Genomic DNA, 144179 nt, shown 5'->3' on the forward strand with positions numbered 1-144179 from the left:
CCTGTGAGATGAAGGCTTGTGCCAGCTCTGCTCAGAGGCAATGAGGAAAAGGCATGTCGAGGTACAAGGAAGATGGCTTATCTCTCCATTCCGGTGATTTACAGATAATGCAGGTGGTTAAATTTCAAAGCCAACTGCAGGGTCTCCTCTGAGACTCGCAGGTGGCCAAGTTACATGCCAACCACAGAGAGGCCTCACTCGCCATATAGTCAGAAGTCTGTTTTCGGTTTTAGATTATGACTAGACTGGTTAAAAGCATTTTTGTCCCACTTTAAAAGAATTGACTTGTTTTCCCCTCAAGTGGTCAATAGGATGACGCGAGTGAAGCATTTTTAATGATAAGAAGCATGAACTCTGGGGTCAGAACTGGGTGAGGACCACTACTAACATTTCATGGCTGTAGGACCTTGGGCAGATAACCTCTCCGAGCTTCAGTTTCCTGTGTTCTTCTCTGTGAAATAACCTTTCTCATATGTTGCAAGTGCTCAGTAGCAGTAGCTGTTTTTCACTATGAAGAGGGTAAGAATGGGAGGTGGGAGAATTTTTAAGCAAGCAAGCATCTTAGAACAGCATCTCCAAGACTATTTCCCCCAGAGCACTGATCTTGTGAAATAGAATTCCAACAGTAGAAAGAGTTTTGTGGGCACTACATTTTGGAAAAGGTGTATCCCCACGTCGCGATTGACAAAGTCTGTTAGCATCTTTAACATTCTGGGACGTCTTGCAGCAAAGAAATCTGTTTAACTTAGCTAAACCCAGCATTTCCCAAACTTATTCTATTAGGATATATTTATTACAAGAAGTAACTATTAGCTCTGTGGGTTATGCTTTGGGAAATGATGGCAAGAATTGTTCTACCTTCTAGTCAGAACTCCTTGATGGTTCAGTTTGAATGGGCTGACCGCTCACCACGCTGTCATGCAGCCTGAGGGGAGACAAGTGGGACAAACTACCAGACTATGTCCCGTGTCACCTCGATCCATAATGAAAAACCCATTCCTGAAGGAGCTGAAGCAGCCTCAGAAAATAAAAGTGGTGACATGAAGTATGAGAGTCTTTTAAAGCACTGGCTTGGGCATTTTTCTGTTCTGGTTGGTGGTGGGGCAGGAGGGAGGATGGTACATTTAGATTTTGTTTTCCGTTTATTTATTTATTATTTAAAAACAATAATGTCCCATGAATGCTCACAACTCTCTGCAAATGATTAATAATTTTCTGCCATAACAATATTTCAAAAGGCAATGCCAGACGGGGTTTAAATACACACACACTCACACACACTCTCTCCCCTCTGCACAGCAATGCATGAGCAGATTAAAAGGATATGTTTAATTTATAAGCCCTACTCTGATTAGAAATGATAGATGTGGAAAGATTGCTAAAGGATAATGTTCATACTCAATTTGCAATAATTGCACATTTCTTTCATCAAGACACATATTTAATATAATCTCCCAAATCTCAAAGTACACATAAAAATAAAGTTCAGTAAATGACATCAGACAGGATAGGATAAAAACTCTACTCTCAAGGAGATTCAGAACACACTGGGGTCTAAATCAAAATGCATAGAAGCAAACCTAGATACTGTGAATATTTTTGTGAGAGCATTATTTGCCCCCAATTTTTATTATAAACATTTCAAACATAAAATATTGGAATGATAAACAACCATCAAGAATTATTAACATTTTTCCATTTTTATTTCATGTATATGCATATATAAACTTTTTCATAATAAATTGCAGACATCATAACACTTTACAGTAAATATTTCATCATTTATCTCCCACAAAAAAGACATTCTCCCACATGATCACATAGCATTATTTTGTCTACGAAAGTTAACAATCATTCTCCAGTTGCATATGATACTAACTCTAGAGTCAGGTTTCTCCAGAAACTGATCAAGGTTCATACATTATATCTCTTTAAATCTAGAACTTTCCTCTCACCCCAAGGTTTCCCCCTAGGATACTGATTTTTTGGTGAGACCAGTTGTCTCACAGGATGCCTCACCTAGTGGTTTCCTCCATCTATCTGATTGTTCCCTCCTACTGTCATTCAGCTCATTCGTTTAGGTCCTGCGCTTCCTGGAAACTAAAAGTTAGGTCAAAAGCCTTGATTAGATGAATATTAACCATTTTTGGCCAGAACATCTCATCAGTAGGGGTGGCTATTTATTCAGCTGTCCCAGTATAATGGTAAATAGTGCCTTTCATCATCAAGAATATCCTGGTTGGGACACCCCATCTGTAAATGAAGAATTACAGTAAGAGACACAGAAAGTCAGTTTGTCCCGCCATTAGGGACACTATGTCTAATCACTTGGTTAGATGTCCATGAGAGCTTTTAAAAAGTAATGAGCCCCATAATGATATTATTAATTGATTGCTTTTGTTACATAAATCATCTCTACTTTTAATAACTCATCAAAATTTTCTGCAGGTGGATACAGTCATGAGTCAATGATTCTACCTTAAGTCTGATTTAAATCAAAGTCATTTCTTTTTGTATTTAAATGGTATAAAATACATTTTTAACAATAAAGTAAAAAATATATTTTTAATGTTAACAAATTCATTTTATTATTTGAATTCAACCAAAGAACAAATGGTGGAACATTGGAGATTTAATTTTCTCCAATATATTGCATAAATTCATCTGCACTTTAAAATGTTAGATATAGTTTACTTTAAAAAGATAGTGTGTTTTCTAATATTAAAATCAATACTAGCTCATGGGAAATTTAGAAAATATATAGCAGTATGAAAAAATAAAAAACTCTAATCACATTCTTAGAACCATTGTTAACATTTTAATGTATTTACTTGGAGTCTTTTTCTCCTATACAATTTTACTTACTGAATTCTAAATCACAGGACAAAAAAAATTGTTATACCTTTCCCCGCTTAGTTTGTATCATAAGTATTTTTGCATATTATTTCAAATTCTTTGTAAGTCTTTAAAAAAAGACCATATAATCTTTCATTGTAGAATTCCTACTGCTGAACATTAAAGTTGTTTTCCAATTTTCTTCTATTATGAATAATGTTATGGAGAACACATTTATCTGTATAAATATTTCTCCATTTAAACTTATTTCCTTGGGAGTTTTCCCAACTGCTTCAGGTTTGGCACTGCCTAACTTTATCCATTTTTGCTCAAATAAACTCTTAAAAATTTTTTTTAAATTTTATTTTAATTTATTTTATCAAATACATTTCTCTCTGCCATTCCCCCACCACTTTCCCTTCTCCCCTAAACTCTTAAAATTGTTAATATGTCTCTCTCTATCTTTTAACAGTTCTGGTGTCAGTCAAGGGAGCTGAGCGGGGCCTCCAACAAGCTCCAGAGGCAGGTAGCAACCAGGGGCAGGTGCCTGCGGGGCCCCTTGGGCTCAGTGTTGTCTCCCTGCCTCTGGCAGTTGTGGGTAAGCTCTTCTCAGATTCTGGATCGACTCCACAGCTTTTGCGTAATGAGCTTTTAGTATTTCTTTTTGGAAACTGCCAGAGTTTGACTGGATCCAACTTAGAAACCGAACTGGGTCCAAGGTTAGACTGGTTCCAGCTTAAACTGGACCAGGTCCAGGGTGCGGCCCCAGGGCTTGGTGGGCAGTGTGAGACATGCTCGGACCCCCTACCCTCTGCCCAGCTTACAGACAGGATCCTGGGAAGACTGGCGGGGGCCAGCAAAGGTTAAGAATTCTTACCAAAGGCAGCTCACCCAGCTCTCAGTGTGTGGTGCCTGGTGAAAAAGGAAAGTGAAATTCTACATCCCTTCCCTTCCACATTCAGATCAGCAGGGAAAAACATTGGATATTGACCCTGTCTCTTCCCAGGGACAGCCTTCGCATTCTTAGCAGTCTCATTCTGTGTCCTGAGCACTTTGCTTGGCACTTGTCAGGTTGGGGGCCCCCAAAATGGGGCTGGGCAGACGGGTTGCACTCCATCTGCGGGTAGGGGCCTGCCGACTGTTGCCAGCTCTTGGGAACTGTCTACGCCTTGTTTTCCTTGGGCTGTCTTTGGAAGCGGCTCTGGACCTTGGTAGGTCCAGAGTCGGTGTGGTAGCGTCTCTCACACCCTCTTTGGGGACACCTTTTGTTTCTAGGGCGTTGTTCAGCACCACCAGGAATATTCACTGTTTCTCACGGTGAAACTTGACAAGATAGTGGAAAGGATTTTTTTTTTAAAGTAGCTCTGATGGTCAGAAATTGGCCTAATTGGAAGCTGATATTCAGAGCTTGATAGGAACTTCTTTTTAAAGCCTTCTTCTCTAAACTACTATAAAACTCTGTGCCTAGAGGGAAAGAAAAACATTCTGAATCCATTATGGAGGGATTTACTAAAACATTCCAAAGAAGCACAGCTCTAAATCGGAAACAAAGGGGTCTTCTTTTCAGTTAAATCTATTGGGGTGACAATGGTTAGTAACATAGGCTAAGTTTCAAGTATACAGTCTATAATATGTCATCTGTGTGTTGTATTGTGTGCTCCCTACCTGCAGCCTAGTCTCCTTCCATCACTATGTACTTGACCCCTTTTGATTTCCGTCTTGGTTGAAGGTCTCCCTGATATAAAGAAGCAAATTGAGTAGAGTAGAGTTGGATGGCTGGGTCAGCCTCTTGACATCATTCAGGCTGCAATCCAATTCCCTGGAGAATTAAAAACAGTTCTACTTGTCTTACAAATCAAGTCTTTCTAAAAACAGAAATTTAGCGTTCGAGACAATCCAGAGCTCATCTATTTTTTTTACCAGTCCCCAAATCTCCTCTGTTCATCTCAAAAGGCTCGCCAGTATTGTAGACCTCGATTTAGGGATGGGAGGAGCCCTTCTTAGAGAACCTTACACCCTTTCTCTGTGTCTTTGAGATGTAGCCGTTCTACCTGTTCTTCTCCAGGGACGCAGAGCCATTTCTTGAAACACAAACTTCAGGGATATAATTCTGATCAGGAAAAAACAAGAAGCTATTTGGAAATTAGGTGAATGAAAAATCTTAAAAGTCTTTCCCACAAATGTTACTAAAAGCTTTGGCTGTCTTATTCTGTCCACCAGAAACACAATTTGGATTAAACGGTTCTTTTATAAACTAGTGAGTTTTGTATTATCATACCTGTCTCTTGGCTAAAATTTAAAAACAAAAGCTATAAGACCTCTGCCCCTGTCTGTATGTTTATTTATGTCTATGTATGTATGCTATAGATGTGTGATATTTTTTACCTCCTGGTGATATTGCCAAAATTAATTTGTAAAGAGCTCTGTTTAATTGGCTTAAAGACAAAAAAGCAATTTACATAAATCAAATATGCTCTTAGAAATATAGAAGCTAACCCAAATGTTTTTCAAGTTCATGTGATCTAGGATAAATCTTTGGTAAATAAAAGGTAGTTTAAGCTTGTTAGTTTAATTAAAACAGGCGTGCGTTTAGAGTTAATAGCATCAAATATAATACTTTTATTCTACTTAGCTTTATTAAAAGTCAAATAAGCTTATGTTAGCTCTGTTACAGAATTTGTCAGCAAGAAAGATAAATTAAAATGCTGGGTAGCTGTTTAATATCTCATGGAATTTTCATGAGTAACCTAAACATAATTGTTAAGAACAAGGAAATCAAATAGATGCAAGTAGAAGTTTATAAATGGACTTTTCAACAATAATGCTTTATTGTATGTCTAGTTAAAATAGTTTCTAAAATCTTTTTGGTAACTTGAAATCTTAAAGTTATACTGAGGTAAGTTAAATAATGGATATTGATTGAATAGATCATTTCCAAATAAGATAAAATACTGAAATATTAATTATTATACATAGATTTATCTACTTTCGGCTTCCTTTTACAGAGTAACCAAAGATATCGAGGTCTATTAGTAAACATGTTTTATGCCACATTAAAAATTTTACTATGAGGAAGAATATACTTCCAGAAATCATGAGATTGCATTTATAAGTTTGCCAATTCCCAGGACGCTGGTGCAACAGGCATTCCCCAGTGCTTCCTTCTTAGCTTTCACTAGGAATAAAGGATTCTAGGGATAAGAATTGTAATTAATACATGTAATTAAAACTACTTAGGAACAGCTATGTATGAAAAGAATGTAAGCCAAGTAGAAAGACTGGTTGTTCCAGAATGACAAAGAAAAAGGAAAGACAACCTGGATGGATATTTAAAAAGCTGTGGAAGGTTTGTGAGACATGAATATAGAAAAAGGAATTTTATGTATGGTCAAGGTGACTAAAATGGAAATGGATTTATTTAAGTCTTTAAAGAGTGAGTTTTCATATCAAAAATACACTGGTACAAAATTAGAATTTGACTTTCTGTTAAAAGGACAAAGCTTTCTTGGAATATTGCTCTGATCTTGATAAGAGATTGTGACAGTTTTCTTTTTTTTTTTTTTTAACCTTCTGGGTAATCTACTCGGAAAGCAAATATTTCTGTGTCTCACTAAAGTAATTCCCTGTATTTCACTTTATCTTTATTAGGTCTTTGATAACTTAAGAAAACCCTGTCTTCTCACTATTAAAAGAGTTAAGTTTTATTAGCAACTGTGTAACCTTCTGTATTTGCCTTAAACCTTTTATTGTCACTATGTTCAAACCTTTGACATTTTGACAACGTCCCCAAATCCAATTCTAAATGTAACCTTTTTGATCTCGAAGGAAATTTGAGATTTATAAGGGAGCCCATGGAAAATCTCAAGGGATTTGCTTCTCACCTTGTAAAAGGGAGATGTTAAAATAATTAGATTTATTTGGTATGTTAAATTATGTGGGAAACATTATCAAGTAGTAAGTGATGATAAGCCACCTTAGGTTACAGATATATGGATATGTTACTAATACAGATAACCCCAAAATTTTTTTACATTTTTAGAAATTTGTCAATGCTCTCATTGTTCAATTATCATCCTAAATTAATTTATACCACAGAAATAACTGCATTTCCTTATCAAATGACTTGTCATCAAATCTTTAACCATGACCATTTTTTTATGGGAAAAAAAGGTGGGTCTTTTTGTCGTTTATAGGCCATTATTGTTTTATTCTGATGCTGTTGTAAAGGTGTTTCATCTTCAGAGATTCATAAGGGGACTCTGACAAGTTCTCTAGAATATAGGTTTCTGATAACTTCAAGGTCATAAAATGGAATTGGGTGAGAATTTTCTGAACGACTGGAGAAACTGGATTCAAGCAGAATAAGAATAACATGGGATTGAATGAACTGATGTGATAATTGTAAGTTTTTACAACTTTTTTTTGAAACATTGGTGGTTCCTTAATTTTTCTCCCCAGTTAAGCCACCTATGATTTATAGTAATTTTTAAAAGTATACCTTTTAAACAGAATTGAAACCTTTACATTTTCTCCCTACCTGATCCCTCCAGAATTCAGAAATGTATTGAATACTTTTATTTTCATGGCAATATAGTGAATTGCATAAGTCAATAAGACTTTCTCTCCTTATAACAGAACATAATTGGAAACATAGGTTATATTACCAAAGCTTTGACGGGAACGTCATATTTGAGAATATGCATAAAATCAGAGATCACAGGCCAGGACAGTTTTAAGGAACTAAGGTTGACTTAATGGAGTCAATAAAAGGTCCTTCGAGAAACTGGCTGATGCCTTGCCTATAGGGGTCCTGGTAGCCTTCTCAGATCAGTAGAGAAGGTCGTTTCCTGGCAGGCCCAGGAACCTCAAGATACCTTCAAGAAGAGAGGAATTCACCCAAATCTGTATTCCTGGTGAAGTCTTATGGTGAGCTCTTGGCTAGGTTTCCTAGTCTGGAGAGGCTTTTAAAAGTCCAACCTAAGGTTTCTTAATGAAAAGTTCCAGCAAAACAAATTTAAAAGGCCCCCTATATGGCCAATCACTATTCTTGTGGCACGTATGTAAATAGTCAGCCAAGCTTAATGAGACTAGACTTATTTTTGCAAACAAATTAGCCTTCCTGGATTATCCTGGATAGAAATGAGGGTGATTGTGAGGAAAAGATTACGTTTCATAGACAGTTATAACACAACCTTGTAGATATCAGATTCTAGTCCTGTTCGCTGTCTTCGAGGTTTTGTTATAGGCCTGTAAGTCGAACTGGACCCTGAATTTTCATTTCCTCAAATATGTGTCTACAACTCTCAATACTAATGTTTCTGATTTTCTCCTACCCTTCTGATTTGGATTCACCAAGAACAAAGACTGCGTTGAACCTTCTTGGAAAGGGACGGTACCAGGTCCTCCTTCTACCCAGATGACGGCCAGACTTCAGGGATTTGAGCCTTGTTTCTACATTCCCCAGTTAAAAGGGGCTCCTCCAGACTCTTGGAACTGCATACCAGCAGGAGATCTAACGTTAAGATTGACTAGAGAGTATCCTCCCAGAAGGTGGCGTCTTGAGGTGCGCAGCTCTCCGAAGATCATGGAGTAAGACCTTCGTCTCCAATATCAAAACTTCATTACTCTTCCTTTTTTGCTGCTTGCTTTTCCTCTCTGTTAATGTGTGAGAGGACAATGTTCCTTCACTCCGGCAACTGTCACTGACTCTATTAGGCCCCAGGCATACAACAGAGGTTCCTAGACTTTCCTGCTATGGCAGTTTTCGTCAGCAGAGTTGCTTTAAACTGCTTATTGGGTCAGCAAGGAGAAGCCTGTGCCATTGCAAATTCCTCCTTCTGTGCTTGGGTCAGTGCCTCTGGTATTGTAACACATACAGAAATTAACAAACAAGCCACTTGGCTAAAACAGGTTGATGCCCTGTCAGGTTTGTCCTTTGATTGTTTTGATACCACCCGGTCTGGTTCCTGGTGGGCCCCGGCTGAGGAGTATCCGTAAGTCTCTCAGCATTATCCTCCCAATAGTTACCACTGCTGCGTATGTTGTGTTCTCTCAGAGGTCTTAAATGCAATTTTTGCAGCCACCAGTAGTACATCAGAGGGTCTCACTGCACTTGGGGAAATAGAAACAAGTTAAAAGTAAAACAATGAGTTGTACAGGAAAAACAAATTTTCCGCAGATCTGACATCACACCTTATGAGTTTCCAATGAGACAAGGGCACCTCAACTCTGATGGTGATGGAGAATGGCACGAATACCAAAATTTTGGTCCCTCTCTCATGTATGAGAGGATGATCAAAAGGTGGGGGGATTATTAAACTTATTAAACAAGGAGGCCATTAAATTGATGTGGCTCTTTTAGGCCATGGCGATCTACCAAAATCTAAAAGTTTTGATTTTGGCAAACCCAAATTTAGGCCTGTAGGTGCCTCATGGTTACAAAATCAAAATACGAAGGACAACCAATCACAAACAGCTTACTCAGCCTTAAACTGTAGCCCATTAGTCATTTCCTGACTTCATTTCCCCATTTTCTCTGTAAAAGTCTCTCCCCACGCCTCTGCTGGTGGGCACTGCACCGTAACCACTTCTGGTTTGGCGTTGTCCTATTTGAATTGATTTTTTCCTCAAATAAACTCTTAAAATTGGAAAAAAAAAATCTCCTTCAGAGAAATTATTAGGTTGAAAGGAATGGATTTTTCATTTATTTCTCCCTGATTATCAAAGTAAGATAAGCTTATGATAGATAATTAAAACATAATAAAACTGGGAAAGGAAAAAATAATTCAGAACCTTTCACCTGTTGGCAATCAATGTTAATGTTTTGACATTTTTTTCTGATTTATGCAGTTATTTTCTTTCTTGGTAAGGTTCAAGAATATGAACATTTTAAAGGCTTTTCATAGTACTATCAAAATTGCTTTCAATTTATCAAATTTATTCTCCTTTTGGAAATGTATAAGTTATGATTTCTGAAAATACTAACATGTAAAAATTATCAAAGAAGCATGGTTCTTTCAAAGCTTCCCATGATTTTGATAAATTTTTCTCAGAATCTGTTGTGAATATGGGACAAGCCCTAAAAAAGTACAGAGCAAATGTTACTGGGAAAACTCATTTCCAGCTTTTGATTTCTTCACCTAATTAAATGATTCTTTTTTCATAGTCAGGATCCCATTTAATTCCATTGTGTCGATATTCCTAACTCAATTTTAACTTAACCATTTTCCAAGTGGCAGAGCATGATTGTGCACACACGTCAATGCATGGGCTCTGGTTGAAGTCCACTCTTCTAAAAGGCTTCTGTTATTAATGGTGTCCATTTCTTGGGTGATTTAAAATGCCTATTTCACAAGTAGATGTGGGAGTCAGCTCCCTGATCCTCCCAGATGAAGATAAGCTGTTGGTCACTTATTCATACCTGTTTTTTGGAATGAATAGAAGAAAATATGCTCCTCTTTAGAGCTTCCCAATCCTTTTCATGGTACCGCATATATCAAAAATAAGGATACTCGCCCTGTGCACTGGAACAAATGAATGAGGCCGATGTGGTCAGAGGTGACTGCTGGGAAGCCTGGGGCCCCCATTGGCTGCCGTACGGGCTGAGGGATCCATGTTCTGCCCCCTGTAAACCACTCACGGTACATTGGGGCCAGCGCTGCATCTTAGGGAACCTAGAAGAATGTATCTTCTGAAGTTATGAAGAGCGTATCTTTCTTTTTAAAAAGATTCCGTCCCTGTGTGTGTGTGTAAGGTATTTCTTACATTGATTACACGGGGGGCTTAGCGCTGTGAAACCCCTCCTTAGTAGAAATGTAGTTCGTTTTCTTGACAATTTTGTGATTCTACCTCTTCGCTATTGTCCGCAAGATAGACTTACCTCCTCTTCCAAAAGGTTTATTTGTTTGATTTCTCTCACATGGGAGTCATTCATTCAATGATTCTTACCTGAGTTCTGTTAGGTACCAGGCATTTTGATAAACACTGGGGAGAGAGAGCTGGTCAAGACAGCTTCTGACTCTGAGGTGCTCACAGTTTCTTGGTGAGGATCGCAGGAGCGGTAGGGAAAAGAGCAAGCACTTACTGGTGGGAAGTACAAAGTTCCACGGCTTCCTCCTGGGGACAGGCAGGAAACAGTGGCATCTGAGGTGTGACTTCGAGGAGGAGGGGGAGTCTGACATTTCAATTAGGAAACAGAGTTCTGGAGAAGAGACAGAAACTGGTGGTTTTGAGAAACAGGTGAGCTCGACAGTGCTCCTGGAATTCCAATTCCATGCAGCACCTGCAAGAGCGAAGAGGCTGAGGTTGGAAGGGAAGGCGGGGTAAGGTTTTGAGGAACCTGCCCCCTGAAAGGAAGGGTTCGGACTTTGTGTGCAGGAGACTGCCGTTCACAGGCTCGTATTCTGGGAGCACCGCTCTGGCCTCGAGGTGGAGAGTGGACTTGTGGGTAGGTGGGAAAGTCTCTGGGAGCCTGCTGCCGCTGAAAACGGAGGTAAGCGACGAGGGCTTGACCTTGGACCAGAGTGCGGGGTGGATGAGAGAAGGTGGTGGCGATAGGATTCCTAGGAAGGGCTCCGGGAGTATGAGACAAGTCAGTTGGAGTAATGACGTAAATGACAACGTCATTAGCAAAGACAGGGTGAGAAGCTTAACCCCTGCCATCCAGCTCGTCCAATCCAGCCCATCCTTTGAGAGCCAACTCAATGGCCCTTGCCTTTACAAGCTGCCTTCTTCCATCCTTGTCCCCTAAGGGACTGCTTTCTTCCCAGAAGAGCTACTCTGGGAGTCAGAGGCAGACACTCTGCTCCCTGAGCTAGTGCGTATGTGTTAGGTCCGTTTCCCGTCATTCTCAAGCCCCACGTGTCGTGCTTCTCTGATACTCATCCCGGGGGCTGTTCTCACAGTGTTGGGCATTTTCTAGGTGCTGTCTGTAATAGGCAGCGGGGTGTAGCGCTGTGCTTGCAAATGAATCTTTTTTTTGGTCTTTAAAAAGAAAAATCTTTATTGAAGTATAATTGACATGCAATAAACTGCCTGTATATAGTAAAGCGGAACTGCTCTGGTTAACACAGGAGCAGAAGGCCCAGAATCTAGAACCTGCAGCTCCTTCTTTTGTAGGATTCCATGAGGCACAGTTTGAAAACTTGGTGGACTAATCATGGGTTTTGGAATCAGATAGAACTGAGTTCGAATCCCTGCTCTGTTACTTACTCAGCTACAATACAGTAGATAAATGGGGAAACTCCTCTGAGCCACACTTTCTGCTCTGTAAATCAGGGTCAATAATACTTTCAATATAGGGTTATTGTGAGGACAAAGTAGGACAATACATGCAAAAATCTCTGGCACTTATTAAATGCTTATTAGGTCATAGCTGTTGGTAAGAATAACAAAACATTTGCTAACTGAGTGATCCTCATTCAAACTAGTACTTGTTCAGTCTAAGTAACCCTATTCGGGTTAAGAAAATCCAGGGTTGGGGTGAAGTTCTGGGTGAGTTTGGGGGTGAGAAGGGACCCAATCTTGTCTCATGCTCAGTCCGCTCCATAAACCCACAATTGCCTGCCTTCGCATGCGGGTCTATCAATATTTAATGTGTGGGTGTCGGTTGCAGTAAACTGAGCGTGTCCCAGCAGCAACTTGAATTAATTATATGCAGGAGGAGGGAAAAGAAAGTGCCCTTTTCTCAGAGCTCCAGGCTTTACTGGCTACACTGGAGCCTGGAAAGCCCAGAGGGAAATTTCTGCTGATGGAGGACCCTGAGAAGAAGCTGAACCAGAAGAGCGACGGCAAACCCCGCAAAGTACGATTTAAGATCTCCTCCTCCTACAGTGGCCGAGTGTTGAAGCAGGTGTTTGAGGATGGGCAGGAATTAGAATCGCCAAAGGAGGAATACCCTCACAGTTTTCTCCAAGAGGCCCTTGAACCAATGGATGGTGTTTACGGGTCTGGGGAAGCCCCCAAACCCCGACCATACTCCCCCAAGCTGACTGCTCAAAGGATCAGCGTGTTTAGAGAGGGTAATGCCTATACGCTGGCAGGTAGCCAGCCTTTCTTCAACGATTTCAAGGCCAATGACCATAAGGTTGGTATTGTGCGCGGTGTATAAGCTTTAAAGACGGAAGCGTATCTAGGGAAACACCTGAACTTTTCAAATTTGCATCACGCTCATGCTCCGGTAACCATGAGAGCTATAGGCACACCACATGGAAGTCGCTCTTAGAATAATATTCGTGGACAAAAATAACATGCTGGTTGAATACTTATTGGAAAGTGCAGTAAGCATGGGTAGTATTCAAATTCCTTCCAGGGTGAAAAATTCTCACTGGGTTTTTGGCGGGGTTACCTCAGTGAGTAAATTAAATGGAGGCGCAGTGGTTTTCAGGTCACCTGGATGCCGTTTTAGCAGATGATTCAGCAGCGGGTTGTCCTGTTCCTAAAAGAGCTAAGTGTTTGAAAGGGCTCATTTTACCCCAGGCAATTATTCACCTTGTGGTTAATTCACATCTTTTTTTCTTTCCCCTATCTCCCTCTTGCTGCCTGCTTTTACAAAATGTCTGTCTGTCTGTTAGTTTATTTATTTTGCCTTTCCATTGCTCCTGAGCATGAACACTGGGTAGGAGGAGTCCTGGGAAAAAATGGTGAAAAGCAAATCACCCAGAGGAAATGTTACAGGGGAAGAAGTTGGAGCTATGAGTTCATTTGAAGCATGTATTTTATTTGTGAGTTTCAATGATCTTCTCCCATACTATGAATAATCAAAAGCCCTTCCCTGATTCTTTTTTTTCTTTTAAGTTAGAAGAGCCTAGAAAAGTAGTCACCGATTTCCAAAATCTAATAGGAGATATGTATATATTCTCTGCCAGTGGGATTATGGATGTGTGTTTTTTTAAAGATTAAATACAATTATGTAATAGACCAAGTTATTCATGAAGAGCACACCAGGATTTGTACTCATCTTTAAAGAGTGAAATTCTGATCATTACTATGTAATAATTTTTATTGGTAGTTTCCTAAGGCAACAAATAATATATTTATAGCAGACAAATGTATTGGCCCTGTTAACGTTGATAAAAGTATAATTATGGGCATGTATCAAAGATAATAACAGTTTTTTGGGTATTAAAGGGGGCTGTAATGAACAGCTCCTCATGTTCCTGGAGTGGCTTTTGCTTTGCAAAGCACTATCACATGCTATCTCTTTGGGTCTTCACCACTGTCTTGAGGAGAAGGCTAAGTACGAGCATTCCCACTTTGCAGATGAGGAACGCTGAGTGCCAAGTTGTTAAGGGACTCACCCAATATTACAGGGTCATTAGGCACAAAGTCACAATAAGAAACTGTGTCTTTGCATTCTCCATGCTTTTTGCCATATGGAATATTCCTCTTGACAGAACAAGATCACTACTAATGTTGTTGATGATAATAATAATAGTTACCACTTACTGAGTGCTTATTATGTCCTAGGTACTTAGCTGTCTTGTGCTTATAGTATCTCTTTTTACCTAAATCTTATTTGTAGATTTAGAATTTACAAAGCTGTGGTTTTTACAATACCTCGTACAGGGCCACAGTAGGTAATAGTGGACCGCTTGACCTTCATAAGTGAATACATCAAACTTGACATTTATGTAAAGGTATGATTAGGCATGGGTTTATAAAACCAGAACACTGAGGCTTCATGGCAGGGCAGCACAGTTGATTTAAATACCAGACTCTAGAGACCATGTTCAGGGTTAGATTCCTGCCTGGTCCAGTTATCCTTGTTTACTTTGTTGCCTGATCAAATGCCACATCCCCATCTAGCCAGCCTCTAGGTATGAGAGTGGTCAGGATGGATTCCTGCAGCCACACCCACTGAAACAGGTTGTCAATGTGGTATTCATGAAAAATAAGGAAATGAAAGCTTGGAAGACATGATTTTTCAATAGTGAATACAATTCTAAAATAACCTCTAGCAAATATTGGCTATGAGGCAACAGTCGGTAGTAGTTAAGCACAGCAATTAAAAGCAAGGGCTCTGAATTTGAACAGGTATCTGTATACCCAGGTTTATAGCAGCTTTATTCACAATTGCCCAAAGGTGAAAACTACCCAAATGTCCGTCAATAGATGAATGGAGAAATGAAATGCATATACATACAATGGATTATTGTTCAGTCTTAAAAAGGAAGGAAATTCTGACACATGCTGCACCATGAATGAAATCTGAAGACATTATGCTAAGTGAAATAAGTCACAAAATGACAACAGTGTGTAACTCCACTTGAGTGGTCAAGTTTATAGAGACAGAAAGTAGAATGGTGGCTGCCAGGGGCTGGGGGAGGGGAGGAGGCGGAGTCACTGTTTAATGGTGCAGAGTTTCAGTTTGGGAATAAGGAAAAGTTCTGGAGATGGACAATAGTGATAGATATACAACAATGTAGAAGTACTTAATGCTACTGAACTATACACGTAGAAATGGTTAAAATGGTAAATTTTAACTTATGTATATTTACATTAGAAATAATATATATTTTTATTTTTTAACTTTATTGTTGACACTAGTATAGATGTCCCCATTCCCCCCCCTTGCCCACCTCCACCCGCCCGCCCCCTCAGCTGGCCATCACCGCACCGTTGTCTGTGTCCACGGGCCGTGTGTGTGCGTGCTTTGGCTGATCCCTTCGCTTTCTTTCGTCCAGTCCCCCAACCTCCTCCCCTCCGACAGCTGTGAAGTCTGTTCCGTGTATCCGGGCCTCAGTTTCTATGTTGTTCATTAGATTCCACATGTAAGTGAGATCATACGGTATTTGTCTTTCTCTTACTAGTTTATTTCACCAAAAATAACATATGTGTATTTTAAAAGCCCAGATGTCAGTTACACCCGGGCTTCGTGTCCGTTTTACCTACCTATCCGTGTGAGCCTAGGCAAGCCACTTAACCTCGCTGAACTTCAATGTCGTAATCTGCGAGAGGAGGGTAACAGAAGTTCCTGCTAACAAAGGTGGTTGTGGCGATGACAGGCAGGTGCTACACAGGAAGCACTTAGCATGGCGCCTCGCCCATTGCATATGCTCAGTGTCACCTACCATTGTCATAATGGCCAAGTTCTTAGGAAAGAAATATTGAGTCTTTTTAAAATTTTATGTGATGGCTGGAGAGAGTGGTTCTAAACAATCAAAAATTTTGAGGGATTAGAACGGCCCGGAGTTTATAAGATTCATAAAAAAATGGCAGGGAAAGGAAGAGAGGAAACATTTGCTGAACATCCACTTTATACAGAATATGTAAATTTATCTTTACAGTACTTCTATGAGGAAGAATTTTACAGATCGGAGGAACGGAAATTCATAGGGGTTCAATAACTTGCAAATCTCACAGAACTATCACGTGACATTTGAATAAATTTGAGCTCAGGTCTGCCTGCCTCCAAAGCCCACTGAGTTTCTAGGACCCACCCAGGAAGGCGTTTCTGCATTTAAACTCACTGCAGTGGAAGGGTGTCATGGTGCCCAAAGAGCAAGCTCGGCACGTTGCCACTGACATCAGAGTATTTATGAAGCTCGATCACATACGCTACCATTCTGGCCACTATAGAAGGAAATGGAAAATTCCTGGCTCCATCCCGGCCCTCTATAATGTAAGAGCGGGTGTTCCTCACAGGCAATAGTCTGTAACCAGAGAAGGTGAAGGTTAGTTACACCCAAAGAGTTTCTGTAGACACAAGGAAGAACTTGGCTGTCAGGATGACTGAAACTTAAACACACCTTAAGGGTGACTTGGGACCATCCATCTTTGGAATACATTAAAAATAAATTTACTGTACTCTCCTGGGCATCTCAGATCTGAGAGGCAGGAGGTTGAACCAGATGACTGCAGACTTTTAAAAGTTTATTGAGAGTTTTGACTGGAAAAAAGGAAACCAGCTGTAGATGCAAAAACATCTCCCTAGTAACTGGACCTCTTCAGCTGTTACTGGGATTGGAAATGGAACCTTCCAAAAGTGCCACCATTTTTATCTTCCGATGCTCAGAAACTGATAGTCCAGAGTGTGAAACAGGAGCCCAGAGTGCATGGAACTAAAGGAAATGGAAGCTGCCACACGATCCCTAGAAGAGAGGGAGGGACTAAGGGCCAGGTAGGAAGCTTGTGGCATCATAAATAATTACGGAAACTGCAAGGATGTTTCAAGGAAAGGGACCTGAATATTGAAGGTCCGCTCCAGCCAGGTTGTGACTGCTTACATGTGGCACCTAATTAGATTTGGCTGATTCAGGTCTATAAAACCAGGGCAGAGTATTTGAAGCTGAAGCATTTAGTTGTATAGCCTGCTGGTGCATGCATGAACTACTAAAAGACCAGTTCTCAATAATAATAGCAGTAACAATGCCTACCCTTTGCATGGTATCTTCAGCTTTTGTAAATCTGTTTTATATATTCCTCATAGTACCTCCATGCCTGGAAGATGATGTAATGAGCTACAGAGATGAGAGTCAAAATATTTCATTGCTTTATCGCCCCAGAAGCCAGCCGTGTTGGGGTTGGGTCCTAACACCTGAGGCCCTAAGTCTTAACTTCTACATCCTTGGTTTTGGGGATGTTGGAGGCTCCCTAAAGAGAGGTTGGTGGGGCAAGAGAGCACCCAGGAGTCTCAGGACAGCACCTGTTTACCACCCAGCATAGAGGTATTTCTGTCTTTTAATAATTAGTTTGTGGTCATTGGTGAGTACCAGCTAGATGGCAGCCCATTTACCGATGAGCAAACTGAGGTTCTGAGAGGCCAAATCATTCTCCAATATCTCACAGTTGTTGAGCAGTAGAATTGGGATCCAGTGTTGTTTTCCTGTGAGCTATCCTAGCTCTGGGAAGAGATATATATTCTTAGTTGAGTAATCCCTAAACATCGACTCCCATGCTTCCCTACCATACTGTAGTGTTGTCCAAATTATTCCTCAGCAAATGATTAAGGAATGTGTGAGAAACCCATGCAAGGGAACATAAGCTATTAATAACGATGCTACAGAAGGAAATCTATTGACATGAGATTTGCATAGAAGAATTACGAAAACAAGTTACAACAGAATATGTATAATATATAATAACAAATATATGCTATATGTTAATGTCTAACTAAATATAATGACCTTATATTTGGGGGAAGTCCTTGTGAATAGTTTAGTATAGGTGCTAAGAATATGGACTTCAGAGTGAGACAGAGTTGGGTCTGAATTCTAGCCACAGACTCTTGACTAACTGTAACTTTGAGAGGCACTTAACCCCCCTGAGATTTGGTCTCTTTGTAGAATGTGGAAATCATAGCACCTACCTCAATAGAGATGTTCAGGGGAGAAGTGAGGTATGCTTGTGAAATGCTTAGCACAATGCCTTAAACAACAACAACGACAACAACAACACAATAGAATGTATCCACCATTATTTTATTTATACATAGAAAAAAGCCTGGACTGATCTTTTTTGTATTTTTTTATTTTAAAGAAAGAGCATGCCTTTGTATTCATGAAGCACTCGTTGTGCCTGGCCCTGCCTCGGCTGCCCTGGGGTGTGGTTGAAATGTACACGCTGGACTCCGCCCTGCAGAGTCTTACACTCTAGTTACATGACTAGTTCAGCTTTGCTCGGTTACCGTCAGCAGGAGGAGGGTGAAGGTTGTCCTGGTTTTGAGAGAAAGCACACAAACCAGGGAGTGGCCCGCAGCGCGGTGGCCTCACGGGATGGCGAGGGCCGGACCGCGGGAGCTCCTCCTCCCCCGCTGCCTGGCACGGAGAGCAGCTCTGCGGCGCCGTGTGTACTTGCTGATGGTTGGTGGAGGGTCCATGCTCATTCTCCATTTCTCTAGTCCCCACCTATTATAGATTTTGGAAAGATAATCATCTACACGAATAACCTGAAAATCATTCGAACCCCAATGGACAAGAGAGACTTCATGAGGAAAATTCTCCAGAAGGAAGGAGAGGTTGAGGAAGAGTCTCTGATGAGCAAAGAAGAGATCTATGGAGACAGCGACCAGAACAATGGGCCTTTGGCAGAGACAGAAAGCACGTTCCCCCACAACCAGTACCCACAGGTGCGTCCGAGTGGTGCGCTGTCCCACTTGGAACGGCCCCGCTGCTGTGGTCTCCAAGTTGTCTTGGTTGTGCACTGCTTACGTAAAAACTTTCGACTATGACTACTTACGATGTCTAAATATTAAAGATGTTATGATTTTATTATATTTCAATGGTATGTTATTAGCAATCATAGTTATAAGTCCATATTTTAAACACTCCTAATTTTAATTTGTCAATGCCCTCTTTTGAGATCCGATTAGGTATCTATCATTTTCCCTTTACAGTGTGGCTTAGAACATCTCGCTCTTGAGATGGAAAAAACAGCTCTGTCCTTTTCTTGTGGGTTTGCTTGTGCTTCTCTTATTGGTGTTATCCTCCATCTACGGGTTCCTTGAAGAAATCTAATAAAGTTGTGGGTCTTTAGATTTTGTAGAGATGAGTTTAGTTAAAATTGAACAGTATCATTTGTAAATTCACAGACCAGGCACAAGTAAGTCACAGAATGTTGTAACATGCTGAGAGTGAAGGAATGAGTCAGGATACCATTGTTACTTTACATGAAGTGGGGTCACTTTACATCATGCTTTTTTAAAAAAAAGATTTTTTATTTATTTCTTTTCAGAGAGAGGGGAAGGGAGGGAGAAAGAGAGGGAAGGAAGCATCAATGTGTGGTTGCCTCTTGTGCACCCCCTACTGGGGACCTGGCCCATAACGCAGGCATGTGCCCTGACTGGGAATTGAACCAGCGACCTTTAGGTTTGGAAGCTGGCGCTCAATCCACCGAACCACACCAACCAGGGCACATCGTGCTTATTCCAGGGTCCCATGGGTGCATTTTTCTAGTGACTGTTGGTCTCGGTGAAGGTGCCAGTGTCAACTAGTTTATTAAAAACTAGTATAACAATTTCTTCTGAAAATATTATTAAAGCTTAATTCCTTGCCTTCTTTGCATAAAAATATAAGTAGTTCAAATGTTTATCTCCGTACACACTCCCCACCTTAGAAACCATTGCTCAGACATGAGGAGGAAGACTGATAATATTCATTAGTTCACAGTGTGGGGTTGGGAGTGGGAAAAGCAATTTTGATGAAATTAAGCTAAGAGAGTAAAAGCTTGGATAGCAGCAGAAGTGAAATTTTTTTTTTCCTCATTAGATTCTATCTTTCGGGACTTGAAGCTTTCTGTGGGGCTCACTCTCACTTCCCATTTGCTGGTGTGACAACCCGGGCCAAGGGCTTCCTTGCTCTGGAGAGATGGCCCCGCCCCGGGAGGGTTCAGGGGACCATGGCCAGACTCCCAGAGAAGGCTCCTGTTAAAAGTTCTGCTCCCAACCACTCGCGTCTCTTTCCAACCTGATCTCACCCTCCGTAAGATATTTTTGAAATGCAAATATGATCATGTCATCCCTTCATCGCCCTCCCCCTCCCCCACCCAAAACTTTCAATGACCTCTCTTCACTTGGGCTAAAACCAAAACGCCTCACTTATTCTTGAAAACACTGCAGCCTGGCCCCTCTCGGCCTCTTCAGCCTCATGTCCTGCACATCTCTCCTCCGTCTCTCGGCCCCAGACACACTGCCTGTTTCGCTGCCTCTCCTGTGCTCTTGGTTTTTTCTCCCCCGCGGCAACTCCCCTGTGCTGGGAATGTTCTGCAGACTCTGTAGGGCCTGCCCCTCAGCCCCCGAGGTCTCAGTGGAGGCGTCGCTTCCTCAGAGGGGCCTCCCCTGACTTCCACAAGGAGGGACACGCAGGGCATCCCGCACCCCTCCTCGCAGTCGCCGTCTTGGACTTATTTGTGCAAGTATTTGGTTCATGCTCATTCTCACGCTGTAAGATTTAGTTTCTGTGGGGGCAGGGGCCATGTTTTTGTTGGGTGTAAGACAGTAGTTCCATTGCCTCCCAGACTAGAGCCTGGCATATAATAGGTGCTCAGTAAATATTAAATGTTTGTGGAAAGAACGTTGGAGTTTGGGACCCAGGAACCCGCCTGTCAGGAGAGCTCTGACCCTGCCTTCTCTAGACAGCACTATTCACAATGCGGCGCAGCAGCTGGCACACAACTAAACACCGTTACACAGGTGTTCCCTCCCCACGTTAACATTCATCCACTTGATCCCTTTTCATACCATCTTATAACTGGCAGGAGCATTGATTTTCAGAGGAGAGCCAGAAATGCTAAAATACAGGTCGCATGGCAGCCCTGAATGAAAAAGCAACAACAAGCCTGATAAATTCAATTTGGAGAGAGCTGTGTTTTGTTTTGTTAAGATTTTTTAATTTATTTTTATTTTTAGAAAGGGGGAAGGGAGGGAGAAACGGAGAGAAATATCAATGTGTGGTTGCCTCTCGTGCATCCCCCACTGGGGACCCGTGTCCTGACTGGGAATCGAACCAGCGACCCTTTGGTTCACAAGCTGGTAGTCAATCCACTGAGCTACACCAGCTGGGGCAGGGGTGTGCAGCAGAAAATTGCTGTGAAAGGTGATACTTCATTTGCCTGTCCTTTAAGTTATGTTTTAAAATTACCATTTGATTGCCCACTCCCTGATGCAGTCAATACCTAGACAAGCTCATACTAGAAATGAGGGTTAGAGAACACCAAGGACCCCCTCTGACCAGGAGACTCTTTGTTGTTGCGTGTGGGACAGGGGAGCGGCGGGGACTCTGATGAAAGGGCAGGGTGAGGCTGAAGGGCAGAGTGAGGCTTAAAGCCGGCCACGCTGAGCCTCTGTCATAACTAGGGAAGAAAAGGAGAGGGAGAACTGAATTGAGCCACCGTGAAACATGGAGGGCTCAAGATCTGGCTCTGTGTTCAGTGGATTTGCACCATATATCATCTGGGCTCCTTTATGCCTTATGTGCTTTTGCCTTTGAAATGATAGTCATAAAAAAGAAACAACAGCAGTGATAACTACCATCTTCTGAGGACCCACAATAGCCAGGCACCGTGCCCAATGCTTTCCATGCCGTAATCCATGTCACGCTCGCAAAGACTGTGTGAGGCAGACACTACTAGTAATCCCCTTCTGTGGCTGGGGAAACTAAGGTTCAGGGAGGTTAAGTAACTTGCCAGAGGTCATTGGAGCCAGTAGTCAAACTCAGGTCTGCCTGACTATCAACGTTATGATGGCGACCACTTTACTAAGCAGCCTCCCCATGGGTGCAGGTTACCGTCTGCAGGGCTACTCAAGCCTTTGAGTCTGGAGCTAGTACGAGGTGGTTTGTGGAGGTTTGCTGGCTCTAGAACCTACTCTATGCTGTGCAACTATGTTCTAAGTTCTTCTAACTAAGTAGTTGCTGAGAATAATTTTAAAAACAATGAGAAGGGAAGACCAATGCTGATATCCTCCATGCCTTATACAGAGTAGAGGCTTAGTGAATACTTGATTTAATGAATCATCAAATAATTAAACGAGCATGTTGAGGGTGAGTGGTCGGAGAAGGGTGGTAACCCAGGGTAAGAATAGAAACTCCAGCTCCAATAATGCATCAGATAAAATTTGATTAATGATTTAGTTTTGTTCTCTCGGGCAGGCTTACCAGGTCGTTTTATTAATCTTTCAATATCTGACCTGACATTCTATACAAACTAATTTTCAGATCACATGTTGTAGCATTATGTTGGGATTTTACTGTACTTTCTTTGACAGCACCAACTTGTACCATTAAAATCTCCCTGGGATCAGGTATAAAACGTGGATTTGGCAGAAAAATGGACTGCAGCAATTTGCTTTAAGAACATTTTGGCAAATATATTTATTTTGAATACTTTAAGAGAAGAAAACAAATTCTTCCATGCTCATATATGAAAGCATAGCAATAATCAATAAAATATTAACAGAAGGGTGCACAGACATGATTTGGGTTTTGGTTGGTTGGATAATCTCTTCCATTCCTTAAACCTAGAACAAATAAAATTTAACACCTGTTAAAGCACTGCGCACCACAATGGAGCTATTTTCAGAACTAATGCCTCCCTCTTCAGAGATTATTTTTATTATTAGGTTATAAAAGAAAGCAGAGTTAGCTGAGTTGAGCCACCCAGTGGATTCTAGCCGTGCTGGTATTTCCTAGAATTTAAGAATAGAAGGTATTCTCTAGATGTCATTGTTTTGTTTGTTTATTCATTTGGCAAATATGTAACAGCAGATATTTTCTGGGCACTGCACTAGGTGTCTGGGAAGTGATATGAGAGGAGCTTTCAAGAGAGTCTGAGACCTGCCCCGCTGGGGGCGGTACAGGCGCGTGGGGCTCCTGGTCCAGACCTGGAGGTGGGCAAGGCTCCCTGACCCGGAAACAGTGGGAGCTGGCTGGGCGGGGAGGAGGGAAAGGTCTCTGGAGTTGGAGGGAGACCTAAGAGACTGAGGGAAGATGTGACTAAACATTTAAAGCTGCTGGAGAGGCTGGGTTTTGATCTGAAGTTTGTCTGGAAGGCACATGTTCACTAACAGGTTTCTTGAGTGCTCCATGGCAATCAGAGCTGCAGGCCACTTAATGAGATGGGCGTCAGTGGGGAGAACAGCCCGCAGGACCGAGTGAGGCAGGCGTCCACACTGAGTTCCTGCCGGAGCTGGCAGGTGTCCGGGCTAGCACTGTGGCTGTGGGGTGGGAAAAATGGGCGGATCTGAAGACGAAATGGACAGGACCTGGTATTGGGTCCCCCCATACAGACCTGGCATCGCTCCTTATTTCTTGGAAGGTTACAGGTCCATACATGGTCTCTGCACAGGAGGGCAAAGATGGCCAGTTTTCTAGAAATGATTTGGGGGAGAGCAGGACAGTAGACAGGGGGCATTTTCCGAGGGTGGGAGTTGAGGAGTGGAGACTATTAACAATGCTTTGAAGTGAACTAACTCTTATGGAAAACCCATCATATGCCAGATAATGTATTATGATATTTTCATAGATTGTCTTATCTTTTATTCCAGCACCTCAGAGAGGTAGGCCTCATCCCTCTCATTTCCCAGGTAAAGAAGTGGAGATTACAGAGGTGAGGGGAACTGCCCAAGGTGCGTAGGTGATGTCAGAGGCTGGCTTCCGTCCCAGGCTGCCGACTCCAGAGCGACGCTCTGGATCCTGGGTCCTCATCGCAGTTCTCAAAGGGAACAAAGATGAAGTAGCGCAAGATTTCAGAGCTAAGCTTCCAAGGACTGTAACATCGACTCATTCATCCATTCGGTCTCTCAGTCACACAAAACAATCTTTCTTGAGCACCTACTTTGGGCAACTACAATGAGGGGCTCTATATGGAGGCAACAGGCATGTAAACTCTGGTGCCTGACTGCCTTGGATCAAAACATGCCTCCCTTTCTGTCAAGCTATGTGACAACTGGTGAATAACAGAGCTTCTTAGGGCCTTACTTTCCCATTTGTAACATAGGGATGATAATTCTTACACTATCTCATGGGATGTTATGGGGAGTAGATGGGTTGATATATGAAAAAAAGCCCTAGAACAGCACCTGGCACATACTAAGCATGCCACAAATGTTCACTCTGGGTGTTTGGCAATGAGGAAAGCTAAGTCTTTGCCCTCATCAAACATACAGATGGCAATAAGGGCGATGAAGAGCGTAAAGTCGCAAAGGCAAGGCATGGTAGGGGATGCTGTCTTAGAGATGTCCACCAGGGAAGCTCTTTTTGATAAAATTGCTGTGATTATTCTGTGTCTCTGGCCAGTTTCCTCCTTGGCATCTGTGGGAAGCATTTCCCTCTTATTTCGCCCTAGCCTTTGCAGCATCCCAGTGCTATTTTGACCAGCGCGTGATCAATGAACTTGGAAGTACTGCTGTAACTAAACCCTGACCCATCTCTTGCAGGAAGGAGAGCTTCCAGATGACAACTGTTTTCACTGCCGAGGGTCGGGCAGTGCTACCTGCTCCCTGTGCCATGGCAGCAAGTTCTCGATGCTGGCCAACAGATTTAAGGAGTCCTACCGGGCCCTGCGGTGCCCTGCCTGCAATGAGAATGGCCTGCAGCCTTGCCAGATTTGCAATCAATAGCCCGTGGCTTTGTATGTCTGCTTTTATCCCATCCTCTCTAAAGTTATTTCTAATAAACTGCCCCCCACCCTCCCTCTCCCAGCAAGGAAGCCACAGCAGCTGTGATCACTTGCATGACTGTCAAAAAGAAAAAAAAAAAAACTCGATTACTCGACGACATCTCATGAGGCTGGTAACATCTCCATGTGGGTCTAAATGGCAGAGGCATTTTCAAATTAGAGTCGGCTTTGAAACTGGTTCTAAAATTACCCTTCCAGAAACGTGTGCTTCTCTCCCCCTTGACTTAGCTCCGTGTTCTCCTTGTGCAAGCGAGCAGATAAATGTAGACTTCAGGCAGCAGGCTGAAGTCATTTTTCTGGTTGGGAGTTATTTTGCAAACTTAGGCAGTGAGAAAGGAATGAAAAAGGCAGATTTCTGATTAACCAAATTCTTGTTGCTTATAATGTATTTCAAATCGTCATTGGTCAAATTGAATTTTTAGTTAAAGAGAAGAAGAAAGGAATGCTCAATGCCCGAACGCACTAGCAGGCTGCGAAAACAAAACAGCAGCTACGTGCTGCTTCTGCTTCGTGCTGAAGACAGGCCTGCTGAGGAGGCCTTTCCATCAAAGTCTCCAGCCCCTCCTGTGTGATGTGCTTGGGTAACATTCATGCAGATGACAGCAAGGCTCCTTCCTAGGATGAGATGAGATAAGACATTTCAGTGTGCCTCTCAACTACTGAGGATATAAGCCAAGTCAAAGCTTTTTATGATAAATTTGGTGCTTAAGTACTTATGTGTGATATGACTTCTTCCGGTCCTGAATTATTACCAAATAAATAAATCTATTTTGAGTGTAAGGTACAGCCACAATCTCTTCATAGAAGGCTGGATATTTTCTAGGTATCTCTTGGAAACCTCTAAATGAAAAACCGACCAAGGCTGATTTTTAGCAATTATCTTTCTACTGTCTGTGACTACACACACCAAGGATAATTCTCTCCTCTGAAAGTTGGTTATAAAATTAGAACAATGGTTTTGTTAATGAACTCTGTAGCTCTAACACCCACTCCCCTTGAGAATAACACTGTAAAATCTGTTATCTATTGAGAGGCATTGCTTTTCTGTGATTACTTGGATTTTCATAACTTCATTTTCTCAAGATTTGTTTGTTATCCTCTAATATTCAGCTATTAAAATAACTCACCAGTGGAATGCTTTTCAGGCAATATAAATACTTCTAATAAAAAGATTAAAATGTCCTCCGAAGCCCTGATAATGCTGCTTGTCCTCGCTTGGCCAGACAAGAGAACTGCTACCGACTCACTTTGTTTCTGTACTGTTTGCTGACTCTGTTTATATTTTCTCACAGCCGTTGACTCAAATATCTTTCCAGAATATCAGAGGCAGGAATGATGTCTAGAGACCCTGAAGTGTATTTTCCTGCTTTTTGATGGGAACATTCGACAACAAATACTGTTTGAGCCCTGCATGCAAGGCACGCAGGACGACCCTGCCAGGCGCTTGGTGCGTGGTATCATCTAGACGGGCACCACCCCTGCTCTCCTCCGCCGAAACCGGGACTTCCAGTTTCGGTGGAGGAGATAGAAGTGCAGGTATACAATTGCAATATAGTGGGACAAGTTCTGGGACAGGGGAATTACAGAGAGTGCCAGAGCACATGGAAGGGACACCTAATGTAGCCTGAGCGGCGTTAGAAGAGGAAGAGATGTAGGACTGTTTCTCTTCCTTCTTCCGTGCTCCTAAGAGCCTTTAATACTTTTCATCCCATAATAAATACATTTACAAATGATTAAATGCATTTATTCAGTTATCGAGCACTGGGGCTATATGAGTAGCAAAAAACTCCCCCATGATGAGCTTACAGTTGATTGGGGGGGGATATTGAATAGACAAAGTCTGTCCCGAAGGTATCCAGCCATATACTGTGAAAAGAGAGACATTTATTGAAGAAGAGACAAGATACAAGAAACGTACATAATGAGAAAGGGACAACTAAAAATACGTAATATAGATAAAAACACATTTACACATGATAAAACCATATAGGAAATGTAGAATGTGTTAGAGAAGGATAAATGCTGTGATGAAACATAAAGCAATAAAGGGGGCTGGGAGTTGGGGGGGGTTGTGATTTTTAAATTCCTTTTCAAGGAGAAGTCATTGAGGAGGTGTCCTTTCCCTACAGGCAGGCCTAAAGGAGATGAGGGGACAAGTTGTGAAAGCACCTGGGGTAAGACTGCCCCGGGCAGTTCCTTGGAGGGAGGGCCTGGCACATTTGAAGAGAGGAAAGACACCAGCATGGCTGGAGCGCAGTAAGATTACAGGTGGCTGGGAATGAGGTCAGAAGGAAGGTGCATATATGTGTGCGGGGAGGTGCCTTCCTTGGAGGTCACTGTAAGAACTTGGGTTCTGCCTTGCTTGGTGTGGCTCACTGGATTGAGTGCCAGCCTGCAAACCAAGGGGTCATGGGTTCAATTCCCAGTCAGGGCACATGCCTGGGTTGTGGGCCAGGTCCCCAGTGGGGGGGGGGGGGTGGGCACAGGAGAGGCAACCACACACTGATGTTATTCTCCCTCTCTTTCTCTCTCTCTTTCCTTCTCTCTACAAATAAATGAATGAAATGTTAAAAAAAAAAAAAACAAACAACAGCTTGGGTTCTTCTGTGAGTGAGGTGCTGCTCTGGATGGGCTCTGTCTTCTGTCGACCCTGCACTCTCTCCTTCTATACCCTCCTCCTGCTGGGGCAGGAGACTTGTAAACTACACTTCCCAGACTCCCTTGCTTTCTGTCTTCCTCTTAGGTTCTGTCGCTGGGAGGTACTGGCAGGACTGGAAGATGGGTGGAAGGGTCTTTCTATTTTTATTGTTTTTGAAGGATGAGGAGTCTGGCAACCTTTTCCACGTGGCAGCTGGGAATGCTGGCTCAGGCAGCTTGGTTCCAACAGTAGTCACTTCAGTGGCTCCGACTATAGGTTTTTCTTTTTCCCTTTGGTTTCTCCAGCCTAAGGCTGGTAGTGGCTTCCTGCTGTCACTAATCTTTGCAATCAACTGCCTATAATACACATTTCCTCTCTTTGAAATATCTACAGTGATTTCTGGTTTCCCTACTGGAGGCCAGTTGAAACAAATGCTTTGAGCAGAGGAGGGGCACAATCTGATTTATGTTTTAACAAGCCCTTCTGGCTCCTGCGGTGGCAGAAGACACTATGGGACAGAAGTGGAAGCCGGGGCTCTGTTCAGAGCCCGTTGCAAGAATCCTTGTGACAGCTTATGCTTATGGTGGCCTGTGCCAGTGTGGTACCAGCAGAAGTGGGAAAAGTGGTCGGATTGTGGATATATTTTGAGGGTAAAGCCATGAATGAGGTCTGCCTACTGCCCTTTGTACCCAGAAATAATGCAAAACATGTCTGAGTTCTTCGCCTCCTAGTGGAGATACGTTTGCACTAAAATATTCACCTCCTGATTCTGATCTTGAAAATGTTGTCAGTGGTTTGGACCAGTATGAGGGCTAAGTTTGGGGCCAGCAAGGTTGGGTAACTGGTACTCCTAAGACTATGAGAATTCCTATGAGCTAGAAACAAATATGAAGGTTAAAAGATAAAGTGATGCTGTGATTAAAATAATGCTGTATCTGTTGAAAGCTCAAAAAATTTTAAATGAATACATGTTTTCAAAAGACATCTGTCTACTTGTTTATTCATTGAGTGAATTTTCACTGGACATCTATTATGTTCTAGACACTTGTACAAGGTCCTCAGGATACAAAGATGGAAACATACCTAGTATTTATTATTAATGAAATTATAATCTTGGGCCTCTACTCAGCATAATACATGAATTCCTGCTGTGCATCTCAGTTCCTCTGCTTGACCAGGTGAGCTGGGCCAGCCGCCGGGGCTGTGTTACAGAATTTATTTATTTATTTACACTAACAAGTACGTATCAGCTGCACTGTGGGCAGAACGCTGTTCTAAGCACTTCACACTTGCTAACTCCTTGAATCGTCTTCACAATGGAATGAATTCAGTTTATTGATCATCTCTGAGTCCCACATGTGCTGTTCCTTTCCACGTCACATCCACCCAGACTATAAACATGCAGGCCCTCTCTGTGATCCTCGCAAATGTTTTGCCTTACTAAGCCTTTGTGAAAGTAACAGACTGTACCGGACCTGGAGGAGATGTCTCCGGGCTGATAGTATATTACAGTAATGAGACGATGTAGCAAGACTTGTTTTGCTGACTCTGCCAACCACTGACAACCTCCCTGCTGGTTCCTCCTCTCTTTCCTCCCTTTGCAGCTCAGTCTGCCCTCTATTCTTCTTGCTCTGGCGGGCAGCATAATTTATCTTTATGGCCCCTATTCCCACACAGGACTTAGCCCCAAGGCCTATCTACTCCTATACAAGCAGATTTTCAGGGCCAAGTTTCCTTTCACAGCCCCGCCCTTCTTGGAAGACATTTGTGGCTTGAATGGCTCTGGTCCCTGTCTGTCTAGGGGATTCTGTGGGGTGAGGAGGGCAGTGTTCATATGCCTTTGCTCCTAGAACAAGTTTGCTCTTTTTTGTTTTTATTTTGGCTTCCAGGTAAGATCCCTTTTGAGGAGGAAGTTGCACATTGAATTTTTGAAATCCACATGAAGCATTAACTTTGTTACCCGTAATTGCTCTTTCCAAATTAAAATGGCTGAAGGTATCAATGAAGCTTAAATTTATAGGAAAGATGATGTTCTTATTCTAAGTCTTTCACAGATATGAATCGCTGATAATATCTTCATTTAGATCGGTACCCGTGGCATTTATAAAATATTTCTGTGGTTTGCTAGCACTTACTCTGAGTGAATTTTATGATAAAAGTAAATCTGAAAGAAATGTTCACTGTTGTTTTTATCATGTATCGTCATTGGCCACATCTCCTCATTTTCTAAGTAAACACAGCAATTGTAGAGAGTTCACGTTCACGCAATTATGTGCGAGAGAAATGGAGTTACGCTAGTGACAGAATCACAGCGTATAATTACTGCCTGTGTTAAAGAACATGTAAAATCCAGAGGAAAAAAAAGACCTGGAACCATAATGCAGGAGAATTTCTTCATTGCTTGGGGGCAGGGCCATGGGGAAGGAGGTGGGAATGGGGTAGTTAAATCAGCCTTGACAAAACTAGAGTCAATGTTGATCTCTTCTAACACCATGAGCTTCCTTTTTATATAGCCCACATAGTTCACTTTTATCTAGCTCCCAAGTACTTCTTCCCCTATTACTGATTGCTTCTCAGAAGACTGGGGCCAAAATTCATCCTAAGATGTGACTAGCTACTAGATTATTGACCATGTCTGCTTTTTAAGTTCAAAATGTTATATTTTTGAAGGCCTCCTAGGAGTCAGGCCATGTGCAAGATGTAAGGAGCCAGAAGATGACACAGACAGAGTACCTTCTCTCAGGGACATTATAGTCTCACAGGGAACCAGAGATTTAAATGAGTATTTGCAAAATGAAATGATAGGTACCACAGGAGGGGGAGTTCGTAGAGAGTGGCTAAACCTCCTTCTATTGTTGGCCTCTGTCATTCAGCTCTGAGCTCCCCCAGGGCAGAGAGTGTGCCTCAGTTACCACTAGATCCCCAGCACCCACCACAGTGCCTGACGCACAGGTGTTCCGTCAGTACCTGGTGATTTTGTGTCTGCAGAGATGTGGCATTCGGTTGCCCATGCAGAGCCCTCGGTGCATTGCTGTCTCACGGGCTAAGGTCTTGGGAAAGTTCACAGACAGGCAGCTTCTCGAATGGCTCCCAGCGACCCCCACCCCCTGGTGTCCTGCCCTAGTGCCATCCCCTTGTACATGAACTGGACTTAGTCACTCGCTTCTAACAGCACAGGCTCTGGCAAACATGACGGGACGTCACCTCTGCGATTAGGTTATAAAAGACTATGAGGTTTTCTCTGGCCTTTCTTGCTTGCTCGCGTGGTGACACCAGCTGCCAAGCTGTGAGCTGCGTTATGGGGAGGACCCCAGGGTGTGGAACAGAGGGTGGCTTATGGCCAGCAGCCCGGGAGGTGCCTAGGCCGACTGGCCAGCCACCTGCTAGCACCGGAATCCTGCCACCCACCCCACGAGCGAGCTTGCAAGGTGTGCTCCTCTCCTGGGTGAGCTGGAGACTCAGCCACGGCTGACATCTCATTGCAGCCTCGTGAGGGACTTGGAGCCGGAACCACTCACCTGAGCCCCGCCTGGATCAGCCACTCCTGGGGTAATAAACTGCAAGATAGTAGATGTTGTTTCAAGCAGGAATTTGGGGGACCATTTATTACATAGGGCTAGATAACTAACACAAAATAAGACTACCCTACCTTCTGTCTAGGCCCTTATTGACAGATCCTTTTACGTCCATAGGGTTTTTCCATGGAGAGGAATACTCACAATCATTCGTTCTTTGTTTAATGCTCACTTTATTAAGCTCATGAATCAAATACCCCAAGCTAAAAACCAATCTTTCTTGGGACCTGTAAACTTTGATTACAAATTTATTAAGCATATCATTTAAACAACTTAAACTAAGTGCCATATGCATTTAGGATGGCTGATCCTTTTAAATACTTTAAAACCTTAATTCATAAACATATAAAGATTACAGAATTTATTGCTATGGTTTTACTTAAATCTACTCTGAAGCATCAGAATCATGAATTTAATGCCTGTCTTATTTCTATTCCTGATTTTCTATGCTTTGTTTGTATTGAACCCCTCAGGGTTTCAATATTATTATTATTATTATTATTATTATTATTTATTGATATTAGACGGTGGGGGGGGGGAGATTTGTTGTTCCACTAATTTAGGCATTCACTGGTTGCTTCCTGTATGTACCCTGACTGGGGATCTAATATACAACCTTGGTGTACCAAGATGATGCTCTAACCAGCTGAGCTACCCAGCCAGGTCAGTATTATTATTTTTTGATTCCTCTCCTTGGGTCACAAAATTCTGAGCAAATACCAAAGAAAAGATTACATTATCAGAGCAACCTAGATTTCAGGACTTGTTTATTGATTGATTAATCCTTAGTCAGACTTGTTTGTGTCTCCCAAGGTGATTCTAAATCAGACCAGCTTTTTATAGTGATCTTTTCTATAGTTAAATGATATCTGTTATGTCAGTGAGACTATTTCAGACCTTATCTTAGTCCTGGGGTTTAATTTTGCAACGTAGTATCTATCTTTGAAATTGTTTTTTTTTAAATTATCCATTTGGCTATTGTTTTATAACTGATTATCCTGTTATAATGAAATATTGATCTGGTTTCTTAGCATTAAAATTTTACATCTCCCTTGTTAACACTGAGGGTTAATCTCCTAGGAGTCGAAAGACTGAGTCTGTGTAGTTAACTTTTCTTTTCAGGTCGTCTAGTTAGTAGTACATTGTATTGGCAAACACCAGAGGTCCCTCTCTCTGGTTGGCTATTGTGGGTGCCCACTCAGCCTGAATAATGCTTCCGGTTCTTAGCATTTACTTTTGCTGGGACTATTGGGCTTCCAGTATCCAATATTTATTCCCCTTAAACAGACAGAAATAGGCACATGATGGTGCTTTTATACCATACAACATTAAGAGACGAAATATCAAACCCTTCTAGGTATTAAAATCAATAAAATATACGCACAGTGTGTTATATTCAGTGTTTTCTATTACAAGACCTTTTGGGAGGACTACATATTAACTTTTATATTTTAAGTCATTTTTGAATTCATGGCCTTTCACAAGACTCATTTTGTCCAATAAATCATGATGGGCACAGTGGTGGTAATGAAGACAGTGATAGTGATTTTGATGCTCAAATTGCAGCTTCATCTTAAGGGATGTATTATCTTTTTCTAATGGAGAAGACAATAGTGTCTAGGGATGCACATTGCAATGATAAGGCCCTCCCCCCAAAATACAAGGAAGTCATTATTATAAGGGATGTGCAGAAAGGGAAGAGAGTGTGAAGGGATGGCGCTTCTTGGGGACAGTAACTACAGCTGCTTTGTTTACTGATGTTTCCTTGGCACCTAGAAAACTGCCCAGCATGTGGGGGGCTCCCCAAAAATATGTATTGATTTTTAGATAAAGATATGGAGCACACTTTTTTTTTTTTTTTTTGGCTGAAAGATACATGGTCTGATATGTCTATGTGAACAAGTAGATACATTTTACAGTAAGACAGTACAAGGTCACAGACTGGACTAACAACATGGATTATCAAATACTTTTACAATAACCTTCAGACTGCAGAAAAATGAAAAAAACAAGTTTCCGAGAATCTATAAATCAACAGAGCCTATTAAAGGGGTAAGTGAAAAACTAAGCAAATATGTATTTTTCACCCCCTCATTCTGTCTAGAAGGTGAAGCATACATAACAATCCTGTTATGAACTGGCTTAGGTACGTCCTACTGGTGGAAGCATGGAGACTTTTTTTATTTTTATTAGTTGTTAGTTATTTAACTACTGAGAATTGTCCTCTTGAACAGGCAAACTTCCTTCTGCATATCTGAGCAGACATGTTGTGCCTCAGCTGCTTCACCTGTAAACGGTGGGTAATAACAGTGCCTGGCCATTGTAGGAGGATGACACAAGTCAATACAATGCAAATTACTCAATGTAATTACACAAGGAACAGTGCCTGGCACATCTTGAGTGCCCAAGAAATGGGACCTATTATTATGAAGAGCTTGCATTAGTGCCTTATTTCCTTTATTATTTTATTTGAATAGCAATTTCCTCCACCAGAGAACTCATTTATACACTATCTCATCTGAATGCATGAGGGATTCGGCATTTAGTGTTTGTAGGGTGCCAGAGATACAAAGAAGTATTGGACCCAGTCCCATCTTTGGAGACATTTGCAATCTAGTTTCAGCAGAGTATTTCATCCTATGGCTTGATCTTAGAGACAACATCGCAGGGGAGCTAAATTTAGACTATTAGGTTTTTACCAACTAGCTTCTCTAGGTTGAAAGGAACAGAATCCAACTCAAACTGCTCAAACTGGTTTAAACTACAAAGTGGGCTTGTTAGCTCATGCGTGGGGCAATGGCGATAGCGTGGTATTTAGGGGTGATTGGTCAGGGGCCTCGCTGAAGGCCCGGATTTTCCCATCTGTTAGTCCCCGTCGTCACAGGGATGGCGTCAAACCAAGCCCGTCTACCCATGGGTGCCTGCTAGCGCGATACAGGGGCGCTACCTAGTTGATATCCGGGGGGGGGGGGGGGAGCGCTGATTGACAGAAGGCCCCAGTAAACGTCTCTTCATAACCAAACTGGGCCATAGGCCCATTCTGTTGCCAATCACTGGCAATGGAGAGCACTCCTAGACCAACAAGGCCCACCTCTGAACCTGGGAGCAGGGTGAAAACGGGAAGGGAAAGAGGATTCTATTCGGAAGACAGAAGGGTAGGAGGGATGCAGAGTGAATGGCCACAATGCTCAGCCTGTCCTTTGAAAGAGGAACTGTGTTTTTTTCTTTACATTCTAACGCATTCTGTGCCAGGTACGGAGAAGACGCTTCATACGTACTGATAGAAAGAATGGATAGCAAATAGACCTAACAAAGAATTATTTATCCAACTTATTGAAGCCTCTAGAGTCCTAGAAATGCTTGTCCCATGAACTAGCACAACCAGTTTTTCCTTGTTAATTGTCTTCTCTCTTGGTAAAATGACCATGGACTCCATCCAGTCCCAGGAGTGCTGGGGGCAGGGGCGGGGGGCCTGCCCCTCTCTGCTGGAGTCCCCTCGCTGAGTAATTGTAAGCACTGATATTCGTCATTCATTCCCAGGTCATGGGGCACCTTTTGGCTGGTTGGCATCATATGTCGTGGCAGATGAGTCAATCTTTTAAGATTTGTGCCCAGAGAAATTGGCATTTAAGCTTCCTCTTCATTCCAACTCTGAGGGTAGGGAAGCAGCTGTTGTTGGACTAATGAGCATCTTAGGAGGACTAAGGATGATCTCCCCATCTTTCAACCGTTGTTTAATTGGTCATCCCAGGGAGAGTCTGAGAACATCACTGGAATGTTATTTTACGCAGAAACTACAGGCTGGCCCAGCCTCCTGGTCACCATGTGTAACACAGTGGTAGTAATAACTACAGCACAAAAAGCGAATCTGTTATGCCTGGTCACATGTAAGCATAGTGTTAGGAGTGCATGTGACATAGGTATATTTGCTACATCCCTGGAATTAACCCTTTGACTTGCATGCTTAGCCCATTTTATCTCATCTCTAAACTTAGAGAAGGTCCATGTCTGAGGGATAGACTTGGAGTAACCAAGTACACAAAACCACTGCAATAATATTATCTACAATAGTCATTTAAGGAATTGGGAAACTAAAACAAAATTAGGAACCACTTTATACTTTGAGATTCTACTACCACACCAAGTAGAAATGCTCTTATTCATAAGATCAGCTTGCTTGGTGAGCAGACAAAAATGGGAATCATCAGTTGCTTGATGACTTAGGATAATTTTGATGTGACCATTTTAGGAAAACAACATTTTTTTTTCCAATGAGGAAAGAATTATTCAAAGTCCCAAATTACTTATGGGGTAATCTCTCCGGTACCTATGTTTACGTCTTGAATTTTATTTTCTCTTGGTTTGATAAATCACCAGTACCTCTTTTGATTGGCTTTTGCTTTCTCTAGAAATATCAGTGCTTTTAATCTGGGCACTCTTGTGTGTTCTGACTTCAAATGATTTATTTTCTTTCAGTGACTTTGCACCTGTTAGTTAATACCTTTGCAGATAAAAATTTGGAGAGACTGGACTCTACTCTCTTTGGGAGCTTCAACTCACTCGCCTGTAAACTGTGGGTAATAATGGTAATGGAGGTGGTAGTGCTCCACCCAGATTCCTGCTTCAGGGCCTGTGCTACCCCCTCGCCGCCCACCCCCAAAAGCTACTGGGAACTGTCTCGCATTGCAAGGGCATTGCCTCATTCAATCCCCTCACCTCAGTGGAGTCACCCAGTACCAGAGCTTCCTATAGGATAGGCTGAGGTCCCGACTGGGGCCACATTTTGGGACAGACAGATCATCTTTTTGCCCAATCATGCAGTCTTCATTTCCCTATGGCTGTGTCTCCCAAAATCACCCCCAGGCCTTCTGTATGTAACTTCATGTCTCAAAGTCTGTTTCCAGGGAACCCTGTCTAAAACAAATGCTACTTCTTCAGATTGTTGCTAAGACTGAATATCTAAAGCCATTCCCAGCTCCAGAGGCAGAAAGCCCTTTGGAGTTGGGAATGGACTTAATATCTGATAGCTGTCATTATTCAGTCAATGGCTGAAACGTTCTCATTTCTGTCTGATCTCATGAATGGGGGAGTCTTTTGAGAAAAATAATGTAATAAATAATTCAAGGCCAAATTAAGTTCTGTTATGTTTGTTATCTGTCCCTCATCTTACCCTTCTTTTGCCCTGGTGCCCTTATTAGTGCCTCCGTCCCACCTTCTCTCCTCCCTGCTTCCCCTGGACCCCTCCATTATCTTTTTGCTCCCACTTCCTTCCCCTAGAAAAATCCTGTAGGAAGGGAAAAGGCTTGGCAAACGTACTCACATTGAGGCTGATTATGTTGCCCCCTAGCTTTCTAAGTCACACTTCATTTGAAATTCTCTCTGTGTGCCTTTGATTTTATTATTAGTCTCTGTATTTTGGCCACAGCTACCCCTCAGTCATTTCAGGTCTTCAGTCTAGTGTGAGATCAGCCTTTTAAAGCTGGTCTTCCCAGATAGGAAATATCTTAAATAGATTCTTTTAAAATGCATGCCATTAATTGCTACTGCTATTATAAAGAAAATTTCCCCTCTTGTACTAATATTGTGAGCTGAATTGGCCTTAAAGAATGCAGTTTTACTAAGCAAACAAAATGACTAAAATTCTTATTGGATTTCTAAGCAATCAATGTGAAAAGAGAAAAAAACCAAGAGTGGAAAATATAAATGTGAAAGGCAGCTCAACTTTCAAAGGTCTCAGAAGCAGGGCTGATTGGAGATGGAAAAAGACCTGGTAATAAATGGTTCTTTTTTCTTTTTCTTTTTCCTCTGGCACATGAACTCATAATGGCTAAATTTTTCTTCCACATCATATTAGGTAGGAGTCCCAGTAGAGAGTGATAGAAAACTCAACTCAAGTTAAGTTCAGCACAAAGGGGGAGTTAATGGAAGGACCCTGGAGGAGCTCAGAAAATTCAAGAAAGTGCTGCAGGGAACTCATGGGATTTGGAGATGGTAGGTCTGGGGCCAAACTCTTACTCTTCCGTCCCTGCTTGTCTGTGTCTGGTGTGACCCCCAAAAGGTGTTGAAGTCCTAATGCCCAGTACCTGTGAACGTGGCCTCATTTGGAAAGAGAATTTTAGCAGCTGATCAACATAATGTAATATGTAATAATATGTTAGTTTGCCAGGGCTGCCATAACAAAGGGATACAGATTGGGTGGCTTAAACAACAGAAATTTACTTTATCATGGTTCTGGTGGCTACACATGGTAAAATGGTCTTATCTTTTTATCCAGCAACCACCTGTTCAGGACACTGTTCTAAAACAGCAATAATATTACTCAAGGCAATCTATAGATTCAATGTAATTCCTATCAAGATACTAATGGTGTATTTCACAGAACTAGAACAAATATTCCAAAAACTTATATGGAATCACAAAAGACCCTAAAATAGCCACAACAATCTTGAGAAAGAGGAACAAAGCTAGAAGAATCATGCTACCTGATATCAAACTATACTACAAGGCTACAGTAATCAGAAGAGCCTGGTACTGGCATAAAAACAGACATATAGATCAATGGAATAGAATAGAGAGTCCAGAAATAATCTCATGCCTTTATGGTCAATTAATATTTGACAAAGCAGGCAGGAACATACAATAGGGTAAAGACAGTCTATTCAATAAATGGTGTTGGGAAAATTGGACAGATATGAGCCAAAAAAATGAAACTAGACTCCCTTCTTACATGACACACATGAATAAACTCAAAATGGGTCAAAGACTTGAAACCATAAAAACCCTATAAGAGAACATAGGTAGTAAAATCTCAGATAATTCTTGTGGCAATATTTTTTCTGATATATCCCTCAAGCAAGGGAAACAAAAGGAAAGATAAACAAGTGTGACTACATCAAAATAAAAAGGTTTTTGCACAGTAAAGGAAACACGTCAACAAAATGAAAAGACAACCCACTGAATGGAATATATTTTTCAATGATATATCTGATAAGGGGTTAATATTCAGAATTTATAAAGAATTTATACAACTCAACACCCCTACCCCCCCAAAATGATCCAATTAAAAAATGGGCGAAGGTCTTCAATAGACCCTTCTCCAAGAGAACATACAGATGACCAATAGACATATCAAAAGAGGCTAATGTCACCAATTATCAGAGAAATGCAAATTAAAACCACTATGAGATATAACCTCACACTTGGGAGAATGGCTATCATCAATAAATCAACAAACAGCAAGCGCAGGTGAGAATGTGGAGAAAAGGACCCCTCGTGCACTGTTTGTGGGAATGCAGACTGGTGTAGCCACTGGGGAAAGCAGTGTGGAGATCCCTCAAAAAATTCAAAATGGCACTGCCTATGATCCAGGGATTCCACTTCCGGGAATATATCCAAAGAAACTTGAAACACTAATTCGAAAGAATACATGCACCCCTACGTTCATAGCAGCATTATTTACAATAGTCAAGATCTGGAACCAGCCCAAGCGCCCCTCGGTAGCTGACTGGGTAAACAGCTGTGGTACATTTACACAGTGGACTACTATTCAGTCATAAAAAAAGGAAATCTTACCTTTTGTGACATCATGGATGGACCTGGAGAGTATTACGCTAAGTGAAATAAGCCAGTCAGAGAAAGACAAACACCATATGATTTCACTTATACGTGGAATCTAATGAACAAAATAAACAAATAAAATAGAAACAGACTCATAGACACAGAAAACAGACTGACAGCTGTCAGAGGGGAGGGGATGAGGGGCCTGGGAGAAAAGAGGTGAAGGGATTAAGCAAAACAAACAAACAAACAAACAAACAAACAATCCCAAAACTCATAGACACACATAGCATAGTGATAACCAGAGGGAAGGGGGGATGGGTGCAGGTAAAAGAAGGTAAAGGGGGATAAATGATGATGAAAGGAGACTTGATTTTGGATGGCAAATACACAATACAATATACAGATCATGTAATATAGAATTGTACACTTGGAACCTATATAATTTTATTAAACATTATCACCCTAATAAATTCAATAAATAAATAAATAACTAAATAGCAATAAAACATGCTGACGAAAATTTACCCACAAGGATTTCCATGACAGCGAGAGTTATAAAATTTAAAAGATACAAAAATAATGTAAAATTATGGTTCATTTATGTAATGGTATATAATTAATATTAAAATAATATTTTTGAGGATAATGCTCTTGATTTGTTACAGAACATAACAAAAGGATATAAACTCATATATACTACATCTCCTAACGCTAAAAAAAAAGGAAAAACAGGTGCTGTTTCTTCTGAGGCCTCTCACGCCAGCTTGCAGGTGGGCGTCTTCTCTGTCTTCACATGCTCTTCCCTCTGTTCAAGTGTGTCTTAATCCCCTCTTTTTCCAAGGACACTAGTCCTTTTGGATGAGAGCTCACCCATATGACCTCATTTTACCTTAATTATCTCTTTAAAGGCCTGACCTCCCAATATAGCCCCATTCTGAAGTACTGGGGTTAGAACTTGAATATGTGAATTTTGAGGGAGCAAAATTCTGCCTGTAAACAGATGAGATCGGTAGGGCAGGCCTCAATCCCATATGGTGGGTGTCCTTATAAAAAGGGGAAATTTGGATGCAGAGACCAGCCTGGACACGTCTCAACCTTGAGCGCCCCAGTGTCTTTGAAATGAGTAGTGGCATTTGTTCTTACACTGGTCACTCAGCCAACCAGGCCAAATAGAGCCAACAGGTGCTAGGTCCTTTAATCCTTCAGGACACAACCTTGGTGTTTTCTGGCCAGTTAATTGGGAGCTGGCAAGCAGCTGCCCAAGGATGCATTCTGGGTGAAATCGGTGGTCACGGTGGAGCAGGGCACAGGAACCAGCTTGGCAGGGGACTTGTGTTTCACACTCAGTCTTCAGCTGCTCTGGTAGTAGAGTCAGGTACAGGCACCTTAAGCTCCAGCAAGTAAATTATCTCTCCTGTATGAGCCAGTGTGGTCCCCAGGGAGGATTTTTTTTTTTCCTGTCAGGAGGGGTTGATGATACAGTACAGTTACGTTATTCATACATTCAACATACAATGGCTTTGGCACCTAAAGCTCTACCCCAGTCCTTAAACAAATATTGCCCACAGGTTTAGTAAGGTGGGGATTAAAGGGCATACAGCCATATGCCCATTAACAGTGTTTCTGTCAATGATGGATTGTGTTTACAATGGTGGTCCCATAGACTATAATGGAATTGAAAAATTCCTATTGCCTAGTGACGTCTCAGCCATCATAATGTTCCAGCGCAACACATTACTCATGTGCTTTGGGGGATGCTGGTGTAAACATAATATTTGAAAAATGATAATAATCAGCTATGTTACTGGTTCCTGTATTGACTATCCTTTTTATCCTTATTTTAGAGCATACTCTTTCTAATTATATAAAATAAGTGTCCTGGAAAACAGTATTGCCGTGCAATGCTGGGGGCAGCCTCACACATCTCGTGTTTACCACGTCTTTTGATGGCGCTGTTTTTTCTTGTGCTTGATTTTAATCTCATGCTATTTTGCAGAGTAACACGCTGTGCCAGTTGTGGCCTACGAGCAATAGGCCACGTGTGTGGTCGGTTATCCCGCTGAGGTTTGTCTACGTGAACTCTACTGTGTTTGCACAACAAAATTGCTTAAGGACACATTTCTGAGAACATCTCCCCAAGTGGCGTATGACTGTATTGGATTTAGCAATTTAGCAATTGTTGACCTTGACATTCATAGTTTCAGTGGAGTGGCAGGGGCCCAAATTTCATAGGTTCAAGAGATTATAGGCAACTTTTCTGAGGTGCAAAATGGAGCAGAGAAGTGGAAGAGAGCTGGAGGAAGATAGGGGGTTAAGAGTAGATGTTTTTAAGGCAGGAGAAATCACAGTGTACTTGTGCGCTGTTTAGACTGATCCAGTAGAGGCAAAACTGAGGATGTAAGAAAGAGGGGGAGATAGTACTAGAGAGATGTCCTTGAATAAGAAAGAGGACAAGGAAATTTTAGTGATGCCATATTGCTGTGTAGGGGAGAAAAAAGTTTTCTTTGACCCTCTGAAGGTCCCTGGCTGGGTCTGAAAATTAAACCAACGACATGTAAGTAGGAGAAAAGCATGAATTATTTGCTTACCATAAGTTTTATCTGATAAGGAACCTTTGTAAAGAAATACAGTCCTGTAGAAATGGTGAAACCGAAGTGTTTTTATTCTGAGTTTGATGAAAAGTGGACAGTCATGTAGGAATATGATAGGACAAATAGTATGAGGGAAGTGTAATAAACTGGGGGAAATGTAGCAAGTCCTGTTTGTTGCGATTCTTTTTGTGAACCCTCTGCCCTGGAGTGAAGTGTGCTCCTTTCTCCCTAGCACAGGGCAGGCACTTCTCGCAGGCAGGTTTTATGACAGGCTTCAGGACAGAAGGGAAGCGAAGGTCAGAGAGAAACTTCTATTTCTTCTGTTTTCTCAAACTCCCTCTGCTTAAAATGTTCCATATGCCAAGATGCCGTATTTTCGGGTACTGTGTTCTAAACCCTGTCAGCTGGTTGTTAAGTATAGCTATTATTAAATTTTATAAATTTACGGTTAGGTTAACTATATTTTAAAGGGTAATAGGTATTCAAAACTCACCCTTCCTAATGATGTTACTACCTTTATCATGATCTATGTTCTTGTGGTTATGTCTGCTATAGGTGGAAGGCGGAAATGCCACACAACAGTGCATGCCTGCACTTGTATTCCCAATGCTGCGTTTAGTGGCATCAGGTCGGTGGTTTGAAATTGGCCATAGTGGGGTAGTTACACCACAGAAACCGCAAGCATTAGAAATTGGGGCCCGAGAGCTGTTCGCTAGCCATTTGCCAGACCTCTGCTGGATTTAATGGCCAAGTGGAGAGGCAGGCCCTCAGTTAAGGGCCGACAATTCATCCAGAAGAACAGGAGAGAAGGCGGGGCATTAGGACAGGTGGGTAGATAAGATGTGGTAGAGAGAGGTTTCCTATTTACTAAGTGAAAAAGAAAGCAAGATACGCACTCGAGAATGAGGCAGGGAAGAGAGGTGGCGGTGGTTTGGGGTGGGAGGACCGTGGCACAGAAAATGGACTAGACGAATGTGGCATTTTTGTCCAGCACTATTAAAAAGCCCGTTGAGGTTAGTGGCTACGAATTCAAAAGAAGCCTGACAACAGTGGGCGCGTATTTTCCCGCAGTCTAATTCAGAGGCTCGGGTGAAGCAGTGAGTGACTGGACAGCTGGGTTTATCCAAGGCTAGGCTCTTGCCAGACAAATGTGACCCATGTGTGACAGGGGCAAGTGAGATTATAAAAATATAAATGTAAGTCAGCACCTCACAGACCTTCCTTATTCATCCTAGCTAACATCATGCCCTACCTTCCCCCTGTGACTTCAAACCATTATTCTGTTTATTTTCCTATTCTGTTCATTGGATGTGCAGTCGCTGGGCTTACCCATCATACTGACTGTTTTATATACCGCTGAATCCAGCGCCGTTCCACAGTGCTTGGTGCACAGTAGGTGTGTGTAAGTAATACGAATGAATGGATTGACTTGCTCCTTTTCCTAAAATCTGCACTGTCCGAGTGAAGAATACTCAAAATTCTTTTTGTACCCCTTTTTCCTTGCTCCGTGGTGTTGAATCTTTAAAAACATAGGAAGTTTTGCAGCCAGCTACGCTAAGGCCCAGTTCTTTACTTCCTGGACACTTTTAGGTGACACAGGCAATTTTTACTGCGCTTGAGACCCAGCTGCCAGGGTCCTGTGAGTAACGCAGTTGTTGGCTTTTGTCACACTGTGCTTAACACGGAGGAGGGTTATGTTACTCCTAAGCTTGGGGGGTGAGTAGTTACCGTATTTGTTACTTTTTGAGGGTCGCCAACAGCAGCTTAAGGCTTACAGTGTGGCCCCAGACCAGGTGATGACACTAAAGCACAAGTTCCAAAGTCCAAGGCTCCGCTCAGGGCGTGGCAGCTCCCGGGCCGAGAAACTTCGGTCTGCAGGCCGGCCAGGTAGCTCCTGGCGCCTCCAGGCGCCACCAGGCGGAGGGGAGCAGGACCCCGCCTGCTCTCGGTGCGCCTCCCGCGCCCTGCAGCCCATCCCGGACCGTGGCGGAAGAGGGCGGGGGCATGACCGCTTGTCTGTTTCTCCGAGGGGACAATAAAGTTTCGAAAGTTTGAAAAAGAAGGGAAAACCCCACGCCCCCTTGGCAGCCCGCGTGTGGACGCCTGCGGTCAGGGCGGAGCTCGGGTGTCTTGCGCTGGCGGAGGCGTGGCGGGCGCGCGGGGATGGGGGTCACTGTGGACGTGCACCAGGTGTACAAGTACCCCTTCGAGCAGGTGGTCGCCAGCTTCCTCCGAAAGGTACCCGCTCCGCTCGGGTCCGGCCGGGGCTCGCGTTCTCCCGCGCTGTCTCCGCCCGGCCAGCTGTCTGCGCTCAGGGCGCCGGCTCCCCGCTGCTGCCCCCTCTCCCTTCTCCCCAACTCCCTTGCCCTTCTCGTCCCTTCCAGTCTTCTCTTCTCCCCTCTTGTCCCCCTTCTTCGCCACTCTTGTCTCCTCCTGGTCCCCCCCCCCCCGCCCCTGTTTTCACCTCTTGTTCCCTTTCCGCTCTTCTCCACCCGCGAAGGTCCGCGCCCACGACCCCCTCCCCCAGCTGCCCTGTGCCTCCTGGAGGTGCTGGGCGAGGGTGGAGGTGCGGGTTCCTCGAAGGCTCCCAGCTCTGGCTGAAGGAAAGGCTCCGTGTGTGGCCTCACGCACTGCTCCAGGGAGGAGAAGGGGGAGAGAGGTTTATGAGGAGAGTTACAGGAAACCCAGCTCTGGAGCCCTGTTGATGTTGTACAGGGCTTGTCGGTATTTCTAGTACATCAGTGACCCGTTAAAAGCTCGTAGGGGCCATTGTAGCCGACCTCTTAGTTTACTGTGCATTCTTTCCTTCGCCTCCCTGCTCTCTCTTTTATTGATCAGCCCTGGGACTTTGGGCAGATTGCTATGCTGCTCCTGCCTTAGTTTTGTAATCTGTGGAATGGGGAACATCATTAGTATCAACTCAAAGGGTTGGCTGTGAGAAATTGACTGAGATAATTCATGCAAAATGCTTATCACAGTGACTGATGCTTAATAAGTCCTCCCCATGTTGTTGTGTGGGTACTATGACCGAGTGAGGACCCTAGCCTCGGTCCTCGGTGGCCCTCTTTGTCCCAAAGGCGCTTGCGAGGCCTGCGGCTCCTGGGGACAGGAGAATGGGAAATTTCTTTGAACAATCAAAAGCACCCAGGCCAGGGAGGTGGGGCCCCTGGACTCTAGTCTGGCTTTGCCTTTAATTAGTTCACTTGATGACCTTGGTCAAAGGTCATTTTCTCTGTGGGCCCCAGTATCTGCTTCTAAGCTGATTATTTGTACAAGAGGTCTTTTAGTTTTCCCTTCAGCTTTCACATTCTTAAGCAAGATGTCAAGAATTCGCATTAAGCAGCCATCAGGCAGTGTGCTCCGTATGCTACTCAGAAGCAAAACTAGGGGAGAGGCTGGGGGAGGAAGGTGGGTTTTTTTCCAGTGGTAAGACTTGACTTTTATTAGCAACGATGACCAAGTTAGGGGCCCAGGTCCCAAAGGAGTGAATTGGATGCTGATGAACAGGATACCACTGCGGAGGCCTGCCCCGGGCGATGCTGCCTTGTATTGTTCATTGACCTCCAGGATCTAGAAGAGTGCCTAGCATCCACTAGGTGCTCAATAAAAAAGTCTGGTGAATGATGGATGAATAAATGAATAAAGCATGCATTATGGATCTGGTGTAGTCCTTGCCTAAGGCCAGGCTTCTGGGCCCCAAAGATAAGCAGCCAACACCCATTTCCTGTGAGGAGGGGCCCTTTGGGGGTGGATTCTCTAATGCCACTGCTCCTTGGAAAGCCTTTGTGGCTTGTCCTTGTCAAGAGGTGATCTCTGCTGTGTCAGAACTGGAGGGGCACTTTGTCTAGGCCTTACGGACCCCCTTCCACACTGTTGGAGAGTTACTTCTGCGTGTGTTTTTTGCCCTCACTAGACTCTAAGCTGCTTCAGGGCAGGACTCACTTCTGCAGAAGCACGGAGCACAATGCCAAGCTCTCATTTAAAGTGCTTGGCTTGTGTCAAGGTTCTGGGCTAAGTGGTTTTTTTTTTTTCTTTTTTCATTCGACAAGAGTTTAGAAATACTTTCCTCTGTGTGCTGGGCTTTCTTCTCTTGGAGTTGTTGGTCTCTCATGGATAAGAGTGACATTAATAAATGACCAACAAATGAACATAATTTCAATTCATGATGTGTATTTAAATAGGAAAAGTTCATGGTGCTGTGATTGAATATAGCAGGGAGGCCTCCTGAAGTCCTGGTATCCCTGGGGATTGGTTTCAAGACCACCCCCTGCTCCCATACCCAAATCTGCAGGTGCTCAAGTCCCTTATAAAAAATGGCATAGTATTTGCATATAAACTATACTTGCATATAGGCTACCGTAGGGTGTGCCTATACATGACTTCATTTGCATAGGTTCAGCATAGTGCTCAGTGTGTGGCAAATTCAAGTTTTGCTTATTGGAACTGTCTGGGATTTTTTTTTTTTGTACTATTTTTAATCCGTAATAGGTTGGATACAGACAACCAATTGTATTGACGGAGTAAAATGTTTCAGAATCAACTCTGCTATTCCCTTCATCCAATCTCTGTATTATTTTGTCCACAGATTTCTCTCAGTGTTTATTCATCTGTGTGGACTTTTTGTGACTGATATAAGGGTAGAGCTTTGCTGTATAATAGGGTGAGAAAATACAGTGTTTCAGTTATCTGCTGCAGTGTAACAAGTCACCCTTGTTAATGTAGTAGCTTAAACCAATGATAGAATTTTAATTCTTATGATTCTGTGGTTGACAGGGCTCAGTTGGGAGGTTTTTGTGCGCTTTGTGTGTTGAGCGGAGGTCACCTGTATAGATGCATTCAGTTAGGGTCTGGAAGAATTCTACAGAACACTTAGCAGAGTGCCTGCCTCATGGTACGTAAAGACTGGGGGGAACATTTTGGAAGGTGGGGTTGGGGAAAGGGAAGGAGAACATTTGCAGAAAAGGCCTAGTGATGGCACAGTGTTAGCACTGTGGACAATACTACACTTCCATTTTTTCCACTCAAAAACATTCTTCACAGATCCCTGGGAGGATCCAATGGCTGTGAGGATTTTCGCCTTACGTTATCGAAAGCCACGCACCAGACGTCAGTAGACCTGGATTCCAGTCATTGTGCTGTCCCCATTAAAAGCAGTTTTGGGGTGGCCTTGGGAAACAGTTTTCACCAGCCTATGCAGTGCCCTTGTGTGGATTAGAAAGAGGCATCATCCGGGCGTTCTGTCCCACGAGCTCACAGTAAACAGGGCTAGAGGAGAGTAAACGGGCCCGTTTCTGCCAATGAGAAAAAACACTCCTTCCTCCAGGTGGCCACAGTGCCAGGCCAAGGGAGCCCTTGTGCAGTGAGCAATGCACACAACTGTGGAAGGCAGCGCTGCTGTCTTAATTTCTCATCTGTGGATGCCAGGGGCCCCGCCCATCTCCCAGGGGTGCTGGGAAGATCAAATGTGGAACAGTGTGGCAGGCATAAGCTTTTTCTAAGCCTGAAGTAGTAAGAATGATCTTTTCGGCAAAATACACTTTTTTAAGTATTTATGTAGGATTTTCAAAGGAAAGCACTTGGCAGAAGGGTGACTCGTATAAGGATCTCTGGGAAGCATTTAACCTGATTTTGCACAATGGTATGTTTGAAACCTCTTCTGCGCTGAGGAGGTTCTATTTTAAATAGAGTCTACTGATCTATGGTTTTTGGTATGTTAGGACTTGCCTTCCAAGTTATAATATACTACTATTTTTAAAACCTGAGAAATATTTGTTCTTCTTACACCTGCCTGGTGGGTACCACAGGCAAAATATTAGCTACATGTTTTCAAAGCAAAGCGGTACCTTGAAAACAAACAACACTCGTTGCTCATGAACTCTTCCCAATGGACTCTGTTCACAGTGGATACTATGGAACCCAACATGGTTTCTTCCTCAAATGCTACACTGTGCTTTCCATGAACTATAGTGTCAATGCACTCAACAGTATATATTGTTTTCTTTCTTTCTATGGCAAGGTGAGCACAAAGTTGAAGTGATGGATATAACAGTCTAGAAGCTCACTCATCTCTGGAAGCCCACATGGGTCTGTTTAATAGGCTAGCCTTTCACGACCTGGATACCTGAAATTTAAAGTCATTAGAACGGACCCAGAGCCATTGTGTTGACTGGATATTCTTGTTTATTCTCAAATGAGGCCAGAGATTTTCCTACTGTAGGTTGATTTATTTATGTGTTTATTTATTTTGTATGCTAGAGACAAAAGAGTCATTGTGAATAGAGTGTAAGCTTCATGGGCAGAGATTTTGTCCTTTGTTCGTGATGTATCCCAAGTACCGAAAGAGACGCTGGAACATAGTACATACTCAGTAGATCCTTATTGAATGAATGAATGAATGAATGAGTGAGTGAGTGAGTGAATGAATGAAATGCACTCTCCTGGAATTTAGCTTTATATAATGTCAGACCAAGTCAGCGTGGCATTCAGTAACATGTCCTTACTTTGGGGACTGTAATAAAATGGACAGATTAAAATAATTTCTTTGCTTCAACACAGTGGCCTCGGGTTTTATTTATTCTAGCCAGAAGTCTGATGTGCTGAACAAAATGGTGTGAATGTTTACCCCTAAAATCATCAAGGGGATTTATGCATGGCTATTTCCATTTAGAGTGGAAAGTTGATTGGGTAATTAATAACGTTTCCACTTCTGATCCTATCTCTCCCCCCTTGGAAATCTGACACTGGACTGCCTCTGCCTGCAGAGCTCCTGAAATATTTGGGCTGATCCCACATTTCCAAAATAAATGATTGGACAAATGATAAGCCTGTTTAACCTAATGGCTGTTTATCTTTTGGCTCACACTGTAATAGTGTTTCTCCCCTTTTACCTTCCAATCCTCAATTCTTCTAGAAGATTAGGCACGATGGGGGAGGATGGCACACAGCTGGGAGCTTGGGCTCTGACACGGACGGGGTGCGGAGGGCGTCCAGCTCTGAGTTTAGGCATGTCGGTTTGTTTTTCTGTGTCTCCGTTTGCAAAATAAGCAGAATAACTCTCTTCTGCAGTTGGGGGAAATAAACTGGATAATGCATGTAGCTGCGTATATGTAGCTTAATGTCGGCACACAGTAGGTACTTGTTAAAAATTGTGATAATACTACTCGTACTACTACTACTAATGTGCTCTATCTATTCCACGAACCTAAAAATAAAACACCGGGAACAGTCTGCAGAAATGTTTACTAACTTGGAGTAATAAAGGAGGGAGTGAGCATGAATAAAGTTGCATATTTGAATTGTGGTTTATTTTTAAAATGTCATTTAAATAACGTGAAAGTATAGTTGGTAACTTATGGAGATTGTAGCTTAATCAGTGTGTAAAAGGCAAGAGATTTTTAGCTATCTAAGTACTAACAGTTAAACATTCATTCTGTGTCTACTAATAGGCGTCCCTAAGCATGTGCCCTAGATGAGAGAAGATAAATAAACCACAGCCCTGGCCTTGAGAAGCTTGCAGTCAGTCGAGGGTGGCAGAGGGAAATACGTTAATTCTTTGTGATAAGTGCTTTCTCAGGGACGTAACACTGATGTACAGTGTGAGGCAAGGTTTGCATTTTACTTACAAATCTATGAGAACTTTTAGAATACTAACAGTTTGTTGTCTTTTTTAAAGAAGTAAGTCTCTAGTTCTCCAATGCGATGCTTTTCTCCAGCGCTGGCAGGGAGGACTGAGCCAGGGAGGCCTTGTGGTTTCTTATACAAAATCTGAATTGCTAAAGCATGGGCGTGTGAGGCTTTGCTAGCTTAGGAGAGTAAAGGATATCTCCCAATAATTTTTAAGTCATCATTTAAATATATTTGGATTGCAGACGGATACCAGTAGTATGTTTAATGCCTCATCACAGCCAATTGCAAGATAAAGACTGGAGCTTTGAAACCAGGTTTTCAAAAACTTGGTTCATTCTTTGGTAGCAAAACCAGCTACTGTCTATCGAGGACCTGCACGGTACCAGGTGTTGTACTTTACTTAAAACTGTTTCCTTCAATTCCTGTATCAACTCTTTGAGGTAGGTATTTTTGCCTAGTTTTACAGATGAAGAAACTAAGGCAGACTGAGATTAAATTAATTTGCCCAAGACCCCCACAGCTGGCCTTCAAACTGAGGTCTCTTGGATTCTAAAACTCATTCTGTTTCACCACTTAGTGCCTTTATTTTCATTTTGCTTTTTATTTCCTAACTTTTAATTTAAAAGTAATTTGACTTCTAAAATGTAAAAACAGCAAAGAATTCCGGTATACTCTTTACCCAACTTCCTCAAACCACTGTATAATTTTTAAAACCATGGAAATAACATTGATACAGTGTTAGCCAATCTAAGGACCTCATTCAAAAATTGGCACTTGTCCACCAATATCGTATTTCCAGAATAGGACCCAATCCAGGATCCCACATTGCACATACTGAATAGTTTGTTCTTTCTTAGTCTCCTCCAACATGGGAGAGTTCATTAGTCTTTCTGGACCATGGCACTTTCGAAGACTACTGGTCAGTTATTTGGGAGACTTTGATTGTATCTTTAATGCATTAGGTTTATGTATGCATTTAATACTGAGATAAGAGGATTTTCCTTTGTACCACAATTGTAAACTATTCCTTTCAAAGAACTTCATGATGTCATTTCCAATTATTAGGACATTGTTGAATGAACGAGGGTGTTGTGGTGGTGGTCGGCCTTTGCTCAGCATGCGAGCCCAGCCAGCGGGCCTTTGAGGCTCATCTGCTGGTCCACCACGCTGGCTTCATAGGTGGCAGCGTTGTGGTTTTGCATGTCTTGGCTCCTTGCCCTGTGTCTTTTCTACTTCATCATCCTACTGGCCCGAAAGGACAGCCATTCAAAACATCTGTTGACTTAAACACAGTCCTTTATCATTGAAATTTTGATGAGTCAATGACCCTTTTGATACCGGCTTAAAATTAGCTTTGCTTTTCCTCTGAGATAGACTAATGTAACTCCTAAAGGGAATTTGGCATGGCCCGTGCTGATTTCTTTGTGTAGCTGAGAACTCTTTTCAGCAGCTCTACCCTTTTGCGTTACAGGTTTGGAAGCAGGCTGGGTAGCAAAGACTCCCTTAGTGCTTATGAAACAGATGTGTTAATATACCAGCCATATTTTAGTCATCTTTTCAGGACTAATCATACAGATGTCTACCTCTGCAAATCGTACCACTGCAGTTCGTGATCCACTGAGCCAAGTCCTAGGGTGGCCAGGGTTTTTGGAAGATATCTGGGTCATCAGACCACTTTACTTTCATGAGAGTTTCTAGTGTGGAGTGGGGACTGGCAAATCCCAGTGGGACCTTGCTTGCATGCAGGCTTTACGACGTCATCACATTTTTAACACAAAGACTCCTTATCATGACACTTGTTAATAGGCTTGCTCATTCTGGAGCGGACTGACTGAGATGATGCGCATGGCAGCCTGATATGCAGCCCCCTGCACGCTCCCAGCAAATGCTCAATAAGTCTTCAGTGGGCTGAGCCTGACCTAGCTTGATCCATTCCACTGTCACACGTTTTGGAAAGGTGTCGAGAAAAATCTGGTCACCTGCTTCCTGTCTCTGCAAATAGACATGACTAGTGGTGACCCTCTCTGAGCAGCTTTCCCTCTCTCAACTCCTTATTTGACTTCAGGTACTTTTTTTGTGAATTAAACCATGAATATTCAAGTTGCCACAAGATGATGTCAGATCGTTTCCAGTGATGCCAGGTAGGGGGAGCCTCCGCACAATAAATCCTTAATTTTAAAGAGTTCAGACCTACGCCTTTTGCGTCATGGTCTTTAGCTCTGTAAATAAACCACTTAATTTCTTTTCCCATTCTCGTATGGTAACTTGAGACTCATGTCTGTCTAGCTCCAAAAGGAGCTGTATAGGAAGATGACTTGAATCTTGCAGATGATTTTATTGAGTGAATTTTTCAGGATCTCTTGTGTTTGGTTAATAAAACTTTCTTTTTACTTTTTAAATTTATAAGTATTGTCTAATGGGTGACCTCTAAGTATTTGTTTTACAGTGGTCTCTCTTGTAATTTTTCATCCCCCTATTATTCCTTACTGTGATTTATTCTCTCTCTCTCTCTCTCTCCATATATTTATAACATTTATTCCCCAAACTAACATGTAAGGTCTCTGAGCAGCTACAATTTCCTTTGTTTTATGACTATATTCTTGGTGCCTGGAACAGTGTCTTGCCTGGTAGTTACTGAAAAAATCATTGAATCAAGAATAAATAGAGAGTTTTTACTGTTATTTAAACAGACACCCTTTGACTTAATAAAAAATATAACAATCATGTAAAGTGTGAGATTTCTGACCTTATTGTACTCTTTAGGAATTTGACTGGTCAAATATTAAGAACTAAAAACTTCGATCACTGTCCTTCTCCGATGATTACAAGTCCAACCTCTTTCATAATTTAGTTTAGTAATCTTTCTACAACTTACATTGTGTTTACAATATTCAGTCAGGATGTATTGATGAGGGTAAAATGAACAAACTAGGACTATAGTAAAGGAAGTACTCTCATTTTATGTTAGTGTAAAAATTCTAGTTCATACACAACTCATACACAATTCAGGGTATCTCTGTTAGTTTCAAATATTAAAAAAAAAGTTTAATGATTTATTGGGATGGCATTGGATAATAAAATCATGTAGGTTTCAGGGGTACATCATCTGTGTATTGTGTGTTCACCCCAAGTCAGTCTCCCTCCATCACCATTTATCCCCCATACCTTCCTCCACCTCCCCTGCCCCTTTCCCTCTGATCATCACCATACTCTTGTCTGTGAGGAAATACTGCCTTTGCGTCACGGGTGCTTATGAGTGAGGCCTCTTGCCAAGGAACAGAATAGCTAAACCTGACCATCCATAATGGAGATTACTGTCAAGAGGTACTGAAGGCTAAGCTTGAAGAAAGCAGTCATTGTAGTTTTGAGCATTTTCTTTCTAGGGCCAAAAAAATGAGTGAATGACTACCTATTTCAAAAGCCACAATTTTGACTGGTTATCAGACCCGCAGTTGCCAGGATGGACGTGTGAGTGACAGTTTGTGGCCCGGGGCATGGGGCGGTGTGAGGCTGCTGAGGGCTACGACTGGTCTTCACGGATTGGTCCCCAAATAAGAAGTAAGGTTCACTTTCCAAACTGATCCCTGAGGTCAGCGGGGTTTATCTTCCAACTCATTCCTTCGCTCAGCAAATATTTATTGAGGGCCTGCTGTGTGCCAGACCTGTGCTAGGTGGTGGGGATACAGGAGAGACTTACACAGATGGTGTTCCTGCTCTCATAGAGCCTCTGGCCTGATCCAGTGTCCTTTGGGGGGCCGCAGATATCTTTAAGAATGTGTGAAAAGGAAGGACTCTTTTCCCTGAAAATCAAACAGTAGGTCCATCAACCTCAACAGTTGGTCACTCAGCCTCTTGCGAGTGTGCATACATGCACACTTGAGCATGCAGCTCTGCAGGGTTGGGGAGACGCATACTCACTGAGTTTTGCATACTATTTCATGAGGTTCAGAAGACTTATAGTTCAAGCTGGCTGTTCTCACCTCCCCTTAGCACCATACGAAGTCTTGGATATGACTTCCTGTAATTTTCAGATTTGATCTCATGACGAAGCAGTAAACCTCTGGGGAAAAGAGCCCAAGGGGCCCTCGGCAGGCCTGAGTCAGCAGCCACCCTGTCCTGTGGCTTTGAGGAGGTCCCTCCTGCTCCCTAAGTCTCTCGTTTTGCACCTGGGCAGTGGAGAGGGTTGGGTCTGAGTGTGGGTAGGGTGGACGGGCTTTGAAGGCTGCAGAGAGTGTGGTAAATTACAGTCCCGGCGCTCATTAGCTGGCTGATTTTGAGCAAATTATTTACTTTATCCGAGCCTGATTTCTCACATGTGAAAGGGAAAAAGCAGCATATAGCTCATGGGATACTTTTGAGAACTAAACTGAAATGATGTATAAAAACTGCCTGGGACAAAAATGGAAGCTCTTAGCAGCTTTATATCCAAATTGTCTTTCAGGGGAATTTAGTCAGTAAATGAACTATTTATCGAGGACCTGGCATAGACCATGAGGAAAGGTCCATCATCGCACCCCTGCGAGGTTAACCCAGCTCCCGGCCAGTGGTTCAGGGCGGTGGTGAAGGGATTCGCTCGGCATAAGGCCTGGTTTCACTTCCTGGCTCTCCCGCCCACAAGCTGGGGGAGCCTAAGCTCTGTGACCTTCCTTCAGGTTCCATTTCTGGAAGGTGGGACAATGATATCACACAACCCAGTCACAACAAAGAGGCTATTAAAGGATTTAAAGAACGTTGTGCAAGTAAAGTGTTTAGCACAGCGCCCGGCACGAAAGAACACTCCTGACTGAATAAAGCTAGTTCAGTATTAGTAACATTATTTACTGACTCGTTTAACTTAACCTGCCCCTGTGCATCAAGGGCTAGGTTGGATCTGAGGAAGGCTCTGCCTGGATTTTCTTAGGGCCCAGCTGGTCAGAGCATCTCACTTACTGAGGCCGAAGCAGTAAATTTAAGACTCTTGATAGAAAACTGGCCGTAGACATCGCTTGGAAAATATTCCCTGTTCCTGTGCATCACAGTGGTTACTATGAAATAACTCACTTGGGTAAAAGACAGATGGTAATTCTTCTTTATGTGCTCCCTTTCAGTATCCCAACCCCATGGATAAAAATGTCATCTCTGTCAAAACTGTGGAAGAAAAAAGAGGTAAGTTCTCTGAATTGACCTCACTTCAGCAGTGATCATTAAGTGATGCCGATTTTTGTAAACGTGTGCGTGCGTGCGTGTGTGGCCTACTATGTTTTAACCAGGTGTGTCTCTGTATTTGAGGTGACTGACGGAAAAGAGCACCAGCAGTTACAGCGGTCGAATGCTTGCCTACTCTGCTCTTGTCTCTTTCTCTAGTAATCACTGGTGACAATTGCAACAGCAAACATTTTTGAGCACTTAGTAAGTGCCAGGCACATTTTCTTTTAGTAACTCATTTAATGTTCAGAACAGTGTATGAGGTAGGTATTATTATTACTCCTTTTTGGTGAACAAAGAAACCAGGGTAGAGAAAGAAATAACTTGTCCAAAGTCGTATGGCTATATCCCGATAACTTACCCATATCTCATTTTATGGACGGCAAATAGCATGTATATGAAATGCGACTGTAAAGGGATTAGATTATGGCGTCACACCTGTACTTAATATGATTCAGTATTGACTGATAGATTATGCTTGAGTGGCCTGCTGTTGTAAATAAAGTTTTATTGGCACTCGGCGAGTCCTCTTTGTTTAGATTGTATTGATAGCTGCTTCCTTATGACAAGAGCGGAGTTGAGTTGTCACAACAGAGACTACATGGCTCACAAAACCTAAGCCATTTACCACCTGGCCCTTTACCAAAAATGTTTACTGACCCCTGGACTAGAGTAAGGGAGTCTTTACTGTTCTCTGTCACTCGCATCTCCTTGGGAAGCACTTCACTTTCAGTGTTTGAACTTGAGAACTGAGCCGGGCACGGCACAGTAATGATGAACACAATCAATGGCTCAACCTGTGGAGACACCCAGACCCTGGTCGGACATGCTCTCGAGTCTCCTGAGTAAACGGATGAGACACCACTGCTCATTACGTGACTCTGAGGCCTTCTCTGTGCTTGGTGAACAGGGTACTGTCTTTTGCTTGTCAGGTTATTTTCGGCACTGCCATAACTTATAGATATATTTTTAAAAACATTTTCATGGGTATCTGCACTCAGTGTGGGAGGAACTTGTAATTTGGCATCAGAGAAATCTGATTTCAAGTCCTGATTTTGTTACTATCCATATAAACTAACTTTTCTTGCAGCCTCAATTTCTTCATCTGTTAAATGGGCAAATAATAAACCTGCTTTTAGATTGTTGTGAAAATCAAATGAGCAATGTACGTATTCCAGAGTGTGGTATAGGGACATTAATGATGACTCCTGCCATTGACAAGGGCATCTTGGCCACCAGGAGTGGCTAGTCCGTCTTGTTAGTGTCCTGCAAACACTGGATGAGATGGCCAAAGGGGGGCCAGTCAGCAGAGAAGACAAACCAGCTTCTCGCCCTCTCAGCGGCTTCGGAACAGTCAGAAGCTTGTTTGGACCAAGGTGTAGGGTTTCTATAGCCAGTTCCTTGTAGGAGTGTGGCTGAGTCACAGTAATTCACAGAGCAAACGACAGCACTTCAAAGTTTATCTTTGTCTCTAACATGGTTTCCGTTTTTCATAACTCATATTTATTGATACACATCATATGTGCGTGTGCACGCGCATGCACACACACACACATACAATTTTTTTAACATCCCTGGCGCTACTCTGGAAATTTCCTTCCAAAACAGAGTAGTTCCAGTCACAGGAAGCCTATGAGAGAAAAATATGCCTAATATAATTAATTATAAGTTTAAATTTTGTAGCTAGAAATCTGGGCTTGAAAACATGTTTGGTGTAGAAGGTGACAATGTTAGATTCTCTCTCCCTCTCTCTCTCTTTTTGTTAAAACATTCTCTTTGTTGGAGTTGAGCAGGAGGCTCATTGGCCATTGTCATTGGAGTGACGATATTGATAGTTCACAGCAGTGACCAATTTGTGATTCTTTCATCCTTGAATTTAGAATGTGCACTTACAAGTAGCTGTTGTACATGTATTTCTCGATCACAGATAAGCATATTTGCAGTGATTTGGCCCAGAAAAGTGGTCAGAGACACTAAGTTTTGAGTTAAATATTTTCTTCATGATTTCTACATCTAGAAAATGGAAGCTGCCATTAGAAGTTTTATTGATCTTAAGACAAGAGTACATTTCCTTAAACATTTTTTTAGTGTGAAATTTTTCTGTTTCTAGATGTATCAACAGGAATCATCTATAGAAAGAGGATAGCAATCTGTCGAAACGTGGTTCCAGAAATTTTAAGGAAGGTAAATTCATTTCAAAATTTAATCAGCCTTGGTGTAACATTGGGTAATTTTCCAGTCGTTATGAAAAGAGCATTTTCTGATGGAAAGGAGCGTTAGAACTTTCCCAGTTCGCCTGTCTCGTAGCCCTTCAGAGGAGGAAACGTCCATTTCCAGCCTTGGCTGTGGCAGATGCCACCGGAGACCGCTTTTCTCTCTGTCCTGTGCCTCTCTGTTTTGTGAAGGGCTTAGTGGACATAGAACCGGTCTACAATTATTTAAAGATACCTTGAACATTTCACATGAAGTGACCGTCTTTCCTTATCTGTCCATGGTTAGATATGACCCTCAGGTAAGAATGATCAGAGGTGGGCAGGTGGTAAATATTTAATGAGATCTTTAGTGAGGGAGATGAGCGCTTCGGTTTCTATTTCACTGTCAGAACCATTACTTCAGGAAGCATAATGTTCTCAGTGCTCTCTGTAAGCCCTTCTGTGTATGTTTCTGCAAAGTGGTGGTATTGATGATGAAATCTTCACGACGGCAAATTGTTTTCTCTCTTTGAAATCCTTCAGCACACCTGGTGATTGATGGTTGGGGAAAAGGTAAGTGGAAAATTTTAATCACATTGCTTAGAACCATTAGGAAATAAGAGGAGAGCATCCTGATTCACACTTTTAAAAATGTCTCAGATGATGTTTTCAATCCGGAAGTGATTCTGTGTGTGATTTGGAACCCAGCTGGGCTCTGGCCTGTTAGCTTGCAAATTACAGTGCTGAGCTGTTTGCAGAATAGGGGGCGGCTTCTGTCACTTCCTCATCGTGAATCAAGACGCTGCCACATTCTTGTGTGGAAAGAAACACCTTTCTTTCATAGGATAATGAAAATGAACTTTCTTTTATTTTTCAGAGGGTAAAATGTGTTGCAAAATGTGCAGCAAATTATTATGGGCTTTTCCCGCAGAGGGTGTACCCTGTCTGCCTTTGCCCTACATATATGCCTTGAATCTATTATTTAAAAAGGCATTCAACTTTGTGTTGTATCTCAATTCTTAAATAATTTAGGGACACCTCTGACTTGTACAGTTCTGCCTTTGTAGTTTCCCATGTCTCTTCTACCCAGGAGAGCATACGTTTCTAGGCATTGAACAGAGTTGAAAATGAAGAAAATACTTTACCTGCTGTCATCGGGCACGGGAGCCCGTAAGTGGACCCAATTAGAATCCATCAATTTAAGGAGGCCGTAACTGGCCCGAGAGGAGACCCCAAGGAGGCTGCAATTGCTTAGTGGTCAGCACTTAGGGAACTCGGGCCAGGGACAGTGCAGCCTGCATAAATCCTGGGCCATGTGCATGTCCCCGCCAGCATTTAGTAAGGTCGTAACATGTTTGATGCTCAAGGACTTACAGCCATTGGTGAGCCTTCATCCATGTATCAGGACCACTTGTCCTCTTAAATTACCCAAGACTGAAAGCACCTCTGGGCACAACCGTCACGTAACCTGCTCTCCCTAAACTGAGAAAGCCCTCCTCCCTCTGTTGGACAGGTGAGCATTTTAAAGGTACCCGATATCCAGTTAGAAGAGGAATCATGGCTCAATCCTCAGGAAAGAAACATGGCTATACGGAGTCACTGCCTTACGTGGACACAGTATGCCTCCATGAAGGAAGAGTCTGTCTTTCGGGAAAGTATGGAGAACCCAAATTGGTAAGGTCACCTCTGTGTGTGTTAGTGAATGTGCATGTACCTGTAGCGTGGGTACAGGGATGCACAAATGAGCACATGTATTAAAAAGCGAAGATTTCATCCTTTTAACCTCTGTTTACAACTTACATAAATTATACATTGTTAATTTTTAATCACACAAGTAATTAATGCATAGATTTCCCTTTGGAGGGAAAATGACAGTTTAATGCCTTTCTGGCCACCCTATTAAATCTTGATGTCTTTTGCCTTCTCCAGAAGACAATGGATATTATCACTGTGCTCAGTATTTTTCTAGACTTTTAAGAGATACCTTCAGGCACTTACATGTGTGTTCACTATACTAAAAGTACCTTCAGGCACTTACATGTGTGTTCACTTACATGTGTGTTTAGTATGTATAAATCATTGTGCCCCTACCCTTTTTGCTTAATAGAATGTTTCTAAACTTTATATATTATATATATATAAAAAATACAGCACATTCCTTTGAAATGTTGTATCATCTTCAACCTTATGATGTTACTATATCCTATGTAGCTTTTTCCTTTTTGACAAACATTCTGGTGGTTTTCAGTTTCTTTATATTGCAGATGGCACCGCACTGTAAGGCATATGACCCTCGTAAGTGCTACATGTGAATGTTTCTCTAAAGTAGAATTTTTAATTTCTCAGGTGTATTGAGGCATTATTTACATATAATAAAATTTATTCTTCTTAGTGTATGGTTCTATGAGTTTTGACAAACATATATACAGATGTGTAACCACTGCCACAATCAAGCTATAAATCATTTAAGATATAAAGTTATATGCCACGACAATTCAATGGGGAAAGAATATTTTTTCAACAAATGGTGCTGGCACAATCGAATATTCACAAACTAGAGTGAAGTTGGACCTCTACCTCACACAAAATAGAAAATTAGCTCAAAATGGATCCAAGACCTAAATGGAAGAGTCAAGACTATACAACTCTTAGGCGAAAACATAGGTGTAAATCTTTATAATCTTGGACTAGGCAATAGTTTCTTAGATATGACACCAGAAAGCCCAAGCAACCAAATATAGGTAAATTTGATTGCATCAAAATGTAACACTTTTGTGCTTCAAACAGTAGTGTCAAGAAGATGAAAAAAAACAGTCCAGAGAATGGGAGAAAATATTTGCAAACCTTATATCAGATAAGGGTCTAGTATCTATCATATTTAAAGACTATTATGACTTAATAATAAAAAGACAACCCAGTGAAAAGATGGGCAAAATTTTGAGTAGATATTTTCCCAAAAGATATACAGATGGCCAATAAGCACATGAAAATATGCTCAACATCAATAGTCATTAGGAAGATGCAAATGGAAACCACAGTGAGGTATCACTTCAAACCTGCTAGGATGGCTCTGATAAAAGACACACAATAGCAAGTGTTAAAGAGGATGTGGACAGATTGGAACCCACACATACTGCCGGTGGGAAAGCCCAGCCTCTGTAGAGAACAGTTTGTCATTGCCTCAAAAATTACACAGAGTTGCCACTTTACCCAGCAATTCTACATTGTTTCGAGAACAGGTCCACAGAAAAACTTGTCTATGTCCACAGCACTGTCATTCATAATAAGAACGTGGAAACAAGCCAGATGTTGATGAAATGTAAACAAATGTGGTATATCCATACAGTGGACTATTATTCAGCCATAGAAGGAAATGGAGTAATGATTCATGTTACAACATGGATGAAATTTGAAAACATTATGCCAAGTGAAAGAAGCCAGTTACAAATGTCCAGATATTTTATGAGTCAGTTTATTTGAAACGTCCAGAACAGGCAGATGCTTAGGGATAGAAAGTAGATTCCTTTTGAGAGTGGGAAGTGACTTTGAATGGGTATGGAGTTTCTTTTTGGGCGATGAAAGTGTTCTGGGACTAGTGGTGGCGGTTGTACAATTCTGTGAATAAAGTAGAACCACTGGGAGAATTTTATGGTATGTGAATTATATCTTAGTGAAAGAAAGCTGTATAGCATTCTCAGGACATGCACATTTTTAGTTTATACAGATCCTGTCAAATTTCCTCCAATGTGTTACTATATTAATTTACACTCATAAATAGTACATGGAAGTTTATTTCCCTACAACATTGCCAGCGCTTAATGTTAATATACTTTTCAATTTTGCCAGTGTAATGAATGAGAAATGATTAATTCTTTTGAGATAGGTTTAAAAATGAAGCAAAATCTATCAAGCCCCAAATGTGATGGGTGATTGTTGCTGTGAACTATGACCTCAGAGGATAATTTACTGTGTTTTTTGGTGTTGTCCTGTATGGTTTGGTTTTTTTAAAAATTATGTACCTGTCATTTTAACGGAAATATTAAGGCTCTCAAATCCAGATAACTAAAGACCAAAAATCTTATATCCATTCTAAAGCTCCATCACTTGTTCAGATCATTACCGCTCCCCATAATTCTAGATATACCATGATAATTCTGGAATGCCGTGCATGGAATGGGTGTGAATGCCAAGTCTTAACAGCATCTGATGGGTTTGCTTAGAATGACCCACAACTTTTTTTTTCAGTCTCCCTCCTGACAAGAACCTGCCATAGAACTTAGATATTTGTGGTTAAGTATAGCCAGAGAATAGAGCCTTTTTTTTTTTTTTTTTTTTTGTATATTGAAGTAGTAAAAGGACAGACTTGTCTCATTATGCAAAAACACAAAAGTCTTTCATTTCATTTACTTCTTTTCAGTCTTGATTTTCTCATGTATCCTGGTCCTTGGCTAGCCTGAGCAGCTGAACCAAACCTTCGTCAGCAAGATGTAAAGTAATTGGCCCTCAAAGTCCAGGGAAGACATCCTTCAGGGTCTTTTTCCTTTCTGTGTTTTTTAAAACTCTTCTTTAAAATTGTTACTCTGATTCTGGAAAAAAATGATACATGAATCTTGTAAAAAATATTAAACAGTTCTGGGAAAAGAAAGAAGTAATTTTCATCACCTAGTGAGAGTGCACATGATTTTCTTGGCCCATTCACTCCCAATAGGCATTTAGATTTTTGGCTGTTACAAACAACGCTGTGATAAAGTCCCTATGATTACATGTTTCCCCACTTGTTCAATGACCTTTTAAAGTAGATGGAGCAAAATGGGATTTCTGGGTCAAAGGTTATATGCATTTTATATTTTTATACATATTACCAGATTTCTCTATAGGAAGATGTGACCAATTACACTTTTCTTTCTTATTTTGTTTGTTATATTCTTGTCCTCTCCAAAACACCTTCTTTCAGATTCCTGACACAGCAGGCCAGTATTTATTGACACTTGCTGTGTCAAGGTCAAAGCTAGATTCTTCACCAGCAGTGCTTTGAAGCTTAGGTTAAATAAGTTGCTCAAGGTGATACTGTCCATGAGTTGCCAAGTCAAGATGTGAGTCCACTTGCCCTGGACTTGATACCTGAGAAGAGGGGTTGGTAGCAATAGGGATTTTTATAAAGAACGGATTTACTGCAAACTGTAGAGTGCTTAAATGCCAGGTTACATATGAATTATGGGTTTTGTCTTTTTAGCAACAAGCAGCCACATAAAGGTTTCTGAGCGCGAGATGACGTGATGAAAGCTGTGATCCACACTCTAGGAAACATATTTTCTTTGCTCTTGACAGGGATTTAGAAAGGCACTTTAGGTAGGCAGTCTAAGCAAGGTAATCTTGGGAGGACGGCAAAGAAAGGACACATTATTACTTTCATTCCCCTCCTTCGCCAGGGAACGTGAGAGTAATGGCTATCCACTGCTTCCGGAGATGAAATATGGACAATTGGTTTAAAAGGAAAAAAAAAAGCTGTCACGGCTGTTGAGTCTCAAGTTAGACCTGGAAGCTGTGTGTTGGTTAGCAGGTGTGGGTGTGTGACGGGAAACCAGATGTCGTTCTGTCCCCGAGCACGGCCCGTCCTCAGTTCCAAAATGGGCTTCCCGCGGACCCTGGCTGCGCGCGGCTGTGTCGCTGCACAGAGCCAGTTGGGGCTTCCCGCGGACGCCTCCGCCCCTGTGGCGCCGCCTCACGCACGGGCCCCGTCGGCCCTTCCCCCGTCTGTCGTCCTACAGCGGTTTTCTAATGTGTTTTCTTTCTTTATTAACTTCGTGGGGCATTTCCTTCCTGCAGTTTTTAGGAAATGGAGTTTATATCCTTTCGGGGAGATAGAGTTGCGGTGATGTTGTCCATGTTCATCTCACTTTTCCGGAGCCCAGCTCGGCACTCTGCGCCCAGCGCAGCGCGCCTGCACTTACTCTGTCCCTTCTGCCGTATCGGTCACGCTGCCTTTCACCGCCGGTCACCGAAGTCCCGGCCCACGCAGCGCCAGCCCGCGCGTACATGTGTTTGCTCTGCGCCAGACACTGTTTTAGGTGCTTGATACACGCGCGTGTGTGTGCGCGCGCACGGATATATATGGATATAGAGTTACTTAATCTTCCTAACAATCCTATAACATAGGAACTATTATTATCCCCGCGTTACAAACGGAAGTAACTCGCACAAGGTAAGACGACCAGTAGGTATCACAGCCAGATTCAATCCTGGGCAGTTTGGCTGCAGAATCTGGGCCGTTGGCAGTGATGCTGCCGTTCCTGTCAACGAGGAACGGCATTATCTCATAACTAGGTGGCCTGTGGTTCCAGAGCCCCTGTGTATCAAATTTTTTCAAGTGAGGTTTCCTCATGGTTGCCAGTGGGAACTAGGGTCCTCGTGTTTCTTTGTCCACCTTTAGTGAGGAAAACGGAACTGTGAATGGGAGAGAACCTGCCACTCAAACAAAGTCCTGCCTCTAAATGTGTGTAAGTTAACCGATCGACTGCCCCCTGCTGCACTGTTAAAGGGGATTTGAGGACTGATACGGGCTGATTGGCCTGACCCGTTCGGATCGGCCCTAGAGCTGCGGGTCGGGTCGGTTCCCCTGAAACCGAAGGGCTGCGCAGGAGAGGGATGGGCGCCTGGACAGAAACGGTGGGAGTACGTTGGCAAAGAGGAGGCACGGCACGCCCTTGGCCCCCTTCGCCGTGGCGCCCCTTCCTTGTCTTTGGAAGTAACACAAACTAACCACTGCAAATGAACACAGGGATACCTCTGTACCTATGAGCGCGCCTCCCAGGGACAGGAATCGGGGCCGGAAAGCCCCAGGAGCTAAGGCAGCCTTGTCGCCTCTTGTTTTTCCACACCTGGCTTGATTGTCCAACAGTCTGCGGGTCTGTTGTACCCCCGCGGCCCGCCTGGCTCCCCTAGACTGGACAGGCGCTCATATCCTGGGCCGTGGTGACTGGCTAGGTCTTGGCTCAGGAGCCCACAATGCACCTCACTTCTCTAAGCCTCAGTTTCTACATCAGTGTGAAGGGGATAAAACCGCCGCTTCAGAGGGCTGTCGTGACGATCAAATAGATAGTACATGTAGAGAGCTTAGAACAGCGCCTGCTCATAGTGGTCAATAAATGTTAATGTTTAGTAGTATTGCCTTTATTGGTGTTATTACCAGAATGATAAAAATCCACATGACTCTGATCTTCAGCATGTATTAGCTTAAATAGAAGCCGTGTTTATAGCTGTCTACCCTTAGGCTGCAGGAAGGTATTCCATGCTGATTTTGAGTTCATCCAGCACATCGTCTCTGGGAACGAGAGCTTTGTGCAGTTCGAGAGTCATGGTGGAGGAACGCTTCTAGGTTAGTTCCGGAGTGAGATGTGAGCACTGGGGAAAGGCAGCTGGGGTCCGTACACGCATTTGGCAGGGGCTGACTCCTCCTGCGTTGGAGCTTTCTTTTTGGTGTGGCGGCTGGGGCTGTTGCAGACCCAGGCATCGTGCAAGGCACCCTGAGGAGCTGCCTGAGTTTCCAGGGTCAGAGACACAAGGTGAACGCATGACTTCCCCTTGGACGCTTGTGCCCAATCAGAAAATAGAAATAAAAAAATAAAAAATGAAAAGTCAGCTCTTGTAGGAATGGGCTTTACTTACTATGCTGAGCGGGACGCAGGCATTTCCTTTGGGACGCAGGGAATGGAGTGCCTTGTTTTAGATTTCTCAGAAGGAAGAGGCATGGTTTCTGCACTCTGAAACCTTCCATTCTGAAATAAGCTTATTCCTTTCCTATGATTTGGGGTTTGCTTCTCTTCTTTAAAACACATTTATTTGTTTCTGGTTCTTTTCCTTATTTTTTATTGCACTATGTGGGAATATAACTGATATGGATTTGATATGTCTTTAATAATGGACACTTACCTTATTCAAGTAAAGTAATTCTAAAAGATAGTCATCTCGTAAAAGTATTTTCTTGGGCTTTGCTCTTTTCACCATAGCGGTTTGTGTTTTTGCGATAAGTAAAAATGTCTCTGTTATCGTGAAGCAAGGTTTAAGTTATCACAGTTGGTGGACACTCACTCTTTATGATTTTGCAGAGCTGGGTTTTTTTGCTTTTGAGTAACAAGGTCATTCTTCCATACTCAGCATCAAGCATCCTCGCGGCCTCTGTCTTCACCTCCCCATGTCTAAGAGTTTCTGCTTATCCGTTGATGTTTGTCGATCTGAATTCTGGATTTAAAAATGCTCAGCCTAGGAGAGTGTATTAATCACATTTGATATGTTGGTTCAACTTTTATAAAATATCAAAAAATTTTCTCCTGGAACATAGTGAAAGAAACTAGCCATAGTCAAACTTTATGCGCGGATTAAATTAATGGGATGAGCAGCTGTTGTTAGTTCTTAGAAATGATATAATCGAAGCTACTCACCTGAATATTCTTCATCCTATGAATAAGGTATGTAACACTTTTAATTTCCTATTTTTCAACTCCTGGATTAAAACATCCCAAGTCTCAAATTTTCATCTGGTGAACCACAAGTAGTATAATTTGCATGTTTCAAGGAACTAATTGTTGGGCATTTTTTTTACTTCATGTGTCCATTTTTTCCTTGCTCTGAAATCTTTTATTTGTTTCCAGAAGCAAATCTGACATTTCTGTCGTCTTCCATGTGTTTAGTGCTGGCCTTTTCAGTTGACCTCCAAACTTGCTTTCCCTGCAGTAATAAAGAAATCTGGCTCTGTTAACTTTATTTAGGTATTATTTATTATCTCTAATCCTGGTGATAAAAAAGCTAGAAGGTACAGTTATCTAATAACCTGAATAAGTATCACTGTGTTTGTCCCAAAATGTGACTCCCTGTGCTCACATTGACCTGGGTTTCCCATGTACCAGTGGGCGATCAAACAGTTAGAATGCACTGCCAACGACAGAAAACCGGGCAATAAGGCCTTGTCCACGTAAATATGACATCTGGGCAGGAGCCTTCTTTTTGGCTCAGTAAGACTGCTCTCCAAAAGGTACTCGCTTGCCTTTTATGTTTGGGTTCATCTCACAGGTCACCTCTGTTTCCTGTTCTGTACCTGTGCCTCTGGTGCCTTGCCCCGTGCTTGGCTCTCAGAGGGGGCTTCGTGGCCATTCTTTGAATGGATGATGAAGGACCACCTTCTCAAGGGGTCGCAGATAGTGCTTTCCATGGGCTGAAACAGGGGTGAAGGGAGGAGAGTGAAAAGGGATGGAACCGGCAGGAGGGGCAAGTGTGAATTGGGGAAGTCCGACAGCATTTGGTAGGAATTCCATGTAGGGGCTCCCATCTGGGGAAAGGGCTAATGGTGGCCCCAGCTCCTTCACAGCGTGATGTAAAGGGTTAATAAGATAAATGGGGATGCTCTAGACTTGGAGAGCATAAGGCGCTAGATAAAGGAAAGTTGTTGGAACTAATGGTGAATCTAAATGCTGTGTTCAAAGAGTGGGGAGTCCTTAAAGTACTGACTTTGAAAACTGGTGTGGGCTTTTTTATTGAAAATGAAGGTGCTGATTGAAGTGGAAGAGATGATGGTTAGCGAAGAGGTCATTCTGTGCCAGTTACAAGTGAGGGCTTTCACACTCCTTTAGTGAGTGCCTGTGGATTTGTTTTCCATCCTCCTTTACCCTTTGGTTTTGAGTTGTGTTGGTGCAGGGTTTAGCGGGCAGGTTAAGCCTGTAGATGATTCTAGCCTCATGGGCTTGGGCTGGCTCCTGGAGATCAACAGTTTAAAAAAGTCCTCCAGGTAAGTCTGTTGAGGAGCTCAGTTTGAATGCCCCTGATAACCAGTCAGCAACCTGCCGTCCCTGTGGTGAGCCAGCGTCTAGTTGGAAGCCCTTGGGAGCTCTCTTTTGTGCAACATTCCTGCTAATCTTGTCAAGCATGACCAGATGTGTGTCTGGCTCCTCAGGAAATAGTAAACACTTTTCAGCAGAAACACCTCGTTGAAAAGTTTAGCAAAATTCAGATGAGAGCCCTGTTGAATTTATTCAAGAGAGGAATTACCCGTGGAAGTAAGGGATGAAGAAGGGAGCGTTGAGTTGGATCTGTGTCAAAATTGTGTTGTCTTCTTTTATAGAGCAGATGCCAGTTTAATTTTTTTTGTAGTTTCTTGGATCTATAGTAAATAAAATGTTTGGGCATTAAAAATTATAATATTTCATCAACCAGGCATGGATATCGTGCAGATCAACCTAAAGGCCGTGAGACAATAGACAGGCACCCAATGACAGTATACGTAGGCTAAGGCTCTGCCTCCTTCGCCAGGCTGAGAGTCAGCACCTGGGAGCTTGATTGCCATCTTTCTAAGCAAGACTAATATTAGTAGTGAAGCAAAGAGATGGAAAATGAAACTGACAAGCTGAGTTCTATCTCCTGGTTTGCATTTACAGCTACATTTTGAGACATTTTCTGTGCTGGAGGTGGAGGCTGCTGTATTTCACACATGCTGACCTCAAGAGGGGAATTGAGGCGCTGGTTCCTCGCTGGTTCTACTCGATTCTCCCCCCTGCTCTGGGACGACTCAGCAGCCTCGTGGCTGAAGTTAGGAAAACCTTCCAGCCCTTACATTGGCTGATTTTGGATGAATCTTTCTTTTTAAATTAATTAATTTGTTTTTTCAAATACATTTGTCTCCGCCCTCCCCCCACCACTTTCCCCTGCCCCCGTCCCCGCTCCCTCCCTCAATCCTTCCCCACTTTGGCTTTGTCCATGAGTCCTTGCTATATGTTCCTTGACTTGCCCCTTCCCTTCCTTTCCTCTGTCCACCCCTCCCTCCTTCCCTCTTGTCTCTGTTGGTTTCTTTTTTCTTTCAGTGTTGCTGGTCTTATTTTCCTTGCAGAGTTTGGATGAATCTTTCTCCAAGGTTTTCTTTTTTTTTATTATATTTAAAAGGAATGCTTCCTCCTTTTTTTCCCACATGTATTCCATGTTCATGGTAGAACAGTTGCAAAACACATATAAGGAAAAAAACGGAATATGTTCATGCCCTCTTCAGGTATGTGCTCTTTCTAGTCAGCCACCCCAAAGGAAACCAATAGTCTGACCTCCATCCCTATCGATTAGTTCTGCCTGGGGTCAATCTCCACGTGGATGGAATCACATAGCCTGTGCCTGTTATTTCAGTTTTCTTTTGCTCCACATCATGTCTGTGAGCATCATCTTACTCATGTGTGTCAATAGTTTGTTCTTTTTTAATTGCCATGTAGCATTCCACTGTAGAAGCATACTGTAGTGGCTAGAATTTATTTATTCATCTTTACAAACATGAAACCATACTGTACATGGCATTCTGACTTTTATGTTAATTTATCACATCTGGGACTGTCCTTATTAAATATGTCACTTTTATAAATGATTTTTAATGGCTGATGAGGTGTATTTATTGTATAAAATTATTTTACCATGCTTTATTAGTGTCCTAATTTGGGGGCATTTGCATTATTTTCCATGAATTGCTCTTATAAATAATGATGTGGTAAATATCCTTACAGGCTTGTCTAAGCCCTCATCTAAGATTATTTGCTTAAGTAATATAGTTAGAGGCCGATGTGCAAGAATTTGCACGTGTTTGAGGCATTTGTTAGGTATTGCTAAACCGAAACCTGCATGCTTAAGCATCTCAGAAAACCCCCCGGGGCATGGCAGTCGGCAGGGATGTGCAGGCCTACGTTTAAAATGAGATCAGGAACAGCTACGTAATTCTCAGGGCCCAGTGTGTAATGAAAATGCTGGGTCCCTTGTTCAAAAATGGCTAAGAATTTCAAACATGTGGGCGTTCAACCACATGTTCAGCCCCCATGATCGCGGGCCCGTGGGACTGCACAGATCGCACCGCCTCGAAGCCAGCCAGCCCCGGATGCGGTGCGTGCACCGGCGGGACCCGTCCGGACGCCTCCTGTCGTACCAGTTCACAGACTGCTGCGTGTGTTGGCGCTTTATGCTAGCAAGCCTGCACTGAATAGGCGCTTCTTTAGGTGTAGGACTGTGGGAAGGGACGGGGTCTGAGGGGTCTGAGGTTAATAGTAGGGGTTCCGATAGGGGCCCTCCCCCTTATTGTTGTGTGACCTTAGCAAATTCACCTCTTTGAACCTCAGTTTTTCTTTTCATATGTAAGATTTCCTTTTCAGCCTCATAAGGTTGTTGTGAGGATTTACTGATGTGTCTATACATATAAAGGCATTAATATAATGCTTTTCTACAGTAGGCTACTCAAAGTGTAATCTGTTAGTATTGATGATCAACTCTTAAATGGTAAATTTTAAGACAGCCATTGCACCCCATGATATATATCCACAGTGCGCCTCAGCATCCCTGAGATTCTTCCATTTGATTATTCCTTAGTGTTACAGTGTTCCCTGCTGCCGCTCCTTGCCGACAATTTAGGCATCAACCCATGGGTTCCTGGGACGGGTTAAAAGGGAGCCGCCCGGAGGGAGAGGGCTCCCTGCAGGAGCGGGGCTTAGAGAGGCCAGCAGGGTGACTGGCCTTGCACAGCCCGCTGAGCAGAGTGTGAGTGTGTGACGTGGGTCAGCAGGACGGGAGAGGGGGCCGGGGACCTGGGAGGCTTCTGGAGCCCCAAGGGCTCTGATTGCCAGGACGGGGAGGGAGGGACTCCGTGCTAAGTGGTTTATGGTGATCAAGGGCTGCCTAGGAGTTAAATGAAGTGCAAAGTTTTAGAGTCGACTGGAGCTGGGTTGGTTCCGCCGGCATTTAACTTCTCAGGCACAGTGCTTCTGTTTCTATAAGTGAGAAAAATGATGATGGTGGTCGTTGATGGAGTTGTTATTACTGGTGTTAGTATTATTAACGAACATTTATCGAGCTCTTACCCATATTACCTTGAGTGCTTTATGCATAGTCCCTTCTTCACTCTTGAACGATCTTTGAAATAGGTATTAACCCCATTTGACAGAGGAGACTGAGCTTCACGGAGTTCTGTGGACTGGCCTCCGTGAGCGGGTCTTCGATCCATGATAGAGATGAGGTGGGAATCTTGGTTCTACACATGACACACAGGGTCCAGCAGGAGTAACACCTGCTTCAGTGTGGTTGGTAGGGTGATAATATGGGTGCAATAATTTCTAGTTTTAATTTGAACATTTCACTTCCAATGTCATATGGTGTGCTTGAGTGTGATACTGTTATGTTATAGAAGTGCATCCTTATGAATTTGTAATAAAAGATTTTGTAATAAAAAAGGGGCGTTATTTGTGCTGGATCCCTGTATTAGACAAGTGGGTTTGGTAAGATAAGGTGGGAGAAGCTCCGTGTTCTGATCTGGTGGCGGATGTTTGTGAGCTGGACAGCCTCCGTGGCAGTGTTCGGCCCAGCAGTGAGGCAGTGAGCGGCACCTGACCCGCAGACCCTGCCTTTCCTCGGGGGCGCCTTTTGGGTGGTTGGAGGTGGTGTTGAAACGTCAGGATTAGAACTGCGACGTCATCACAACAGGAATGTCTGTGGAACCTTTGTTGCCCATCAGAGACACTTTGATTAAATTCCCGTCATGAAAGCAATTAGGCAAGATCTGCTGTACCTAACCAGTCAATACTTCCAGGACAGGTCCTCATTAAGAGCTTTGCTTTCCCAGAAACTGCTCTTTTCAGGATTCAGAGCTGATGCTGTGTGCTCTGGGGATTAACTCCTGACCCATTTTCCTCTGAACTTTTTTAGTTTCCCCAATCCAGAAGGAACCAAAATTTTAGGTGACCCAAAAGTAGGGGGCTGATGATACAAACTGCCATTCAGTTTCACAGAGGTGTTGCAAAATTTGAGCTGTTGTGGTTCCATTGTGTTCTCTGTTGAATTACTTCCGCCTGTGGACAGAGCGATAGATGTGACTCAGATACAGGCGCTGGGTGAGTGAATGAGCCGCCTCCTTTGACATCACTCCCCAGGTACTGTGATGGCTTATCTCTGAGCCAGGTGAAGGCTGCCCCCTACTGACTTCAGCAGGTGGCACTCCTGAGATGTCTGGTTCAATTTCCCTGACAGAAGTATTGAGATGTATTCATTTTCTCCCCTTCTTTTACTTCCTCTCTTCCTCATCCCTACATTCCTTTCTTCTCTCCAGCCTTTCGTTCCTAATGCATTATTGATTTCCTACCATGCGCTAGTCATTGCAATTGGGATTGATGCAATGAAAAAAAATACAGGTATCACCATTCAGAAACACATTTGGCATTATCTATTAAAATTGAAATTGTGCCTGTCCTGTGGCCCAGATATTTAATTGCCAGATACTCTAGGGGTATCCAACTCGTGGCCTAGAGGCTGAATGTGGCCCAACGCAAAATCATAAATTTACTTAAAATATTAAGAGGGGTTTTGTTTGTTTGTTTGTTTGTTTTTTGGGGTTTTTTTTTGTGTGTGTATGGTTACCTGTCACAATGTATTTAATGTATGGGCCAAGACACCTCTTCGTTTTCCAGTCTGGCCCAGAGACGCCAAAAGGTTGGACACCCCAGCTAGAGACTCTTATGCACATGTGTACCTGGACGTGTTATAAATGTCTTCATTGTAGCACTGCTGATAATAGCCCCAAACTGGGTCCATTTTAAATGTCTATCTTTAGTAGAGTGGATGAATAATTGGAGTATTTTCAAACAATAGAACAAACACTGTGCAGCAGTGAAAATGAATAAACAATGGCTACTTGCAACAATACGGATGCATCTTACCTGCGCATGTGGGCTTTGTTCTGTGCCTCAGTAAACAGCCAATGGTGGGGTTGGTGTGGGCTTAGGAAGCTGACTGTGGACAGTGTGGGGGCAGAGGGTCCACGCTGGGGACACAGGCCCCGCTGGGAGGCAGGCGTGGTGGTCCTGGAGAGAGAAAATGCTGTGCCACACCCAGGCAGTGAAGGGGGAGAATGACAGCGACTGTTGGGAAGTAAAATAGACAAACCTGGTGACTGATGGACTGAACTGATAGGAAGGGAACCATGTAACATGTTGCTGAGATTTCTCACCTCAGACCAGGAGCGTGGCTGTGTCATTAACTGAGGTGGGAGCAGGACTGGAGTCTGAGATGGTGGAAAATGAATCTGCATGACATCAAATTCCATGACCTTGGGCAAGTTATTTAACTTCTATTTACCGTAGTTTTTCAGTAAAACAGAGAAAAATGTAAGAGTATCAACCCCAGAAGATAATAAATGCCTGATACAAAAATACACACTGTTACTGCGTAGTTTTTTGAAGAGTAGGTGTGACCCAGGTATATAATATCATAAATGAGATGCAGTCCTTCCTTCAGGGGTAACGCTAAAAGGCAGGTGTAGGAAAACTTGAATCACCTTGTGGCTCTTCACTGAAACCTAGAACACAGCAAGCTTGGGTGTGGGAGAAAGTCTTAGGACGAAAGGCACAAAGAATCGAGGTTACATAGTGTGGGAAAAGAAAAGGCAACAGGTGATTCAGTGAGACTCTAAGGGAAGGCTAAGTCAGAAGGTAAGTATGTTGCTTTGCTGAAAATAAGTCTTGGTAGGAATAAATTTTACCTATATAAAATGATCATCAGGGCCTTATATTAATATTTTTGGTGATTGCCAAGTCATATATATTTGTTATAGAAAATTAGTAAAAAGAACAAGTAAATAACACCTACAATTCTAATGCCCAGAGGTGCTCGTTAATATTTCAGCTCTATCCATTTGTCCGTCCATCCATCCATCCATCCATCTATCTTTTCTTTTTTTCTTCTTCTTCTTTAAAAAGAACTGGCATTTCATTGTATTTTGTTGTGTGTCCTGCTGTGTTTTGCACGGGAACTTACCTGGTGGCTCATCGAGCCTGAGGGATTTAGGTGAGCTATGCGAAGTAAGAAGAAAATGTCTGATGTGCTTTGTCAGTGAGTTATTTAGGTAAAGTGCAACAATTTCTTCTCTGGCAGTCTTAAAATGTAATCGAATAAACTCTCATCTCATTGATGGCAAGGGCACGACCCTGCTTCACTGTCCTGTTATTCCCCTGTATATGGGAAAACCCTGAGTGTGCTTTTCTGAGCACTAGCTCCTCTCAAAATTGACAGAAAGAAATATTGCTTAGGGTATGATGTAGGTGAGAATTTTATTAATCCCTCACCTACACTTGCCTGGAGGACTGACGAGTGCATCTCTCCCAAGGGGGTAAGGCTGCTCAACTGCTCATTTTTAAATATTAAAATCACTGTGAAATTCTACTCTGACTAATCAGGAATAAAGACGGGAAAGATTAGTGTCACATGAGCAAATCATTTTTAAATAGACTTAAATCTAAGAGGTGGAAGCTGCTTTGCCTAGACTATTTGCCTAGACTATTTATGTTGGATTGGCTGGGATAACTGTGTGTGTGTGTTTGGGAGTGGGGGAGGGTGCGAGAGAGAGAGAGAGAGAGAGAGAGAGAGAGAGAAGGCAAGTGTTCTGAAGGCTTTGTTTCTCTGTGTGCATGGTTTAAATGTACAGGCTACTGATACTAGAGGATTAGAGAGAAGATCTAATTAAGTTAGGTAACTATTTTTACCCAAATCACGTCTCTTTGGACCCATAATTTTCTCAGAATGTTTTTCTCACTGTCAGTGAATGTGCTCACACACACACTCACACACGAGGAGACGTGGTTCCTATCTCCTTTCCATAGAGACCTAAGAAGGTAGGGAAAATAGTTTCTCTGTAGAGTCTTTATGGTTGTAAAGAAATTTAAATTCATTCATTCATTTAACAAATGCTCCTTGAACTCACTGAGTGTAGGCACTGTGCTGAATATGGCGGATGAGAGATTGTCTGAAAGCAGTAAGTAACGACAACACATGTGTCAGCGGTGCACATGGAACTGTTCATCGGCACCTGTTACTTGGTGGCTTCTGAAGAGAAGTCCTGTTGTCTCCAGGATTCAGTGTAAACTCCTCCCCCGGAGAAGACTCTCTGCAATGTGGGCTCCATTTGCCTTTCGAGCCTCACCTCCTGGCATCTCCACGCTCCTCCGCCCACCTTATCCTCCAGTCGTTCCTGTGGGAAGGATTGAATTTCTTTTTTTTAATCCTCACCTGAGCATATTTTTTTTTTCATTGATTTCAGAGAGAAGAAGAGGTGGGGAGGGGGGCGGAGAGAAACTTCAATGTGAGAGAAGCGTCGATTGGTTGCTGCCCTTACATGGGCATGTCCCCTAACCATACACATGCCTCCTAATGGGGGATGAACCCACAACCTAGGCACGTGCCCTGACTGGGGATTGAACCCACAGCCTTTGTACTGCATGGGACAACCACCCAGCCAGGGCAAGAATGACATTTCTTTTTAATCAGAAAGAGTCTTTAGCCCCGTGTCTTCATGCTGCTGCCCGGGTCCTGTGGTCCCTGTGGGGAGAGCTCTGCCTGCACTGGCTGGTGTGATGGCGCCCACTCTCTGGGGTCTGGCTGCAGACTCTGGTGCCGGGAGAAGCCGTCATGCACTCCCCGCCCCATGCCCCGGAGTCCGAAGCTGACTGCCTTTCTCTTCAGCGTTCTGAGTCAGGCGGGACAGAACCCAGCTCCTGGGCAGCCCGGTCTTAAACCAGGATATCGGGTGCACATTCCACTCTTCTTTTTCCCTCCCAGTGGAGAAGCCTGGAGTCGGGAGTTTTCTCCCTGGGAGGACAGGGGCTGTGGCAGGTAAATGCAACAAACTTTCTTATTCACGTTGCCCTGGCTCTGCTGGGGGAACCGCAGCCTGTTAACTGGTTTGTGGAATTCTCTCAAGGGCAGCTTGGCCGTCTGTTGTCGTTAAGTCAGTGCCACCAAGGGGAACGAGGGCCGGGGATTCCCGTTCTGACGTCTGTCTCTCTGACATCACTCTCAGGTGTTACCCACATCTCTGTTTTATGACTTGGAGATGATATTGGTAGAACTTTAAATAGGGAAGTGGTACATCTAATCTGTTTTACCTTCCTTTCCAATCAAAGATTAAAGAAGTCATTCCAGAGCCCTGGCCAGGTAGCTCAGCGGGTTAGAGTGTTGTCCCAATATGTCAAGGATGTGGGTTCAGTCTCTGGTTATGGCTCATACAAGAGTCAAATGCATAAATAAGTGGAACAACAAATTGATGTTTCTCTTTCTCTCTCCTCCTCCCTCCCTCGCTTTCTCTGTCTCCCTCTCCCTCTCTCTCTCTAAAATCAGTCAATAAAAAAAAAATGTTAAAAAAGTCATTCCAAGCTTCTGGTTTTCCTGTGTCTGTCTGTCTGTCTGTCTCTAGTAATGGATCTAACATTTAATGAATGCTGATTGCAAGTCAGGTAGTCAGAAGTTACTATGATTATTCTTGATTTACTTGTGAGGAAACTGAGTTAAGAGAATCTAAGTAATTTACTCAAGGATATACAGCTGATAGTTGTCTCAGACTCAGTTTTAAAAAGCCATTTTGCAGCATGAAATGGATGTGTATATATATATTTAGTTAAATTTATTTATTGTGGGTCTAGTAGAGCAACTTTTAAAGATCATTGACTGTCCTATCATGGAATTATTTTGGGGGTATGATAGAAATCCTGTGTTCAGCAGTTGTTAGAATAATGCACCCGTATATTTTCTCTTCTTCCCAGCTTCATTGAGATGAAGTTGACATATAATATTGTGTGAGTTTTAGATGTACAATGTAATGATTTGATATATGTGTATAATGCAAAACGATTATACCAGTAAGGTTAGTTAACACCTCCGTCTCCTCTCATAGTTCGAATTTTTTTGTGTGGCGAGAACTTTTAAAATCTACTCTCTTAACAACTTGAAACAAATATTCTTTAGTTTGCACAAGGCTGTTGCTTATTAATATAAACCGTAAGTCTCTCTTTAACAAAATCTTTTGTTGTAACAGGCAATTATTGAATTACTATGGATATAATTTTGTGGTGATTATAAGTGGTTATTAGGCTCTGTGGTTTAAATATCCAAACGTAGAATGACATCAAAGATGTATGTTTTTGTTCTTTGCAGGACAGAGTTCATTCAAAGGGGCAGGATTTCGATCACAGGGGCTGGCTTTCTCAGCTGCGTTTTGGAAACTTTTGCAGGCACATTCTTAAGACAGGGAGCCCAGAAGGTAAGCTTGTTTCTATTTGGAACCAATAGTAATTTTAAGAAACCATGGATATTCCCGTTGGGTTCTTGAATAAGGCTCATAAACATAAGAAGACAGAAGAAGAAAAATACAGTTAATAAACAAATATTTGCAAAAATAATTACCCTCACTAAGTATTATATAAATCCAAATCAAAGTGAAAGTGCCATTTGTGGCCCATTAAATTAAAAATATACCAATGAAGCATATGTGATAATATGGAGAATACTTATAGTCTAATTAAGAAAAATAATCAGAATGAATAATTATATTTACAGTATATACAATATCATGACAACTATTTAATTAAAAAGATAATAGCTAATATTTATTGAGCACTTACTGTGTGCTACTCACTGTGAAAAGGATATTTATTTACCTCATTTAATCCTTACAAACCATTGAGAAAGCTGTTATTGTCATCCTGATGTTATGGATGAAGAAGACACAGGAATCCGGAGCTGTTGGTTGTCTACTTTTGTGGTTTTCACACTCTGTCATTGAGGGGCTTAGCCATCTAGGATGGTGATTCAGAGGACACCTTGGCATTTTAAGGTCCTACGTACCTTGTTTTGAGTAGAACAATTCAGTTTTTAGTCTATCTAATATGATAGTTCACGTGAGATTCATATATTCTATTTTCTTGTCTAGGGCCATGTCCATTCCTTGGGCATCTTTATATGCCTATTGCATGTGTTCTGAAATGGTTTAAAATTGTATTTATTTTACGATATCATTGTTATTAATGGTTATTACTAAGCTAATCACTTAGTCCCAGGATCTACTCAGGACTTAGGCATACGTTTTCTAGTAGGTTCGTTTAATGGCTGGTCGAAGGAACTGTTGTTAGGACCTCAGAGATTTTCTAGGCGGTGGACCTTTGTTCTTATTTTGCAGGTGTAGGTTCAAGGATAAACCTGGGCCGGGAGGCATTAGTTGGAAGGCTGAGGGTGATGAATGAGTGTTTGGTACTGTACGGTGTCCGTAGGCGTACTGCGGAGATTAATGGTGTGTTCCTGGCCTAGATGAACACATATCCCAACTGGCTGAGCCTGGGTAGGCCTGGGCAGGCCTGGGCATGAAGAGGGTGGTTGAGCTTCTGGAAGGTCTGACCATTACTCACTCAGAGATTATTGCAGGTTTTTCTGCTATACTGCAAAGTTTGCATTTATAAAAATCCTTGTTTAGATCAGGAGTGGCAAACTTTTTCTATAAAGAGTCAGATAGTTAAGGTAAAACTTTGTGGGCCAAGAGGCAAAACTGAGATATTCTGTAGGTACTTTATAACAAGAGAAACAAATATGTACAAGTTTTATTAAAAATATAATAATAATAACATTTAGCTGAACAGGGGTAAAAAATTAGTTTTCCCTACCATCATATTGGTTGTAAATGTTTATTTATAAAAACTGTTTATATCTCATGGACTCTACCAACACAGGTAGTGGGCTGGGTTTAGCCTGTGGGCTATGGTTTGCCAGCCCTTGCTTTGTATAAATAAATATTATTTGATTAATCCAAATCGGTCTGTGTTTGACCTGTCCATCAATCTGAATGTGTTAATGATTTAAGCATATAGTGGTTTGTGCATTCTGATCCTGTGAGATGCATAAAGTAGACATTAGTCCCATTATATTGATGAGCCATGTCTTGGAGAGCTAAGTGCACCCAACGTGTGTGTGGCTGCTTGCCTGCCTTCCTTCCTTGTACAGATATATATTGAATACCTGCTTGGTGCTAGGCGCTGTGTTATGTGCGGGCTAACTGGATCTCCTCGAGGTCACAGGACTAGCAGAGGGTGGAGTCTGGACTCAAATCCCATCATTTATCAATAAGCTTCACCCCTTGCTACTTTATCCGATGTGGCATAGCATAGGCTTTAAGGAGGGTGGAAGACCTGTACTTCCAACGGTTTCTGGCCTCACAGTCGGTCCCACGCTCTTTCTTTCCCAGTATAATTTTTTTATTGTTGACACCGTTACAGATGTCCCCATCACCCCCACCCATTTGCCTGCCTCCTCCCTCTTCCCTCTCCCCTCTCCCCTCTGGCCATCACCACACTGTTGTCTGTGTCTGTGGGTTATGTGTATATGTTCTTTGGCTAATCATTCACCTTCTTCCACCCAGCCTTCCCCATCCCCCAGGTTCTGTGCTCTTGATAGCAGAGAGGGGGTTTATTAATCTTAGTCCCAATCTCTGTCAACCCGTAGTACCTTGGACAGTGCTTTGTATATTTACGTGGAAATGAGTAGAGGTCCACAGTTGGCTTCTGATGAATACTATCTGGAAATAATCAAGTGACTAAATTTTTTAAGTGAAGAACCCCAGTGATTCCTCTGTATTCTCACTTTTTATGCTCAGAGGTAAGAGTATATATATTTTTTCTGCTGGCTTTTGCTTTTTCCATTTTTTTTTTTTTTTAATAGAGACTTAGTTTAATGAGTTAGCTTTTCCATTTTAGGAACTCTTGTTCGTGCCTTTTACCTTTGATCTGAGTGGTGATATTTTCTGATATCAGCCTGATTTCCTGATAAAGCCTGAACAGCTGAGCCTGTGTAAGTGGCTTCTGTGGATGTCACCGTGAGAGTGTTTCAGGTGACTTTATTTTCACTTTAGAACTTTCTCCCTGGGGCTGTTTAGTGGTCGTTAAGGTGGGATCCGATATCTATTTTTTCTAGAAACAGCAAAACTAGACATTTCACAGGGTTTATATCTCTGTGTTTGTAAATTAATTAAAAGTTGGCCCTCGATACAGACATCTGAGCCGAGGTCACTTGTGTTTCTGTACCTCAGGGGCTTGTTCGTTGTTTTTCTCTTCTCTCTTCACCACTCAACAGTGACTTGCAATTCAGGGACCTTTCTGACACAAATGCTGACTTTCCTACATTACTTGGTCCCCACTTTCCTCTTAGAACGTAAATTTGTGAGTAGGAGAATGGGGATTTCCCCTTCGTGCTCCAGTCAACAGATAGGTCCTTGAAAAAGAAGCAGTTCTGGACTTAGAGCCCAGTGAAGCCCATGGTCTTTGTGATGCAGCCCAAGTCTCCCCATCCCTCTGATCTCCCGTTTATTTGTCCACAAGTGGAAATTTCAATGCATCCCCACAGGTAGGTGAGAATGCTTTCAGTATATTAAGAACACAGGTCAAATACGAGGGGTGACCCCCCCCGCAAAACCTGGAATTTATTTATAAAAAATTGTACATTTATTCTTATGTGTTTAAACTTCAGTCACTCCCAAGTACTCTCTATCTGATGCAATGCACTCATCGAGATGTTTTTTCCACTGCTCAGAAGAGTTTTTGAACTTGTTAATTTTGATGCCTTTTAGTGCTTCTGCTGTGTTTTGTTTCACCTCTTCTACATCAGCAAAACATTTCCCTTTGAGTTTTTTTCATGGGGAAATGAAAAAAAGTCACTCTGGGCAACATCGGGTGAACAGGGAGGGTGGGGCATGGGGGTCATGCCGGTTTTTAGTCAAAAGCTGCTGAACACAGCGCAGTGTGGGCAGGTGCACTCGTAAATCACCATCCTGAAATGGGCGAACGTGTTGAAAGAGTCTTCCAAAAAAATTCCCCGAAGCCAAACGCAGCCTCTCACAGCAATGCCACCTGGTACACTGATACGCGTGGCTTCCTCACCTAGCGGGGGGAGCCTGTACTACAAGCGGCCTGCCCTCCAGAAGATAATTCCGGCTTTTTTTGGTTCTCCCTTTCTACATGTTAGGTGTTCTCTTTGTTTTTAAGAACTGAAAAAAAAATTCCACTCACATGCTTCTGTCTTATACTTTCTTTTTATGGTCACGTTTTTTTGGTCTTGTTTTGTTTTTGCTCCTCAAGTCACATGAACACACACTAGATTTTAAACTCAGAAGTTCAGTTCTACAAATGCTCTGCCTGGGTGTCAGCTGTGAGCCAGGCACCGGGTGTTATGCTGTAGACACAGGTAGAAATAAGACAGCTTAACTCCCTAGACATCCAGCTCAGGGTAGAAAGCATGACAGGCGGTGAACAAACATCTGTTGGTACGAAAATGTATTGAGCCCACTTGTTGTTTACTGTTCGGCGCTATGCTCAGTGCTGACAAAGATAGTAAAAAAACAGCCAGTGCTTAACAAGAGCTTAGTTGATGCCATGCGCTGTGTCTGACATGTATTACCATGTGTATTTATCTAAAGTCTATGGAATAGGCACTATGCCCAGCTTACGCCTAGAGAAACTGAGGTCCCTAGTGGCAAAACGGTTTTCTCAAGGTCATGGAATTAGAGAGCAACGAACTTGGAAGTTGAACCCAAGCTTGTCTGAGTCCAGAGTGTGCCCTGGGCGATACACCGCAATGCCACACCCATGGGCTCTGCCCTCAGGCCGCTAGAGTGGGGCCGGAGGCGAGCGCCCGCCTGAGCCGAGGGAGGAGCTGTGCCGTGTGTGGATGGCACATGCAGGAGCAAGGAGCCCAGTGGCCCTGGGAGAACTTGGAATGGACCAGAGGAGTGAGGGGCCATGACGCTGGTGCCTGAAAGGGCCTTTGAGCGGCTACGGAGTGTCCTCCTTCTGTTCAGCACCCGCAGCCTCTGTTCTCGGCCTAAATGGCGAAATGCCGCGCAGGTGGAGGGTGTGTTCCGCTGGTGTTTCCGCCATTTTTACTATGGTGACATATCCTTTATCTGCTTTCCCATGGACTGTGGGTTTGCTGTGCTTCTTGTTCTGAAAATATTTTTATAGTAAAGAAGAATATTACAATGTATATTAAGTTCTCGGTTGTGATAAAATGTACATGACATAAAATTTACCATCTTAATCACTTCTAAGTGTACAGTTCAGTGTCACTAAGTCTGTTCAGTGTTGTACAGCCATCGCCGCCATTCATCTCCAGAACTTTTTCATCTTCCTAAGCAGAACGCTGTAGCCATTAAATAATAACTCCCTGTTCCTCCCTCCTCCAAGCTCCTGGCAAACACATTCTATTTCTTGTCTCGATGAATTTGACTACTCCAGGTACTTCACATAAGTGGAATCGTACACACTTTGTCCTTCTGTATCCAACTGACTTGACTTAGCATCATGTTTTCAAGGTTCATCCATGTGGTAGCATGTGTCAGAGTTTCCTATCTTAACTCTGAATAATATTCTATTGTGTGTATGTGTAACTACATTTTGTTTGTCTGTTCATCCCTTGACAGACACTTGGGCTGCTTCCACCTTTTCGCTATTGGGCTGCTGTGAACATGAGTGTGTAGATACCTGTTCATGTCTCTGCTTTCACCTTTTTTGATGGATTATATGGTAATTCTATGTTTGATTTTTTTGAGGAACTGCTTAAACATTGGTTTTCAAGGTAGCTACCTCTCTTTGTCCATGACAGCAGTGGAGGGCGCCATGACTGTACTTTCTTCAGGTCTGTACAGAAGAGGGAGCGCTATACATACACACATTCTGCGCTCCGGCTGGTGACCCTGCTCAGTGTGTCCTGCGGGGCTTCCCTCAGCATCTGGGGCATTCACTGTCTCTGGACTCCTCGTAGTCTCTGACTCTTTGTCCTCATTCATGTTCTGGTGGACCGTCTTGACCCAAGATGGCCAACGGAAGAGGGGTCGAAAGTGTTGAAAAAGTGCCGCCATGGACAAGTAGCACGTTGGGTGCCACATGCTCATTTTAACATGGCTGGAGGTAAGCAAGCACATTCAAGCCAGACCAAAGAAACAGGGAGGAAGGCGGGAAGGAAAATGGGGACCGGTGGCAGTCTGGGCCCCACATTTCTGCAGCTCGGGGAACAGCTGGCAGCTGTGAAGCAGGGAGGGGAGGAATGCAGACCAGAGTCAAGTCTGGCCTCGGGGATCCTCAGAGAAGGAAAGGAGATCATGACAGTTCCTGGGGCTGGTATGGCCGGGCGCTTTCCAGTTTGGGGAAGGCCCTTCTTAGGCCGGTGTTGCTCAACCATTTTTTCCATCACTCCCTCCCCACTAAAGACATCTTTTTCCTAATTGCACCCGCCATGAAATTTTAATACCATAGATATACTGATTCTCTGTTTATATGCTGTATTATGTCTTTGCTTTATACACAAAAAGTGTGAGATATTTTTCACTCCCAAAAACAAATTGCCACCTCGTTTCGATGTGGTTCTCACTAAGAAAGGATGCTTTGTGGTGCATTGGGTATAACTTTGGAGTTTTTGCCTCCATCTCTTCAAATCAAAAGAAAACATCCACTAGTTTTCCCCTCCTACCTCTTCCCCACCCCCAAAATTCCAAACCAAAATCAAAAGAACTTTTAGGTGAACTCTGTGTGGTTCTTGGCAAATCCCATGATTTACTTTTCTGGGAGAGGCTCAGATGGGTTAGATGCAGAGAACAGACTGACGGTCGCCAGCGGGGGCGGCGCGGGGGGAAGGTTTGGGGACGGGGCGAAAGAGGTGAAGAGATTGAGACGTACAGATTGGTAGTTACAGAAGAGTCGTGGGGATGTTCAGTACAGCTTAGGGGAGATAGTCAATAATATCGTACTGGCCATGTATGGTGCCAGTTGGGTATTGGAAATAATGAGGGGGGGACAGTTTGTGGGGGATATGATTGTCTAGCCACTGTACTGCACCCTTGAAACTAATACAAAATAACATTGAATATAAATTGTAATGGAAAAAAATTAAAAAAAATTTTTTTAATTAAAATATAAAGATATCTCCTGGGTGACACCAATCCGGTCATGCAAGCAAGTGTCCCCTTTTGCCCAGCTGCCTGAGTACGGAGAGAGAACTGCCAATGCTGCGAAAATGCGGGGCTCTCATTCGGCTCTCGCATAGAGGTGTCTTTTCCTTTTTCTTTCTCTTTTTTAAATTTGCAGAACACCTTTTCAATGCATGATAAAAATAATTTGTTATTTCATCTGCTCTCCTGGCAAAGCCCCGTTACTTGTTCCATCATCATTCTTACTGTGTTGATCGGGAGGCTGAAGCAGGGAAAGGCTGAATGCAATCACAAGCGAAATATTTGTCACTGAAACAATGTAGGCAAGTCAAACGATTTGAACTTCGCCTTTGAAGAAGGCCTGGTTTAGACAGGCCGTAGCTACAGAGATCTGAACGTGCTGCTCCTGTAGGGCGTGTGCTCGTTTGAGCCTTAACAAAAATCCATTTTAGCAGTGGCAGAAAACACCCTGAGACAGAGGATACTACACTTGTGTGGGCATGTGCATGTGTTTATATATACACAAGGACGTAAACACCAGGAGGCAGAGATCTCTGGGGAGCCTGGCAGAATTGCCTGCCATCCTGACCGAAGCCATTTGGTGTGCCAAGTTGTAGAGACAAGTGTTAAGTTCTTTTTGGTGAGTGTTGGGAATTGATGATAATTTGATTTTGAGGAGGGTCAGCTGCAACACATACAAACATTTCATTAAGCATTTATTTGCAAGAGGGCGTGAAATAGTGGATATGTTTGTAAGTTCTTGTAAGGCTCTGTCCTTTTGGGTACTCTGACCACGACTTGCATGAGCTGGTCTCTGAAGGTAGACTGACACTATTCCAAAGGCAAGCTTCAGAGGCTATTTTACACATAGCATCAGGCAGCCAGACTCTTCGGGATCCAGTGGGTGGCCCCACGGCCCTTTAGACTTTTCGGCAGTATGGGTGGCATCCCTAAAGTTGGCAGGTGAAGGGCTTGCCGGATGGAGTCTTACAGCTTGATTTTGCAAGGATGGGTGTGTCTCTCAAATTTAGAACTTATCTCCATTATCTTAAGTCGCACTAATTAAGTTAATGAGAGTCCATTTCTAACATTCATTATGCTGGTTAGCAAGCCACTAATTTCACCGGTGAAAATTCCCAGTTTTGCCATTCCTTATGCTAATTATCAAAATGTCTGCTGCTGTCGCGGATGAAGATAACTCGTGGGCTAGAGTGATCACAGCCAACCCTGGGAGTGCGAGGCTGCCGGCGTCATCCCTGGCATGAGGCTGCGTGTGCTGACGTATTTTGAAGCCAATTTTAGACATTCTAATAATCATATACCAAACGTCAACTCCCGGACTAAGAGCCTAGTGTGCTCTGCCTTTAGAGAGGCGATCTCGCGTGAAACACGGTTTTGACTGTGTGTTTAACACAGACATCGGCTGTGGAATTTAAGAGCGGTGCCCCTCGGTCGGTGATCTGGTTTTTCACGTCCCAGGTGTCACAGTTCACATCCAGGACCCTCGGTTGTCTCATCTGTGAAATGGAGTGATGCTAGTCCTCCTTCACAGGGTTATTTTAAGGATTCAGTGAGGGCACATATATGAAACATGCCTGGCACATAGAAAAACTCCAATCATTATTGGCATTTAGGGGTCTCTGATAAAAAGAATATTTTTATAGGTAAATAGTCTTTAATACTGATAGGAACAACAATTTTAAATAGCAGCAGTATAGGTCACATTTATGCTGTTTCTTTTAAAAATGCATTTAACATTTTGGTAGAGACCCTTCTGTGTGTCTTTCTGTATATTTGCATATGTAAATATATGTACTTTTTTGAGAAAAAAAGTTGGATCATTCTGTTCATTTAGACAAACTTTGTCATTTATGAATATACTGTGGACATTTCTCTGTGTCATTACATGTTCCTTGAAAACATGATTTTTTTATGCTTTCATAATGCTTCATTGGCATCATAGTTCTTATTGTTGATTTCTATTTTTTTACTATTATAAATAACATTGTCGTAAATCTGTGACTATAAATACTTGTGCATATTTCTGGTAGCTTCTTACGTTAAAGCACATTTTTAAGACCTCTGATATATGTCACCAAATTTCCATCCAAATAATTCTGCCAGTTTATAGCTTCAACCATGAGCATACTCTGGGTATTATCGGTTTCTTGCTGTGTGACTTGAATGAAAGACAACCTTTTAGAACTTCCATTTGTTGTCAGGAAAGCAGGACTAATGATTCTACCCTCGGAGGATTCTTGTGAACAAGAAATGAAATTGTTAACTCTAGTTTTCTGATTTCTACTCCAAAGACATTAAAAGTTAATGCTTCTCTCATTAGCTAGTTATTTGACCTCCGCTCTTCTCTGGGCTTTGTAATTGTGTTACCTTGGACTAGTTGTCCTAAGCTACTCAATCCCTTACTGGGAATTGAATGTCCAGTGTATATACATGCCTGGTTGTCACAAGCCTAAGAAAGAGAGGCTGTTTCAGGACCCCAAGAGTCCAAGGAGCAAATAACACTCATCCAGAAGAATAAATAAAAGTCAAAAGTCCGACATAAGGACACCAGTGGAAGGTTTGGCTGACTATACGTTAGGAACTTATGTCCTGATTGGTTATGTGAATTCTTTCAAGACTCTTTCCATTACCTGAACTACCTGAAAGAATCGATGACGTATGTTCTGTCCCTCCGGGTCCAGAGGGTATATGTATTTCCCAGCTCTCAACTTACCTCTATTGACAATACTTTTTAATCCTACTCTTGAGTGCTCAAATAGATTGATTTACTTGATATTTATTCATTAGATTCTGTGAGGATATTACCAAGAATTCTGATTTCTAACAACCTATTTCTAGATCAGTTACATAAGAGTAGCTGTCCTCTTTTTACAAATTCAGCCTCCCCGTCAGCTCAGCTCATCCTGCCTTTGCCTCAAGAGTTTCAGTCCCGCGAAATGCAGCCCTTGCAGAGGAAACATCTTGGTGAAACTGAGCAATCTGCCAGTGATACAGTTTTTGTTCCTTCCGCTGAGTTCAAATCAGTGCCTTTACCTTGACTATGAGACTTAGGAATCCAAAATCCCTCAATGGCTCACTTGAATCGATTGGGGCTATCAGGGGCTGCTCAGTAGTGAAGCTTTTGGGAATCCCTTAAATTGGCCAGCTACCACGTGGGGACGTCGCCTGCTATGAAACTAGATGAAACCTGGGAATGTACTTGAAATGACAGAAAGCGGTTCCCTGAGCTCCGTGTCATTATTTGAGTAATGATCGGACGTCACGTTTCCACAAAATGCACTGAGGAGCGAATGAACCAAGAATCAGGAAATCTGGGCTCTGGCCCTGCCTTGGCGCCTCTCTCACGGCCGTGCTGCCTGGACGAGTTGCTCTGAACTTCCCTATCATTTTTTTGTAAAATCAGGGATCAGGCTAGGGGATCATTTTCAGTTCTGACATAGGATTTTTTTCATCCTGCCCTCTTTTCCCTGCCATGTGTACATACCAAGATTTAAAAATTTTGCCTGAGAAACTATCTTTAATTCTGCACAAAAGAAAAACAAAACTTGGGAGTTTAAGCTAAGTAGGCACCCAAGAGTATCAGAGATAATTCATCTAACGAATAGATGGCTTGAGGTGGCAATAAAATATTTTAAAAATAAGAAATGTACTTTTACAAAATACTTGTTAGGAGGACGGGGTGGTAAGCATATGATAAGGCTGTAACAATTTCATTGAAAATCCTATTCACAAGAGCTAAATAAATGGCACATTACAGAGATTTGTAGATGTTGTCAGGGCCTTCAAAGTTTTAGTGCCCAATAATAGATATGTTGGCTTATTTTTAATCCATGTGAACACAGACTGTTCTGGAAACTTTGGAGAAGGCCAGATATAATAATAATAGTAGCCACAATGTATTGAGTGTTTCCCTGAGCCCAGCAGTGCACTGTTTTAGGAGCATTGAATTCTCCCAATAATCCTCTGAATGAAGCTGTTGTTGTTCCCACATTCCCTTTTTACAGAGGAGGGACACAGAGCTTAGATTACTTGCACTGGGTCATCAGCCAGTAAGTGGCAGAGCTGGAATTCCAGGTGGCCTTGCAGCCATGGCCCCTCAAAGAGGGGATCTGTAACGGGGTCCAGAACTTGGGGTGTCCAAGAAATATAGGGTACTCTTCAACCAACCCCACAAGGCGGGCTGCCATCGGGGATGGGAGACGTGGAGCAGAGCCATCGAGAACATTTTGCATGTCCATAATAGCAGGATAGTTTCATACTTCATATGCAAAGATTCTGCATATCAGCAAGGCTCACCAGGAAGGTTTGCATAACTTTAACCCAGGATGTAATTGGAAGGCTGCTCCCCTGGTTACGGGCCTGCCTGCTGAGGGAGTTGGGAATGGGGTTGGGGGGGAAGATTCGCGCCAGGATTTAGACCCAGGCACGGCGGCCCTACCAGAGGCTTTCGACCACGCTGTTTTGGGAGCAGAGTGGGGGCTCCCTTGACCACGCGGCTTAGGAGGCAGGAAAGCAAGATGTAGCAGCCGTGCAGAGCAGCTCCCCCGGTTACAGCGCGTGTGCATGAGAGCTCAGAGATGGTTTGCTCCACCGCGAGGGACCGATGCGAAGACCATGCACGAAGGGAAGGGAAGGGGAGAGGGGACTCTGGCTAGTGGGCCATGAGAAGGTGCCACGCGGTTCTGAACTGATAACTGGGGACCGTGGCGAGGCAGCAGATGGTGCTGGGGACCGCGGGAGGCCTGCCCGGCCGAGCCCGGACTTCTGTTCGTTTTCTTCTGCAGGACGGTACCCTGACTGGCCTGACTGGGCGAAGGAGAGGGGAAGGCAGGACTGTGTGTGTCGGCGGGTGTTTTAACGGGATTTTGAGATTTTAACAGCGATATTAGGCATTATTTAAAACCTGTATAACTTTTGAATAAATTACTCCTTTCCTTTTCACCAAACTCTGCTGTTGAGAGCCATGACTTCTAAGGGCTGCAGACAAAGAACCTAGAACAGAGGGGCCCTGGGGAAAGGGGGGATGTGTTGTTTCCATAATAGTATCTGCCCTGCCCCCCACAACGTGTCCAACATTCGGTAACACTCTGACCTCAGAGCTGACCCTCTGAACTGTCCTACACTTTGACCCCTTGACCGGGAGGACAAATAAAATCCTTTTCCCAAAAGGATTTGACAAGACAAATGCATGGCTCGTCTCCATTAGTATTGGGTGGACCTGTGACTTTGAAGTAGACACTTGTCAGAACAGAGATCACATCCTTGTCTCTGTAGCACTTAACTGTGACGGTTGCTTCCCTATTGCTCTTGCAACCAAGTGGGTATTTTTGGAGACTGGGGAGCCCTCTTCTCCCCAGCATTCTGGGTAGAATTTCCAACCAGTGTATTACTTTCCTGAGCCCGTTCTTGCCCTCTGTTATGCTAAACTCAAAGACAGAGACAATGAGAAAATAGGAATTTGTGGCCGCCATAAATCTACACACACCTTGTGTAAAGCTAAGGCAGGCACAGAATTGAAAACTGAAATAGCTCTGCACAGGCTGCATTGAAATACCAGAAAAAACAGGCTGCATCTGCAGATTGTGTGGACTAAGTACACTGGAGGCACAAATCTTTCGTGGATCAAATCTATTGTAGGACTGGGCTGGGATACAGCTGGGCTCTGTGCGAAATTAAGGCTCTTATTTTGGCCAACAAGGCCAGGAGAATGTCATTCAGGGAGCTCTGATTAGGGGTTAAAATAGAATTCTGGGGAGAACAACTTGAATTACAAAGGTAGTTTCACTTCTTAAAGGTGCCTCCCCTAGTTGAAGTTCAGCTGTGTGTGAAGTCCTGTGGCATGCTAATTAGGTGCCCGTCTGGCTCTCTGAGGGAGCCAGCTGTTCCCCTTGGTCATTCCACCCCTGTCTGATTTTTTAATCTGCTTCCCTCTCTGCTGTAGAACTTCGTCTCTTGCTGAAGGACCTCTTTGGCTGTGTGCACTTTCGGTGGGACTTGAGGCACCGGGCAGAGCCCTAGCGAGGTGATGGGGGGGAGGTTGGAATGTCTGCTTATTAAGCAGAAAGAAGCCTTTGTGTCCCATGAACCCAAGTTTGCTAAAAAAAATCTTTTCATTTTTTTGAATCCCTTTTACTGCCTGGGATTTGACCCCTTTATTCTTTGGTTAACATTCTTACTTAGATTCTAGCAAAACTGTCTTTGTATTTGTCTCTGAATTTCTTTAGCAAAGGAAAATGATGGCTCTTGGGGAGTTAATTAACTCCTTTCCTACTGACACCCAGTTTAAGAAGGATTTAAAGGCTATAATTAAAAATTTTCTTCATCAGTGGCCTTTGGTGAGGATGTGGCTTTTGTTACTTGTAAAGACATTAACGCTTGTTCAAGACCACTGGTTTTTCTATTTTCTCCTTCTTGATATGTTCAAAATATTTCATAATTAAAAACACTGCTGTACTCCTCCTGCAAACAAAAATTTTTTGAAAATTTATTTTCAATGTTTTTGACTAGGTACTACTTGCACATAAATGTTGTAAATTATATTTCCAAGAGAGCCATGTATGTTCTTTCGCACTAGTTCTCTCTGAAACAAGCAGAATACTCTGTACTGATCAGCTCTGTGACTTTGGGAAAGCTGTTGAATGTTTTGAATCTCCCTTTCCTCATCTGTAAAACGAGGACAGTCTTACAACCTATGACATAGAGTACTTGTAAGGAGTCAATGAGTCACATGCCTGAGACACATAGGGCAGGACTTGGCACACAGTAAAGGATCAGCTGTTGTTTACAAATAAAAATGCAATGATGTTAAAAGCAAAAACTATTTTTACCATTGTGACATTGACAAATATTTTGTGGTTTTAAGGAGGGTGTCTTTGGAGTCAACCCAACCTGAGCTTAAAGCTCAGTGCCACCCCGCATAGAGTGTATATAAATTTGACCTCTTTGTAGGTGAAATGTGAATAGTAGTACTTACCTTATGAATATGAGAATTAAAGGAAATAGTGTAAGAAAATGCTTAAAATACTTGAGGATACAATAAATACTCCATAAATGATAATTATCTTTCCATTATGACTCAAATGGGCATATTTTCTTCTGGGCTTTCATATGCACATTTTAAACCCTCAGAGTTACAGCATAAGTACAATTTCATGTCTTGCTTTTTTTTTCAAGTAATATTTTATTACAAATGCCTTTCCCAGTAACTACACAAACTTCAAAGCCATCATTTTAATGACTGCATAATATTTCATTAAGCAGTTAAATAATAATTGATTTGACCATTCCTTTAGTATTGCACATTGAAGTTATTTCCGAGTTTTACCATTAAAAGTGAGAGCATATGAAGCATCTTTATACAGAGAGCCTTTCATATCTTTGTATCATTCCCTTAGAAAAGATTCTGTGAAGTACTCTTCTCAGTGCCTATTTTCATGATCTTTTGAATGTATTCTTTATCTGCCACCCTGAAGGACAGGCTTCTGTGTGGGGCTTACCCCTTTATTCTCAATACCTAGCATATAATTAGTCCTCAGTAAATGTTCACTGAATTAGTGAACAAATGTACATAATGTATCAGTTTCCAAAAATGGTGAGACTTCATGTTTTCATTTTATTATCTTAATAGTAGTCTTAAAAGCAGAGAAACAGTCTGTCCATTAGGGAAATAGAAAAGGTAACAATAACAGGTACTATTCCCTGAGAGCTTTCTATGCCCCAGGCAACATCTTCAGTACATTACGTGCATTACCTCCTCCAGTGTTCTCAGCAGTTGTCTGGGTAAGTACAGTTATCACTATTTGATAGACCAGGGGACACAGAGAGGTGAGTTGACTTGCCCAAGATCAGACAGGTGGGGAGAGGTAGAACCTAGATTCAAACCAGGCAGTTGGGCCCTTAGTCTGAGCACTTGATGGCGAGGCTACACTCCCCCGCCCCGCCCCGTTTTATTTTCCCAACAGCGAATCCCTTTCTACTTCAGCCTGACAAGTTGTTTCCCAGGGAGCCTGAACTTGTTGGCCAAATTCCCAAGAAGGTGTGACTCAGAGCTGTCCCCGAGCCTGAAGGATTGTGCCTCAGTCTCAGAGCAACAGCCCAAATTGCTTAGCACATTGGTTACTGAAAAGGAACCTCACCCTTGCAGTTCAACAAGGGAAGGATGTGTAAATGTATTTTTATAAGCCTTGGAGTTTTCACTGAAGGGAAGAATTTTATTAGGTTGTTTAACATTCAAGGCAGCTGGGGGATTTAGAACGTCGTCCGCATGGGCTTCATTAATCCATGTGGGAGTATCTGGGACCAAGTGATACACAGGCTGTGAACCTAGGGATTACCTGGTGATGCTTCCCATTTAGTTAGTGACTGAAATGGTAGAGCAGCTTTTAAAAAGTATCAACTGTATTATTACGGCCATTTCTTCAATTTCTCTGTGAGATCATAGAAAAGATATACATTGGTCTCTGCCCCCAGGCCCTGGCTCAGAACTTGTAAAACTTGTAAAAACTGTTGTGATTTCCTAAGTGATAAGAGCACTAGTTGTCTCTGGTTTTAATATTTGTCTTTGACCCTGTCCCCCACACAGGGCTCCTAAAAGCCTTGTGAATTCCTAAGTGGTAAAGCGCCAGGAGCATCTTTTGTTCTAATAAGGTGATTTCGGGTGGCTTCTAGATGGGCGCCAATCACCAGAAAGACAAGCCAGGATCAGAACCTTGGAATTTTCCGCGCCGCCCCTTATCCTTCAGAGAGGGACGAGGGGCTGGAGATGGGGTTAATCATTGACTGGGCCTCCGGAGGAAGCCTCCCTTAAAACCCCATCAGTATGAGGTTCCGGGAGCTTCCAGGTCAGCGAACACATGCACACTCGGGGGACCCCTCACCCTGACCCCAGAAGCATAGAAGTTTCTGTGCTCCGGACCCTCCTGGACCCCACCCTATATACCACTTCTTCTGGCTGCTCTTCTGTATCCTTTAATGAGCTGGTAAATGTCAGTATTTCCCTGAGTGCTGTGAGCTGCTCTAGCAAATTAATTGAACCCGAAGAGGGGGCGGTTGGAACCTCCAGTCTACACCCAGTTGGTCGGAAGCACAGGTGATAACCTGGGCTTGTGATCAGTGTCGTGTGTGTGTGTGTGTGTGTGTGTGTGTGTGTGTGTGTCTTGTGAGATGGGCCCTTAACTAGTGGGATCTAATGTTGTCTCCAGGTAGATAATGTCAGAATTGGGTTAGATTGTAGGATGCCAGCAGGTGTCAGAGACTTGCCGTTGTGGGAAACCCCCCTGCCCCACCACCACATTAGGTGACCAGAAGTGTCAGAGGTGTAGGTTTTGTGTGAGTGGTAAAGGAGGTGCACAGGGAAGAAACAAGCACACAGCGGGGAAGAGCGCGTTTTACCTACACAGGGAGAAAACTGAGTGTTTGCATTTTACTGCATTTTCCCCTTATCAGTTTATTATGGGACTAGGAAGTTAAAAATGGTGTCTATAAGCACTGCAGTGTTCCCTCCCCTCCCCTTTTTAAAATGACTAAATCCTAAAAACAGCAGGAGTTTTATCTTTAGACTGCTATTTGCATATAGAAATTTGATTTTGGGGGTCATTTATATGTAGCTTTTGTTCTGGTTGCGCTGGTTGATTTGTGATGTTGGATACTTAAAATTTTTTTTTAAAAAGCATCACTTCTCAAACGTGCCGTGGACGGAATGGTTCTGCGTCCCCACGGGGAACAGCCATATAAAGGACGGGGCATGCAGGTGTGACGTAGCGCCGGCGCGTTCATGACGGCACCCCAGCTCCCAGCTGTGACCTGACACCTCGCTCAAGAAATGATCGTGTTTGGTCAAGAAATGATCGTGTTTGGTCAAGGATGCTCTCCAGGTTGGCGTGTGACAGTCAGCCAAGGACTTCTAATCAGGAGACCTTGTGTTGGAACAGAAATGCTTCCTGTGCACGTCCGCCCTCCAGCGCCTCCAGGGTACGCAAGGGCGCTTCCCTTGCTGTCGGCAGAAAACGAAATGCACCTGGAGATGTGGGGCGGGGCTTGTGTTCAAGAGACACCCTGCCTCCCCTGAATTTATAAAATGAAAACCACCCCAGTGTAGATGAAAATACCTTTGGAATAGCAGGAAGGACCATGCCTAAGGCCGTATGTCATTATTTTAGGTATTTGAGATGAGAAGCCTATAAACATAGCTTTTTAAGAAGGAGGTGCACTGAGGGCTCAGAGTCACAGAAACCTGGGTGTGAATCTGGATTCTGCGCTTATTAGCTGGGTGTCTTTGATCAAGTTTCTTAATCCACTTGAGTCTCATTTTCCTCATGTCACTGACTCACAGGTTGGGTGTGAGGATTAAATAAGACAGGGCACATAATGTGCTCAGCACAGCCTAGTGGGGGCCCAGCCTCTCAAGAATGAGTTCTTTCCCGAGCCCGTGACCCTAATTCCGTCTCTGTTGCTGATGACCCCTGCGAACAAGGGGAGGCTGGTTTACCCTGCGGGGCTCCGGGTTTCACAGAGAAGTATCGGTAACCCTTAGAGGTGATGTAAAGAACAGGTCAGATATGCTTTGTGACATATGAACAGGTGTGAGTGAGCCCCTGCCGACATTTCCTCATGGTCACCGATCGTCAACTGAACGGGGTGCGTTGTTGTGAGAGGCCCGTCCTGAGGGTCCCCAGGTCAGATCTAGGCCCATACGGAAGGCGGAAGCCACGTTTCGGGCCACAGGGAGAGCACAAAGTAATGAACCAAAGTCTGTCTTGTGTCAGTAGCTTTATGTTGCCTCATTGAATCCTCAGAGCCATCCTGCCAAGTACTCATTGCAGAGAGCGTTGAAGAAATCCAGGTTTAAATTCCAGTTTGGCCACTTCTCGCTATGTGACCTTGAGCAAGTTATATCTGGGGCCCAGTTTCCTTATTTGGAAATGTTGGGGGCAAAAGTATCTTACCTTATAGGACTGTTGAGAAAATTAAAAGAGGTAATATGGGTAAAGCCCCTGGCATGTAGTAAGCCCTTGGTAAATTATCATTAACCTCAGTATTGTTGAGATTTGGTGGGGTGGTTTTTTGATGGAAACAGAGCTTTGGAAAATTATACTTTGTTCAGGGGGAGCACCTGATTTGAAGACCCAGTGGACTGGCCCTACATGTAAAGAAAATTATAGAAATTATATAAAAATTAATGAATCTGGGCAAGGAGAAGGGTAGAGATAAACAAAAGGAGAATTATCCGGGCACCTATTTATTATCTAGATGTTAGCTGGATTTATTTATTCTGTTAGAGACAGTCCATTGATGAAATGTACACACAAGTTGCTGATTATTTTACCTCTCAGATTAGGGAAGAAACAAGGGGAAGTTATGAATGAATTTAAATCTGATGAATTGTGAAGACATGGCTGATAAAGGGAATTGATAGGAACCTTGTCGTTCTTGAGTTTGTCAGTCAAAAGTACAAGAATTGGTCCTGGGCCCTTTTTGTGGCAGGCGCAGAGGTGGCCCTGCTTCAGTGTCTGGAAGATTGTGTTAGAATTAGGGGTGACGCAGGCCGAATGAGGGGTAGGAAGCTTCCCATCAGTGGAGGTTGCCAAGCAGGTAAGAGATGACCAATGAAATGTCATGGGTGGGAAGCTGGCCTTGATTAGTGGCGAAAAAGCCATGTTTTGCATGAAGTCCAAGTTAGGAACAGTAAAACTATATAGAGGTCACATTTTTAAATATTAAAAACCAAAAGTAGACTGAGTCACATTGGGGGTGGGGGAAGGAACCACATAAAATAGAAAAACACCAATAACTAAATGCCTTGTAGCCACTAAAATGTCCATGTCAGGTCAGGGTTTATTTGAAATCGCAACACAGAAATGGCTTTGCAATCCCTCATTGTGATATTTGATCCCAGGACCTCTCTAAATCAGATGGGCCACTTTTAATCCTTTGCTGAGAGTTTCCTGTCAGTACTCAATAATATAATGCCCTCTCCAATTTTTATATTTTATTATTTTGGGATACATGCTTTTCCATTACAAATTGAGATTATATATTCTTTGGGAGTGAGGAAACTTTATAATATCAAGCAAAGTCATCTGAATTATTGTATCAGTTTAATGTGCTGCAGTTACACCTAAAGATTTTGAGTTACTTATCAAAATAAAAATGAATCTTTCTCAAGACTTTCCTAGCCACTATGGGAAAATTATAGTGAAGTCATACATTCTATCAGGATATTCCTACTTGGAAAGCATTGTGTTTAAAATAATTTGTAGATGTGATTAAATATTGATTCACATATTCAGAATCATGCCATTTACTTTGGCAAGAGGACTAAAATCTGATTTAGTGTAGGTTTTTTGAACTTAGTCAACAGGGAAGGGAAGAAAAGCTCTTGCTATGTACTCAGCCTTAGAGCAGGTATTTTCACATCCACCAGCTCATTGAACACTCCTGCCCCGCACTGCTGGGCTCTCCTGGATCCAGGACTCTCAATCCTGATGGCCTTGGGTCAAATCAAAGCTCTGCTTCTTAGGGATTGGGTGATTTTGATCTGGATGCTTAATTTCTCTGGGTCTCCATTCTCATCTAAAAAAAAGTACTCAACTGCGAAGGCAGGTAGGTGAAAAGAAGCCGATGCTGGTGAAGTGCCCAGCACCGGGCTTGTCGCACAGTATGTGCCACTGCATTTTAACCACTGTCGCTGTTTGGTGCTATCCCGGTTTCATAGTTGAGGAAGTGCCAGAGTTGCACAGCATCGGGTTAAAAGGTGCTTTGTTGTGGCAAAAGATCTCTTCCTGGAGAAGCTTCGAATGGTGTTTCTCTTACCTTTTCCTGTTAAAAACTGGAAGCACATTCCACCCCACCCCCACGCCCAGGTCTCTCCATCTCAGGCGACTTACATTCTTTTGGGGAGAGGGGGTGACAGACAGGGCAAAATATTTTAAAAGCAGGATAATTATTTATGGCGATGAGTGCTGTAAAGACGGTGAAGACAGGGCTGTGCGCCCCAGGCTCTGGGCAGCCTGGGGGGTCAGGGGAGGTTCTGAGGCGGTGAGCTGAGGTCTGAGTCTTGCCAGGAGCTGCCGGCTGCTGGGAGATCTGGGTTGTTTTCCTGCTGGGAACAAAAGGAACGGTGAATGAAAAACAAAAGGAACTGAGTCAGAGACACTGAGGGCAGTATGGCGATTACCAGAGGGAAAGGGAGGTGGTGGGAGCTTAGAGGGTAAAAGGGGGAGGAAAAGGGAAAAATGAAGGACCTGAGCAAGCTCTGTGAAGAGAAAGCAGGCCCGTGTATCTGTGGAGTGTTGGGGGGAAGGCGGGGGCTGCGGCTGAGCGGGGCTGGGAGCAGCTCACGCAGAGCCCTGTAGCCCCGATAAAGGGTGCGTTTATTGTAGGAGCAGTGGATACTACTGAGGGTTGGACTACTTTTTATCCATATGTAAATGAAAAGATTTGAAGAAAGTTTTATATAAACCAACTTAATAAAAAATTCAGAATCAAAAGGGAAGTGAGGGTGTTTAAGTAAACTTGATGCAACTCCTTTTATCAAAAGGAGAGTGGTTTTCTCATGCAAACTCCAGCATCTGAGATGACCGCACTTCCTAGACCACTCCTGACTGAGCCCGATTCTTCAGGACCCAGTGTAAGCCCTGCCTCCCTGTCAGATCTTTCAGTCATTCCCTCCCTTTTATCTTGCATCCTTTCTGCTTCCCTTGTTTTGTTCTCTCATTCCCTCTGGGAATCCTTGGTATCCTGACCTTTTCAACTACACTTTCAAGGATTCTAACTACTGGACAGATTGCACTATAATCCCCAAATTAAAATTTATCAGCCTGGCATTCAAAAGCTTTCAGGTGATTAGTTTTATACTCCATCAACTTCTGAACACTGATTGCGTGCTGGATTCTGCACGGGACAGTAGGGAGTGAAATGTAAGTAACTCCTGTTTCCTGCCTCTGAGCATTTTATCATCTAATGTGGTACATCTGTAAGCTGATGATTCATTGGTTGATTGATTCATTCATTGAGCCGACATTTACTGCACGCCGTCTGTGTCCCAGGCATCGCTCTTCCAGAGCACACACAACCCCTTTCTAGTGGGATTAGAATGGGATGTCCAACCTGCGGCCCAACAAAAAATCATGAATTTACTTAAAACGGGAGACTTTTTTGTGTGATTATGTGTCACAATGTATTTTTTGTGTGGCCCAAGACAACTCTTCTTCCAGTGTGGCCCAGAGATCCCAAAGGGTTGGGCACCCCTGGATGATCATTAAAGAGATTTGAATGACGAGCCACTCTTTCTGTACTGAGTGTTTACCAGAAGCTAGGTACTGTGCTAACCAGATCATGCATGAGTTTAACTAATGCATAGGGCAAGCCCATATTATTGTTTCCATTTAAAGATGAAGCAGTTGAAGATGAGAGAATTTAAGCCAAATGCCCAAGGTTGCACAACCTTGGACTCAACCCTCAATCTCTCTAATAGGGTCATTGCACAATCACAGTGCCCTTTGTGGCAATACTGGGGTGTTTTACGTGCCGTTGTCTCTTTCAGGAAGGAGCAGAGCTGAGACAGGAGGACAGGTGTGTGTAGGGTGGGGGACGGGGAGGGTGGAGAGGTTGGAAACGTCTCCCCTCCAGTCCACTCTCTCACCCCTCAGGCAGGCAATTGCTTAACCACACAGACACTGTTTTTTCCACCCCGATACCTCTGCTTAAGCCTCCCTCTGCTCCGTCTCTCCCTTCATCTCTGAATGGAACACTCATAACCAGACTTTGGGTCAGACTCAAATCCGTCCTCTTCCAGTGGCTCCTGCAAGTCCTCCCGTCCCACAAGATTAGTCTCTACTTTACTTCTCCCACTGAACTTTTTCTCTGAAACATGGCAGCTGTGCTCAGAGGCTGTCTTGCATGTCAGCTGTTTTGCATTCCTCTGTTTCCTCCCAAGAGACTAATGTCGCTTGAGCACAGGCAGCCCTCTGTGGCATCGGTCCATCCCTTACACACCAGGACCCCGATGCTTTGCCTCGTATTTCCTCCGAAGCCATGATCCGCAGGAAAGCATTATTTCCACTGCGTCTTTAACATGCATCTAATACCATGGTGATAATTAAGTGAGGAACTCTCTTTTGTTAAGAGAGCCTCCATCGGTGTGTCTTTTGAGAACTGCTTTAGAACTTGGTAATTTCCATAAGGTCTAATGTTATTCTCTTCAAGGCCTCTTAGGTAAGTTAGAGTTTCTCAAGGAAACATCAAGTTGATAAAATAAATATGCTATCTGGATCTGTTACCTTTAGTTCTAATCTATTCGCCCTCCTCTTGAGACAAGCTTTTCATTTTCCGTAGCGCTCAGCTATCGGAGACTCCCAGGGTGGGGAATTTGGGAAGTGTTTGGAATCTGGGAGACGCTGGGCCTCCTTTGGCCTGCACCGCCCTGGCATTAGGAAAATGAGACCGACACAGTTCGCTTCTGTGTCTGTCGGCAAGTACAGAACAGAAAGACAGCCTTGTAATAGAGAGGAAGAATCCCCGGGGCGGGGGTGGGAGGGGACGAAATAATAAAATCAAGCTGCTTTATGGTTCGTCAGCCCAAAAAGCTTTTAAGCCATATCTATAAAGGTGTTATCCACTTGATGTTTGTTCTGCATTTCAGGCCTCATTGTGTGATAAGTGGTATCAATTTTGTCCCTTTAAGCCTGGTCTCCTGGGGGCTGAGTTTTAAGTGGTTAAACTTTATTTGAGAGGACTCCATCGACTGGGCTTTGATTTGGTCTTTCTTTACCAAACAGAGGTACTAAATAATGGTTTGGCCTCCCTGGTAGAACTGCTGCTTTTTTTTTTTTTTTAATTTCACTTTATAGGTCCCTCTCTCTGCCCCATTTTCCACTTTATCATCAACTGTTCTGCTTAAAAAGACTAAAGTGATATGAGGAGGGGGGAAGTGGAAAGAAAAATCAACTGTCACATTGTGAACATAATTGATTCAATAAATAATGTCTTTCAATTCCCAAACCTCAACATCTTCGTGTATGTCAATTAACGTTCAGCTCGGGAAGTGGTGGTGGGTTCCTCATCTAGACAGATGGGGAGAGTTCGCGGAGTTTTTCTAGGGAAAGGGGGTGCTTCTCTGGCTTTAAACACCGTCTTGATTTCAGTGCCCACTCTGCAAAAAGAAGCTTGAAACAGAATGAACATGGCACTTTCCAATCTTCCTGAAAATTGAAGGAAGATATTTAATTACTGTCCAGGGGTTTCTTGAAACAACAACAAAAAAATGAAACTGGGGAAGGAAATCCATTAGACTATAAGCTAGATGAGGGTAGGGACTTTGTCTTGTTTGTTCACCATTTATTGCCCGTGCACATAGTAGGTGCACCATAAATGTTTGTTAGGTGGATCTGTTGAATGAATGAGAGAAGATGTGAGAACAATTCTGGTCTTAGGTTAAATTCCATTCCATTGGTTGTTTTACCTGCTGCTCCTCTCCTTTTGCTCCTGATTCTTTGAAAGGGAAAGTAGCTCTAAAGTACAAAATTGCAGTACATACTTCATCTTTAGATATGTTTAAGGAGAACTATTTCATCATTTCCCAGACTGACAGAGTTGGAAGGGATCTTGGAAGCCATGTCAGGCTGCCATTGACACATTCTAGCAAATGGACGGGTTGCGCTTCAGAGCCACGAGGCATGTAATCAACTTCAGATTCCAGGCCCCGCCCCTGGAGGCTGTGCTCGAGTGGCTCTGGATAGGGCTTGGGAATCGGTATTTGCTTTTGTGGGTTCCTAGGAATTTCCGTGAGCAGCTGTGTGTGGAGAGCACTGTCCAGTCAGCCTCACAATCCCCTGCGCTCTCTGGTCTAGGTTACTTCTTGAGAAAAGTGACTAGTGCACGGTACCCAGGAGAGCAGTGGGCAGAGCGGTGGCCCAAGTCTCCTGACAGTGCACCTGTCCTACAGTTTGCTGGTTTGGTTCACCCAGCACTCCATGTTCCTCCGCATTCTGTCAAGATCGTTTTTTGTCTTTTCTTTTAATTTTTTTTTAATCCTCACCCAAGGATATGTTTATTGATTTTTTGAGAGAGAGAGGAAGGCGGGGGTGGGGGTGGAGAGAGAGAGAGAGAAATATTGATACAAGAGAGATACATCAATCAGTTGCCTTCTGTAAGTACCCCAACTGGGGATTGAACCCCGCAGCCTTTTGGTATAAGGGATGATGCTCCAATTGACTGAGCCACCTGGCCAAGGCCTGTCAAGGTCTTTAATATTTCCTCCTTCCGAAACAGTGGCAATGGCCAGCCAGTATCTGAAGGACTCTCTGAAGCCTTTAAGGAAACGTTCTTTTATTGAGTGTACCTTGCTACTAATCACAGGGGTGGGCAAACTGTAGGTTTACAGCTGTAATACAAATAAATAAAACAATAATTAATAAATAATGATAGAAGAATAAACTCTGTGCTTTGCATACTCCCACCCCTGTATAGTTTGTCTTCTCTTTGAGATGCATCCCGTTCTTGTGGCTCAGATGAAAGCCCAAAGCGAAAGTCCCTTCCTTTTAGGCCCACTGAGTCCCACCTGATCATGAAAATCATCTGGGTGCTTATTAGTTGAGTCCCGTGAAATCACAGTTTTCCTGGGAGGGGTCTGGGAACCTGCACTGAAGATTAGCTTTGATCATTAGTGTTCTCTCTAAGCTACTTTCCAGTCTATGAGGACCGTGTGTCCCATGCCCACGGATCCAGCCTTGACTTCCTTAAGAACCTGGTTCATAATTACATCACATCCCTGCCTTTTCATCTGAGGGTTTATCCTCCGGTCTTCAGAACTCGTCCTCGAAGGAAGGAGAAGGGAATATCTGCTCTCCTGTTTCCCCCAGAGTAGAATTGACTGGCCCCAGTGTGTGGGTAGGCCATTTGAAGTGCACAGCAGTAGAGTGAGCATCGTGAGAAGGTTAAGGGATTAATCGCCCTGAAACAGAATAGAATGCCTGTGTTCTTTCCCTGCTTTGTTACTTAATAACTGTATAACTTTGGGCAAATTATTTAAACCTCTTTGAGTTTCTGTTGCCTCGTCAGTATGATGAGGGGAAGAAGAGTACTTTTTCAAGGTTTTGTGTGGATTAAACAAGGTGTCCCAGCTCAGCTGTCGGTATGCACCGAGAGATGGAGGTCTGGGCACTGAGCGATGCCGAAGAGGACGCCCAGGGACAACCGTTTCGGAGGATGAGGACAGCAGGATTAGGCCACCGGTGACGTTGAACTGTGACACAGCTGCGATGAAGGTCTCAGCGGGCACCATGGGCAGCTGGAGACGGGATGCCCCCAGTGTTGTTACGAACTGAGGGGAGAGGGGGCCAGGCCTTTAGATCCCTGCATCCACCAGGCACCGGAGGTGGGCTGCCCCTGGAGAGCGCACATGCTCTCGGGGAAGTCGGCCGTCTTTGGCTGAGACGGTGGCTGTGTGGCATCAGCAGCCGACAGTGCTGGCAGGTGGCAGAAGGGGTGATGGAGTCCCAGAGCGGATCTCATTGGTACACCCAGCTCACACTACCCAGGCTAATGTGTATGAAACCTTAGCAGTGAACGTAGCACATGTGTAAGTGTTCAGTGAATGTTAACTATTACCATTATTATTCCAGCTCTGGAAGTGCCACTTCGTGGCTGGGCCACTTTCAGGAGGTTACTTAACTTCTCTTAGGCTGTCTTCTTCCAGTTAAAATGGAGATCCTAAATTCCCTGCTTTCCCAAGTAGTTCTGAGCACACGTGGAGATAATGTGAAATTGATGGGCAAAAGATTAGAAGAATGTACGGCGGGATTATGAGCCTACTTTTCTGAAATGAATATGTGGTCATGACGTGGATTTCTTGAAGAGGAACGGTTGTGATAAATGTAGAAACGCTTGTCCGTGAACACAGCGTTTTGATTTTCCTCTCTTCTCTCCACAGGGAATTAGAATAATGGAGACGCTGCTGAAGGAGCAGTGTGGTGCCCCCTCCGCTGAATAAGGAGCCATCAGTGAGTACCACGGGCCAAGCCAGAGTTGTTTACTCAGGCCACGGGTCCGTGCTTGTGCGCCTGGTGCTGTGCATCTGCCGCCCCGGGCTATCCGTGCTGTACGCAGCCCTGTTATATGCACAGGTGTTTCATCATCTGTTCTGTACCTTTATTTACTTGTTTTTTGTGTGTTTCAGAGCAGTTTTGCAGTACGTGCTGGGTTACAACTGCATTCAAATTATTTAAACCGCTCAGCACAATCCAACATGATTATAACCCTCAAGGTAGCATAGATTTGTAGAGGCTGCAGGTCAGGATAAATGGAAGCTTTAATTTTATTGTTCTGAGAACAACGAAAGGAGGGGTTTAGAGCTGCAGAAAGGGGCATGTTGACTGGCCAGCGCAATAAGTATGTTTTATCAGCTATACCTACTTCCATCGATTGGGGATGGCTGCCTGAAAGGCTATGGAGAAGGGGCTCTGGGGCCTCAAAAATAATTCTCAGACTCTGGGTAAGAGCACCTGGATGGATTAGCAATGTCTCCTGTGGGCACAGGAGGGAAGAGGGAGCACTGTCCCAGGAGCACATGCCACTTCCCGTTCAGGACAAATAATGTAGGGTTAACAGATGGCAGGGGTATTTCAGAATTACTTAAACTTTCCCCCCTGAGTTTTATTGTCTACACAATGGTCTTTTAATAGTGCAAAAGGTGGAACAAAATTACTTAAGAGAGAATCAAAGCCTAAAATAAATGAGAATAGCGTTATCTGCCTCTTACAAAATTTATTGGACTTCGATTTTTAACATCTGAGAGAAGGGAAGTCCTTTAAGGGGAGCAAACATTGTCTTGGGAAATTCTGAATTACCTCAAGTTTTGCTTATGTTGGCTTAAAACTATAGTACATATGGTTTTTGTATAAGCAACTTGGTACACTAATTGTGATATATGATACAGTTTGAGGAGAATTAACCAAAGAAGCAAGAGGAGCATTTATGTGCAAGTACCTGAGCATCCAAAGCAAGCTGGTCATGCCTATGAATGAGAATTTGAGAATTATACAGTGTTTCCGCTTGTTTGCAGGTTCGACTCCATTCTAACTGATGTTAAGCCTCTGTATACGTAACACACACTGATGTAGTTGTTTATTACTGGAGAGGGGTAACAACATAGTTTCATTGAGCACAGGCACGGCGCACAGCGGGTGCTCAGCCAATGTTGGCATGGAATCTAAATATTGTGTGCCTCTACCTCCACTCGGCGGAGCAGATCTCGGCCACGTGTCCCTGTTTCCCCAGGCTGGCATTGCCGGGGCTCACTGGGCACGTCCAGTGTGCAGCATCCGTGCCCTTGGGATTCTGTCTCACCCTGGAGCGTGGGATCCGAAGTCATCTCTGAGTTAAATGAGGAGAAGAGGGTCGCTTACGCGGGAAGAGTATATCTTGGTTTTTAAATTTTAAATTAGTTGATTTTGAAACTTCAGGGAGCATCAGAATCCTCAGAAGGGCCTGTTGAATATGGACCGATGAGTCCACCCCCTGCCCCAAGTTTCTGATTCAGTGGGTCTGGGTGGAGTGAGATGATTTGTTTCTAACAAGTTCCTGGGCAGCGCTGCTGCTGCCCCCGGTCCGGGGACCACCGTTGGAGAACCACTGCTGTATGAATTCTCATCTCTGAATGGAGACAGACTGCAAGCTATTAGCTGGAGTTGGAAACTGTTGGCATGTATTCCTTCGCCGCTGATTTCAGATTAATCAGAAAAATGATTAGGTGTGACTTTCTCCTGATGTTAGTATCTCAGCCTCGTCTTGCCCCTTCCTCCCCCAGCCCCCACCCCACCCTTGAATGTTGACAGGCTCCACGCTGGAGCGAAGACAGCTGAACAGGAAGGAGACGAGACTCACACCAACTTGTGATTTAAATCACCGACTTAAAGTTTTGATTTCGGGTATTGCTAGTGAAAATAAGGACATTAAACAAGCATTACCTACCATCTTAAATTACCCACAGTCTTGCTTTTTTTGTTTGTGTTTTAGTGTGTTTTGAGAGCTGAGCCATGAACTGAGGGCTTTACGTTGTTTCTAAAAAGTGATTTATTCTTAAGTGAAGTGGTTGAGGTCTGGATACCACCAGGAGTTCAGTGCAGGGCCCGTGCATTTAGTGCGTTTAATGCAATGGAGCTCCTGAAAGATTTACATAATTCAAACTCTCATTATTTATGACAAGTTTTCTCAGAGGAGCAGATGGGAAGTAATAGGTATATACCATTAGCATATAATCCACAATTATGACAAGTTTGAGGCTATTGCTGAGGCTTTAAGCTTTTTTGCAAAATCAGCTTCTTCGAGGTGTTATCTCTGTACAATTAAATTGACCCATTTCAAGTGCACAGTTTGGCGAGTTTTGACAGATATATACAGTTGTACAAGCATCACCGATCACATGATATGGGACATTTTGAGGCCTGATGCTACTGGAATGGTGTTATCTTTTTACTGCTTCCCGTTTTTAACCCCTTTTCTAGACTATTTTTACAAAGATTTTTTGCAAGCTTGAAATGTGCCTGTTTCAATGGAACATTTTATTTTCTCAAAATTTTAGCTCCATAGAAAGTAGGAGAGTGGTTTAAGTGGGAGAACTGATTTAATGAGCGGTAAAATGCCACAATTAAAGAAAAGGCGGAAGGAATGAGCTGTAGAGCAGAGATCGGCCAGCTATAGCCCACAGGCCTGCTGGCTACTTTTGCAAATAAAGTTTTATTGGAACGCAGCTCTACTCCCAGCTGTGTTCTAGCTCCAATAATAAGAGTGAATTGCTATGATAGACATTGTACAGATGCAAAGACTAAAATATTTACTGTCCCCTGGGTTAGAGCATGCTCTCTCCTCAATTAACGTCAGTGCACCTTGCCGTGGTGGCTTGGCCTTTTTTTTTTTATATAGCATTTGATCACATCTTACCTCTATTTCAAAGTTAATGGTGTGACAGTTTACGTTCTCTGCCTTAGCTCCAGCATCACCACACGGCTGATGCTATTTTAAGGCATAACAAAGCATTAAAATGAACACAGCAATGAAGCTAACACAGCAGCAGCAGTGATCGTTAAAACTGCTCATGTGTGAAGTTCCAGTGCACGTGGACAGCGGCCTAGAAATATAGGCATTGTGTGGGGCAGGTCAGGCAGCGGTGTGATGGAGCAGTTGTGTAGGTGCTGTGGACAATGCATCCCATCTGCCCGTTTAAGACTTTTGCAAATCATTCTGCAGGGTTTGCACAAATGTGCATTAGGAGACATCATTTAATATTTCTATGTAATGCCACGTCTCAAATTTGCATAATTTATGAGTCTGTTCCTGTTTCTTTGGTTTGTTTATTTTGTTCTTATATTCTCCATAAGTGGAATCATGTGGTATTTATCTTCCTCTGTCAAAAAATTTTGCATAATTTGCATTCACATAAAATGCAACTACGTCGTGTGTGGTACCTAGCCCTAGAGTGACGCCCCAGAACCCACTGGCCTGTGTATCTGAGTGGGGCCTTGACAATTAGAAAGCTTAGCAGGTGACTTTTGTCACGAGCCAAACTGGAGGTTCATAAATCTCACTCACCAATTCGCTTGTGGTGCTGCCGCTGACACATCCATTGGATAGATTTTTGATTTCCTGTCATTTTTGAATAAAACAAATAGCCCTGACATGCGTTTGTTCTTGCCGCTGGCAGTTGGGAGACCGGGCGTGGTATGATTTGATAACATGGCAGAGTCCTTTCGCATCGGAATGATTAAGACCTCAGTTTCAGCTGTACCTTCACTCCCCTTTGAACCAGCTCCTTTAGGCAGTTGAATTTAATAAAATGAGGTGCTTGCTTTGTTCCAAGATCATTAGGAGGCAGATATGCAATTTCTTCAAGAATTATCTGTAGAAAAGAACTCAATGACCCTTAAGAGGCGCTCAGAAAGGAGGGCAAACAAGTATTGGCTGGTGAGACATGTTTATGAGGTGATCAAGTCTGCTTGCTTTCTCTTGCAGGGGAGCTGTGTTGTGTCTGCTTTTGCTACAGAATCTCTCCTCGGACACAACATGTCAACGACACAGTTTTCCAAATACAGGCTCAAGGATGCAGTATCTGTCGGCAGCTTTCAGAAGAGGAGACTCTTCCTGCCCGGAGATGAAATGACACTCTCCCTTGGGAGCCAGCCTCAAATAGCCACACTCATGGAGATGAGTCCTTCTAGCTGGAATTTTATAGCACAGACTCTACGATTTTACAAATAAAGGGAAAACCCATAGAAGGTGATATCGCCCTTCTTCACGAAGTCCTGCCGTTGCCCGGTGATGATGTCCTGGCAGCCAATGACAGGCCTGGAGACCGGTGTTTGTGCCTTGATGTTATTTGTATCATTGGTCATAGGATTCATGAGAGGATTCTGGGAAAAATGAAGGAATCAAACCCGACACCTGTTTCCCAGGGTGGCCTGGAATAGACAGGAACGTGCCAGACCTGAGTTCAAGTGAAGCCACCTTTGCAGTAATGTTGAAGATTCTTGGAAATCAGGAGCATTTGAGTTAGAGCCACGAGTACTGCAGAGCTGCCATCAGTACAGCTTTTATCATGTAACATGTGAGCTGTGTATGGTCTGCTGGGAATACATGGGATGGAGAATAGGAATATACGCATAATCTTGGCTCCGACTAACTCATTCTGAGATGTGAAACAGATCGTAACCCCTCTATTTCACTGGGAAAGTGGGGCTAATCAGGCACAGATCTTACTAGCTGTGGGTTGTGATGATTAAACAAGGTATTTGGTGTGATAAGCACAGATTCGGGAGTCAGACAGACCCGGGTTTGAATCCAAGCACTTCCACTCAGGAGCTCACTAGAACATAATTTTAAATCTTTACAAAGCTCATTTTTTTAAATTGTAAAATGGGGTGAACGAATTAACTTTGTGAGGTTGTGGGACCAATTTTGGACCCTATATATATAAAGTGCCTAACATTCCTGGTACATAGTAGAAGTCCATTAAATAGAAGCCATTCTTATTCTTATGATGTGAAGCCATTTTGAAAATGTACTCTTCACATGTAATATAAAGTAGTATTACTGTTTGAAAATTAGATGACATAGTTTGCATTTTCCATGATTGGAAGCTAAACTATAAATGCATATTACCTAACAGAAAGCTTGAAGAAAGGCAAAAATTTGGAATCCATCTTAAGAAAAAAATTGGGCCATTAATGAAAGTCTTGGGGAAATTGTTTCTTTTTTTTTTTTAATATTTGAAAAGTTTTCCACTTAGTGCATTGATGAATTGCAAAGCAATTGTATTTTTTTTTTTTTAATAGAAGCCTGCCACTGTGAGCCTCTTATTGTATTTGAGCGCTTTGTGCTGCCTGAGTTTTGTCTCTTGGGATAATTTCTCCTCATTTCCTTAGTGTGTTATTCTTCAATTGTGTTGGAGGGAAAATGAATGGTAGAAACCGGAACACACTTTGACCTCCTTTACCAGTTTGTAAATGGCATTTTGTAGTTTTCTGGAATAATTGCCCACTTCCGGAAATAAAAGGTGATGCAAATTATCACAGAGGTGAGAGGCAGGGAATTTGTACTTGGAGATTGAATTGGAATAAACTTAACCCTTCCTACACAACAACCCGCATCCTCTGCAGAAGGGAGTTCTCAACCCGGGACCGCCTGGGGAGCTGTGTGCCATCCCAGCCCCGGGTCAACACCCCGGGTACACCCCAGGCTAGTAAATCAGAAGCTCTAGGAGCAGCCCAAGCATCAGTGCTTTCTAAAGCTCCCCAGGTGATTCCAGTGAGCAGCTAAAGATGCTACAGTGAATTCTAGGTGACTTGTAAACATTATCTGATTCCTTTTTTTTTTTTTAACACCTCTGAGGTAGGAAAGAATCTTTGTGGTAAAAATTTTTGTTAGAAAGAGAAATAGTAAAGCACAGAGAGGCCGATTTTTGCCTGAATTCCTTGAAGCCAGGCTGGCCCGGGCAGATGCCTGCAGGGGTCTGGCAGGTGACCTGATGAGGGGAGCAGGCTGGCGGCCTCCGGGGGGCGCCATGCGCAGGCACAGGGTGCCGTGTGGCTGGTGCTCCTAGTTCTTCCAGTTTTCCAATTTCCAATTTTCCAGAACTAAACAAAAGGAAAGATCTGATTTTTACATGTTGATGAGAAATTCGGAATTGTTTAAAAACGTTGTGCTCGCCCAACAAAACATGTTTGCTAGTCATTTCCAGCCTCTCTTCAGGAGTGTTAAGGACCAGGCTAAACAGCCCAGCCAACATTTAATAGATGTGCATTGCCCTATCCCAGATGTACGCTGCCTTCTGCCGCGCCTCCAAGCCTGCTTTTGGGGTGTGTTTTCCTCCCCTTTCCCACAAACCCTCTGGACTTGTATCAGACACTTACCCTCATTCCCCTTTTCTCCTGAAGGAATCTGCTGCTGCAGGCTTCATCAAATCAATGAAATCGCATGCTTTTTAAAAAATTAATTAGAGCTAGTTAGAGTTCATTTTTATTATATGTCAGAATCCTTTTCCTGCGATAAAACATTTAGAAGCCCCCATTTAACTTTTTTCTTTTAACCTGTAATCTAGTGTGAGGAGTACCAAAAGCAGGAGTCGCTTAGTACTGGGCACATTAGGAACGTTGGCGGGAAAGCGTTAATTCACCGACCTGGTCAGTCTCCCCTGACTGGGTTGCTGAGCCCACCCTTCAAGGGGAGGGTTCCCTCCAGCGAGTCCTAGACTTGCGTTAGTACCGGCCGTCCCTGGGGAGGGGTGCACAAGCGCCGGTGTCCAGGCGGGATTCTGATTCATGCCATTGCAGCTGGGTCCCGGGGATCTGCATTTTCAGACCAGTTCCCCCGGAGACTGAGTGGGGCTGCGCCATAGGCCGTATTTTGAGAACCTGATCTGGCACAGGTGTTCTGCGTCTTCTATCATTGAAGACAGTTTGACAGACCATTGGGCCCAGGGATCAATACAGTTGATCACTTGTGGCCCAGTATGAACATCTTACACAGAGAGAAGCTGACTTAAGCTTATCCCTGCATGACTGAGGTGCTTTTATTGTGAAGGGGCTTTTATGGTTTCATATAAATGTGGATAAAACAAAAACGGTGCTATATTCATTTTTATATAAGTAGTGTATATGTAGTAAGACCTCATTTATCAGACCTTGCGGGCTGCACTGTATAGACAACTCAAGGTTATTCTTTATACTTGTGCATCTCTTGGACTTCATTTAGACCATTTCCATGGAACGCTTTCTTAGTAGTATACACTTCCCTGCTTTTGCAAACTAGGCTTTACTGAAGGTAATGAAACCTTTTCAGGGTCGTTAGTTATGTTTTGAATTCTTTCAGGCCCTATGTAGCCTTGTTAAAGCCCCTATGCTGACCGGCCCCACAGGGCTCTGCTCTCTGAGTCCTGCGCCGGGTGGGATCACTGTTCTTTTCCCTCCCTGTACCTGCTTCTCTCCGCCAGCACCCTGCCTGCCTCCAGGAGCTTTCCTCTCATCTGCTGCGTGGGAGCCAGAAAACCGCGTCCCTGCATGCCATGCGTCAGGAAACAGTGGCCAGGATCCGAGTGAGGCTTTGAAAGGCTTTTCGAGCAGTTAAACGAGGAGTGTTGCCGCCTTGACTTGGTGACGTGATGTTGGTGACTCTTCTGCCTTCTTCGAACTTGCTTCCGGATCCTCAACTGCAGGGTCAGATCTGTGGCCTCAAGATAAATGAGATGTTGCTACCAGGGGTTTCAGCTGATTTTTGATCTATTATCTCCTCCAATTGTGTTTGTATTTTTATATGTACGCTTCCATAATGTGAAACTTAAGTAGATTCGAATCCAAATGGGCATTTCTCCGGCCAAGTTTTTGTGAAGGGTAAAGTGTTTTTGGTTCAGTATTGCTGTGATTTGGAGCTATAAATTAGGTGTGTACCTACGAAACGCAATCCTCCAGTCATCCTGAAATAAAGGTGTTACAACTAATACTTATGCGTGGATTCTAATTTCTTGGGGTATCGTGCCATTCAGCAGAGCTTGTTTTTGTCATTTGTTCTCATGACCCTGGGTCTTTTCAGGGGCCCCCGATGAGGATGTTATACCAACTATATGTTCACTCCCCACTTCTCCTGAGCTGAGCCATTCAAGTTTCTCCCGGAAATAAGCAGAGGTCACTTCCTGGGTGACTCCGGTGGGCCATTTGCAGAGGGAGAAGGAAAGAAGCACAGCACAGACACACAGCAGCGTGAAGTCGGGGGTCCCACGGAGGAGGGAGATGGAGCCACTGTGTGCTGACTTGTGAGTCCCAGATCCTTTCTGTGCTTTGTTTCCAGGAGATGCGCCTTCATCCTGGCATTTGTCCCCTTTTTCCTCGACTGTATTTGGGTTTCTGTGCCTTGTCACCAGAAGGTCTTGTCCAAGCCATACTGATACCTTTCTTTTGTTAGAGGCTGCATGCCTGTATGAGGAGAGTCCTTAGTTTAATCAGCACCATGGAGCACCTACTGTGTGCAAGAGAAAGGCAGAATTTGTCTTTCGTCTCCATCCAGTGGGTTTCTAGGTTTGCGCCATCGTTATACTGACAGACGGCAGCAGAAGGCACTGACGGGTGGGAAGACCAGGCTCTGTTACCGCTTGGGTAAATCAGACCATGACTGCTTGTGTAATGGATGCAGAAAAGGCAGCACAGGGTGCACCATGGAAAGAGATCAGCACAGAAATGTGTAGCTTGGTGGCCTCAAAGCCTCACCAGCACGTTGCATAGTTCTAGATGGAAGAGTCTGAATTAGTGCAGGGCACAGCATACCTTTGGGAAGAGAGCCAGTTCTGTTTAGGCCCCGCCTTCCATGCAGAAGATGGAGCTGGTCTGAGTGAGACCCCCACCTCTGAGCCACGGAGCAGCTTCGCAGTGCACAGTGATTGCAGGGTACAGGATATCCAGGCAAAAATATCTCTTTCTTTCAGACTGTCCCAGCTCTTACAGCTTGGTCTCGGGACATCCCTGAACACAGGGTTGCTGCATAAGCTTCTGTTTCCCTGATGTCTGGGCAGGGCGTGCAAACTAGTTTGAGCTAATCCTGCAGACCCCAGAACCGTACCACAAGCCTTGGAGAGATGGACGCAGGTAGAGAGGTAGAGTTGTGAGAATGGCAAGCTGAGTGCAGCGGGGACTCTCACTAGACATGAAGTTAACTTATCGAAACAATTTATAGAATTTAAAATGAAGTATTTAAGAGGTAAAATGTATTTCTTGCATACCTGACTGCCAGTTGGAACATGCTGGGGATTTCATGGGGAGCTTTAAAAAATAATGCCACCTGTGTGCTACCTCCAGAGATTCTAGGTGGCAGCCCTGGCATCGGAATTGCATTACGCTCCCCAGGGGATCTTGAGGCCAGGAGCAGTGATTCCACCCCACTTAGGAAGTAACGTCTGTTCTCCCGTAAGCATAACGCTTAAGAAACTAGCTGGACTCCGGAGTTTGCAATACGAGGCCTCCCTGATGTTTTGCCTCCGGCCTTTCAGAAACATATCATTCGTTGTTTAAGAAAATAAGTGCTCTAATGTCTCTTAAATGCTAATATAAGAAAAGACTTGCTAGAAATGCCCCACCATGGGCAGCCTACTTTATGAACAAAAGTTTGAATTGTGTTTCTTGGAACTGAATTTCATGCAGAAAAAGGATCCCATAGTTACTCAAGACCCTCGCTTGCCTCAAAGCGTGAGCCTGAGTCCCTGTACTGCTGGACTTGAAGATGTAGGCCTTTGAGCTCTGGACAGGCCTGCTGTGCAGGAGGCAACAGAGAGAAAAAAGCAGGCTCCATCCTGTTAACTTCAACTCGGTGGAGCTGTTCTCCGGCTTTGTCGGAGAGGGCCAGGGCCATTTTGTGCCTGCTGTCTGTTAGGCAGCTGATGAAATCGTTATTTCTGTGTGTTGGTGCCAGCACCAACTTTGAACTTTGAGGTCAGATGACAAATGGGAAAATGCTCACTGCCCCGTTGTATGTTTTTGTTTTCCCATTTTGGGTTTTGGTGTCTCCCTCAATTCAAAAGTTCATTTATTGCACAAACTTTGAAATGACCGCATTGCCAGTTTCTTGAGATATTGAAAGGAAATGATTTTCTGGAATGAAGCGCCTCTGTTATTTATGTTTGTTGTAGAATGTAGTAATTCCTCTCATCAAAACCCAAGTCATTCTTGTCAATCACTGAACAACAACACAAAAAACTCCCCTGGTCCCTAGGACAAGAGATTACAAAAAGCAGCCAGAAAGAATTGAATGAATGAATGAATGAATGAATGAATGACCCCAGAGTATAGTTATTGAAAATGGAAACAAGATATGGGGCAAGGATGGGGAGAAAGAGAAGGGAAAAAACCTACCAAGGTCCTACCTGCCACTGATTAAATGGTAAAGTGACTATGAAGAAAGCTTTCTTATCTGAAATGACATTTCAGAGAATTGGAGGATATAGCATGGAGGTTTAGAACCCCTCAGTTCATGTCTTCCTTGTGTGTGTGTGTGTGTGTGTGTGTGTATGTATGTGTGTGAACATATCCATAGATAGAGCAGAAAAAATGTTCAATGCAACTTTTCTGCTGGTATCTTGGTGAATGGAACTAACTTAAGCCCTTGGAAAACTTGGAGTCACATCTGAGGCACTGGGTTGCTATGCTTTTTAATTAGTTTTAAATTGGATTAAACTATGCATTGGATTAAAAAGGGAATTCTTCCAGTATGGAAAGTAGTCTTTTTGTAAGTGTGAAGTCAGAAGCTATCACTGCAGCTTGTTTCCTTAGGTGTTAATTGTTCTGTCCAGTGCTATGAGAACCATATCTTCCTGGAGAAAATAAAGGCTGACAGTATTTGGGGGCCTTAAGAGAGCCACAAGCCAGATGGCCAGAGCCCCTCTTAGGCCATTTATTTTTAGACCAGTAAAGATGTGTGGGAAAAACATTAGTTTTACATCAAAACCAACATAGAGCTTTGCAGAATGTAAAATTGGAATAGATACTTAATTTTGGAAAAAAGTGAGACTTAAGAGTCATTTTGCTTGAGGCACTGGTTAGAATGAGGCCTTATACATAGCAGGTGCTAGAGTAAGGCAAATAGAATGGGAACATCAAAGGATAGCAATTAGATACGTCCAAGACAAGCACTTGGCAACTAGGACATCCCCACATGCCACGGTCTGGAGAAGCCCTCACGCCACGGCCTGGAGAAGCCCTGATGTAGACCAGCTCCAGTCTTGGAACTCCCAGAATGCCCAGGTCCCTCAGAGTCAGCCTTCCAGCATAGCCCCAGCCTGCCAGTATCTTGTACTGAGAAACGGGGCAGGTATTCAGTAAACTCGGGCAGGCTTCGCCATCAGACCCTCAAGGCTTATTCTGAGAACTGAGCTAATACCGAGCTCTCAGTTGTTGGGAAGGAAGTATATAAGCCTACAGAGCACTTACTGAATATTCAATTTTAAATGATCTTTCTCTAATTTTTCGGGGGGGGGGGCAGTCATGCTTTTTCTTTTGTTCAGAGAGAACACTAGTCAGGACAATTTTATGTGTCAATATAATGTTTTTAACATGCTGCTTTTTCCGTAAATGGAGACAGTTCAGATACACTTGTAGACTGCTGCTTTCTCTACAGTGTTTAATCCAGGGTGCTTGTTAAAATCAATGGGAAGGGCTATAATTAGTCTTGGTGGAGTAAAATAACAAACACAAGGAAAAATTAATGAAGCAGTGTTTTGCTTCTTGATTCTGGCAATTATAGTGGTGTGGTTGGTTCTGCTATAGTGAAACTCTTACCTTTTCCAATAACAAACCTCTTTTCTTGTTTATCCCCTCAGATATATTTTAACTGGCATGTAGATAGATAGAAATTGTAAGGCTGCTGCCAGCAGGAATAAACTTTATTGTTGTTTACAAAACACACATACTTCTGTTGAGAATGCCAACTATGGTAGTACCCCAACTTCTCTGTTGAAATAGTTTATCCTGGTCAGATCTTAATTTTCTTCTACCAAATTGAAATTTGACAATAAATTTGGCATTACATTGTGATTAAAATATAAGAAATCCTAGCGTCTGATTTGATGCAAATATAGTCCAGAAATCTAAATTTGAATCCTGCTTATGCTGTGTCCCCGCTGTGCACACAAGCTCTCTGGGCTTCATTTTCCTCTTATGGGAGGAAGTAATAATAAGTCCTATTTATAAGGTTATTGAAAGAATTAGACTTTAAGACATATGAAAACAATTGGAACAGTGCCTGGCACATAGTAAACACTCAGCAGTCTCTGGAAGAGATTGTGCTGAATTGGTGTTACTTCTTTAAATATTTGGTAGAATTTTCTAGTGAAACCATCTAGGCCTGGATTTGTATTTGGGGGGGATTTTTTAATGAAATTTTTAAAAAAGATTTTATTTATTTATTTTTTTAGAGAAGGGGAGGGAGAGAGAAGGAAAGAGAGAAACACCAATGTGTGGTTGCCACTGGCACGCCCCGCCCTGCCTGGGGACCTGGCCTGCAACCCAGGCCTGTGCCTGACCGGGCACCAAACTGGTGGCCCTTTGGTTCACAGGGCAGCACTCAATCCACTGAGCCACACCAGCCAGGGCCATATTTGGGAGAGATTCTTAATTACAAATGTAATTTTTTTAATAGTTGTAGGGCTATCAAATATTTTGCTCAAGAGTATGAGAGAGATAAAATTAAGACCATCTTTTTCATGACTCACTGAGCATCTAATCTGCCTTCCCAGTTCATACGTTCAAACAAAAATGTTTTTTTCTAAAAAAAACAGGTCTGGGCAGCCCACTCATCTTTATAGTTGTTAGACTTTAAAGAACCGGAGTAAACCTTTGTTTAAAAAAAATGGCCAAAGTGCTTGTGATTTTTGGCAGTTTTATAATAAATGTGTGTCTTCACTGTAGAGTAACAGTTAAACACTGTACATTGCAAGAAGGAATTGAGCAGTTGAATTTAATGAAATCATTTTACCAAGAACCAGGTGCAGTGCTAGGTTGTGACTGCAAAGGAACCTGCCTGAACTGTAATTTGTCATCCTGTTTTATTCTAAAATGATACTGGATTTGCATTTTCCAGATGCCAGAGACAATGACGAGAGGTCCCTGCTGACGAGCCTGTAACATCACCAAGTTTTAAACAAAAGCCAGCATTTTCCTGACAAGCTAAAAGTCCACTTCTTAGGGAGACCCGACAAGGCGGTTTTCGTCTTATGACATGGTTGGTCATGCATGTCACCTGCTTCACATGTAATTGTAATCTCTCATACCTGTAGAGGGTGTTTGAGCTGATTTACTAAGCACTTCCATATCCATTATTTCATTTAATCCCTGAAGCAACCTGGGAAGATGATAATACGTGACTTACACGTAAGGAATCGAAGGCTCACAGTGAGTAAGTGACTTGTCCAAGAGCGCACAGCTAGTAAGTGACTGAACTAGAATCACTGTGCAGCCACATACCTATCAAACCTCAAGTGAAATTTTATAGCAATGCCATATAATGTAAACCATCTAGCTATCCTGGTGACAACTATTATGTACACCATGGCATGTCATTGTCACACGATCTTATGGACCCTTTCCCCGAGGTGGAGTAAACTCCATTTTTAACTCAATGTGTTTCTGAGTGTGTGTAAAAATATGTTTCGTGAAAAGTCTTTTATTCAGTTTCTTTCAAATTACCCTGTTGGATCACTCTATTTCTTGCTGTGATCCTGACTACTATGATGAGAGAGCTAGAATTGGTTCGACAAATTGTAGTTGTTTCATCTGTAAAATGAGGTGTTTGGGTGAGCATCTGAAAAATAGAGAAACAAGTTTAAAAGGGATCTTAGGAGCCTGAGCATTTCAAATCAGATGGGTCACAGATCAAATGTTGGCAATCCACCATTGACTAGCTATGTGGTTTAAGGCAAGCAATTTAAGTTTCTCTGAATTCAACTTTCCTCACTGGTGAATTATAATTGAAAACAGTACATATTTACAGAGGTGTTGTAAAATGATTAGCACAGTGCCTGGCATACAGTAACAGTTCAAGAAAAGTTTGCCACTAAAATAAATGCTCTTTTTACTGGATTATGAGATTGGTCAGCTGGATTAATGAATGCTCTCCATTTTCCCATGAAACATGCTGATCAATGGCCACAGCATCCCAAATAATCACTGTTAGTATATCTCACTCATTCTCATGTAGGATTCTGGTCTCAAAAATCGAATTACATGTTTTGCAAGGATTACTTGCACTTCTTCCCAAATCAGTTTATGCCCATGGCATTTATAATTATTTATTTAATTATTATGCACACACGTGTATTAGTTTCCAGCCGCCAACTTAGCAAACCACCGCTGACCTAGTGGCTTAAAACAATACAAATTTCCCATCTTACTGGAGGCCAGTCTGAAATAGGCTTTGGTGGACTAAAATCAAGGGGCATCGGGGCTGAGGCTCTAAGGAAGAATCTGTTCCCTTGCCTTTTCCAGCTTCTACAAGTCCCCTGCATTTCTTGACTTGTGGCTGGCTTCTTTCTCCGTCTTCAGGGTCACCAGCATTGTATTTTCAAGTTGCTCTTGGACTCCCCACCTCTCTCTCTCACAAGGAACCATGTCATAGCATTGGGCCCGTGAAATAATCCAGCACCATCTCCTCATCTCAAGATCCTTAATTAAGTCACATCTGCAAAGCCCCTTTTGCCATGGGAAGGAACATCTTCAGGGTTTGAGAGGTAGAGCGTGAGTATCTTTGAGGGACCAGCACTCTGCCTACCCCAGCTGTTGGCATTTGAGGGAAGTGGTGGGTGGAGGAAGTTTTTATGAAACATAGCTTTTCTGGAAACACTCATTAAGGTAAACTGAAAAAATACTGCTTTTGAATTAGACGTGGGTGAAACAACTGTAAAAATTTGGGAAAACTGTGGCAGTCAGAAGGATCCTTCACTCACATTGCTTCGGAAGCGTTTCTGTGTTTTTGCTCCATTTAGAGAAAACACACTGGAAATCGGAAAATGCATTATGGTTTTGACTTAGGGGAGAAATGCAATGCAGAAATCTAGTTAATGGACTCATTCACGAAGAAAAGGCCTTGGCCCCACACACCAGAGGACTGGAAAAGGCAAACACATGTCTGTAAGTTGAAATAAAATATTTTAAGTGACTGAGTAGTATTTTTTTTTATGTTTTCCCACTTTAAGATAACATTTCTCACTTTCTTGGTTAACCCACCAATTGCCAATCCCAGCTGTGTCAGATAAAAGGTTGTCTACTACATATGTAACCAACTAACATTTCACGTCCATCCCTTCTGCTCTGCGGTTAGTCTCCGTGAGCTCAGAGATTCTTTGAATCTTGATGGGAGTCTGGGACCGCTGAGAATTTGACGGATGACAAGTCTGACCTGGAGAAACGTGCATACAACTTTTCTTTCTTTTTTGTACCTAAGGTACAAAGAGTTGAGTTATCATACCCTTTGGTTCTTGATTCACTATAATTTTTAGCCTGTGTAGAGCCATACTCTTATTTTTATCTTATTTTATTAAATTTTTTTTGTTTGTTTTCACCTTCACCTCTCATCCCCATTTTTATATCCAACCCCTGTAATACCCTACCCTATATATACCTACCCTAATTTATTTAATGCCTATTTTTGGCAGGTATTATTAGAAGAAACATAGTACTATATTGCATACTCAATATTTCACAACAATTTTAAGTGAATTTATGCATCTTCTGAAGTTATTCTTTTTTTATTTTTAAAAAACATTTACTTTTAGAGGTAGGGGGAGAAAGTAAGGGAGAGAAACATCGCTGTCCAAAACAAACATTAATCTGTTGTCTCTCACATACCCCCAACTGGGGACCTGGCCAGCAACCCAGGCATGTGCCCTGACTGGGAATTGAACTAGCAACCTTTCAGCTTGCAGGCTGTACTCAATCCACTGAGCCATACTAGCCCAAGATGAAGGCTATTCTTTTAAAAATGTTATTAAATTTATTGGAGTGACACTGGTTAATAAGATTATATAAGCTTCAAGTGTACAGTTCTATAAAACATCATCTGTATATTGCATTGTGTGTCTATGAAGGCTATTTTGGATACCAGCAGGGCTAGGGGTCCCGAAGTCAAGAAGTTTTTCCTTAATCAGCATTATCCACTACATTAGCCACTAGCCTTATATGACTCTATTTTATATCCTCATCTGAGGATATGATCATTGATTCTAGAGAGAGGGGAAGGGAGTGAGAAAAAGAGCGAGAGAAACAATAATCAGTTGCCTCCTGTACATACTCCAACCAGGGGAACCCGCAACCTAGGTATGTGCCCTGACTGTGGATCAAGCCCACAACTTTTGGTGCTCAGGATGATGTTCCAATCAACCCAGCCCCTCAGCCACAGCCTCATGTGACTATTTCAAGTCAAATGTAAATTAAGATGTAGAAAGTTGAAAATTAGGTTTCTCAGTCCCATTGGCCACATATCAGGTGCTTAATAGCCATATGTAGATAGTGGCTGCCGCTGTACGACACAGCCAGGTCGAGAACACATCTACCCAGAAAGTTCTGTTGGCCAACATTTCCCTCCGTGTTCTATAGCTCTCCCAGCTCTAAGTCTAAGAGTTGTTCCAGCTGGAAACATTTTCTCTAACTGGCACGCCTTTGTGTGGTGTGAAAGAACTCATTCTTCTGAACGAAGGGTGTCAGAGAGTCTCTGCAAGAGCAGATGGGGGGAAGGCTCAGAGCGGGAATGTGGAGGCCATGGCTCTGGGTCAGCAAGCCCAGAACGCGCCCCTACCAGGTGGCCTCTGGAGGAATTCCACACTGACACACTATAGTCCTTGAGGTTATAATTCTAATCGCTCACATTTACACCTAATACTTTATAATTTGGAAACCTTTTGATTTAAAACCGTGTTTAGAGATAGGGTTGTTATTGTAACCAGTGGTTAGGTGTGGAATATGCAGGCAGACCTGCAGGTAAGAAAATACAGAACGTGATGTACAATGGGCTTTTGGTCCATGCAGTTAAGCCATCTGGTTTTGCAAATTGTCACTCTTCTAAGTTAGGTTCCCACCTTCTGGTTCCTTCTTGGAATCAGGAACATGGAGTTCTCTACACTGGTCCCTGCTGAGAGGAGAAAGGTAGAACCTTATAGCCTTGGCCAGTTTTTAATAGAAGGGGGCTCAGATATTTAGATTCTTGAATGGAGATGAACACACTCTTCTCTTTGCTAAATTTGGCATTTCTCATAGCTTAATTTCAATAACAGCGAGGGGTAGAAGGAACACAGCGAGGTAAGGAGGAGAGAAATGACCTGCTCTCACGTAGCCTCATTCTCTGATCAAGACACGGAAGCTAAGAATGGTTCAATATCATGCCTAACATTATTCAGCTGGCTTCTCAATAGTGTAAATATTCTTTTAGTGAGTCTCTGTGCTCCAAATCCTGTCCTCATGCTTGTATATATGTGATTCTCTCTCATCTCTGTATCTATCAGCTGTCTATTTTTATCTATCATCTGTCTGTCTGTCTATCATCTATGTACAGATCGTCCGGAGTGGAGTTACTGGTGGGTGTTGACCAAGGCTGCCTTAACATTCTCCTCAACTTGTCTAAACCTTGGACAAGTTTCTTCTTGATTGTAGGCCCCTGACTTCCCTTTTCCTTAGAGCAGTTACTTTAGAGCACTTGCAGTTGTAAATGTTCTACAACCCAGAAATCTTTCTCAGCGATCTGGAAGTTATCCTTTGGCATGTAATCATGGAAGGAGATCACGCCCCTCTCTCCCAGTCTCTGCAGAAAGGTGGGAGCCTAACTTGGAAAAGCAACAATCAGCCAACTCAGGTGGTCCAGTCACATGAACCAGCCTCCCCCCAGCGCCCTCTGGTCCTTTCTATTGGCTCGCCCCAGCGTTTGAAATTTCACCTGCCTTTTGTTTCCCCAGAGTTGAATTCAAGCTCTTTCCTGTTGCAATGGTCAAAGTTTTCCTTGACATTTTTAATGTGTCCACTGAAATTTTTCTTTTAACAGTGTACATACTTTAATTTGATCCAGCAGTGCCAGGTTGTTATGTGGAATGGCTACGCTGGTTTATATTTCTGCATATATCTGTTAGCAATTGCTAAGTGTTCCTACATCCTCACAGTTCTACTAGCCATTAGAATTATTTAAAATTCTAATGTTTGTGATTGAATAAGCTTAAGTAATATCTCATTTTTTAAATTTGCATTTCTCAAACTACCAATAATTTTGAGCATTAAAAAAAATACATTGGATAGCTTTTGGATTTCCTCCTCTGTAAATAATCTGTTTGTAATCTTTCAAATTTTTTTCCTATTGACATTGCTGTTTTTTACTTGTTACTTTACAGGAATTCCTTTCACATTCAGTCAAGGTCTTGTGAATTTTAGACTTTTCAAATAACTTCTCCCATGCTTTCAACCACCAGTGACCTTTGTTCATGTTGACACTGGTCAAACAGAAATCCATGTTTGAAAAACTTATTTTGAACCTCAAACTTGTACAAAATTGCATAAGTAATACATAAGAACTCCAACATATTATGCATTGAGATTCACTATTTTTAACATTTTCTCCATATATATATTTACATATATAAACTACATGTATACGTATATGAATTATGTTTTTTAAAGAATTTATTTATTTATTTTTAGAGGGGATGGCAGAAGAATGAGAGGGAGAGAAACATCAATGTGCGGTTGCCTCTTGCACACCCCCGCACCCGCAACCTGGCCCACAGCCCAGGCCTGTGCCCTGACTGCGAACCGAACCAGCAACCCTTTGTTTCACAGGCTAGCACTCAATCCACTGAGCTGCATCAGCCAGGGCAAATTTTTTATGTTTTAAAGAACCATTTACAAGTAGTTGGGGACCTGTTATTTACTCCTAGTAAAGAATTTATTTCTTTACTCCTGGTTATTTCAGTGTGTGTTTTTTAAGAAAAGGAACAAGTGATAATCCAGGTACAAGCACGGAATCAGGCAATTTAACATTGATTTAATATTATTTCTAACCCACTCTCCAAGTTCAAATTTTGCTGGCTCTCTTGATATTGAATTTTAGAACTATTTTCTCCCTCCAGTCTAGGATTCTACCTGTCACATCTATTTTATTTCCCTTCTTTCTGTCCCTCAGGATTCTTTATATTTACGCTCTTAACATTTTATTTTATAGACTCTGTGTGTGTGTGTGATGTTTTCCCATGATTATGAATTTTTTTTTTTTTTTTCCAGAAAAGCCACAAGGGTAACATTGTGTTCTCAGGGCCTCAGGTCAGGAGGCATTTATGAATTTATACCATTTCTAAAGGTGTTAACTTTGGTCACTTAATTAAGGTGAGTCTGACAATGACCTCCCCCCCGCTTTGTAATTAAATACTTTTACATGGACACGTTGTAACTATGGAAATATAAATATATCTGCACTTTGCATTTGTCACTTATCAATATATGCTGAAGTCCATTCCTATTAGCTCATAGAGTTATTTTTTTCTTTATTACAAAGCGTTGTGTGTATGTATAGTAATTTATTCAACCAATATTCTATGTATAGACATTTAGATCATTTCCAATACCTTGCATTTACAAATAATGCTGCAATAGATAATAATGCAAATGTATTTTCTTATTGGTAGAGGTATATCTTTGGGGTAAATTCTTAGAACAGGGATTACTGACGTAAAAGAAAGTGCATACATAATTTTGTTAGAGATAGCCAAATTCCCCAGCGAGATATATCACCTGTATGCCCACCAGCCATGAAAGGAAGAGCCTTGTAGCCCTGCCAGGCTCCTAGGTTGCCAAGCTTTTTAATTTTTTTTGCCAGTCTGATAGAAGAAAAATGGGATCTGAGTGATTTGCTTTCCTCTTATTACCAGTAAAATTGAAATAGTTTTATGTCTAAGGACCATTGTATATCTTCTTAATGAATTGTTTGCCTGTGGCTTTAACTCATTGTTCTATGGAGGTTTTGGTCATTTCCCCCCCCTTTATTGTGAGATTTTTTAAAGTATATTAAAATAATATCTTTTTATCTGTGATACATTCTGTAAATATTTCTTTCCCAGTTCATCATTTGACTTTGGTTATGGTGTTTTTTCCCTGTGAGAAAGAAGTTATAATTTTTATATAGTCAAATGTGTAAGTGTTTTTTGTTGTTATTGCCTTGATTTTGTAAATCATAGTATAGGGAGAAGTGATCTTTTTATGATGTTGAGTTACCTTGTCCTAAACAGGATCTATCTCTCCATTTGTTCAAATCTAACTTTGTGTCTTTTGGTAGCGTTTTTAAGGTTTCCTCATACAGGTTGTATTACTTAGCTATCACTGCATCAGAAGAAACTACCTCTAAGCTTAGTGGCTTAAACTAATAAACATTTATTATCTCACACATTTTCTATCGGCCAGGAATTCAGGAGTGGCCTAGCTGGGTGATTTGGGCTTGGGGTCTCTCATGAGACAGTGGTCAAGGGGGCAGCTGGGCTGCAGGCATCTGAGGCTTATTCACTGGTGCTTCTAAGATGGCTCACTCATACAGCTTGCAAGCCGGTGCAAGCAGGAGGCCACAGTTTCTCGCCACGCAGTCCTCTCTGCAGGTGGCTTGAGTGTCCTCAAACATGGCAGCTGGCTTGCAGTGGGCAAGTAAGTGGTTGAAGAGAGAGAAAACAAGGTGGAAACTACAACTGTTTTTTATAACTTAGCATTGAACGTCACACAACATTCCTGGGATTATTGGGTGCAGAGATCAGCCCCATTCAGTATGGGAGGGGTCTGTACAAAGAAGTGCCTATGTGGAGAAGGGGATCATTGGGACCATCTTGGAGGTACAAGGATTGCACATATCTGGGTGTTTTTACACTAAGACTGTGGCTTCAGTCATGGTATGTGTGTGCGTGCATGTGTGTGTGCTTATTGGGTGTTGAATTTTTAAAAAGAAGTTTATAGCCTTTATGAAGATAACATGATTTTTCTTCTTAGATTTATAGTATTTTATGCTAAAAGATTTCTTATATTGAGTGTACCTTGCATTCCTGGACCAAATCCTGCTTGGCTGTTGTGTATTATTTTAACAGGATGGTGTTCAATTTTTTGCTAATAAATATTTAACATTTTGTGTTATATTTATAAACTTAATAAGCTTCTAATTTTATTTTCAAGAAATTTGTAGTATATCATATTTCAGTGTCACTATTATATTTGCTTCATAAAAATGATTTTGAAAGTTTCCCTTCATTTTCTGTACGCGGGAACAATTTGTTGTAACATTGGATTATTTGGTTGTCCTAAAAGTTCATTTGTTTTTTTCTGTAAGGTGGCTCTAAGTGCTCCTTAGTTGCCTTTAACTTCATTTGAAACAATTTTGTTAGATTGTATTGTGACAGCTGTCATATCAGCATGCATTTTTAAAAACACTTATGAAAATTGGTGATTTTTTGTGTAACCATTTTAATATTGAAGATGGAAGAAAATACATAACATTTTCAGCATTATTATTTCAAGAAAGGTAAAAATGCAACTGAAACATAAAAAAAGATTTGTGCAGTGTATGGAGAAGGTGCTGTGACTGATTGAACATGTCAAAAGTGGATTGCCAAGTTTCATGCTGGAGATTTCTCACTGGACAATGCTCCACCATTAGGTAGACCAGTTGAAGTTGATAGCAATCAAATTGAGACATTAATTGAGAACAATCAATGTTATACCATGTGGGAGACAGCCAACATACTCAAAACATCCAAATCAATAAAGTTATTGGTGAAAATGAAAAATGTCTTTTATTTTACAGAAAAAACTAAATGGACTTTTTGGCCAACCTACCAGATAGTTATTGGCAATGTGGTAAAATTTCCTTCTGAAACCTTCTGGGCTGGCTGCTTTTTTGTGGGGTATATCCTTGATAACGTTGCCTTTCATTGATTTTATTTGCCTATTTTGTCTGTATCGGTCCCTATACATTTAGCTTTCTGAGTCACTTTATTTCAAGTATGACTTTTATATACATCATAGATTTGATTTCTTTGTGAGTCATTTTGGAAATACTTTTCTTTTAAAAGATGAATTAAGCCAATTCACATTTATTAATATGCCTTTGATGTTAGGTCTCTACTCTGTCATTTCAATTATAATTACTCTATGATTATACTCTTTTCTATGTTTTTCTACATCTGTTTGCTTTGCTCTTTAGTTTTTTAAATTCCTTTGGTATTAAAATTAGGTAATTAGTGATAACCTTTGTGCCTACCCTTTAAAATGACCCTCTCCACTATTTTCTTTGTTAACCTTTCTTACCTGATTTGTCAGTTTCTTATGTATCCTTTGACTCCTCCCCTTTGTCTGTGAAACAGATGTTCTCACATGACATCCACTGGAGGCCTCTGAGACCCTTTCGGGTAGAGGGTGGCCTGTGAGGTCAAAACTATTTTCATAATATTACTAAGACATTATTTTACTTTTCCATTTTCATTTTCTCATAAATGCACATGAATGTTTTCCAGAGGCTACGAGATATGTGATGATGTTATCACTGTGATGTGTAATAAAATGTGTGAAGCACTTATGAAAATCCAGCTGTCTTCTATTAAGCCAGACCTTAAAGGGATTTGCAAAAATGTAAAATGCCGCTTTTCACTGTATTTTTGGAAAAAATATTATTTTTTATAAAAATACCATTGATGTTACCATGCAATAGGTTTATAATTGCTATTTTTATGTAAGTAAATAAGTAACTTCTCAGTTTTAATTTCTTTTTATTTTATTGTTTATTAAATTTATTGGGGTGACTGGTTAATAAAATTATATAGGTTTCAGGTGCACACTTCTGTAATACATTATCTGTATGTTGTACTGTGTGTTCACCACCCCAAGTCAAATCTCCTTCCGTCACCGTTCACCCCCACTTTACCCTCTTCTGCTTCCCCTCAGCCCCTTTCGCTCTGGTAGGCATCATCCTGCTGCCTGTGTCGATGAGGTTTTTTTCTTGTTTAGTCCCTTTACCTCTTTCACCCAGTCTCCCAACCCTCCTCCCCTCTGACGGCTCTTAGTCTGTTCTCTCTCTCTGAGTCTGTTTCTATTTTCTTGTTAGTTTATTTTGTTCATTAAATTAAATTCCACATATGAGTGAAATCATATGGCACTTTTCTTTCCACGACTGGCTTATTTCACTTAGCTAGTGCTCTGCAGGGGTACCCGTGCTGTCACTAAGAGTAAGATTTCCTTCCTTTCTATGGCTGAGTAGTGTTCCATTGTGTAAACATACCACAGTTTCTTTTTTTCCCACTCATCTACTATTGGACAGTTGGGCTGTTTGCAAATCTTGGCTATTGTAAATAACTCTGCAATGAGCATAGGGGTGCATATGTTCTTTCGAATTAGTGTTCTGGGTTTCTTCAGATACATTCCCAGAAGTGGAATTGCTGGGTCATAAGGCAGTTCCATTTTTAATTTTTTGAGGTAACTTCATACTGCTTTCCACCAACAGTGTGCAAGGGTTTGTTCTCTTTTCTACTCATTCTAGCCACTGTTTGTTGTTTGTGGATTTACTGATGATAGCTGTTCTGACAGGTGTGGGGTCTCATGGTGGTTTTAATGTGCATTTCTTGATGATTAGTGATTTTGGGCATCTTTTCATATGTTTATTGGCCATCTTTATGTTCTCTTTGGAGAAATGTCTACTCAGGACTTTGCCCATTTTTTAATTGGATAGTTTGTTTTGTTGGTGTTGTGTTGTATGAGTTCTTTATAAACTTTGGATAGTAATCCCTTGTTAGGTATACCATTGACAAATATGTTCTTGCATTCAGTGGATTGTCTTTTCAGTTTGTTGATGGTTTTCTTTACTGTGCAAAACCATTTTGAGTTTGGTCCCATTTGTTTATTTTTTCTTTTGTTTCCCTTGCCTGTGGAGATATATCAGAAAAAATATTGCTACAAGAAACAACTGAGATTTTACTGCTTATATTTTCTTCTAGGATTTTTATGTATTTGAGTCTAACATTTAAGACTTAAATCATTTTGAGTTTATTCTTGTATATAGTATAAGAAGGTGGTCTAATTTAATTTTTTTGCACATAACTGTCCAATTTTCTCAACATCATTTATTGAATAGATTATCTTTACCCCATGGTATGTTCTTATTTCCTTTGTTAAATATTAATTGATCATAAAGGTGTGGGTTTATTTCTGGGCTTTCTATTCCTCAGTTTTAATCTAAAATGTTGACACATGTAACTCAATAAACAAAAATGTTCTGGGGTCCTCAAAAATTTTAGAAGTGCAAAGGATTTCCAAGGCCAAAAATTTTGAGAACTACTTTTGTTTAACATCAACAAATTTATTCTCCTTTCCACATTCCCTTTCCCTTCTTTTCCACTTTCATTCCCATTATATATACTGTCAGAACATATGACATTTTATATTCTACTCTTGTCTTCATTTTTTGTTTTAGTCTTAAATCTAACAATAAATATATTAAATTGCCTAGATTCCACCAGTCATAACTCAGTTGGATGAAGTTCATCCTCTAGCAGGTTCTTCAAGGACTCATGAATACAGTATTCTCCAAATTCTTGCTTGTATAAATGTTTTTTAATATTATTTTTTATTTATGGCCATGACATTGAAGAACAGCTTAGCGGGGTATAAAATCCTTGGTCCTCATGTGTTTCTTGCAAATACTGCTTTTTTCTTGCCTTGATTTGTTTGTTGCTCTTAGGAAGCTTGGTTAAATCGAGTTTGCTTGCTATCTAAAAATTTTTAAATTTTTAGTTTTTTTGTTGTCTGGAGACCTAGGATATTTTTTTTTTTTTTAACTTTAAAGTCTAACTATTTTATACTAGGTGTATCTGTGGCATGCTTATTTTGGGTAAATTTTCCCAACTACCTGCTGGGCCCATACAGTGTGTGGGTTTAGATTTTCTATGAATACACCCTGGCTGGTGTGGCTCAGTTTGTTGGGCATCATCGCACAGAATGAAGGGTCACTGGTTTGGTTCCTGGGCAGGGCACATGCTTAGGTTGTAGGTTCAGTCTCTGGTTGGGGATCAGGTTTCCCTCCCTCTCTTCCTCCCTCCCTCCCCCTCTCTCTAAAAATAAATTACTAAAAATAAATCTTTAGATTTCCTATGATTTCCTGAGCCTTTTAATGTATTATACTTTGAAGGAATAGTTCTATTTTGTTGTTTTTCTCATTTAGAAAGTACAACTATGTGTACTTGGGTCTCCTTTGTTTATTTCACACTTAAACTACTTTTTTTTCTGACCCCTTTAAACATATTTTACTTACTTTGGTTGTTTTTCTACTTTTCTTTATTTCTGTTTGTTAAATGTTCATTCAAATATTATCTTCCTAGGGCAACTTGTAATTCAATTTTTAACTCTGACATGACTTTTTCTATTTCTATTCCTTAGATTTTTGACCCTCTGGTTCAAGGTGTTTTTCAAATTCATTCCCACATGCTTACTTGAAAATACTGAATTTGGTTTGGAGTATTGTGCTATAGTTTCTTCTGCTTTGTTGTTGTTTTGGGGGTGGTGAGGGAGCATACTCACCAGTTTCAATGTTTCAAATTTAAATTTCAGTTTTATTTTTCCGAGTTTGTGTAGAAATAGACTGTTTTGGAGTCTTTACTATGTAAATCAAGCTGATAATTTGGGAAGGCTATATGCATTTAGTTCAAACGTTTCCTCTTCTGCCTGCTAAGTGCAGTTTCTTTCATGTGATATCACAGTGGGATAGTTGCTGTAGATCCCGCAATTTAAAATTTTTCTTTTATCTTGTAGGATACTAAATTTCTTTCACATGCTCCTTTGTCCTCCCCACCCCAGACTCTAACATGGTGTTTATTCCCTTCAAATGTTGGGCCGCTGCTGTTGGGTCCTGCACATCTTTAAATCTCTTCCCTGCAGTCATTTCTATGACTAAGTTTTGCCACTATTAGTATGGACTTCCCTCTTTCTGGAGGTGATCCCAATTCAGACTTAAGCTACTACACCTGCGTTGGAGGAGCTCCTAGAGAGGACCGCAGGTGGCCTGTTGGCTGGGCGGCGCCAGGAAACGGGCGGCTCCTCAAGCGCTTCCCCTGACCTACGAGTGTACGTTCCGCCCTTCGGCGGTTCCGCCCGCCCGCCCGCTGTGCCCCCTGCCGGAGCCGTTTTCAAGATGCAGACTTGAGAGAGCCCGATGTCCAGACCAGCTTGGGTGGTGCACGTGACTGAACCTCGTGTAGGCCGCCATGTAAACTTATAAGATCCTGGCGATGTCGACGGTGGAGACCTCAGCTTGCGGGCGCCCAAGACAAGCCTGGTAAATTCCTTTGCTTTGTTCAGCCAGCCCCCAGCCGGCCTGGAGCGGTTTGCCGGCTTTGGTCTCTCCTGGCCCTCGGGCTACGGAGTCCAGTTTCAAAGGGACAAGCCCTTCTTGCCCCACCCAGTTCCTGGACTCGTCTCACGCTCCACAAACACCTGCAGTGGGAGCCAGTCCTTTGTCTTGTACTTAGGCCGAGTTTTCTCTGTTCTTCTGGCTAATTTGTAGTTTGTTTGGAAAAATTGCCAAGTGATTCATATTTAGGGCCCGCCATTATTTTCAGCCCATTCAGGGACCGAAATCCTTAAACGTACTGCAACCCAATCCAACATCTACCCCTCCCCCTGCCCCCCCCCCCCCGCCATATGCTTTAATTTAAATGCAGTTTGTTTTTTAAAATGAAGTCTAAGATATTTTCTTCAGTTAATTTTCTAGTTCTCTTGCCTTTTTATCTTTAATCTATCATCTTCCTTTTTATATAGTTCATAAAGGGATTTCGTTTTATTTTCCTCCATGTAGGGATCGAGTTTTCCCAATATCCTCTGTTAAACTTTGTTTTCTTTTTCTTTTTTCTTTTTTCTTTTTTTGCTCATCTATATACACGGCTGTGTCTCTGAAATATATATTCTGTTCTATTTGTCTATTATTAGGGCTTTATAGTGTGTCTTAACATCTGCTGGCCAGCTTTTTAATGTTCTGTTTTAAAGCTGACTTAGCTATGCATCTATTTTTACTCTTCCATGTAAAGTTTAGAGTAAATATGATGAATTTTTCAAAGGTGTTCAGGTTGAAATTAAATTGGGAGTTTATAGTTAGTGATGGAAAAATTTACATTCGAAATTATTTTAATTTCCACTTATTCTGATTATCTTTGATGTCCTTTATTAGATTTTAGAATTATTTTTTTGGAGAAGTTTTGAGTTTTATTGCTTAGCTTAATTCCTACATATTTTATATTTTTATTGCATATCTTATTATTCATTGTATTTTCTAATTGGCTATTGCTGATGTTGAGAAATACTATTGATTTTTGTATGTCATTCCTATATCAGCAACACTGCTAAGCTCTCTTACTTTTTCTAATAGTTTGTCTCTAGAGTATATTGGTTTTTTTAAGTGATGATTGTATATAATCTATAAAAAATGCCTCCGCTTTCTCACTGTTGCATTTTGAGCCTTTTGTTTTGCACTTTCTGGTGAAATAAAAGTAAGAAAATATAGCAGTGTTAGATTTGTTCTTTACTTTCTGTGAACTTCAATTATGCTTACTCTTACTGTGTGATTATTTGGGAGCTGGCAGTATAGATTTAATATAGCATTATGTTGAAATCTATTATAAATCCAAAAAAGTCTTTTTTCTGTACCATGGGGGAGAATATATACAGCCTCTGAAGACCAAATGAACTAAGAAAGAGACACATTACCCTGAGAATTTCTCATTTGTATTATCTGTTAATCTTAATACTTTGGCGAGCTAACAAACAAAAATCAAACATAAATGTTTCTTTTAGTTATTTCATTTGAATTTAAAAATTTTGTTGTCATTTTTATTACACAATTTATTATTTTAAACAAGTGGTAAATTAGAACATTCTAATTGTAAATTATTCAAATCATATGATTCAAATGATTTAGAGCTAGATTTAAAAAACCCCTCTCCTTTTACTTTATTTTATATGTTCATCTCCACTTCTTTCTAGCACTTTTAACAGTTTTCTGGGCATCCTTTTATCATATATGTGAAACATACACACACACACACACACACATCAACTTTTTCTTCAGTTACTTTAAAAATGTATTCTTTTCATTGAAATACAATTCACATACCATAAAATCCACCCTTCTAAAGGGTATAATTAAGTGGTTTCCATATATTCACAGTTATGCAACCATCACCACTATTTACATTTTTACACCACCATAACATTTTTATTAATCTGAACAGAAACCCCATACCTGGTAGGAGTCACTCTCCATTTTTCCCTCTCTCTAGCTTCTGGCAACTACTAATACACTTTCTGTCAGTGTGGATTTGTGTAGTTTGTATATGTCATGTAAATGAAATCAAACAGTATGTAGGCTTTTTTTTTAACTTGGCTGCACACGACTTTTAAAAATATTAATAGGCTCATAATAAACATCATTCTGATTTTTTCTCTTAATATTTCTTTCATATAATCATATATTTCTGTGTAAGTATTTTTAATGGTAGTTCAGTATACACAGATCAGATGAATCTTAGTTTATTCAAGCATTCAGTTATTGATATATAAATTGCATACTGTTAATATTATCAACAATCTCATACTGAAACATGATATATATATAGTGTGCACGTGCGAGTGCCTTGTCTAACAGGAGAATCTGCAAAATGGAAATAATAATAGTATTCATCTTAAAAAGTTATTTTGCAGGTAAAACAAGATAACACCAGTGCTTTGAAGAATGCTTGGCAAGTAGCAAACTCTCCATAAATGCTAGCTATCATTAATATTATAAAAATATTCAGATCTGCAGTAGCATAGAAAATGTTTATGATTTAATAATTATAAAAAGCAGCCCAGTAAAATAGTATATATTCTTTGGTTACAATTTCGTGAAAACTCTATCTGCTTATAAATAAAACACAAAGGAATTCTATGTATGTGGAAAGAATTGCTTTGCTATGATGACGGTGTTATGGGTTGCTGTTCATGCTTTCAAAATGCCTTTAATGTTATATCAATATAAAACTTAAATGTAAAAAGAAAAGAAGAAATCTAGACTTGCCCTTTAAGATAAGAAAGAGGACCCCAAGGACCCTCAGACTGGGTTCCGCACCCAGTGTGGCTCTGACAAGGATGAGTCAAGACTAAGGTAGCTTACCATGATGTGAAGGCTTCCTCGTGGTTTCTTCTTTCATTGTGAACATTGTTGTTTTATCTCCTTAGTTATTCATCTATACATCCACTCAAAAGATATTTATTGAGCGCTCACTATGTATTAGGCACTGTTCTAAGCACTGGATAGACAATGGCAAATAATGGTGAACAATGGGGAGGCTCTTGAATTTTGCATTTTAAGACAAGTGTTAGACTTAAACCAACAGATGACCAAATGGGAATACCAATGATAAGTGCTATGCAGATCATTAAAATACAGTGATGTGGTAATACTCTGACCGGGCAACTTCTGTAGATTGGTGGTCAAGAAAGCTGTTCAGATAACAGCTGACCTTTTGAGACCTAAATGATAGGAAGGATCCATCCATGGGAAGATCCTGGGAAGGTACATTGCAGGAGAGTAAATAGCACACATGAAGGTTCTGGAGCAAAGACCAAGTGGGTATGGAGTGTAGAAAAAAGACCAGTGTGTGGTGAGACAGTGGTGGATAAAGTGAGGTCAGAGAGGAAGGCAGGCATCAAATCAGATGGGGCTTTGTAAATTAGGGCAAAGAGCTTATTTAGATTTTATTCTAAGTGGGATGGGAAGCAGGATGATTTTAACTATGAGAGTGACTTGATTGGATCTGTGTTTCAAAAACTATCAAACTGACTGTTCTATGGGAAATACATTTTAGGGAGACTGGAATCAGGGAAATCAGGTGGGGGTATAGCAATGGTCTAGACAGGCGTCGATAATAGCTCATGTGAGGGTAGGAGCAGTGGAGGAGAGAATGGTTGCTGAGGTTCTTTTGAGTATAGAGTTATCTGCCCCTGCCATTGAATTTATCGTGGGGCATAAATAAAATAAAAGAGCCAAAGGAAACTCCCAGATTCATCATGAGTAATCAGATGAGTGGTGAGGCTATATACTCTGAAGAAGACTGAAGGCTGTCTTAGGAATAAATAAGTTGTTTTGATCATGTTGAAGTAAAGATTTCCATTAGATATCCAAACAGAAATGACAGTAGAGACTCGATTGTCTGTGTGTGGATTTCCAGGAGAGAGAGAGATGTCCTCAATACAGATGCGGTATTTAAAGCCATGAGAGTTTGGGTGGGCTCACCTAGAGGAGGGAGTGCGTCAATGCAGAAGAGGCACAGTCTTGGCATTTCAGAATGTGGCGGTTCTGGGGTCGGATTTCAGATGGACTCAGGTCTCCCTGCTCCCGTCATCTGCCACCAGTCTCACTGAAATCAGGTTCCATCAGCAGGAAATTTTTCCTTGGTTTCCGTTAAAGTATATTCACCTGGGAGAGATTACAGGCAGTCACATCATTATTTATATTTTGGAATGATTGTGGCTTGGCTAGGGTCCCTTCCTGAGTGAGGTATTAACGAGGGAGGAGGAGAGAGGATTAACCATAGGCTCATGAAGAAGCAGAGCGAAACACTAACTACTAAGATTGGCAGTGGGTAGGGAGGGACCAGGAAAAGACACAAAGAGGAGACTGGAGGTCTACACTCAGACCTCTCCTACACCAGTTTTGCTCAGGATGGCCTTGCATTCAGCTCCAGAACTGTCTGCCATGTTTGCTCTGCGGGATCAGTGATAGCTTGCCTCACTCTGACATTTGCCCCAGCAGGGTCCATGGCGTCTCACAACCTTCATGTAGTGTTCTGGCCATACGTGGAGGCAGCTGTTGACAGTGTCCTTGATGCCAGTTTGCTGGGGGAATTTTCCACAAAAGCACACAAGGATTTGTCCCACCCGACTGAGAAGGCTGTTTTTTCTGGATGGATCTCTATTTATGCATGAGGAAACTTGGCACTGGTGAAGCGGTAGCTTATTTTTCTCTTTTATTTGGTTTTATTCTGTGCTTCAGAAATAGAACAGATTAAACATTACTTGCTTTTGAAGGCTCCAGCCCTCCCTACAGCGTGACTTTAAATTCTGTTCTCCCCAGGCGAGAACGTGGAAAACATCTCTTCCAGCTTTTGTTAAAAGCAATGCAAATGCAGGGAATACTTGGAAGGGATTTTTTAAAGTTTAACTTAATTTATATGTCTTTGAAAATAAACCTTTTCTTTCTACAAAAAATACATGCTCATGTTACTGAATGTGGACCTGCTTGCGGCGGGGCAGATACTATTACGGAAACAATGCCCCCTTCCTCGGGTCCCTCTGTTCTAGGTTCTTTGCCCGCTGCCCTTGGAAATAATGCCTTTCAATGGCAGAGTTTGGTGGAAAGGGAAGGAAGTTTTTATTCAAAAGTTATATAGGTTTTGAATAATGGCTAAAAGTTGCCGTTATATCTCAAAAGCCCATTAAAACACCCATGGACACACACAGTCTTGCCTTCCCCCCCTTCGCCCAGTTAGGCCAGTCAGGGGTACCGTCCTTCAGGAGAAAAAGAGCAGAAGTCCAGAGTTTGGCTAGGCTGGCCTCTCGTGGTTGCCAGTCATCTGCTGTGTCACTGTGATCTACAGCTCTTAATCCATAACCATGTGGCACCTTCTCTTGGCCCATTAGCAAGAGTCATCCCTCCCCTTTCCTTCCCACAAGGTCTTCGCGTTGTTCCCCTGTGTCTGTGTCTTATCATCTCTCCTGCAGGCCCTGTAGCTCCTTCCTAGTTGCATTATGCCTTAAAATTAATGCAAACCTTCCTGGTTAGCCTTGTTGATAAGCAAAATAACCATCTTTGCGTATGCGGTATGAAGCTATCTTGCTGCTATTGACATGCAAAGTAACTCTCAATAACCCTGCTCCCTGTCTCCCATCCCCCACGGCAGCCCACTTTTGGCAGGGGGAGGGGGAGAAGATCCCATATCTTTCTTGGACATCTCAAGTTCTAGACCTCATTACAAAACCCCCCTTTGGGGGAGCCCTGGCTGTGCCCTGTTATACTCACTGTAAAGAAATGAGAACAAATTAGAAAAAAATACAAAGAAGAAAGGAAAAATAAAATCAGTTGGTAATTAAACTGATGAAATAAAATTACATTAGACCTTAGAAATAATCTAACCAAATTTACAAGCTTTTTTATAAATTATGAAACTAGGGCTCAGAGAAGTTAAGCAACTTGCTCAAGGTTACACAGCTAATAATAGGGAAACTTAGAATATTTTTCTTTCTTGGCTGATCTTTTTAGATTGTACCAGGGATTTAAAATTTTTTTTTTTCTTTTTGGTGATGATACTCTTCCTTTAAGTCAGATCTTACTTAGAAGAGAGAGCTGTAGGTCTGTTCTCCTTTCCTCCTCTGTGCCCATATTGAATGCCTCAAATTTTCTGGAGTAATATTTGATACGTTTAATAATCATTGTCTGATACCGTGCATTTATTTATTTACCAACTATTTGTTGAGTGTTTACCTGGCCAGACACCTTCTGTGGCAAAAGGAATACAGCCTTGAAGAAAACAGGCTAAAGGAAAGTCAGGATGTTTGTACTGGGCGGGGGATGGGGGGATGGGGGACAGCAGTCTCTTAGGCTCTGTCTCTTGCCTGTGGCAGCCTTTTCTGCTCTTTCCCTGCCGTTTTGGATATCCCTTATCATTCAAATCAGGGACACACTTGATCTAAGTCATTCTGCAAGTCGTATTATTTTTTTGGACTTGATTTGAATAATTGTTTGGCCTTTCTTTGTTCTGAAAAAATTCAGCATTTTTCAGTGTTATTCTGGGCCTTCCATTTCTCTTTAACTGATGGTGCGCTTAGTAGTTGCCCTGAGATTACTTTCTGTTTCCACTTTGATTAGAGATGGGGAACTTGTCAATTCCAGAGGCTGCCATTTCAGTGCCTTTTGGATAAACCTCGTAAGGAAATTACACATTCTAATTTAATAGAGGTAAAAGAAATCTCGTTTCTGGTGGATACAATGAAGGATTCTATACCTATTGTTCCCTAATGTAGCTTATTATAAGCTTAAAGCTTATAATAGGAAAATTATTCTCTTTCCAACATTAGTGGTAAATTCAAATCTCAAAGGTTAACTGAGTCCTATTCCAAGTTGGCTACATGGTCCTCCAACTCCCTTCAGTCCTGAATAGGAAAGTAAGAAGGGGTCATTGGGGTCAAATCCTAGCCCTCCCCCTTCCTGGCTGTCAGTCTCGGGCAAGCTATTTAACTTCCTCAAACTGTAACAGGGTGTAGCTAGGCCCCTCCAAAGGGGATTTGTAATAGGGTCCAGAACTTGGGGTGTCCAAGAAAAATATGGGATATTCCCCCCTAGGTGGGCTGCCATGGGGGATGGGGGTCAGGGAGAAGGGCTATGGAGAGTTACTTTGCATGTCAGTAACAGGCCAGTGTCATGCGGGATGTGGAGCAGGGCCACTGAGAGTCATTTTGCATGCCAATAATAACAGGATGGCTTAATACCTCATATGCAAAGATGGTTATCCTGCATATCAACAAGGCTAACCAGGAAGGTTTGCATAACTTAAACCCAGGATGTAATTGGAAGGCTGCTCCCCTGGTTACGGGCCTGCCTGCTGAGGGAGTTGGGAATGGGGTTGGGGGGGAAGATTCGCGCCAGGATTTAGACCCAGGCACGGCGGCCCTACCAGAGGCTTTCGACCACGCTGTTTTGGGAGCAGAGTGGGGGCTCCCTTGACCACGCGGCTTAGGAAGCAGGAGAATGCAAGATGTAGCAGCCGTGCAGAGCAGCTCCCCCGGTTACTGCGCGTGTGCATGAGAACTCGGAGATGGTTTGCTCCACGGCGCGAGGGACCGATGCGAAGACCATGCAGAAAGGGAAGGGAAGGGGAGAGGGGACTCTGGCTAGTGGGCCATGAGAAGGTGCCGCGCGGTTCTGAACTGATAACTGGGGACCGTGGCGAGGCAGCAGATGGTGCTGGGGACCGCGGGAGGCCTGCCCGGCCGAGCCCCTGACAGGGGTTCGTTTTCTTCTGCAGGACAGTACCCCTGACTGGCCTGACTGGGTGAAGGAGAGGGGAAGGCAGGACTGTGTGTGTCTGCGGGTGTTTTAACGGGATTTTGAGATTTAATGGTGACATTTAGCCATTATTCAAAGCCTGTATTGCTTTTGAATAAATAGTTCCTTTCCTTTTCACCAAACTCTTCCATTGAGAGCCATCATTTTTAAGGGTGACAGGCAAAGAACCTAGAAGGGAGGGGCCCCAGGGAAGGGGGGCGTTGTTCCAGTAATAGCATCTGGCCCCCCCAATGGGTCCACATTGGGTAACAAAACCTCAGGTTTCTCACCTATATATTAATATAGTGGGTATTAAATCAGTCAATGAGTGAGTAAAAGAAAAAGAATTATTAAAAGGGCACATTTTTTGGCCCACAGGTACTTAGTGCATCTTGCTTCCATCCTCTCATTCCTTTGAATTGAAGAATTCGTTTCTTAGGACAGTGAATGCAAATTCCGAATCAGCAGGTCTGGGAGTGGGACGGGGCCTCTGCAGGTCTGACAGGCCACCAGGCGCTCACTGCAGGGTAAGGGTGCGCGGCCACTTTGGAGTCAGACCTGTGACTGACTCCCAGGGCTTTGCCGGTTTCTGGCTGCGGGATCTTGGGGAAGTCACTTTGCCTTCCTGATCCTCGTTTTCTCAACTGTGGTTATTATGCATCACAAGTAAAGTGAAGACTTAAAATGAGACAGTCGGTGCCAGGAGCATAGCACCATTATTATTATTGCTATTTTTATTTTAAATATGTTGAACCGAACACTAACAGTACTGACGTTGAGAGCAGGATCTTACAGCTGTTGATGGAGGGAGCGCAGCTTTTCAGTAGCACGTAGCACAGTGCCCGGCGTGTAGGAGGTGAACCGCAGATGTGGACTTGCATCGCACAGGAAGTTCACATCGGCAGAGGCTGGCTGAGAACCGGGAAGGGTTGCTGCGTGGAGGTGTTTGGATCCTACTGAGGGTTTGGGTGGCTGATCTCTTGAGCTTCCTTCTACAAAGGAAAATCAACTACTCTAATCATCTGGGTCCAAAAAGAAGGAGTTATACTTCCTAACATTTTTTTTTGTTTCTTCTGGAAAACAATGATTTCAGCCCGTGGAGTTCTTATTGTAACCTCTGGAACTGGAAGACGGGCTTATGTACTCGGGAAGGTGGCTCTGTGTTGATCTGGGCAGGGCGTTTCCGACTGGATCCCCTGCTTCGTCCTGGGGTGTCGTTCTGCTGCACAGCCAAACTCTCATCCAGCTCAGCTCCCAGGAAGAAGCCCGATGCTCTGGGGACCTCAGGAGGGCATGCACGCTCCGCTCTGCCATTTCCCTGCCTCCTTTATCTTTGAACTACATTTCATGACTCCACTTTACTTTTAAAAAAATTTAATGAAAAATAATTTCATAGGTATTATATGTCTATGCTAGAAAAATAGAAAATGCAGGGGATCAAAAAAGAAGAAAATAAGTTTTCTTGAAACCCACCACCTTAAGATCAATTCTATGAATATTTTGAAGTAATAATTTCAAAGTTGTGTGTGTCTGCGTAGGTATAGCCTCAGCAAATAATATATTTTACACTTAATATTTTTTAATGGTTGAAAAACTAAAAGGAGGAGTATTATTTTGTGACATGTAAAGTTTATATGAAATTTGCATTCAGCGTCCATAAATAATGTCTTATTTGAACACAACAAACCTTTGTGTTCTTTATTATATACAGCTGCTTTCTTGATACAAGAGTGGAGTAGTTGTGACAGAGATTGTATGGCCCACAGAACTAAAGCTAAAAATATTTATTATCTGACCCTTTACAGAAAAGGTTTGCCGACCCCTGGTATAAATGATTTCTGCTTTGGTAACCTGAATATCTGCTTAATGATCTACCTGAAACATTTTTCCATGTCAAGAAAATACTTTTCTCCAAAATAATTTTAGTTTTTAATTTAAAAACTACGTTTGTTTCATCCAGCTCTGTTGTCTTTGTTAGTCATTAAATGTATTGTCCTTATCAGTTTTTATAGTACTTTTCATTTACAAAGCATTATCATCTCATTTAATTTTCATAGCCTCTTAGTTAGACATTAGGAGTTCATGGAGGTTCTTTGCTCGCAAGTAACAGAAACCATCTTAAGTGCCTTCAACAAGAAAAGGGGATTGAGGAGGATTGATTGAGGATTATGGGATTTGTATGTCTTTGTGTGTCTGCTTTTTCATCTTTTTCCATAGGTTGTCTTTCGGTGCTGGTAAGTACAAGCAGTGGGTTTTGGTTTCTAAAAGCATGAGGTTCCACATCACTGGTCCCACCACTCTGAAGGAGCCCAGGTGCCTGATTGTTCCCTTTCAGGCCCATTTCTAAATACTGGGTTGGCCAAAAAGTTTGTATAGTTTTCTTTTGGTAAAATAAAAGACATTTTTCATTTTCACCAGTAACTTCATTAATTTGGATATTTTGAGTATGTCAGGTATCTCCCACATGGTATAACATTGGTTGTTCTCAATTAATGTGATTGGATTGCTATCAGTTTCAACTGGTCTACCTGACCGTGGAGCATTATCCAGTGAGAAATCTCCAGCATGAAATTTCACAAATATCTTTTCACACGTTTGATCAGTCACAACACCATCTCTACACACTGCACAAATCTTGTTTAGTTTTGCATTTTAGTTGAATTTTTACCTTTCTTGAAATAATAAAGCATAATATGCCAAAAATGTTGCTTATTTTCTTCCATCTTCAATATTAAAATGGCTACACAAAAATTCACCAATTTCGATTGTTTTTTTTTAATGTGCACGCTGATATGACAGCTGTCACAAATACAATCTAACAAAATTGTTTGAAATGAAATTAAAGACAACTGAGTGCTACGAGAGGTTTTTCCTTACAGGAAAAAACCAAACAAACTTTGGCCAACCCAGTATCAGGGAGAGAAATGTAGTTGGCCCAGAATTGACCAGATTTTACTCCTGGTCCCATCACCTATAACCTTTGTAGAAAATGGTTTTTAGGGAATCATTTACAAAATGGGTCCTCTATACATTGGGCAACATTTTAAAAGGGATCATTGTGAATTATGCAGATTCTTCAAAAGTTATTGACTTCATTATATTGCTCCCATTTTACAGAGGAGGAAATCGAGCTTTAGAGACACCAAGTGAATTACCCAAGTAGCAAGGTAATTGGTCAAATATAAGTCTATAGACTCTAACCCTGGCGTGTTTTGAGCGTACCGGACTGCTGTTTGTTGCCTGCTGCGGACTTGGGATGTTAGAACAGTAACATCCTATTTGGGCTGCAGATCATAGTTTGCACATTTTTCATCTTGTTGCTTCGTCATCTCTTTGAAAGCTGGGAATTCCTTCTCTGTCCTTTCCTCTGTCTCGAGGCTGTAGCTGTGAGCCGGATGGACAGATGCAGGTTTTGGAATTTTCTCCTGGTTGACTGCTGTGCTCAGAGTACTTTGATCCGTCAACAGAGGGAAATTGAGTGAAAATGATCCACATGCCAATCTGGGCCGGCATCTCATCGCTTAGCCTGCTTTTGTCTCACATCTTTGTGTCCAGTGCCAGCAACTAATCTCCAAGCTCGATTAGCAATGGTTACAGCCCAGTGAGCATGAATCCTGAAACCACTTTGACATGATGTCTTATCAGTGAGAGCTGTGGCCACAAAACTTGCAACTGAGCCAACTGAGGAGGATGCCACAGGTACCATGACTAAGGTTCTAGGACACTGGTTGAATAAAATATGCCATTTTATAGATTTCTTTGAAGTTGAATGAGTAAAACAAGCCATTTGGTATTGTTTGGTATTGTAAAATGTAGCTCTGAAATTGTCCTGGAAACGAGGCTTGCTGGAATCATTCTGCTGTGTAGAGAGGAACTCAGGTGTGGAGGACAGGTGCAGTGGAAATATGTTGTTTGTCACTCCAGTAACCATTGTTTTTTTTCTCCCTTTCCCCTCTAACTACACCCTGAACATACTGGAACTTTCCGCATGGTTTTGGGGTGGGACTGATCCCACACACAGTTCAGAAGGTAGACTATGACTGACCCATGCCAACCTGTGTATTCTTTCCCCTGGCTGCCCTTAGTAATTTGGCTTAGTCAGATGGCTTATTTCAGGTCAATGAAAGCTCCCAGGACCTGGTTATGTGCTATAGGAACTGCCTCTTTCTTCTTCCATGGAGCATTTAGGATACGGAGGTGGGGCCTGAAACCGAGGCAGCCACGTCGTCCTGGGAGTAAAGCGTGAGCTCTTGCGTCTGTGTGGGGCATGGAGTCTGGCGATGAGGCCAACCCCACGGGAGGCAGAGCTCAGAGACAGGAGGTGAGACGCCAGGGGTCCTTGGTGAAAATGTCTGAGCTGCTGAATCAAGAAGCTTCATTGAAAGCCCACCCTAACTCTGAATGGATTGTTAAGCCACATGAGTATTTAAAAATACCCCTCAGATACAAGTAGTATCACTAATTGCTGTGAATAGATTGTGTTTGCTTGGTAATTTGACCAGCTTCAAGGTTAACACACCTGTAACTTGGTGGCCAATGGGTGTTGCACAGACCCATAAAGCAACAGCAAACCTAGCTCCCACTTTGGACCAAACCTCCTATTTGCATGGCTAGTGTACGTTTTTGTCAGGGTTGAAAAATGACTGATTGCTCTATTTGACAGTATTTGCTGTTTTTTGATAGAAAGGTAAATAATTATATATCAGTCTGTTAAATGGCTCCCTTTCCTCCATATGGTCTACCTTTATGAATTTTTCTAGTGAATGTGGAACTCATTCCCGAGGGGTATCTCCTTTGGAAGGTAGGGACTGTTTGGATGAACCTGCATTGTGGAGACATTTCCTTTCCCCATGTGAATACCTGGCTTAGAAGGATGTATGCGGCTGAATTCCAGCCAATGAGACATGAACGGGGGTCTGCTGGGGGTGGGATTGCTTCCAGGAGAGGTTGCGCAGCTCTCTGAAGAACAGGGCACCTGATGTCCTTGAATCGCTTTCCCTTTTGCCGCCTTATGTGAAATTGCTGTCTCATGATGTGAGACTGGTTGTCAGGTGTTTTGTTTTTCCTTTCTTAATTTATGCCACAGAAAGCATCCTGATGCATTCTGCATATAGGACCACATAAAGGGAGAGCAGATTTCCCCAAGGAAGGATACTGAGAGCACCCCTCCTTCATTTAGAAGAAGAGAAAGAAAACAATTAACTACACCTACTATAGTTTCTTTCTTTAAAGATTTTATTTATTTATTTTTAGACAGAGGGGAAGGGAGGGAGAAAGAGAGGTAGAGAAACATCAATGTGTGGTTGCCTCTTGTGCGTCCCCTATCAAGGACCTGGCCCACAACCCAGGCCTGTGCCCTGACAGGGAATGGAACCAGGGACCTTTGGTTCTCAGGCCAGTGCTCAATCCACTGAGCCACACCAGCCAGAGCTACTATAGTTTCTTAATGTCTATCTGTTTATCTGGATGTTATTCTGTGTGCAGGGCTTGACCCACAGCCATGGACGAAGGGCGGTTTGTGTGGTTACTAGATTAGGAGGGCTGTTTTGTGCAAGGTAGTAATGCTTGAATATATGCTCAGATTTTCATATATTTGCTAGCTGACTCTCATATACACTTATGAAACATTTTTTTTGTAAATGAATGCGGAGATGGTATTTAAAAAATACTAAAGAAGCATTACAACAGTATGAGTTGATGTATACATCAAGTTATACATAAAACAATTAAACATGTATTCCTTTGTATTCTCTGAACTAAACTTATAAAACTGCTTACCAAGTGATAGGAGTTGTAGGGCACAGAGTCATTAAAATGATAATGATTTACAGATCATTTGTTGATGTTTAGACATTGTTGGTGTGATCTTTTGATAGCGTGCTGTCATATGCTAAATGATACCCTGTGGTTTGACACAGGGTATTACATCCAGTTCTATTCATCTTTCTGTTCCATTGATAGTCATTAGGTGACTTACTATCTTAAAAAGTAGAGAATTTGTTTTAAAATCAATAATATTGTTCAGGGTTCTAAGATCTCTTTCAGTTTCTGCTGAACTAAGTAATTACATTGAAATTTTCTTCTAGCTTTTATAATGTTGCCTATGATTTTTATACGGACAAATTGTATCCAGTCAACAAAGCCTTGAAAATCATTTACCAGAATGTCACTCTTCATTAAGTTCAATCTATACTTCAAGTCAAATGAGAGGTGGTGCAGGATGAAGGGTAAGCACACACCTCTGTCACTGAGGTGTCTGGGCTGAGATGTGGACTCTGCCACTTATATTTTAAATAGCCTCTTTGTTTCTCAGTTTCTTTATCTGTGAAATGGGAAAAATCATAGCAATATAGGACTCAGACAGTACTCTCCTCTCTTGGGAGTGCCAACCAGAGTCGAAATCTCTAGCCATTGGCTTGAGCCTGGCCTGGCCATCAGCTGCCTCCTTCTTTGTCTTGTTCTCTCAGAGCCTGGCTCATGATGGCTGCAATGCCCAGAAGGGGCCCCGCAGAGGTGACCCTAGGGAACACTGGCCTGAGGCGGGCAGCCAGGCTCATCGCTCAGAGCCCTGTGGTCCAGACGGGCATGGGGGCTTGCTCATGAGGGCGATAGCCGTGCTGCCAAAGGTGTCCCCCACCCGACTTCTGCCGGACTGGGACATGTTCTGATAAGTGGAACAAATAGTGGCATGTGGTAGCATAGTGGGTGGGCTGTCATATACGGGTGTCAGAATAGCGAGCGGTCCCCACAACTGGAGGACTGCATGGAGGAAGCAAGGCTAGCCCTTGAGGATCCTCAGGAGAACCTAAACATAGAGATGCAGTCGGGCTCTTTGATTGTCTTGAGTGTCAACCAATCAGAATGGATACCAGCTGTAGGGTCCTGGAGGTCCCAGATGTGCCAGTTATTAACCTTTTTGTTTCTGGATTATGGAGAGATTCTGAGAGGGAGTTTCCTTGTAGAGCTAAAGGCTATGGCTATTTATTAAAACTACAGGTATAGTTAATATTTTATAAACCAGTACTGCCCCACTGGTGAAAACCAGCAGAATATCAATCAAAGGGGATATAGGAAGGTAAATGAATTTTTGAGCACATGCTATTACTAAACTGAGGTTCCAATACATCAATTGAGCTTCCGAGGTCACACAGTTGTCGTGTGGGGGATTTGAGATTTGAGATTTGAGCCACATCTTGGTTCTAGAATCATTACAGGTTACAAAAGGGAAAGTTGAGGGCTCCGTTGTTATCAGAAAAACCTCTGGGTCCCAATGGCTTTTTAGAAATACCACCTAAATGACTGTTGGACTTGTAAGTTCCCCTCACTGCACTCCAGTTATTTCTCGTCACCTGTCAGGTGGGAACTAAAAGACCACAAGCAGACATGTGGCTGTGTCTATCCATCTCTGTGTTTGCCCTGAAAGAAACATGGCTCTCTGCTTGGGGGATTCAGAGGTTTGTAGAACCTACACTTGGCTTCTTGTGCATCTTCAGGAAGTGAGCAACCCCATCAGACCGGGAAACCAGATGAAGTGGAGATTGCATTTCACAAAACACCAAGGGTTTTTCCTGGGATCTCCAAAAATCCAAAAAATTGATGGTAATGTTTTCTTTTCAGTGAAACTTGTGAATCAACTGTGTTATGGAGGGTGGGGCGAGTGGGCCGCCAGAATGCTGGAGAGTATAGAGCTGAGCTTAGTTTAAATTACAGCTGCTTCTTCCTGAATTTGCCATTTCTTCTCCCTGAATTTGGAAATTTTAAAGCAAAATCATATGACTCTGAAATCAATGTCTTCTGAGAATAGCCCAGTGTTACGTGACCTGAAATGGGAGCCAGGAAGTGGGGCTTCCTGGTTTCATTAGCTTTGAGCAGCAGGTAGGAGATGCACAGGATGGGGCAGGAAAAGCTCTGGCTACAGAGCCAGCCTGCCTTTGATCCCAGATTTGCCGTTTACTTGACAAATGGATGAATTGGCAGTTCTCCTAGTCTCAGCTGACCCATTTGTAAGTTGGTGAGTGTGTGTGTGTGTGTGTGTGTGTGTGTGTGTGTAGGAGGGTAATAACACTCCTCATGTCTAACTTGCATTTCAGTGTGTGAACGCTGTTGGAGGTGGTAGAGGTGCTCTTTCTGCAAAATTCACTTGGTTTCACCCTGCTTCTCCGCTGGGTCCCATATCAGATGCCACTTCCTTTGAGGAGCTTCCCTAGTGTTCCAATGGGGACAAGGTGCCCTATTATTCTCTTTCCTAGAACGCTATTCTTCACACATTCTGTACAATTGCAATGATACAAGTTTTCTTATTAAGTTTATTTGGGTCCTTCCTTCTCCTCTAGACTATGCACTCAAAGATAATAGGGGCATATTTGTTTTTTCATCTCATTTAAAGTGAAAATATTTATAATTCTGTTTCTGTTCTGCTTATTTTGTTTTTTAGATTCAATTGTTGATAGATATGTATTTGTTGCCATTTTATTGTTCATATTTTTGATCTTCCTCCTCTTAAAAGAGGCCCTTGAACATTTCATATAATGCTGGTTTGGTGACGATGAACTCCTTTAGCTTTTTCTTGCCTGGGAAGCTCTTTATCTGCCCTTCGATTCTAAATGATAGCTTTGCTGGCTTGCCAGATGAGAGGGGTTTGGGGGAGGGATGAAAAAGGCAAAAGGATTAAGAAGTACATATTGATAGTTACATAATGGTCATGGGGATGTAAAGTACAGCACAGGAAATAGAGTAGCCAAAGAATACATATGCATGATCCATGGACACGACAACAGTGTGGGGATAGCCTGAGGGAGTCGGGGGGTGGGTGGAGGGGGGCAAAAGGGGAAAAACTGGGACAACCGTAATAGTATAATCAATAAAATATAATTAAAAAAATAAAATTAGAACTAAAAAAAGTGAAAATAGCATGGGTGAGGGGTATGTAAT

At 42.4% G+C, this 144179-nt stretch overlaps 2 protein-coding genes across 2 annotated transcripts; both read left to right on the forward strand.

The window, feature by feature from the left end:
• Window positions 1–12583: 12583 nt before the first annotated feature.
• On the forward strand, window positions 12584–24886 carry GRXCR2 (glutaredoxin and cysteine rich domain containing 2). The gene is made up of 3 exons (XM_054567938.1): window positions 12584–12919; window positions 18674–18901; window positions 24704–24886. The coding sequence occupies exons 1-3, from the start codon at window positions 12584–12586 to the stop codon at window positions 24884–24886; spliced, it is 747 nt and encodes a 248-aa protein (XP_054423913.1).
• An 18582-nt stretch (window positions 24887–43468) lies between these two features.
• Window positions 43469–106143, forward strand: PRELID2 (PRELI domain containing 2). The gene is made up of 7 exons (XM_054567939.1): window positions 43469–43547; window positions 54023–54080; window positions 56230–56303; window positions 57825–57985; window positions 75287–75392; window positions 101041–101110; window positions 105117–106143. Exons 1-6 carry the CDS (start codon window positions 43473–43475, stop codon window positions 101098–101100), a joined length of 534 nt encoding a protein of 177 aa, XP_054423914.1. The 5' UTR covers window positions 43469–43472; the 3' UTR covers window positions 101101–101110; window positions 105117–106143.
• The last annotated feature ends 38036 nt before the right edge of the window (window positions 106144–144179 follow it).

The sequence above is a fragment of the Pteronotus mesoamericanus genome, unplaced genomic scaffold (genome assembly GCF_021234165.1).
Source record: "Pteronotus mesoamericanus isolate MK-2021 breed Mesoamerican mustached bat unplaced genomic scaffold, CSHL_Meso_final contig_2, whole genome shotgun sequence".
NCBI lineage: Eukaryota > Metazoa > Chordata > Mammalia > Chiroptera > Mormoopidae > Pteronotus > Pteronotus mesoamericanus.

What these genes read in the sequence shown, in the direction of transcription:
- GRXCR2 (XM_054567938.1), top strand. Translation starts at nt 12,584, where the DNA reads ATGGAGGACCCTGAGAAGAAGCTGAACCAGAAGAGCGACGGCAAACCC. An exon ending in TCAAGGCCAATGACCATAAG is followed by an intron (nt 12,920 to 18,673) that starts GTTGGTATTGTG and finishes CCATTTCTCTAG; the next exon opens with TCCCCACCTATTATAGATTT. An exon ending in CCCACAACCAGTACCCACAG is followed by an intron (nt 18,902 to 24,703) that starts GTGCGTCCGAGT and finishes CATCTCTTGCAG; the next exon opens with GAAGGAGAGCTTCCAGATGA.
- PRELID2 (XM_054567939.1), top strand. Translation starts at nt 43,473, where the DNA reads ATGGGGGTCACTGTGGACGTGCACCAGGTGTACAAGTACCCCTTCGAG. An exon ending in TTCCAGAAATTTTAAGGAAG is followed by an intron (nt 56,304 to 57,824) that starts GTAAATTCATTT and finishes TCTGTTGGACAG; the next exon opens with GTGAGCATTTTAAAGGTACC. An exon ending in TAAGACAGGGAGCCCAGAAG is followed by an intron (nt 75,393 to 101,040) that starts GTAAGCTTGTTT and finishes TTCTCTCCACAG; the next exon opens with GGAATTAGAATAATGGAGAC.